The sequence below is a fragment of the Elephas maximus genome, chromosome 7 (assembly GCF_024166365.1).
Source record: "Elephas maximus indicus isolate mEleMax1 chromosome 7, mEleMax1 primary haplotype, whole genome shotgun sequence".
Lineage (NCBI taxonomy): Eukaryota > Metazoa > Chordata > Mammalia > Proboscidea > Elephantidae > Elephas > Elephas maximus.
The window spans coordinates 17,980,145-18,124,323 of NC_064825.1; the positions used below are offsets into that span (position 1 = coordinate 17,980,145).

The 144,179-nt window shown below is 40.6% G+C and overlaps 1 protein-coding gene across 1 annotated transcript; it reads left to right on the forward strand.

The window, feature by feature from the left end:
• The first annotated feature begins 53,900 nt into the window (after positions 1 to 53,900).
• Positions 53,901 to 105,930, forward strand: MMP20 (matrix metallopeptidase 20). Its single transcript, XM_049890025.1, has 10 exons — positions 53,901 to 54,026; positions 60,673 to 60,920; positions 65,928 to 66,076; positions 68,889 to 69,014; positions 69,810 to 69,971; positions 75,422 to 75,563; positions 88,247 to 88,383; positions 89,343 to 89,499; positions 104,678 to 104,781; positions 105,830 to 105,930. Exons 1-10 carry the CDS (start codon positions 53,901 to 53,903, stop codon positions 105,928 to 105,930), a joined length of 1,452 nt encoding a protein of 483 aa, XP_049745982.1.
• Positions 105,931 to 144,179: the final 38,249 nt, after the last annotated feature.

Sequence of the window (144,179 nt, forward strand, 5' to 3'; positions counted from 1 at the left end):
GCAGAATACAATAGCCCTAGAGCTCTGGGGAATTCGACTGTGTCTCAACTCTCCAGCCTCTCAGCCTCTCAGCCTGGGACTCCCTCTTTTCACGCTAATAAAAATGACTAAAAACACTGGCTTGCAAGTTATTTACATAGAACTATGCGAGCAAACAGTGGCAACAGTGACAACTAAGAGTTTGTATTTCACTAATTTTTTTCACATTCAAGATCTTCTTTGGTTCTCAAGATAACTGTGTGAGGTAAAACAGAAAATGTTGGTTGTGATAGATCTGTTTTACCAATTTTACAGAAAAGAACACTAAGACACACAGTTAGTGGATAGCAAAGATGGAATTTGTATTTAAATGTTGCGGCTAATGGTCCTGTGTTCTTTTTAGTGCTATTCTATTCTGTATAACATTCTTCACCCTCCCAATTTCTTCTTTTGTTGATGATTATTTAGTCTGTTAGGGGAGCTAACAGACCCCTTCCTAAGTGTCAGGACCATGCCTTGCACATGTTTATATTCAGTATAGTGTCTAATACCTAGCAGGCCTCAAAGAATGTATACTGGATTAGAATAAACAACATCACAGCCATCCTCCCATGGCTTCCACTGTTTGAAACTTAATGCCTGAGGTGCTAGTGGTTGTCTGGAAATATTAAAGTCCAATTCACTGCCTTACATAATCCAAAAAAAGAACTGTATTTGGTAAATTTAAAGTTTAACTCTCAAATACCTAATTGCCAGTCACCACAAGGATTATAAAATGCTGGAAGCAGGCCTTGAAGCCCTGGTGGCATAGTGGTCAAGAACTCGGCTGCTAATCAAAAGGCTGGCAGTTGGAATCCACCAGGCACTCCTTGGAAACACTATAGGGCAGTCCTACTCTGTCCAACAGGGTCGCCGTGAGTCAAAATCGACCTGAGGGCAATGACTGGGAAGTAGGCCTTAAGTGAGTGTGGTGTCCACAAAATCCCAGAGCTGCAGTTTCCTTAAGATGTCACTTATATACAGTGTGTTTACTCTGGATACTAAGGATTTTGATTTTTCCATGGAAACTGGAGCCCAGTCCTGAATGCAGGCCAGTTGGCTGGGACAGTCCAGAAGCTCTCCAGGAAGTACCACCTTGCTCTTGCCCCTGAGCAGAGAGCCTGTATACCGGTTTCCCTCACCTCCCTCACCCAGAGCTCAGGCTTAGGGCCCCAACATCTCTCACCTGAGATTGCCCCACCTATGCTCCTCAGTTCTAGCCCCTGGGCCATTGATCCTGGCCTGGTTTGGAGTTGAATTTGGACTGCAAAGTTCACCTCTTCTTATTCCACATTTCAGTTTTTTTGTGGCGTTCATCTCACACTGGCAGTAGCTTGATCTTAGCTCTTTGCTTCATTCTTCTGAGGCAACCTGAAAATATCATTAACTGGTTGTGCCAGTGGAGCCCTGGTGGTGCAGTGGTTAAGAGCTCAGCTGCTAAACAAAAGGTCGGCAGTCTGAATCCACCAGCCACTCCTTCGAAACACTATGGGACAATTCTACTCTGTCCTATAGGGTCACAATGAGTCGGAACAGACTCTGCGACAATGGATTTGTTTTGTTTTTGTTTTTGGTGTGCCACTTATAACATCTGGCCTCATATCTTCAGGACCTCTTCAATTGCAGAAACTCACCCTTCTTTGGAGAAAGGTGGGATAACTCAGCTGTCCTACCTAAGCTCCTGTGAATCTGCCAAGGAAAATCATTTTTACTGTTAAAACAAAAATCTTATTAAGCCAATATTAGAAATTGATTAAAGTTTATCGAATATATGGTTTGCAAATGGGGATAACATTTCGACTAAGGAGTCAAAAATGTTCCAAAGATTAAAGAACTTTCCAAAGATGATTATACCTCATGTTATTGACATTTGGCATGGAAACGAGGCCAGAACAGTGTGTTTATATAATAACTATTTACCCCAAAACTCAGCTGCTAGTCTGACCTGGGAGTTTCTGTTTCTAGAAATTGATTACTGATCTAGAAAATAATTTTGGACTCATTATTCCCTGTCCTTGAGCATACAGAATGTGACCCCGCTGAAGCAGGGCCCACAAAGATTCAAAAGGACACATCAACTGGCCCTGAGATAAATATAATAGATGGGACAATCTTGGAAATTATCTTTTAGGGAAGAAAAATATCTTTTGGGGAACCTTTCACTTAAGCCAGAACACAAGACTTCCCGCTCTTATCTTCTTCTAGGAGCATTTGGTGAACAGAAATTTGTTGGACCAATGAAGACCCTCCTGACTGTCATAACTGAAACCTGTACAAATGATTGTTAAGAAAAAGGACTCAAAATGCAGGATCACAGCTTCCAGCTGATCTGTGAAAGGTGAAGCTGTCAATGTCTTTACCCATTTTGTAATGTTAATATATACTTATGACTCTGTAACCTTCTTTGGACTGGGGCAGATAGGTCTGTGGCAGCATGTTTGTCCATTTTCCCATTCTTGCCTGTTCTGTACTATCCTCTGGACTCGGGCAGACATGGCTGTGGCAGCATGCTTGTCTGTCTTCCATTCTTGCTTATTCTGTAATATTTCCTTGGACTTGGGCAGATGTTAGCTCTGGCAGCATGCTTGTCCACTTCCCACTTTTGTCTTTTCTAAACTTTGTGATGTTTTTCCCCTACAACATTACACATGGATAATTTTTCCAAAGAGCCCAATGCTTAAGGCAAAATGATCTCCACGAAGACACTTACTAGACTATTGTTGGACCCCAAAGATGACTTTAGGAAACCAGTTTTCTCAAGGCTTAAGGTTCCATAGAAGATCTCAAGGCAATGGCATAAGTAGGTCACCCCAGCTTCATGGACCTGAGAAATGTGGATTCCAGGAAAAGAAAACTGCTAGTCAACACTTTTTAATATCTATGACTTTTTAATGTCTATGAAGGAAGTGAAACTTTTCTCCAGGAAAACATAAATGCATTTAACACTTGCTTCTTAAAGTAGTAATTCTTAATCCTGGACACAGTTAAAATCAACTGCTTAGGAAAATGACAAGTGCCTGTTTGTGAGACAATTCTTAATTTATTTTCTTGCCCCAGAAGGCACAATTAAAGTCACTTAGGGAGATTTTCAAATTAGTATTAATTGGACTTCTCCACCCCACACCAATTAAATCAGAATCTCAGGGGGGTGGCCTGAGATCCTGCATTTCTAACAAACTCCCAGATGATGCTGCTACACAGATCACACTTTGAATAACCCTGGCTTTCTAAGTAATGGTTCTCAAATGTTAGTGGGCCTCAAAATCACCTAACAGATTTATTAAAACACAGAGTGTTGGGCCCTACCCTTAGGCCTTATTATTTTGTAAGCCTACCCAGTACCCTGGTGGCGTAGTGGTTAAGTGCTACGGCTGCTAACCAAAAGGCCCGCAGTTCGAATCCGTGGGCGCTCCTTGGAAGCTCTATGGGGACATTTCTACTCTGTCCTATAGGGTCGCTATGAGTCGGAATCGACTCAAAGGCACTGGGTTTGGTTTTGGTTTGGTTTACCCATTACCCAGTGCCATTGATTTGATTCTGACTCATAGCGACCCTATAGGACACAGTAGAACTGCCTCATAGGGTTTCCAAGGAGAGGCTGGTGGATTCAAACTGCTGACCTTTTGGTTAGCAGCTGAGCTGTTAAAACTGTGCCACCAGGGCTCCAGGCCTAGGGTTGTTGTTGTTGTTGTTGTTAGGTCCATAGTGTCAGTTCCGACTCAGAGCGACCCTACGTATCACAGAACAAAACACTGCTCAGACCTGAGCCATCCTTACAACTGTTGTTATGATTGAGCCCATTGTTCCAGCCACTGTTTCAATCCATCTCATTGAGGGTCTTCCTCTTTTCCCGCTGACCCTGTACTTTACCAAGCATGATGCTGGGCCTGAGAACTAACATTTTTGACAAGTTCCCAGGTGATGCTGATGCTACTGGTCTTTGGAGCATGATTGAAAGCCATTTTACTGCCTCCTATTTTTAAAAACTTCCTGTTTTTTGTTTTGGGTTTTTTTTTTTTTTTTTTTCCCGTGTGACCCCATACTGACCACAATGGTGAAGATCTGAAAACAAAGAGCAAGATCACGGAAGACAGGTGCAGATACCCTCAAAGTAGGCCGTGCAAGCAGACCATCTCCTTTGACTATTCTTGGGTCTGGTTCCAAAATCCAACTTCAAGATTTGGATCAAGGCAGCTAGCAACAACCCATGCAGTTGCCTCCATCTAATCGGTCCCTTTTCGGTGCCACAGGTTTACCAACCATGAGCCAGCCTCACACTCACTGAGGCTTCCTAACAAGCATCGCTCAATCCCCAAGGAAAATGGACAACTCCCTTGGCTGACCTTAAAGGGTTGGAACGCTGACATGAGTGGTTAAAGACAACTGGGCAATATCTTTCCCAGAAAAGACCAACACCCACCTGAACTCTGAGGGTTTAGGAATCTGTTTGAAGCATCAAGATCCTGATTAAATCAACTTGACAAGCTATTTGGAAAAGGAACTTGCTCACCAACTTAGTCTGAAGACAAAGATGTCAAATTTCTCTCTGTTGTGATGCATGATTAGCTGGTCAGGGAAAGGGGCACTGCCTATTTGAGAGACAATTACTGATTTATTCTTCTTGTCCCTGTAAGGCTGCCGTTAATCACTTCCTTGTTTTTGTCCCACAGGCTCTGTGTATAGGAGAAGAGGTAGATTAAATACCTCTCCAGTGTTTGTGAAAGCCCAGGGCAGTGAAGGTAGCTAACCATCTGGCAGTCCCAGCTGTATCTACCTTGGAGTAGGTGGTTACTAAACAGGTGATTCCAGCAGGGAAAGTCAAAACCCTCATTTCTAGAACTTGATAGAAAACAGAGAGGCTCCATAAATTTCCACAGGGTTGTTAAGGGAGAAAATGTCAGGCTTGGCTAGTGAAAGAAACGTTCAAATCAGTGACCAGAAGGGAATAAAACCAGACCACAGAACTGGGCATTCTGTGATCACTCACTCCTGAGCAGTCTTAAATTAACTCTCCCTTAACTCTCATGAAATTGATCTCTAGCTAAGTGGACCCAGAAGGTCAGGTCTGGTTTTCACAATTTCCTGAATTTGTGTTCCAATTTTTAGCATTATCTAAAATTCTCCAGGCGCCCTCTAGTGAAAAATTCAGTAAGCTGAAAACATGCTCTTTCATCTCCCATAGGGTCTGACTGCTATTAAGAAAGGGAAAAATGCAGACAGTACACGCCTATTCCAGTGTGTCTCTAATGTTAATGTGTATGAGAATCACCCGGGGATCTTGGTAAAATGCAGATTCTGATTTAGGATGGCCTTAGGTAGAGCCTGAGAATCTTCATTTCTAACAAACACCCAAGTGAGGCCCATGACGAGGTTCTCCAGACAATGAGGAAGAAGGAGCTATTCCATTCGAACTGGAGTTTTCGATTACATTGAAGTTGCCAAGAGGCATTGGTAGTTCAGTAGTAGAATTTGCCCCTTCCATGATCACTATGAGCCAGAATCGACTTGATGACAACAGGTTTGGGGTTCTGACGGAGACCTTGGTTCGATTCCTGGTCCGTCCACCTCATGCACAGCCTCCACCTTTCTCTCAGTGGTGGTAGCTAGCAACAACAAAAACTGTTGAAGTTCCAACAGGAAACATGAAATTAACTTCTTAGCATTCTTTTCTTTCTCCAGAAGTCACTATGGAGAAAATGAAAAATTAAAATTTCTGCACGGCAAAAACGCTATTGACAACACGAGCCAAGAAAAATTATTTACATATGGAAAAGGACAGCTTTCTTCCTTCGTGTTGAAAGTACTCGTAGAAAATGACCAACAGCTCTTAAAAAAAAAAGCGGTCAAATGACAGGAATAGTTCGTGGTCACTGGAAGGAGGATTTACATACAAATCAATACTCAACCTCATTCATAAAGAAACAAGATAAAAAGCACTGAGATACTTTTTTAAAACCTCTTGGATTGTCCAGGTTGTTTGTTTGTTTGCTTAATATCTTAGCACACAATGTGGGTGAGAGGATAAGATAAGAAGTGTTTTCATGTCCTGACAGTGCAGATGTAAACTATTGTAATGTATTTGATGGGCAATTAAAATACGCACACTTTGGTCCATTTAATATCACTTCCGGGAATTTATCCTAAGGATATATTTGCATATAGACACAGAGCTGAATACGAATAATCACTGTAGCATTGTTTTTCATCATAACTTATTAGAAACAACTAAACATCCATAAATAAAGGACCAATTAAATTATTATATACAACTAAATATAATGCACTCATTAAAGAGAGCAAGGTAGAACTGTATTATTGATATAAAAAGATCTCCAAGAACTACATTAAAACAGAAACTTTTGCTCTGGAAAAGACCCTGTTAGGAGAATGGAAGAAAAGCTGCAGACTGGGAGAAAACATTTGCAAACCGCGTATCTGCCAAAGAATTCATAGCTACAAAATATAAAAGAACTCTCAAAACTCAGCATTTAAAAAAATTCAATTAAAAATGAGCAAAAGACATAAAGAGCCATTTTACAGAAGAGAATATATAAGCACGGGAAAAAATGTTCAACACAGCTATCAGGGAAATGCAAACAAAGACCACAATGAGACCTCACTACACACCTATTACAACATCTGAAATTAAAAAATAGTGACAATACCAAATGCTGGCAAGGACGTGGAGAAACTGGATCTCTCATACATTGCTAGTGGGAATGTAAAATGATACACTCTGGAAAATAGTTGGATAGTCAGTCAGATAAAAAAAAAAAACTAAATACGTGTTTACCATACACCCCCCCCCCAAAAAAAAAACCCACACCCATTGCTAATGAGTCAATTCCAACTCATAGCAACCCTATAGGACAGAATAGAACTGCTCCATAGGGTTTCCAAGGAGCAGCTAGTGGAGTCAAACTGCCAACCTTTTGCTTAGCAGCCAAGCTCTTACCTACCACTTCACCAGCTCTACGTGCTTATCATAAACCAAAAACCAAACCCAGTGCCGTCCAGTCGATCCCGACTCATAGCGACCCTATAGGACAGAGTAGAACTGCCCCATAGAGTTTCCAAGGAGCGTCTGGCGGATTCGAACTGCCAACCCTCTGGCTGGCAGCTTATCACTTAACCACTACGCCACCAGGGTTACAACCTAACAATTGCACTGCACCCCTGGGCATTTATATCAAAGAAATTAAAACTCTACCCAAAAGCCTGTACATGATTGTTCATAGGAGCTTCAGTTGTAATAGCCAAAAACCAGAAACAAACAAAGGCCCTCAATAGGTGAGTGATTTGTAGGGGAAAAAAAAAATCATACAATTTAGTAAACAGAAAGAAAGTTTTATTCAGCATATATTCAAAAAGGAAAAGTGGGAAATGGACAAGCACGCTGCCACAGCCATGTCTGCCGAAGTCCAAGTTACCTTACAGAATCATCGGTATATATTGACGTTACAAAATGGGCAAAACTGAGACAGATGGGGTTAACTGTGCTGGCGGAATAAAAGAGCTGTTAAAAGATTGCCATCTAGAAGTTGGGTAAAGAAGAACCACACCCTGTCAACATGAGACAAGACTGAAACAACCCTTGAATTACTATCTCCTTTTTTGTGCTTTTTCTAGTCCCTTCCCCCTTTACAGGCTCTTGCATGCACAGAAGAACAAAGCGTGCCTGCTGTTTAACCTTCCTTAGCCCTCCAAAGATGGTGATGTAGTGCCAAAGATCAGTGCGCTTGTGCTATATCCCATAATAAGTGATGCCAAGGGCTGCTGAGAGGAGTCCTTCTTGAACATCAGCGGGCTCCATCTTGGATTCCAGATGCTCATGCAACCTAATTAACGTGCACCGCCATTCCGAGAAATAGCCACCCCTTAAAAGAAGCTCACTAAATATTCATTACTCTGTTGTCTCCACGGAACCTATATAAGCCCTAGCCTTGCTTCCCTTTTCGAGTCAGTCTTTTGGAGAGGCTTAGATCCTCGCTGGCTCCTTTTGCTTGACTCAAGCAAAATGAAGCTTGCTGAAGATAAAGTTTGTTTTTCACATGTATTCTTACTCAGGAAAAGACAAGGACCCTTTGTATCAGATTGGAAATTGATAACAAAACCTCTGAAAGCTTCATCTTTTCATAGATTGGCTAGAAATTGTGTTCCTACATTTTGAATTGTCTTTCTTAATGATCACTGGTACAGGTTTCAGTCAGGACAGTCTAGAGGGTTTTCACTGGTCCAGAAAATTTTCTATTCACTAAATGCTAATAGAAAAAGATAAGGGTAAAAAGTCTTTCATTTTCTGGCTTAAGTGAAATGTTCCCTAAAAGATATTTTCAGAGATTATCTTAGCTACTGTCTTTATACCTCAGGGCCAAGTCAATGTGTCCTTGTGAATCCTTGTGAGCCCAGCTCCAGCTGGGTCACACTCTTTATGCTCAAGGACAGGGAATAATGATTCCAAAATTATTTCCTAAATCAATGCTTAAGCAAACTGTGGTACTCCCATGCCATGGAATACTACTCAGCTATAAAAAAGAATGAACAATTGATACAAGCAACAACTGAATGGATCTCAAGGGCATTACAATGAATGAAAAATGTTATAATATCTAGATATTTGGTACGTGGGCCTCTGTACTTTTGTGGGCCCCAAAAATGCTAGGGGAGGACCTAACCATGGGCACCTTGGGGAACTAGCCTGGACCCCTATGGTGGAGTTCAGGACCCGATGGGCTCCCCGGAATGCACTGCCTCTCATTGGCGGTGTTGTGCTGAAGTAGCTTCTACCAACTAAAAAAAAAAACCCATTGCCATTGGGTGGATTCCGACACAGAGTGACCCTACATGACAGAGTAGAACCGCCCCATAGAGTTTCCAAGGAGCGCCTGGTGGATTTGAACTGCCGACCTTTTGGTATAGCTTAACTACTACACCACCAGGGTTTCCAACTAGAGAAAGCCAATTTCCCATTCAGAGGTGTCACCCTTGGTAGCTTGAAAATGGCCAAGGTGACAGTATTAACACCACTAGTAAACCAGTTACCATTAAGTTGATTCCAACTAAGGCGGAATTAAGGTGATGCCATGTGTATCAGAGCAGAACTGTGCTCCACAGGGTTTTCAATGGCTGATTGTTTGAAAGTAGATCTCCAGGCCTTTCTTCTGAGTCACTTCCGGGTGGACTTCATTTACGTCACAGGTAATGGCAAATGTTACAATCCAGAGTTTATCTGCTTATTTTTCTAAATGGGGCTTGTTAGACATTGTTAAACAGTGGCGTTAAACATATCACTAAAAGGGAATGGGACCCTTTTGCAGTGTATCAACATAACTAAAGAGAGTACCTGGAGCAAGGAAGTGACATGATTGACCCCAAAAGAGAAAACTACCGCCAGAATTAATTTGGATTCCCAGCAAAAACTGGAGACCATTTTGAGGTGATACTAAACTTTTGCTATTGCAGGTGGTTTGGCTATTAAGCTAGACAGCATTTTTGGCCTATGTAATATACTTAGCAAATTCTACTGGGCATTAATTTTTTTTTTTTTTTGCTTATTAATTTTAAATTCTACTTTAATTTTAAATAATGTTGATATCATATTGTTGTACATATAACTTTGTATGCTTTCGAATGTTTTCTTTGGAATAAACTCCTAAGAGTTAAATACTGTAGCTTTTGATTAAAAACAGAGGAGGACACTGTTGCCTGCCTGTGTGTAGAGCGAGAATCCAAGAGACTTTGCCTCAGGAATGTCAACATTTAGAGCAGCAGTCTCCAGTTATTTTGTACATGAGTCATAGTTAAAATATCAGAATTTTCCAGCAGTCTTGAAGAGAAAGACTCAAAACATTAATACATCTTGTTTACTGTAATTATGTCAGCTGTTTGCTGCTGAGCAGGTGGAATCGTTGACTTCCTCCAACCATGCTTTCTTACATATTCACAAAGCAAAGTCACACGTGCTCCAGTAAGCACAGCAAACCATCACGGCAAGTCTTGTAGTCTTAGCATGTATGCTCGGCTACAAAACAACACAATTTTACAATCAAACCCAATTTTGCAGCACAATTTTCACAGGATGTCATTGTTTTACAGCTCACCAGGAGAAAATTACTGACTGAATGGGTAGATGTCAGGTCTGCTTCAGGTCTGCAGTTCTCTGCAAAGAGTGACGGGTGGTACACAAAGGAGGATCAGCCCTTAGCACCTCAAAGCTAGAGCTGACTGGGCCATCAGGATTAGCATGCTGTACCCAGTGTAGTCATCCTTAGTCTGAACACAAAGTGAACTTCAGTGAGGTTTAAGAAGCCCTGGTACCAAGGATGAGGCCAGCATTCTAAAGCAAGAGGTAGACAAGCTGATCATATGAATGCACCTCCACCCACCTGCTTCAGAGGGTTCTCTGCCTTGATTCCTGCTCATCCTCACAGTCTTCTTTCTTCAGTCCCTCTTCCAGCCTTCCCTCTCCCCCCACCCTCCCACCCCCACTGGCACTCTCGAACTTTCCACCCCCTTCCTTTCTTAGGAAGCTCCTCCTCTCCCCTCTCACTAGAAAGGGTCCTACCTCACTGTTTCTTCTTGTGTTTTGTAAAATTCTAACTTGAAGGTTTGTGTAAGGTTTTAATGAGATAACATTGGTACCAAAAACCAAACCAAACCCACAACCATTGAGTCAATTCTGACTCATAGCGGCCGACTGTACAGGACAGAGTAGAACTGCCCCATAGAGTTCTCAAGGCTGTAAATCTTCACAGAAGCAGACTGCCATATCGTTCTCCCTTGGAGTGCCTGGTTGGTTTGAACTGCCAACCTTTTGGTTAGCTGCAGAGTGCTTAACTGCTGCACCACCAGGGCTCCTAACACTGGTACAGCAACTGGTTATATTTTATTTTATTTTTGTTATTATTTTTGTTGTGCCTTAGGTAAAAGTTTACAGGTCAAGTTAATTTCTCATACAAAAATGTGTATACCTAATGTTTTGTGACATTAGTTGCAATTCCCAAGATGTGACAGTACACTCCCCCTTTCCATCCCAGGTTTCCTGTGTCCATTTGACGAATTTCTGGCCCTTCCTGCCTTCTCATCCTACCTCTGAACAGAAGCTGCCCTCGTGTATCTGACTGAACTAAGAAGCACATTCCTCATTTGTATTATTTTTTGTTTTATAGTTCTGTCTAATCTTTGTCTGAAGAGTAGGCTTCAGGAATGGTATCAGTTCTGGGTTAACAGTGCACCCGGAGGGCCATAGTTTCAGGGGTTCCCCTCCAGTCTCTGTCAGACCATTAAGCCTGGTCCTTTTACTTGAATTTGAGTTCTGCTCCACACTTTTCTCCTGCTCTTTCCAGGACTCTCTGTTGTATTCTCTGTCAGAGTGGTCATTGCTGGTAGCTGGGCACCATCTAGTTCTTCTGGTCTCAGGCTACTGGAGTCTCTGGTTCATGTGGTCCTTTAGTCTCTTGGCTAGTATTTCCCTTGTTTCTTTGGTTTTCTTCATTCTCCTTTGCTCCAAGTGGGAAGACCAATTGATGCATGCACCTGGTATATTTAAGTGTTCAATTAAGTATTAACTGATATTTTGAGCTGATCCCTATGTTCTCCAGGCCTAAAAGAAAACAAAAATAAGAAACAAGTCAAACAACCAGGCAAGTCAATGGATTCTTTTTAAGCCACTGGCTAAAAAAGAAATAGCTGACATTGCTGCACTTTATTAAGGCATCAGTCAAAGAAGGGAGGAGTAGCTCAGAGACTAAGGGGAGGGCAGGGCTATGATGGCTTAGCAAATGCAAGCTCTACAAAGTAGGGGACATCTGTGAGACATAAATTAGGAATGCCAGGTGCAACTACTCTCCAAAAGCTTTGCAGTTTCTAGAATTGGGAGAGATAAACAGGTATTCCCATCACTCATTATAATGTCTTTAGCTTGCATCAAAAAAAGCAACTTACAGTGAGAAATCCCTTCCTTTGGTATCAGAAGTAATATTAATTAACACACAAGTATTCTGTGTAGACACATAATGTGCTATGAAGAAAACTAAAGCAGGATGGGGATGGGGGAGAGGAAGTGATGGGCAGGAATGACTGTGGGAAGAGAGGGTAGCCAAGGAAAGCTGATGTCTGAGCAGTGTCCTGCAGGAGGTGAGGGAGTGTACTCTTAGGCAAACATCCTCTTAAACACCTATAGATGACTCCGTCATCAGTAACCCAAATGTCTACAGATCCAGGAAAGTAAGGTAAATGAAGGCATTGGGTCAGGTGTATTATTTAGGGAACAGCTGTGATTGCGGCAACCTGGAAAGCACACCCAGACTAAGCATTCAAATGCAAATGTTTACATAACATGGCCTGGGCCAGACAAAACACCTGCCGGGCCCCAGTATGGTACCCACACATGTCTGCTTGGTAATGCATGCTGTTCCACTGTAAAAAAAAAAAAAAAAAAAAAACACTTGCCATTGAGTTGACTTCAACTCACGGGGACCCCATGTGTGTCAGAGTAGAACTGTGCTCCATATGGTTTTCAATGGCTGTGACTTTTTTGGAAGTAGATCACCAGCCTTTCTTCCAAAGCATCTCTGGGTGGACTCAAACATTCATCCTTTGACTTAGCACTGAACTTGTTAACTCTTTGCAACACCAAGGGACTCCTGTGCCACTACAGACAGGCCTAATTGCTGGGAAACTCTTCTTTACGCTGAGCTGACATTTACCCTGGTGATTTCTCCCTATTAACCCTAATCCTGCCTACTGAGCATGTCCCTCATAATGAGACTTAGTTGACTTGGCTTCAGTGAAACCTTTTTGGTGTCTAATAGAATTCATTCCTTTACTTATGCTCAGAACCACCTACAGGGAGGCAATATAATGCAAGTTTTTTCCCCAGACATAACAAAACCAAAGCCGCTGCTGTTGGGCCAATTCCAACTCATAGCAACCCTATAGAACAGAGTCGAACTGCCACATAGGGTTTCTAAGAAGCAGCTGGTAGATTCGAACTGCCGACTTTTTGGCTAGCAGCCCAGCTCTTAACCAGCACGCTACCAGGGCTCTGTCTTCAGACATACCACAATTCCAACTCTGTCATTTAAAATCTTTAAGATATTTGGAAAGTTATTTAACCTTTATATGTCTTCATATTTAAAATAAGGATCAGAATACCCAGCTTGCAGCGTTGCTGTGAAGATTAAATGTTGAAACGTGTGTAAAATGACTAATAGCTGTCAAAGACATGAAGTCTTCTTTCAGCAAAACAAAAGTAATGAAAACTATTTTGGGATAATTGTTTGACTTGCCTAGATTTTTGTGAGAGTGGGAGGCAAGCAAATTTTCCAAGTAATTTCATAGCCAAGGATCTAAGGATTCAACTGCCTTAAAGAAACATCCCCTGCTTCCCAGCCTACCAAGTGTGGCTCTTAACTTTGCCACTAGGTGGCGATTGCCTCCCAGAGCATTTACGCTTGAAGGCAAGAAAACCCAACACCTCTCCAAGGCGGGCTTTCAAAAAGGCAGTCTGACCACTCATTATAAATCAGGCCTAGAGGCACACCAAGCAACAGAGTGGCCCCTCAAAGGGAATTTGCTCATTTGGTAACTAAGAAATTAAAGGGCCCCTTGTCTTCACTTTATTTATGAAATTCAGGAAACCCTGGTGGCATACTGGTTAAAAGCTACGGCCGCTAACCAAGAGGTTGGCAGTTCAAATCTACCAGGTGCTCCTTGGAAACTCTGCGGGGCAGTTTTACGCTGTCCTATAGGGTTGCTATAAGTCAGAATAGACTTGACGGCAACAGGTTTGGTTTTAGTTTTTGTATGAAATTCAAGGTTTTGGGGGAGGTGAGGTCTTCCAGAAGAGCAACTCTTAACTTTGTCCACAAAGGCACTCATTCACCTGAGCTAAGTTTGCTCCTGCCATAGTGTCTTTGCACATACTGCTCTATCTTTCCGTATCCCCTTTCCCCAGATATTTGTATTGTCCACCCCTTTATATATTTGCTTACTAGCTCCCCACCTCCACAGAGTAAGTTCCAGGAAACCAGGGGCTGTGCTTTCTTACCTACAGTATCCCCAGCCTTGAGAACTGTGCCTACTACATGTAAGTGCTAAGTAAACATTTGTCAGATGAAAGCTCGGTGAGTCCCCAAGATTCTCAAAAGTTACCTGCCTAATATCTGGAACAATACCCTTGTCTCAGTTATCTAGTGCCGCTATAACAGAAATACTACAAGTAGATGGCTTTAACAAACAGAAGTTTATTCTGTCACAGTCTAGTAGACTAGAAGTCCAAATTGAGGGCATCAGGTCCAAGGGACGGCTTTCTTTGTCAGCTCTGAAGGAAGGTCCTTGTCATCAATCTTCCCCTGGACTAGGAGCTTCTCCACACAGGAACCCCGGGTCCAAAGGACACCCTCTGCTCCTGGTGCTGCTTTCTTGGTGGTCTCAAAAGAGATTGGCTCAACACAAAATCCAATCTTGTAGACTGAGTCCTGCCTCATTAACATAACTGCCGCCTATCCCACCTCATTAACATCATAGAGGTAGGATTTACACCACATAGGAAAATCACATCAGATGACAAAATGGTGGACAATCACAAAATACTGGGCATCACGGCCTACCCAAATTGATATACATATTTTTGGCGGACAAACTTCAATCCATGACAACCTTTTTCTATCCAAGAGAACAAATCAAGATGCAAGTAAACTAGGGAGACTATATGAGGATGTTCTTGATTCTACTCTGTTAAAAATGTTGGTACTTAGTTATTTACAATAAATTGCTTGAGAAAGACTTTACAACTAATTAAGATAAACCAGTGTGTCGGCACCCATGAATATGCTCCAGAAAACTAACGACCGTTTGTCTCAAAGTAGAGGTGAGCACAATATAAGGGACAGCACATACTGCCCTGGGGTGCAAGCTGATTTTTGCAGGTGATCTCTGACCTGAGTTCTCCTACCATGGGAGACACAGGGCAGTAGAAAGATGGACAATAAGGAGGAGGGTAAGAATGTACCAGTGGTCAGCAAATACTCACTGTCTGCCACCCCCCTTCACCTCCATGAGAGAAGTAACCTCCTCTACCCACTCAGGTTGGGCTAGGCAGTGACAGGATTTGTCCAATGAAACGTTGTGACTATGACACAAGCAGTCTTGAGAAGTGTTTTTCCTTCTGTGCACCTGTCATCTCCATGAGATGAACATGCTGTAGGTAGACAGCTGGTACCAGAAACACGAGAAGCATGTGAACAAACAAAGTTGGAAGTGCACTTGAAACATCCTTGGACAGTGGGACTTGTCTTCTTCCAGTCTGACAAACTTTTCATATCAAGTATTTGTTGTTCTGAAGTTCTGTATAAGAAAGCATCTCAGAAAATTCTTTTAGTCATATGAGTTTCATGGGGAGGAAAACTTACAGTTATCTAATTCTTTCTATGTGTCTGGCCCTGCACCAGAAGACTAACTTATTTTATTTAATCCTTGCCACAATCCAGTAAAGAAGGCAGGAAGAGTCCTGTTTTACACATGGGGAAACTGAGGTTAGGAGTAGTTAAGTAACTTGTCCGAAGTTAAATAGCTAATACTTCTCAGAGCCAGAGTCTGTCACTTGTCAGGTGATTCCCTCTTCTCTATTCTTACTGCCACCACCAGGGCCAGGCCCTCACTTTCCTGGGCTCTTGCACCAGACTATTCCAGTTGCTTGCAACTCCTTCGCTTCGTCTGTTAACAGATGAAATGCTCAGCTCTGACTATGACACAGTGCTGAGAACCCCTGACAGATCCTTTAATTATCCCTTATGCCATTCCTTCAGGAAGCTTTCCCTGCTCCTCTGCCTGTCTGAGGAGAGCTGACCCTCTCCCCTATGTCTCTTTTCGGCTTCATGTAAACTTCTCTCATAGCGTCTAATTCTCTTTATTGCAATAAATTTTTAACCAACTCCTTCCCCACTAGACTAGATGATCTTTGAGAACAGGGGCCACATCATATTTGTTTTTTAATGCCCTGGGTCTAAAAAAGGGTCTGGAACATATTGGAACCCACGATCGTTACCCATTGCCTACCAAATAATGTTCAAGCCCTTTTCCCTGTCATTTAAGGTCAGCAGCATGGCTTGTTATCACTCCTCTGTATGCACCTTCCACTCCCAGCCAGGCTGAACACCCTCGAATGCCCTTATTAGCACATGCCAGGGAATACCTTATACCAATTGCCATCAGATTGGTTCTGACTCATGGCGACCCTATAGGACAGAGTAGAACTGCCCCATAGGGTTTCCAAGAAGAGGCTGGAGGACTCAAACTGTCAACTTTTTGGTTAGCAGCTGAGTTCTTAACAACTGTGCCACCAGGGCTCCAGGGGCTACCTTAGTGCCCTGGAAAAAGACCTCAGAGTGATAAACTTTAGTAAATGATGGCAGATTATACTCAAAATGTTAGAATTTGAGTTAACATTCTATGTCAGGTAGAATATTAGCTAACAGGAAGGATCTAGAGCCAGACTGCCCTGGATTCAAATCTCTCTTACCATTTACTAGTTGTGTGACTTGGGCAGGTGTCACCTTAACCTCTCTGTGCTTCAATCTTCTCACTAGCAAAAGGTGCTAATAATAGTATCCTTTTTATAAGATTTTTTGGGAGGGTTAGGTTAATATATATAAAGCTCTGGAACAATCACAAACATAGTAAACAATCAATACTAATTATTATTGAGTGTCTGTTATGTGTCAGCCACTATGACAGAAACTTAACAGATGCTACTTCTAACCCTTACAACAACACTGGTTATCAAGTAAACAATTACACTGTAACCACCCAGTGCCGTAGGCAGTATTTACTTCACATTAAAATAAATGTATAACTATTAAAAGTATATCCATGTTTCACCTTAAAAAATCATGTATTTCATAATACTTGGTAAACACTACTATACCATGAAGCTTACCCTATGTTTTTACATAAGTGAGTTTTACAAGTGTGAAGTAATTACTTTATTTATTAATTTACTATTTATTTCAGGGACAACAAGTAGGCTTTGACTTATATGCCAATGTTGAGCAATTACCACCGACTGCTAAGAATGGTGTTTTGGACACAATAAGAAATAACGCCATGCTCTCCGTCTTCCAGGGGCTCAGAGGGCCCATCCTTCATCGAGTCTACCCATACAACCCATTGCCATTGAGTCAGTTCCGACTCATAGCGACCCTATAGGACAGAGCAGAACTGCCCCATAGGGTTTCCAAGGAGCGCCTGGTGGATTTGAACTACCGACCTTTTGGTTAGCAGCCATAGCACTTAACCACTACGCCACCAGGGTTGGTTTCATCTAGTCTAACTCACTCAAATTTTCAGAGGTGATTTCCCCATCAGCTTTGCTTCCTCCCCCCTCCTCACCACCATTCCTCCATCTGATAACCAGTGGAGTAAGCTTTTACCAAGAAACACTGGTAAGCAATGGAGGAAGGAAATTATGACAACCTCCTTGACACGAAAACAATGGTACCTAAGGAGCTATACAGATAGTCCCTGACTTAGGACGGGGTTCCATTCTGAAGACTGCGCAGTAAATCCGTTCTTTTTTTTTTTTTTTAGTTTTCATTATTACTGTCTTTTATTACCAATATTTTTATAATTGCAATCTTTATTTGTCTTTGGAGGTTGGAAACATTACATGTGAGAATGATAATATCAATAAATTACATGCTGCCACATTGTATGTGGTACAGATTACTAATGATAAAAAAAAAAAGAAAAAATAAGATGTACTAACAAAACAAGAACAGATGGTTGTAAGTGCTGTTGTGTCATAACTCAAACATGTCGTAAGTTGGGGACTACCTGTACAGAGGACCCAGAGCTGTCATGAAGCCAATTTAAAGGATGAGGGAGGATGTGCTAGATGGCGCATTCAGGTGAGGAGGGGAGAGAACAACAGGAACCATAATAGCCAGACACAATAGGATCCTAGCAAGTAAACATTGCTTAATGTGATGACTGTGTATTAAGCCTGAAATCAGCATTTAGCTCCTGTCAGTGAGCCAGCAGGATGCCTCTAAGTGCTTACTGGGGCTCTTGCATGTGTATATTTTCTTGCTCCAACACATACTTAAGGTAGACACTGGGTTGTGGTGAGGGATATCTTTTATGGCTATTTACCTGGGCCAAGCTCATGTGAGCAAGCCTGTACTTACTTGGTCCCACGTGAAGGATCAAAAAAAAAAAATCCTCCTACTGAGTAGGTCTCCGTCTATAATTCTTCCTGCTCTTTCTGGTTTAAAAAGGAAGGGATGTTTGTAGAGTGGTTAGGATCACTCTAAAAGAACTGCTAGAGATCCCGCCTCTGCTGGCTAGAGTAGAACTCATTTCCAGAAAATGTCTAAAGGGCCACTGTGCGGAAGAGTTAACATAGCAGGACAGAACTGCTGTCCTTGAAAAGATTGCAAGGTTGGCCTTTAGCTGATGCCCTGGAATGTGGATTTGGGCACAGTTCTGACCATTCCCAGAACTGACAAGAATGGCTCCCTATACCTAAACTTTTTACCAACAATATGGTTTATGCTGAACACGTGCTTTCCTGCTGACAGCCTGGAAATTGGACAAGTGCCAGGCAGAGGCTGCCTATGTGACCAACCCCCAGTAAGAACCCTGGGCACTGAGCTTGTAGTGAGCTCCCCCAGTTGGCAACACTTCACAGGTGTTGTCACAACTTGTAGCTTGGGGATTTAAGCATATCCAGTGTGCTTCATAGTGGTTAAGAGTTTGGCTGCTAACCAAAAGACCAGCAGCTCAAATCCACCAGGCACTCCTTGGAAACCCTGTAGGGCAGTTCTACTCTGTCCTACAGGGTCACTATGAGTCAGAATTGGCTCGAGGGCAATGGGTTTGGGTTTTTAGTGCGCTTCTAACTGAGAAGACTCTTGGAAGCTTGTGCCTGGTTTTCCCAGACTTCTCCCATGTGCCTTTTCCCCTTGCTGATTTTGCTCTGTATCTTTTCACCGTGATAATTTATAGCCGTGAGTATTCTACCTGCTGAGTCCTCCTGGCGAGTCATCAAGCCTGAGGATGACGTAGAGATCTTCTGACACAACCACTTTTGCTTTTCTGTGCTCTAAGGATGTAAAAAGATTGGTCATGGCCAGAAAAATAAATTTGAGCTAATACTATGACATTTCAAATGTAAAGTGTGAGCTCCTAAAAATCAAATAGAAAGTTGACTTATGTTTTGGTCCTCTGGGGAAACATGATGAGCTTCCCTTTTTTTTTTTAAATAATTTGTTTTATTGTTGTTGTTGTTGTTGCAAATATACACAGCAGAACCTACAGCAATTCGACAATTTCTACATGTAAAATTCAGTGACAACGATTACATTCTTTAAGTGATGTAACCATTTTCACCTTCCTTTTCTGAACTGTTCCTCCCCCATTAGCATAAACTCACTGCCCCTAAGTCTCCTACCTAATCTTTCAAGTTGCTGTTGTCAATTTGATCCCATATAGATAGTTCTTTAAAAGAGCACAATGCTCAGGGCAGACATCATGATGAATTTCCTGTAGCAATTGGAAAAGCAGTATTTTGCCCTTGAAAATCATCATTTAGTTTGTGAGCTGATCTTGTATGGAAGAAAAGAAAATTACTGCATAAATAAATGCTAGTTAACACAAAGGATCTTCCTTGAGGCAGAATCATCTCAAAACTAGAAATCTAAGTTTCCCCCTCATTTTTATTAACCCTTCCATGGGTGAATTATTTATTTATTTGGAATATTTTGATGATACCATGTTTTTTCACTAATGGAATAGATGCTGAATCATTGCTTGCTGGTAGTTTTTTATTATTTGAAAAAATGAGGTGCCAATTGCCAGCAGGACATACCAGCCCCATGTTCCAGGAAGCACATTACACACGCAGGACATGACGGCCTGATGGCGCATCACACTTCCTGGTTACACTTGAGCCGTAAAATATCTTACTCAATTTTTCAAAAATACACACAACGTGCTAAATAAACATTTCACTTGCTGCACATAATTGTTATCAGTTTGATTTAGAGTGGGCCATATCGGTGCTGTGTTCCATGAAGCACACCACACTTGTGGGACTTACTGGTCCCATGGCCCAGGAAGTGTATCACAAACTGTTTTCACCCCAAAAATAACTCATTTACTTAAATATTTCTGAATGCTGATAAACTGTACCTTCCCAATGACACAAAGGAAATAGTAAACATATTTGCAAGCCTTATGTCACTGTATAGAAGCCAAAAGACACGAGAGTTTCACACAATCACTCTTTTGGGAAGCATCCCCTCCTACGAATGGCTCTCAACACTCCAATGTGGTGCAGACCAACTTCCTTGTTTTTTAGACAGGGTGTACCAGTACCCATCATGATGCCAGAAAGTAGTAAAGTGGCTCAAATGCCTGCAAATAAACCTCCCGGGGCAGAAAAATGTAACACAGTCATATATATCCCACGGTCCATGAATGGGTTAAAGGCTCTGCCTGCCATAAAGACACTTAGACAACCTTAGACTTGAAAGGGATTTTAGAGGTCATAATTCCTCCTCCCAGTTACAAATCCTCCTTAGAGCATTCCTATCAGAATATTGCTTGTGCACTCCCCTTACTCCCAATGCTTCTCAAAATTTTCCTCCAAAGTACCCTAAGGGAATACCTCTTATTGGCAGAGAAGTAGTTACAGGCATAGTTCAAGCTGAATTTGTGACTATAAATATCTCTGAATATACCTGCTTCTGCTTAAAAATTTGTCTGAAAGTTGCATTCTATTCCACTGTATGTCTGTTTCCTTAATATAAAAAACAGATTCCAGTATCACCTGGCACATCTGTATTTCCCTGGAGATAGTCATCCCCATTTTTAAATGCATGGTCTTAAAGCAGTCGCTGAAAGAAAATATGTTTTTATGTTACTTTTTGTCTAATTAAAAAAATCCCGAAAAGCACAAAGGAAAATAGAATGGCAGTCCTGTATGATCTTGTCTCCCCAGAAATTACTATTTCTGACACATATGTGCATGTCTTAGAAAGAATTTTTTTTTTTTTAAGCTAACAACTATAATGTATTGTGATAGGTTCTACTTGGGAAAAAAAGAAAGAAAGAAAGCAATATTACAATTTCAATAAGAAGGAACTGCCTGGAATCTAACTTTTGCCTGGAAGGCCTAGAGGTGAGGGGAGACAGAAAATTAGATATAATAACCATGTTTCTATTTTAAAACATACCTTTCAAGTAAAGATCCAAATGCTTTAGATATAATATAGCAAAGACTGAGTCCTGAGAATTGAAGAAAGGTTGTCTGCACATTTATTCACCTGATTCTTTGTTAATATGAGGTTAGGAGTCTGTATACCCTTTAGTTATACTTATTTGGGTGCTTGTCAGCAAACTCCTTCCACAGGTTAGGAGCAGTGTTGGGAAATTATTTTCTAGTTATATATACAGGTCTTTTCAAGAGGTAGAGAAGTACATCTGATAAGAAAAACAAAAAGTTTGCATAGTCATGCTTGTAAGATTATTAAACTCTGTTAGCCAAGTAACTGACCTAGCTAGATTGTGAGAGCCTAAAGGAAGTAGATACTGCACACACACACACACACACACACACACACACACACACGACAAAAACAAAAGGGGAGGGGAGTGGAAGTATGGGAAGGGGTATAAGTTCACCTGAAAAACAATGACAAAATTCCACCAGGCACCAGCTAAAGGACTGGAATTTCTAGTGGAATTACTCAATAGTTGAAAACCGTAGACAGCTACCGTATTTGAGAGAAACCGAGAGCTTGCCCTCCAAAAGGCTCAGGTCCTAATCCTAGTGATGCCCCTTACTAACTGGTTGCCTTTTACAAGTCATTTCACTTCTCTGAGCCTGTTTTCCCGCCACTAAAAGGGTATAATAATACCCACCTTGAAGGATTAAAGGTAATACTTTTTAGAGTGCCTGGCATGTAATAAATGACAGCCCAGGAGATTGTTATGTGCATAAAATGAAACAAGATAGGTGAAAGCCATTTGTAATCTACTTAATAATCTGAGAGTGGGATGAAGTCAAATCTTAGCCCCAATGCTAATGTCTACAGCTAAGGATTGCCTTTAATAAGGGCCTCATTGACCAAAGAGGGCAAATAGATTTCACCTGGGGGGACAATTTCATTCAATCAGGAATGTTGAATTGTAAAAAATCCTGAAGCCTTGTCCAGATTCAGACAGAAAGAGTATTGTGAGAAATTAGCCAAATCTTCCATGGGTTTTTTTTTTTTTCCCCGTGGGTACAGAAGAGAACAGAACTACAGAATTCATCCAGGAATTGCAGCCTCAGCTTAACAGAGTATGTTAGACCTTGGGCCCACAGAGAACTTATAGAAAGGTACCCTGCTGCACCCTGGCTCCCTGATCTGTAGCCATTCCACTCAATGTTGCAGTAAAAGGTTTCACGAAGAGAAAACAGCAATCATAGACCCATAGGGAGTGTATGCTTGTTGAGAATCCCAGAATACCCCAACTTCCTCAAGTTTATGCAAATTTATCATCTCCGATTACTGAGTATCAACAAAAAACAATGGGAAATTGTCCCACCTCTAACCCAAGGACAACACTGGGCATCAGTTTCTGCTGAGTGTGAGAGTAATTATAGTATTACTTCATAAATGAGATGTGATACACAAAATGCCTAAGTTTTTAAGAATATTTAACTATTATTATGAGGATGAAGATTTATTATCTTTTGTTTCAACATTTGATGATTTGGGATCAAGTTATACAATTAGTGAGCACCATATTTTTATGAAAATAACAGCAAAACTTCTACATTTGTTTGCTAACCACGCTCTCCCCACCCATGAGCTATTCAGTAAGCATGCTATGCTAATTTTTTACAGCACTGTGTTAAAAAAAAAAATTGGCATAGCAGCATAATGCAAAAAACAATTTGAGACTGAATTTTTTTTTTAATAATCCTTAAATTGTCAAGACCTACTGGGGTTTTTTTGGTTTTTTTTTTTGTTTTTTGTTTTTTTTTTTTACTGGCTAACTGCTATCGTTGCTAACCAAAAGGTCAGCAGTTTGACTGTACCAGCCACTCCTTGGAAACTCTGTGGAGTAGTTCTACTATGTCCTATAGTGTCACTATAAGTTGGAATGGACTCGACACCAATGGGTTTGGTTAGGTTGGAAGGAAGGAGCGCTGGTGGCACAGTGGTTAAAGTTCTCAGCTGCTAACGAAAAGGTCGGCACTTCAAACCCATGAGCCACTCCACAGGAGAAAGATGTGTCAGTCCACTTCCATGAAGATCTACGGCATTGGAAACACCCTGGGACAGTTCTATTCTGTCCTATAGTGTTGCTATGAGTCAAAATTGACTTGACAGCAACTGGTTTAGTTTAGGTTGAAAGATACTACAAGAGGGTCACAACGTGAACTCCAACATGCCAATAACCAGGCAACATTTTATTCTGTTATATGTAAGGTCGCCATGAGTCTGAGCCAGCTTGACAGTAACTAACAACAACAATATTATTTACTTCTAAGTCAAATCGTTTACCATGGATAAATTTCCATTCCATACAACCTTCTGTTTTTCCTACCACCCCCCTCAAAAAAAGACGTTCATGTCCTAATCCTTAGAACCTGGGAATGTCACTCTGTTTGCAAAAAGTATCTTTTCAGATGAGGTTAAATTAAGGATTTTGAGATTAGGAGATTGTCCTGGATTATCTAGATGTACACTAAATGCCATGACCAGTGTCCTTACGAAAGAGAGGCAGAAGAGCTGATACAGACAGAAGACATTATGACCATGGAGGCAGAGGTCGAGGTGATGCAACCACAAACCAAGGGATGCTGGCAGCCACCAGAAGCTGAAAGAGGCAAAGAAAGGACTCTGTCTGAGAGATTCCAAGGGGAGTGTGGCCCCGTCAACACTTTAATGTTGACTCAATGAAACGGATTTTATACTTCTAACCTCCAAAACTGTAAAAGAATAACTTTGTTATTTTAAGCCACCAAGTTGATGGTGATTTGTTACAGCAACCACAGGAGACTAATACAAAGCTGTAGTGCTACTTAGGATTTCCCTTCTCCACTGCCAGGCCTGGGGGGCTGTCTGTATTTCCAAAATACTTCTCAGGAGATCCTGGGCACTCAGCCGGGTTTGTAAAGTACTTCTTTAAAAGTAGCAACATCTTTAAGGGGACTTCTAAGTCAATTGGCAAAATAAATTCTATTATGAAAACATTCTGTATCCCACTTTGAAGTGTGGCGTCTGGGGTCTTAAATGCTAACAAGCGGCCATCTAAGATGCATCAGTCGGTCTCAACCCACCTGGATCAACGGAGAATGAAGAACACCAAGGTCACACAACAACTATGAGCCCAAGAGACAGAAAGGGCCACATGAACTAGAGACTTACATCATCCTGAGACCAGAAGAACTAGATGGTGCCCGGCCACAACCGATGACTGCCCTGACAGGGAGCACAACAGAGAACCCCTGAGGGAGCAGGAGAACAGCGGGATGCAGACCCCAAATTCTCATAAAAAGACCAGACTTAATGGTCTGACTGAGACTAGAGGAATCCCGGCGCTCATGGTCCCCAAACCTTCTGTTGCCCCAGGACAGGAACCATTCCCGAAGACAACTCATCAGACATGGAAGGGACTGGACAATGGGTTGGAAAGAGATGCTGATGAAGAGTGAGCTACTTGTATCAGGTGGACACTTGAGACTATGTTGGCATCTCCTGCCTGGAGGGGAGATGGGAGGGTAGGGAGGGTTAGAAACTGGCAAAACGGTCACGAAAGGAGAGACTGGAAGGAGGGAGCGGGCTGACTCATTAGGGGGAGAGTAAATGGGAGTATGCAGTAAGGTATATATAAGCTTATACATGACAGACTGACTTGTAAACTTTCACTTAAAGCACAATAAAATTATTAAAAAAAAAAAAAGTAGCAACATCTGTCACTTTCTTATGTGCTAAAGGGGGGAACATTTCTTCCCCGCCCCTGATGTTTTCTTCCACGAGAAAGAGCTCTAGCAGCTTGAACACTTCTAACCTGTCCACCTTCTCACTGACTGACGAATTTGGAAAGAGAAGCTGGGAGTATGCAGCCCAATTCTTTCTTTAGGAGCTGGCTGCCTGCATGGAGGTTTTTTTTTAAGTTGGGGAGTTGGCTTTTAACCGCTGAAACTTGAACAAGAGTCTTTTAAGTCTAGGCCACACAATGTTTTGATCTTTGTGGGTGAGTGTAGGTAGAGGCTAATTTCACAGGCAGAATTTGACCTATGATGGATGATGTCAGAAAAATGGCAATTGGAAGCCACCTGGGTCACAGCAAAAGCACCAGGCATGCTGCTGGGTGGAGTCCCTGAGTAGTGCAAACATTTGAAGCACTTGGCTACTAACTGAAAAGTTGGAAGTTCAAGTCCACCCAGAGACATCTTGAAAGAAAGGCCTGGTTACCTACTCCCAAAAAATCAGTTATTAAAAACCCTGTGGAGCACGGTTCTCCTCTGACACACATGGGCCGGAGTTGACTCGCCAGCACATCGTTAACTGGTTATGCTGCTGGGTGAGGGTGAAGGGACCGCAGCCAGAGGCAGGTTGTACCGGGCTTGGTGAATAAACTTTGGCTGCTCTGTCCTCATGATGTTGGCCAAAGCAGTTCAGCCTTGAACTACACTGTTACAAGAGCCTCGGCAGAACAAAAATTGGTTTCTATTCACCTGGGGCAACAGAAGAAGGACAGTCAGGAATAGGAGGACTAAATGGAGTATGTGGCTAATTGCCTTCATCAACAACTGCCTCCTTTGCCATGAGACAAGAACTCAGTGGTGTCCGGCCATCAGTACTAAACATTTTGATCATAGGTTCTGTAAGAGAATCCTAATCAAAAGGAGGAAAATGCAGAACAGAATTTCAAATTATCAGGGACTCCAGACTTCCTGGAGCTATGGAGGCTGGTTGAACCCCTCAAACTATCACCCAGAGATAATGTTTTAAAACTTAAAGCAAAAATATTCCCTGAAGTTTTCTTAAAACTAAACAATAGTTTCAGTTAGCTAGGAAAAAATGTCTGCCTTGAGCATTACACTCTTTTAAAAACTATATATATGGGATCAAATGAACAACAGAAACTCAGGAATCTTTGGGCACAGTGGGCTTATGTTAATGGTGGAAGAACAACTCAGAAAAGGAGGGTGAGAATGGTTGCATAACTAGAAGAATATAATCAATGTCACTGAACTGTACATGTAGAAACTGTTGAATTGGTGTATGTTCTACTGTGTATATTCTCAACAACAACAATGGTAAAAAAAAAAATAATAATAACAGCCTCAGCAGATGCCTTGGGATATGCTGGGAGGCTTAAGTAGCAGCAGCATCTGAGCAAAGTTCAGTCTACAAGAAGTGCAAGTCTTTCTCCTTATAGGCCTTTTAGACATCAGGGATAGAACAATATTTGCTTCTTTTAAACTGAAAGGAAGGTAAGTCCATGTTTACTACAAAGCACTAGGAAGGTTCTAGCTTTAAATTATTAGTGCCTGGCCAACACAGGCAGTGCCAGATTGGCTGTATCAATGTCCACTCTACATTTCCAAGAGGAGAATTGCAACAAGATCTAACTTTGAATTAATGAGCCTTATATATGGACTCGGAAACCCTGGTGGCATAGTGGTTAAGTGCTACGGCTGCTACCTAAAGGGTCAGCAGTTCAAATCCACCAGGTACTCCTTGGAAACTCTACGGGGCAGGTCTACTCTGTCCTACAGGGTCGCTATGAGTCAGAATCGACTCGATGGCACTGGGTTTGGTTTTTTCGTTTTTTATATATGGACTCAAGAATCATCACCCCCCAGACAGAGCTGGAGAAAAATGTAGAACAAAAGTCAAACTAGCAAAAAAAGGACCAGACTTACTGGTCTGACAGAGACTGGAGAAACCCTGAGAGTATGGCTCCCAGACACTCTTTTAGCTCAGTATTGTGGTCACTCCTGAGTTTCACCCTTCAGTCAAAGATTAGACAGGTCCATAAAACAAACAATAATATATATAGCTCAGGCATATTTAGGACACTAAACGGAGACATAAGCTCGGGGGCAAGGACGAGAAGGCAGAAGGAGACAGGAAAGCTGGGTGAATGGAAATGGGGTAACCAAGGTTGAGAAGCAGAGAGTGTTGACACATCATGGGGTTGGCAACCAATGTTACAAAACAATATGTGTATTATTTGTTTAATAAGAAATTAATTTGCTCTGTAAACCCTCATCTAAAGCACAATAAAATAAAAAGAATCATCACCCATTCAGTGTCTCAAGCTGGCTTTGAATCAGGTAATTTCATTTAAAGGAAGAAACCTTCCCCCAAAGGCCATTTTCTTTCACTTAAACAATTTCATAGCTAGAGGGATCAGCCACTGGGCAAAGGCCTGAAAATGCTTTCTCCTAAAACAGAACCCATGTGTGAACACAGCATAGAGCCCACACTCATATTAATACTACGGTTCCCAAACCACAATGAAATGTAAGAGGTTTTGATTAAGCAGATGAGAAAGAAAGGCATTTCAGAGACTAGGACAGCCCGCACTGCAGATTTCTAGGCTTTTAAAGGAGACAGCGATATTTCAAATGCTACTCTATAGGAGGAGAGAATGTATGTACAGTTGGATATTCCTCCAGGACATAATAGATACACAAGGTCACAATAATTTTTCTGGAAGATCTCCCCCTAATTAGCTTTGACTCACAGAATCCATTGTCCATAGGATTCTAAAAAATAGACTCACAAAAATCTCACAGTCCATAAAGCTAGACACACTATTTAAAAAAAAAAAAAAAAAGGTTGTTGTTGAGTCCATTCCAACTCATGGCAACCGCACGTTGTCACAGTAGAACTCTACTCCATATGGTTTTTAATGGCTGATTTTTTTGGAAGTAAATTGCCAGGCCTTTGTTCCAAGATACTTTTCCACCTGGGTGGACTTGAACCTCCTACCTTTTGACTAGCGGCTGAGTGTGTTGGCCATTTGCACCACCCAGGGACTCTTCAGAGGCAGATTGCCAATCAGAGATATCCAGAAAGTGTTGTTTCTCAGGTGCCTCCCCCAAGAGCTTGCTTCAGCCTCAATTCCACTGTTACAATTATGTCTTGTATAATTTTCATTTCAGGTATCATGGAAGTGGCAGCGTATTCCATCCCATTTGTCCATTTTATCTTCTTTTTTTTTCAAATTCATCTAATTTTTTCTTCCTTATATCAAGCCACCACCATCTGCCTATTGGATTATTGCTATATCCAGCTAATGGGGTTTGTCTTAGCCATCTAGTGCTGCTATAACAGAAATACCACAAGTGGATGGCTTCAACAAAGAGAATTTTATCCTCTCACAGTGCAGAAGACTAGAAGTCCAAATTCAGGGTGCTGGCTCCAAGGGAAGGCTTTCTCTCTCTCTCTCTGCTCTGGAGGAAGGTCCTTGTCATCAGTCTTCCCTTGGTCTGGGAGCACCTCAGAGCAGGAACCTCAGGTCCAAAGGATGTGCTGTGCTCCCGGAAATGCTTTCTTGGTAGTATGAGGTCCTCAACTCTCTGCTAGCTTTCCTTTCCCTTTATCTCTTGAGGGCACACCCCATGGAAACGCCCTTTATATTGGATCAGGGATGTGATCTTGTTAAAAAAAAAAAAAAAAAACCAAACCCAGTGCCGTCGAGTTGATTCTGACTCATAGCGACCCTATAGGACAGAGTAGAACTGCCCCATAGAGTTTCCAAAGAGCGCCTGGCGGATTCAAACTGCTGAACCTGTGGTTAGCAGCCGTAGCATTTAACCACTACGCCATAATCTTGTAAGGGTGTTACAATTCCACTCTAATCCTCTTTAACATAAAATTACAATCACAAGATGGAGGACAACCACAGAATACTGGGAATCATGGCCTAACCAAGTTAATACACACATTCTGGGGGGGACATAATCCAATCCATAACAGGGTTCCACTGCCTACACTTTTCCACATTAAGACCAAAAAAATAAAACCAAACCCCCACCGTCGAGTCAATTCTGACTCATAGCGACCCTGCCCGGACAGAGTAGAACTGCCCCATAGAGTTTCCAAGGAGCTCCTGGTGGATTCAAACTGCCAACCTTTTGGTTAGCTGCCGTAGCTCTTAACCACTACGCCACCAGGGTTTCAGACCAGAAAAACCAAAAAAACCAAACCCATTGCCATCAAGTCAGTTCTGACTCATGTTTGGTCTCTTGTGTTTCAGAGTAGAACTGTGCTCCATAGGGTTTTCAATGGCTATAATCTCACAGAAGTAATCATAGGCCTTTCTTCCACGGTGCCTTTGGGCAGATTCAAACCACCAATCTTTCAGTTAGTAGCCGAGTGCAAACTATTTGCACCATCCTGAGACCAGAGAAAGCTTTTGAAAATACAACTAATGATATTATTTCCTCTCTTAAGACCTTTTAGTGGTTCTCCATCACTCCTGATATTAACATGGCTTACAAGGCCAAACACTACAAAAGTTGACACCCTGCTTTTTCTTCATCCTTCACTCCCTCCTTCAGCATTGTGCCTAATGCTTAATCCATGATGAACTTTGGCAAGTTTGTCCGGACATGGCTGGTCATCTTCTTTCTCACCTTCAGGCTTTTGCATATACTGTTCTCTTTTTCTGGAACGCTCTTCCTCCACTATCCTGCCCATTTCACCTGACCTTCTTTCCAGGATTTAGAACACTATTAGAGTTCATCTCCTCCAGAAAACCTTCCCTGACCCCCCAGATCTAAAGGTAACTCCTCCGTGCTTCTCCCTCAGCACTCCACATGGTACTACCGTCATCACATTTATCAAAAATCTTTCTCAAAAGAGTGGGCCAGGAAGCCCATAACCAAAGATCAGAGTTGGTACAATTCATATGCCTTGAATTGGCCAAAGACCATTAGTCTGACAACTACCTCACACAGTATTTTAACCCTTAGGATCCTTTGACCTAAAACAGTAGAGAGAAAAGAACAGCAAGTATTAAGCCTGAAAGTAGAACAAAATGAGTAAGGCAGAAAACCTAGACATCTGGTGGCAGGCAAATGAGGATTTGACAATAACAACAACAACAAAAACACAACTTGTATTGCAAATGGTGGTATTCCATTTGGCAAACTCCAGGACTTGAGTCACCGGCATTTTCAACAACCCGTGAATGCTACAATCTGGAATGGTCTGGCCTTTTTTAGAAGCCTGTAATCACCTCTTGATCTAAACCCAGATGATAGGTGTTGATCTGCACAGAGGACCAAAAAAAAAAAAAAAGAGGAAGCAAGCTTGAATTATATTTCTGGAAAGTAAGCAATATGTTGAAAGAATGAAGGAATTGGAGTCATTTATGTAGAAGTACATGAAAATGTAATGAAGCGGTGAAAAATCTCATTCACCAAAATGCCTGTTAGGGAAAGCACTGTATTTGCAGTGGAATCAGGGTCTGGGTTAACCACTGCTGGTCACGGGTGAGAAGCAACCACACTCTACAAGCACATGCTCAGAATCGGTTGCTAAATTACTCCGCATCATAAGCAGGTGAGGAATCCAAAATCCTCTCAGAAAGAGTGGGAGAAAGACATCAGAAGAAGAAAGCTCGCAGAAGTGTCAAGGAAAAGAAGAACTGACGAAAATAGACATATCAGATTGTTAAACCATAACCAAAAAAGGCTTATATAAAATATTATTTATTTTTTTAAGATGTTTGGACTTCCATGTTGTCTTTTCTTGGATACTTTAAAAGAAAACTATAGAATAAGTAAATGTTTGCAAAAGCTTCACCTCGTGTCTCCTCAGAGACAGAGACAAAAAGACCTTTTGAGACTTTCTCAGTTTTGTGATTCTATGACATGTCCTGGGATCAAGAGCATGACTAAACTTGAAGAACTATAATAAAAACAAACCTTGCGTGTAATTATAATATCCAAAACTGCATGCTTCGTCTCTTTTGCTGCTGCTTCTTGTATTTTTCACCTAAACAGCTTCAAACTGCAAATTAGCATTTTAAAAAAGATCTTGGCTTCTCAAAAAGAAAAAGAAAGGAGAGTAAATCCTCCTGGGTTCAGCACGTGACTCTGGTTCTAAGTCAGTGTTTTTGCTGCTGCTATAATTTCTTTGATACAACAAATATTTGCTAAACCGCTTTCTTCAGTTTTTATTACATGTTATGGGGGTGAGGAATCAAAGATGAGTGAACTATAATTTCTGCTTTTAGAGAACTAATAATCTAGTTTTGGGGAGAGAAATACAACAAATTATCCAAATAAAAGGAGCTAAGAGCTTGTCATGGATTGAACAGCATCCCCCCAAAATATGTGTCAACTGGGCCAGGCCATGATTCCCAGTATTATGTGATTGTCCCCCATTTTGTGCTCTGATGTAATTTTCCTATGTGTTGCAAATCCTAATCTCTGCCCGTGGTTAATGAGACCAGATTCTGTTATGTTAAAGAGGATTAGGGTAGATGCAACACCCTTACTCAGTTCACAGCCCTGATACCACATAAGGGGAGTTCCCCTGGGGTTTAGACTGCACCACTTTTTATTTTACAAGAGATAAAAGTAAAGAGAAGACAGCAGAGAGATAGGGACCTCACTCCACCAAGCAAGGAGTGCCCGGAGCAAAGTATGTCCTTTGGACCTGGGGTCCCTGAGTTGAGACTCCTAGACCAAAGGAAGATGAATGACAGAACTAAAAAAGAGAGAAAGCCTTCCCCTGGAGCCGGCACCCTGAATTTGGACTTCTAGCTTCCTAAACTGTGAGAGAATAAATTTCTCTTTATTAATGCCATCCACTTGCAGTATTTCTGTTATAGCAGCACCAGCTAACTAAAACTGAGCTGAAATGGAGTTATGCTACCTAACAAGAAATTTTTATTTATCACATGGAAACTATATCTACTACAATTTTTTCCCTTAGTTTTATTGTGTTTTAGGTGAAAGTTTGTGGCACAAATTAGTTTCTCGTTCAAAAATTTATACACAAATTGTTTTGTGACATTGGTTGCAATCTCTACAATGTGACAGCACTCTCCCCCTTTCTGCCCCGGGTTCCTTATGTCCATTTGTCTAGCTTTCCTGTCTCTTCCTGCCTTCTCATCTTTCTTTTGGGCAGGCGTTGCCCATTTGGTCTTACATACTCAACTGAACTAAGAAGCGTGTTCTTCAAGTGTGTTATTATTTGTTTTACAGGACTGTCTAACCTTTGGCTGAAATGTGGGCTTCGGTTCTGAGTTAGCAGGGACTCCAGGGGCCATAGTCTTGCGGGTTCCTCCAGCCTCTGTCAAACCAGTGAGTCTAGTCTTTTTTTGTCAATTTGAATTTTGTCCTACATTTTTCTCCTGCTCTGTCCAGGACTCCCTGTTGTGCTATCTGTCAGAGCAGTAGGTGTAGCCAGGCACCATCCAGTTCTTCTAGACTCGGGCTGGTGGAAGCTGTGGTTCACGTGGTCATTCAGTCCCTTGGGCTGATATGTTCCTTGTGACTTTGGTTTCCTTCATTCTCCTTTGCTCCAGATGGGATGGGACCAACAGATCTATCATAAATCTTAAGCATTTTCCTTTGGGTGTCCTATTATCCCTCATATCAAAACATGCAAATTATATTAACTTATGAATAAGTTAAGTAAAACTGAAGAAGAATTGATGCCTTTGAATTATGGTGTTGGCAAAGAATATCAAATATACCATGGGCCACCCAAGAATGAACAAATCTGTCTTGGAAGCAGTACTGCCAAAGTGCTCCGTGGAAGCGAGGATGGCAAGACTTCATCTCACATACTTTGGACATGTTATCAGGAGGGACGAGTCCCTGGAGAAGGACATCATTCTTGGTAAGGTAGATGGTCAGTGAAGAAGACGAAGGCCATCAACAAGAGGAATTGACACAGTAGCTGCAACAATTAGCTCAAACATAGCAATGATTGTGAGGATGGTGCAGGACCAGGCAGTGTTTCATATCGTGTACATACGGTCACTATGAATCAGAACTGACTCGATGGTTGTTGTAACAACAACAACAAGCCTTGTGTAAGCAAACAACAAAATTATAACAATAAAAACTTGAAGCAGAGTACACCAAGCACTTGTACACCCATGTTCATTGCAGCACTATTCACAATAACCAAAATGTAGAAACAACATAACTGCCCATCAACAGACTGTTTTCTTGACCCTAGAGGTAATTTGTTGTTGTTAGCTGCCTTCAAGTTGGCCCCCAATGTCCCCGTGCACCACAGGATAGGACTGTTGTGATCCATAGGGTTTTCGTTGGCTGATTTTCCAGAATTAGATCTCCAGGCCTTTCTTTCTAATCTTTCTTAGCCTGGAAGCTCTGCTGAAATCTATTTAGCATGACAGCAACACGAAAGCCTCCACTGACAGACAAGTGGTGGCTGCCCAGGAGGTATATTAACCAGGAGTCGAACCAAGTCTCCCACATGGAAGGCGAGACTTCTACCCCTTAACCACCACTGGCCGCACTAGAAAAAGCACTAGAAGGAGGTAAATAATATAAACAGGGGAGGTCAAGAGACTAAAGCTGAAAGTCCTTCAATGCTTATCCTTCATCTCCACAAGATAAAGATCAGGCCCATGTAATCAAAGAAATCAGTAACTTAATTAACTGGAAATTTCCCGTCACTATGAATAAATGAGTCAGAATCAACTCGACAGAAACAGGTTTGGTTTGGGTTTTATGAGTAAGTTTTTAAAAATTTGCTTGCCAGAACTATAGTATTGTTACAAAAACATCACCAACAATTTCAAACGCACCAACAATTTCTCCCCAAGATAGAATATTGTCCTTGTTTAGACACTGGTTAATTGTAAATGAATTGTAACTAGTGAATTTTTCCTTTAAATTTGTCACAGATTAGTAGAGAAAAGACTTATAAAACAAAATTGGGATTTTATTTAACCATCATTTAGATCTTGAGAAAACCTTTGTTGACATAAGTACTTTGGGGGTTACCGAATTGAAAGGCCTATGACTCTGCCCTTATGGAGATTAAAATAAAATTATTTAAGAACCTAGACAAATGCATAAACATATTTTTAATTGCCAGAGTGCTCTTTGGAAGTGAGGATGACGAGACTTCATCTAATGCACTTTGGACATGTTATCAGGAGGGATCAGTCCCTGGAGAAGGACACCATGGTTGGTAAGGTAGAAAGTCAGAAAAAGAGGAAGACCCTCAACAAGATGCATTGACACAGTGGCTGCAACAATGGACTCAAGCATAACAATGATTGTGAGGATGGCGCAGGACCAGGCAGTGTTTTGTTCTGTTGTACGTTGGGTCTTTATGAGTTGGAACCAACTCAATGGCACCTAACAACAAACAAAAACAAGGAACACTAAGCAGGAAGCTTTGTGGTTGTTTTTATTGTGTGCTCATGAATTGCTACGATTATATGTGGTGGTTTAGGACAACTAGACTTTATTTATATACATTTCTTTTAAATCATTGCTACCCACATTGCACTTTATTCAGTATTTTCCTTACTAAAATGCAGATTTTACATTTAGTGAATTCTAAATTCTATTAGAATCTTTCCTCTTTCCTATAGGGTCACTATGAATTGGAATCAACTCTACGGTACTGGGTTTTTTGTTTATTAGAATCTTATCTCTGAAGATTTTTAAATAATTGCATTTGCAGGATTCAATATTTAAAATCCTTTTTTATCTTTTGGTGCAGGACTGGGCAGTGTTTCGTTCTGTAGTACATAGGGTCTTCATGAGTCGAATCGACTTGATGGCACCTAACAACCCCTTTTATCCTTTGGGCAGAAACATTATGACAATGGGTACTGGTGAGCAATGAAACTAAAAGGCTAGAAACAGATCCTTTTAAGTCATTGTTATCAAATTTATTTTAAATTAAGTTCACAATGTATATTTTTATTGAGTTTTACTCTGTCCTCTTTCAAAGGAATTATGCCAAATGATTTTACTTCCTTAAGACCCATGCCCATTCTGTCTTCCTTGCATTTCTCTTTCCCAGTTGAAAAAATTTTCTATTGACCAGTAGCTTCCAGTACCCTGCCTTTGTGGCTACCTCAAAAAAGAAAAGCTCTGCTTACCTACTCCAAATTGAAGGGTTTTCTTATTGTTGTTGCTGCACTGCCCTTGAACTCAATGGAAAGGCTGGATTTGTGCCCCTGGCTGGCCAGCCTACCATATATTCCCTTCTATGTCTGCTGGATGAGCTTTGGTAGTGCAATGGTTAAGAGCTTGGCTGCCATTCAAAAGGTTGGTGGTTCTAATCCACTCTCCTGCTCTGTAGGAGAAAAAACCTGGCAATCTGCTCCCATAAAGATCACAGCCTAGAAAACCCCATGGGGCCATTCTACTCTGGTACATGGGATGCTATGAGTTGAAATCAACTTGACAGCACTTAACAGCAATATCTACTGGAGCCTAGCAAGTTCTTAGGAAACACCCCCCCCACCCCAACTACTACACACAATGCTAATGGATCAAAACTATCTAGTCCATAGTATAGATAGATGTAGTGGACACTGTGGCGCAATTCCCACATTATCCTCAGGACTCCCAGAAACCCAGTGCCGTTGAGTCAATTCCGACTCAGGACTAAATAACTTATTTTCTCCCTGGCTTCTGGGAGCACTGTGCAGACAGCCCTCAGTTGTCAGCCCTTTTCTAATTGCCTCAACTCAAGAGATTCATCTCTCCCAAGGCCAAGGCCCGTTCCCGGGGCAACCCACATTCAAAGACTCGACCATGTGGGGGTATAATGCCCAGCAACTACACCCCAACTCAGGACAACTCTAAAAGGACCATATTCAGCTCCAGAATTTCCAGTGGGTGTTGAGGTCTTCACTGAGACTGCACCACAGCCCCCCTTCCCCCTCTGCATAATCCTGCTTCTTTCTCTTCCCTTCCCCAAGTGGTGATCCCAAGAGTACTCCTCAGAAAACTTGCTGCACCCTCATCTCCTTCTCAGAGTCTGCTTCCAGGGACACTAAATTTATGACAAAAGACAAATTCTTACTTGAAATATATACCACAAAAAGTATATTTGCTAAACATTTCAACTGACATTTTTCTAAAGTGTAAAGAAACTAAATGGTATTATTTATAACATGTCAAATCTCCATTCTTTTTCCGTTTCATCAGCAAGTAATTTTGATAATTCATTCAACAAATTTGTTAACTCATTCAGCAGAAACATTTACTAGATGTCACATTCCTTTTATGAAGAAGCTCAAAGTGTAATAGAAGGAGAGGCTGTGAGAAGTATTAAACCAAAAACCCAAATCCAGTGCCATCGAGTAGATTCCGACTCATAGCAACCCTATAGGACAGAGTGGAAGTGCCCCAGAGAGTTTCCAAGGAACGCCTGGCAGATTCGAACTGCCAACTCTTTGTTTAGCAGCCATAGCACTTAACCACTACACCACCAGGGTTTCCTGAGAAGTATTAGATCATGGAAAAGTAGATGATATCTAAGCTGAGTCTCAGGGACAAGCAAGCTAAAGGGGATGTAGAGGAGGGTGTGCCTGGTAGAGAGGACAACATAGGAAAGGCAGAACACTACAACAAAGGAAAGCAGGGGGGTGACAAGCAGTGCATTACAGCTGGAACATAAGTTGTGTGAGGCAAGGAAAATGGGAAAAGAGGCTGGTAGCAGAGCCAGGAGATGAATGCCATGCAAAGATTTATGGGCATTTTCTTAAAGACCAAGTGGAGCCATTTAAAACTTTTGTGTACAGGGTAGCCTGGTTATATTTTATTTTAAAAATATTATTTTGGTAAAAGAATAAAGTTTAGATTAGAAAGGGACAAGACTGATGCAGGGAGACTAGTAAAGAGGTTATTGTAGTAATCCAAATGAGAAATAATGAAGGCCTGAACAGAGGCAGCGAAGGAGGAAAGAACAGATTTCAAAGACATTACATTATATTTATATAGCCACTAAATAAATAGTGGGGGAGGGTGGTTGTATGGAAAAGGCAGGGTGAAAACTATGGTGAATTTTATTCTAGGCTTGAATTTGAGAGGTAAATTAAAATCCACAATCTGAATTTTGAACACAAGTGACAGAAATCCAACTAGAATTATTTTGGGTGAAGAGGGAATTTACTGAAAGGCTCACATGACCACAGAAAAAGAAAGTACATATCTGAGGATGGAGCACTTTCAGCGGCTCTCATGCTCACTCAATTGCTCTCTATCTCACTCTCTTTCGTCTCTGCTTCATTCCTACTGTTGTCCGACATGGGGCATGGCCACAAATGATTCCAGAATCTCACATCTCCATCCCCAGAAAGACCTTTGTCTCTAATAACAAGTTCAACAATCCTGAAAAACCCAGTCTAATTATTCCAGTGTAGGCTACTGGTGGACCCATTTCTAGACCAATTAAAGGTGACCAGAAAAATGGGAAACAGATTGGCCCACCGTGAGCCAGGTACCTTCCTCATCTGGGGCAATCCCCTCTCCTTCAAGAAGACAGGATTGATAAGAAGAGAAGAGCTTTCATACTAACTATGTATTTAAATGGATGGCCTCCCAGCGGACCAGTGTGGCTACTCCAAAAAGATAATACAGGGTGCCTTAAGGGGAGAGATTCAAATGAAGATTCCAAGAGACCGTTGGATATATCTTAAAGAAAAATTGGAGTTGCGGAAAAAGACAGACTTCATCAGCCAATGTATGCTTCTTGAATCACAGTAATTTATGAGGTTACACAAAGAGAATATGTAGAGTAGAAAATGAAAACGGATGGAACAATATTTAAAGGGCTGGACAAGGAAGAGAAAGGAGATGAAGAAGCAGCACAAAACCTTTATCACTATTTGCCATTCTGTCAGGTATCTGTTCGTTTGGGGAGTTGCTCTACTACTCTCTTTTCTAGGGTGACCAACTATCCTGGGACTGAAGAGTTTCCCAAGATATAGGAGTTTCAGTTTTAATACCAGGGAAGTTCAGACAAACTGGTATCTCCCCGCTGGAATGTAAGCTTCTCAAGAGCAAGCTCTGTATTTTTGTTCAGACTGCTGTATCGCTTCGTGATGGTTAATGTTATGTGTCAACTTGGCTAGACTATGATTCTCAATATTATGTAATTGTCCTCCATTTTGTGATCTCATGTAAGGGGAGTTTCCTTGGGAGTGTGGCCTGCAGCCAATATATATGGACGTTCTGGCAAAGCTCATTCACTATCGATCCCACATCCAACTCGTCGTACTCTGACCTCCAGATCTTGGGACGTGAGACAGCAGCCTGCCACCTGACCTGGAGATTTGGGGATTTGCCAGCTCCTGCAACCCTGTGAGCCACTAGCCTTCCACTTGACCTGCTGGTTTTGGGTTCATCAGCCCATGCAACCACATGAGTCAGGAGAAGCCTGCAGCCTGATTTCTGACCTACAGATTTGGGACTTGCCAGTCTCCACAAATGCATGAGCCATTTCCTTGAAATAAATCTCTCTCTCCCTGTCTATATATGTATATATATTTCATCAGCCAGTGTATCCTTCTTGAATCACTGTAATCACAGTAAGAGAGAGAGATTTATAGAGAGAAAGAGAGACTTATTTTAAGAAAATAGCTCTGCAGTTGTGGAGGCTAGGAAGCACAGTGGAGTCCAGGTGGTGTAGTGGTTAAGAGCTCGACTGCTCTACAAAACGTCAGCAGTTTGAATTCACTAGCCACTCCTTGAAAACTCTACAGAGCAGTTCTACTCTGTCCTATAGGGTCGTTGTGAGTCAGAATCGACTCAATGGCACTGGGTTTAGGTTTTTTTTTAATATATGTACATACATATATATATAAACCAAACCAAACCCATTGCCATCGAGTTGATTCTGACTCATAGCGACCCCATAGGACAGAGTAGAACTGCCTCATAGAGTTTCCAAGGAGTGTCTGGTGGATTTGAACTGCTGACCTTTTGGTTAGCAGCCATAGCACTTAACCACTATGCCACCAGAGTTTCCATATATATATATATATATATATATATATATGTAGGCTTCACTGGTTTTGTTCCTCTAGAGAATCGAGCCAAAGACATTTGGTACCGAGAGTGGTTCTAGAGGAACAAAACCTGAAGTTTTCTGAACTGATTCTCAAGATTTAAATACACTGACGACTCTAATTCCAGTAGGGAAGAGGGCACTGCTAATCCATGGAGTAAGGTGGCAGTAGAAATACATAAAATATCACCACCATTGTATCAAATATTTTGAGAAACAGGGCTCTGGGTGATGGTGTATTTGACGCCTTTTAGCATTTCTGTCAAACTGAGAAGTATAGGGAGGCTAGTTGGTTGGTCTTGCTTTTGCTAGACAAAGTGGTGAAAGAAAGAGATGAGCTCAGGGCTTAAGAATCAGCTCAAGTTCTGCATAAAAGACTTGAAAGTTTCCACTTATGCCCTGAAAGAAAGCCTTATTTCTCATAGTAACAAAGCTGATATTGCTGAAAACCAAGCCCAGAGTCTTATCGTACGAGTGGCTGAATTACAACACCAATTGAATTTCCAACTTCAAATGGTGTCTGAAGTTAAAGTGAGAGCATTGATTGGGAAGAAATGGGACCCTGAAGCTTCAGATGGGGATGTATGGGCAGATAATTAGGAAGATGGGAGCACTGAGCCCCTAAATTCCATTGAATTGTTCCTTCAAACAGAACCATCCCTTACTTCCATCTGAAGAGATTACTCCATCTTTGTCTGCTAAGCTGCCCTCCACAGTAAAACCATTATCTCTTCACCCCCACCTGATGAGATTAACTCAGCTGTGTCTGAAGAGTCTTTGTCTGAGATATCACCTGGGGTGGTGTCTGGGGCATTTCCTGGGGCATCACCTGAGGCAGATGCCTTAGAAGACATTTTTGAATGTCTCCAGGACCCACACCACCACCCATTTTTGGTTCTAGACCTACAATTAGACTTAAGTCCCAGCAAGCCCCAACTCCTAAAAAAAGTGTGGCCCATGAGGGCATACCAACACACTCCAAAAGAACTGCATGATTTTTCTAATATATACAAACAGGAACATGGGAAATATGTGTGGGAATGGCTATTAAAGTTGTAGGATAATGGTGCAAGGAACATGAAGTTGAGTCAATCTGAATTTATTGTTATGAGGTCATTAAGCACAGATTCTTCATTCAATGTTTCAGCTCAATCTAATAGTTTATTTGGTTGGTTCACTGAAGCATGGAGTAAGCAGTGGCCAACACTAAGTCAAGTGGAAATGCCAGAACTGCCTTGGTGTTCTGTAGAAGAAGGTATCCAAAGGATTAGGGAAATTGGCATATTAGAATGGATTTACCAGGTTGGACCCACAGACATACCCATGGAGCACCCAGAGGACACACCTTTCACCACAATGATGAGGAACAAATTTGTGAAGGGAGCCCTAGTATCCTTGAAGACTGCTGTGATTGCTACTTTATGTAAGTCAGATTTGACAGTGGGAACTGCCCTAACTGAATTAAGACACCTAACTACGATGGTGTGAGAAAAGACATGCCAATCTGCTCCTGTAAAGATTACAGCCTAGAAAATCCTATGGGTCAAGGTAGTTCTACTGTGTCATATGGGGTCACTATGAATTGAAATTGATCCAGCAGCACCTAACAACAACAACTACTACAATGGGGCTGATTAGATCCTGGGGTGGTATGGTTCAAGTGGAAACACTAAACTGACAAGACAAGGTGGGCAAGGTTACTGTAATAGGCAGCAGAGTCAAAGCAGTAATCAGAATAGTGTGACTCATACAAACTTATGGCACAGACTTAGTCATAGTGTCTGTAGGAATGAAGTGGATGGCATATTTGCTAAATACTTGATCTGTACAAGTGGAAGAATTCTAGATCATGTAAACACCAGTCTAACTCAAATTACCCCTCAATCAATTCCCAGGCTTGAGCCAGTTTACAGACCCACAATGCCTTGAATGAGGGGAGGTCAGATCTGTTTGAGGAAGGACTCCACTACACTGCCAAAAATTTGTACTGTTAATCTTTCTCCCAGCCTTCCCCAAAGGGATCCATGGTCTTTTATGAGGGTGACTGTTCAGTGGGGGAAAGGAAATAATCAGACTCTTCAGGGATTACTGGACACTGGCTCTGAACTGACACTAATTCCAGGAGACCCAAAATGCCACAGCAGCCCACCAGTCAGAGTAGGGATGTATGGAAGTCAGGTTATGAATGGAGTTCTAGCTCAGGTCTATTTCAAGTGGGTCCCCAAATCCAACCTGTAGTGATTTCCTCAGCTTTAGAATGCATAATTGCAATAGATATACTCAGCAAATTGCAGAATACCCACAATGTATTCCCAACATGTAGGGTAAGAGCTATTACGGTAGGAAAAACCAAGTGGAGTCATTAGAACTGCCCCTACCTAGGAAAATAGCAAACCAAAAGTAATATCACATTCCTGGAGGGATTGTGGAGATTACTGCCACCATCAAGGACTTGAAGGATGTGGTGGTATTGATTCCCACCACATTCCCATTCAATTCGCCTACTTGGCCTGTGTGAAAAACAGATGGATCTTGGAGAATGACAATGGATTATCATAGACATAACCAGGTGGTGACTACAATTGCAGCTGTTGTTCCAGATGTGGTTTCATTGCTGTAGCAAATTAATATATTTCCTGGTACCGGGTATGCAGCTGTTGATCTGGCTACTGCTTTTTCTCCACACCTGTTCTGAAGGACCACCAAAAGCAGTTTGTCTTCAGCTGGCAAGGCCAGCAATACACCTTCACTGTCCTACCTCAAGTATATCAACTTTCCAGCCCTATGTCATAATTTAGCCTGCAGATACCTTGATCCCCTTTCCCGTCCACAAGATGTCACACTGGTCAATTACACTGATGACTGTTTTAGGCTGGGTTCTGTAGAGAAGCAAAACCAGTAAAACATATAAATATACACAGAGAGATTTATATCAAGGAAATGCTTCATGGGATTGTAGAGGCTGGAAGGTCCCAAGTCCGTGGATCAGGATAGAGTCTTCTCCTGATTCACATAGCCACAGGGGCTGGCAAGATCTGCCGGTCAGAGAGCAGGGCTCTTGTTCACAGGCTATGAAGATTGACGAATCCCAAGATCGACAGGCAAGACGGCAAGGCTTCTTCTGATTCTTGTAGCCACAGGGGCTGGCAAGATCAGCAGGTCAGAGAACAGGGCTCTTGTTCACAGGTTGCAAAGATTGACAAATCCCATGATCAGCAGATAAGCTTTAGGATTTTGGAGCAAAGCCCTGCTATCCTCTGCATATAGCTACTCTCCTTTTGAGAAATAGCTTTGTACTTGTTACTGAGCCTTAGTAGAGACTGAACACTTAACCATGGGCTATCAGGTCCATACAGCCTGAGCTGCCCATCATGAACTGGGTGTTGTCTGACCCACAGAGTCATACAGTCAGATGTGCACAGCAGCACTCCATCATTAAATGGAAGTGGTATATGTGAGATCAGGCTTGAGCAGGACCTGAATGCACAAGTAAGTTGCATGAGGAAGTGGCCCAAATGCACATGATCTTTACTCCTGTCACATTACCTTCCCTCTCCCAGTCTGCACCTATGGCCTCATGGGAAATTCCTTATAATCAGTTGCCTGAGGCAGAGAAAACTTGTGCCTGGTTTACAGATTCCCATTGCCTTCCAGTTGATTCCAACTCATAGCCACCCTGTAGGACAGAGTAGAACTCCCCCATAGGGTTTCCAAGGATCAGCTGGCAGATTCGAACTGCCACCTGTTTGGTTAGCAGCTATAGCTCTCAACCACTGTGCCACCAGAGCTCCAGTTTACAGATGGTTCTGTGCAATCTGCAGGTAACACTCAAATGTGTATGGCAGCAGCACTACAGCCCCTTCCTAGGGCCTTCCTGAAGGACACTGGTGAAAGAGATTCCTCTCAATGGGCAGAACATTGAGCAGTGCACCTGGTTGTCCACTTTGCTTGGAAGGAGAAATGGCCAGATGTGTGATTGTAAACTGATTCATGGGCTGTGGCCAATGGTTTGTCTGGATCGTCAGGGAATTGGAAGGAACATGATTGGAAAATTGGTGACAAGGAGATATGGGGAAGAGGTATGTGGATAGATGCCTCTGAATGGGCCAAAGAAGTGAAGATATTTGTGTCTCATGTGAATGCTCACCAAAGGGAGACCTTGGCAGAGGAGGATTTTAACAATCAATTGGCTAGGTTGACAAGTTCTGTGGAAACCAGCCATCCTTTTTCCCCAGCTGCTCCTGTAATTGCCTAATGGGCTCGTGAAGAAAGTGGCCATGATGGCAGGGATGGAGGTTATGCATGAGCTGAGCAACACAGACTTCCACTCACCAAGTCATCTTGGCTACAGCCACTCCTGAGTGCCCAATCCACCAACAGCAATGGTGAGCACTGAGTCCCTGCTGTGGCACCATTCCTCAGGGTGATCAGCCAGCAATCTAACGGCAGGTTGATTACATTGGACAGCTTCCGTCATAGAAAGGACAGTGTTTTTTTCTTACTGGAATAGACACTTACTGTAGATACGGATTCGCTTTCCCTGCATGTATCACTTCTGCCAAAACTATCATCCACGGACTCACAGAATGCCTTATCTACCGTCATGGTATCCCACACAACACTGCCTCAGATCAATCGGCTCACTTCACAGCAAATGAAATGTGGTCATAGTCCCATGCGTATGGAATTCACTGGTCTTACCATGTTCCCCATCATCCATGAGCAGCTGGCTTGGTGGAATGATGGAATGGCCTTCTAAAGACACAGTTACGATACCAGCTAGGTGGCAATACGTTGCAGGGGTTGGGGCCATGTCATGGATTGAATTATGTCCCCCCCCCAAATGCATGTATCAATTGGGTTAGGCCACGATTCCCGGTATTGTGTGTTTTTCCTATATGTTGTAAATCCTTCCTCTATGATGTTAATGAGGGAGGATAGGCAGCAGTTGTGTTAGTGAGGCAGGACTCAACCCACAGGATTGGATGGTGTCTTAGGCAACCTCTTGAGATATAAAAGACAGAAGGAAGCAGAGAGACAGGGGACCTCATACCACGAAGAAAGCAGTGCCAGGAGCAGAGTGCGCCCTTTGGACTCAGGGTCCCTGTGCAGAGAAGCTCCTAGTCTGAGAGAAGATTGATGAGAAGGTCAACAGAGAGAGAAAAACTTCACCTGGAGCTGACATCCTGAACTTGGACTTTTAGCCTATTTTACTGTGAGAAAATAAACTTCTCTTTGTTAAAGCCATCCACTTGTGGTATTTCTATTAAAGCAGCACTAGACAACTAACACAGGAAATGTTCTCCAGGAGTCTGTATATGCTCTAAACCAGCATCCAGTGTATGGTGCTGTTTCTCCCATAGCCAGTGTGATGGTTAAGATTGTGTGTCAACTTGGCTGAACCATGATTGTCAGTATTTTGGCAGTCATATAATGTTGTGATCAATTCCCTGTTGAGATCTGATACTTGATCACCCCCATGATGCGATATGCTGTGAGTAGCCAATCTGTTGAAGTAAAGTTTCCTTGGGTGTGTGGCAGACGTTCAGGCAGGGCTCTGGGGATTTTGCTCGTTCTGGATCCTGCAGCTGGCTCCTATTTGTCTGACCTCAGGTTCTTGGTACTTGAGCTAGCAGCGTTTCTAAGGTCTTGCCTGCCAATCTTGGGATTCATCCATCTTCACAGTCTGTGAGTAACGGCCCTGCTCTCTGGCTTGCCAATCTTGGGTTCACCAGCCTCTGTGGCTATATGAATCAGGATAAGACTCTTTCCTGACCCATGGGCTTGGGATGTTACAGCCTCTACAACCATGTAAGAAATTTCCTTGATATAAATCTCTCCATATATACATATTTATTCGATTTACTGATTTTGCTTCTCTAGAGAATCCAGCCTAAGACAGCCAGAATTAATGGGCCCAGGAATCAAGAGGTAGAAATGGGAGTGGAACCACTCACTATTACCCCCAGTGACCCATTTGTAAAATTCTTGCTTCCTGCCCCCTGACCCTGTGCTCTGTGGGTCTAGAGATCTTAGTTCCAAAGGGAAGAATGCCCCCACCTGGAGACACAGCACTGATTCCATTGAACTGGAAGTTAAGAATGCCGCCTGGCCACTTTGGGCTCCTCATGCCTCTGAGTCAACAGGCAAAGAAGGGAGTTACCATAATGGCTAGTGTAATTGATGCTGATTACCAAGGAAAAATGAGATTGGTATTACATAATGAAGTATGTAATAATATTACATAAAGAAGAGTATTCTGGAATACAGAAGATCCCTTAGGGCATCTCTTGTGGGGCCCTGGTGGTACTGTGGTTAAGCACTTGGCTACTAACCAAAAGGCTGGCAGTTCAAATCCACCAGCCACTTTTTGGAAACCCTACAGGGCAGTTCTACTCTTTCCTATAGGGTCTCTGTGAGTCAGAATCAACTTGACGGCAACAGGTTTTTCTTTTTTTTGGGGGGGGGGATGTCTCTTAGTACTGCCATGCCTTGTGATTAAAGTCAATGGAAAACTATAGCAACCCAATTCTGACATGAATGCTAATGGCTTCAGGAATGAAAGTTTGGGTCACCCTACCAGTTAAAGAACCACAACCAGCTGAGGTGCTTGCTGAGGGAAAAGGGAATACGAAATGGGTAGAAGAAGGTAGTGCTAAATGCTAGCTATGACCACGTGACCGGTTGCAGAAATGAGAACTGTAAATGTTATGCATATTTCTTCCTTGTTTTGTTATAAGTGTACGTGTGTATATATATAGACATTATTTTTGTTTTCTTCCCTTCCTGATCCCATTACTTATTATAAACATAAGATGTAAACTGGTCTATTGTGTTTTCAGTTGTACAGATGTTAATTTTATCCAGTTAGGTACGAGTGTGGCTTTATAATTGTTTTTATTTAGAGATTATGTATGATTTAAGGAGATGTGTACAGGTGCCAAATTGATAAGGGGTGGACTGTGATGGTTAATGTTATGTGTCCAACTGGCTAGGCCATGATTTTCAGTATTATGTAATTATCCTCTGTTTTGTGATCTGATGTAAGGGGAGTTTCCTTATGGGTGTGGCCTGCATCCAATATATATGGATATTCTGGCAAAACTCACTTTCTATCAATCCTGCATCCAATTTGTCATTTTCTGACTTCTGGTTTTTGGGATGTGAGCCAGCAGCCTGCCTCCTGACCTGAAAATTGGGGGATTTGCCAGCTCCCACAACCACATGAGCCATCAACCTTCCACCCGATCTGCCAATTTTCAGTTTTTCAGCCCCTGCAACCACGTGAGTCAGGAGAAGTCTCCAGCCTGATGCTGGGACTTGGGACTTGCCAGCCTCTTTAATCACATTAGCCATTTCCTTGAAATAAATCTGACTGTGTATATATATATATATATACACACACACACACACTTCACTATGAGTCAGAATCGACTCGATGGCACTGGGTCTGGTTTTGGGTATACACTTCCCTGGTTTTGCACCTTTACAGAACCCAGCCTAAGATACCCCTGCACCCAGAATAGTGGCTGGCATGCATACAGGACACTCCATAAGCATTTTTGAACGTATAAAAGAAAGTTAAAGAGGCGGAAATGTTGAAGGTATTGTAGATCCTTCAAAATGGTTAAATTAGTTTTATGTGTAGACAAAACTCTGGAGGAAAAAATTGAAGACTTTCCTAGAAAACTGCTGGGCAAACTACCAACTTCCAGAAATCGCTGATTCGTGTACTGAAATAGGTCATAATTTAGCAAATTGATTCACTAAACGATTGGGCAGTCTGAGATTCAGGTGGAATGTGCTCTAATAGGACTTTTGACATCCCACCCTCGGTACAGGCAGCTGTTAACACATTTGCTACCCGACCTCAAAAGCTCACGCTGATGATCATTGCACTATAGGCCCTGGATTTTACAAGGATAAACAAAATGCTACTTAACTTAACATGGTTTTTTCTGGCAGTTCATGATATAAGATAAATATAACTGTTAGTCCTCTGAGTGCACCTCTCAATCACCTCCTTGAATCCAACCTGACTCCCTCCAGTGTGAGTTCCACACTCCTTTCAGAGCAGTCCTTCTTTAAATGCAAACCCAATCACGTCATTCCCAGGGAAGAAACCTCCAGTGGTTTCCCATCACAAGGTATTAATATCTAGATGCCGTAGCCTGGCAGGTAAGGCTGCCATGACGTTGCCCAGTCCACTCCCCTCCAGGCCCTTTAAATAAACCCAGCAAGCCCTCAAAAGCCTTTGGTGTGACTGTGGCTGCTCCAGAATTGCTCCATGCTGTTTCTGCTGCCTGTTCTCTGTCTTCTTTGCTTTGTCAGCAGCCGTTTGGCAGCTCTGTGCCCTGCAGCCTCGTTTCTGTCCTGACCCTGGATCCACATCTTGGGCTAGAACTTGCTCTCCTGGCTTTGACCTTTGGTCATGGTTGGCCCAGCACATGACTCCTGACCCCTCCCTTCCTATTTCAGTCATCAGAACTGTGGGTAAGAGATGTCTTCCAACAGATGGTCTCTGCCCCATCTCTTGGTCCTATCACAAATGGCCTTGTACTTACAAAACCTTTAATTTCTTAAAAACAGGTGCTTTATGACATCTCCTCTCTCTTTCTCTGTCTCTCTCTCACACTTTCTTTCTTTCTCTTCCTGTTCTTGGAGAGGACAAAACAACAGGCAGGCTGTGGACAAAAGCTTGTTAGGCCCTCTCTGAGGTAACAATATTTGCTCATTTTATGTACAGAATTCTGAAGGTAGTCTTTGATTTCAAATATACTTTTTATTTTTTTTTAATTCTATCTAATTCTAGAATTTTTCCACCTACAAATTCAGAATGTCAATTAATGACATTCTTTTTTCTTATCTAAAATTTACAAAGATTTTAAAAATAATAATACCATCACAAAATAGAGTATGATATGATTTACAAGTTAAATAAATGAACATCTTAGAAATCAAGCATTCAAAGTGTGGTATATTTACTAGAGAAGTTTGGTTGGGTCACGGGATACAAGGCTACCTGGAGGCATTCTTCACTTGTAAAATTTACTAAGTTGTAATTAGTTGTCCAAGTTGGAAGTCCAGAAATTTAATCATTTATGAAAGCTAAATTTACCAGAGACTGAAACATAAAAACCAGAGTGACTATTGAATCACTTGCAAGAGAAACATCAGTCAGGGAGCTTGGGCAGTCTGGTTAGCCTAACTTCTCTGCAGGCAAGATACATGTAAGTCAAAGTATTAGAGAACTGCTAGGGAGCCTGGAATCAGCCAAGGGATTTACCTCCCAGTGAACTAGACGTTACTTTCCCCCATACTGCCTGGCATAGGCACTGATTTTGCTTCTTGCAACTGTTAAGAACACAGTCTTTGAGGTCTAACAGACTGGGTTAAAACTTTGGAGCCACTGCTTAGTATCGTTGTAAACTTCAACAAATTATTTAACCATCCTGATTTCAAGCTTTTCACTTGAAAATGAGTTGTCATAAGGTTATTATGAAAATGTGACTATGGTGCTTGGCTCAATGCCTAGCATAATAAGGGTAAAATAATGGATATGACTCCTTAAGGTGACTACACATCTTTGTTTGATCCACTATATGGGTTAAGTTAAAACTTATCCCTTTTTTTTTAATCATTCAAGTGTGCATTCCTAAACACTATTGCTTAGTCTTGCCCACTTTATTTTTTTTCTTATTTTTTTTATTGTACTTTAAATGAAGGTTTACAGAACAAACTAGTTTCTCATTAAACAGTACACATATTGTTGTATGACATTGGTTAACAAACCCACGACATGTCAACACCCTCCCTTCTCAACCTTGGGTTCCCTATTACCAGTTTTCCTGTTCCCTCCCGCCTTCTAGTCCTTGCCTCTGGGCTGGTGTGCCCGTTTAGTCTCTTTTTGTTTTATGAGCCTGTCTAATCTTTGACTGAAGAGTGAACCTCGGGAGTGATATCATTACCGAGCTAAAAGAGTGTCCAGGGGCCATACTCTCGGGGTTTCTCCAGTCTTTGCCAGGCCAGCAAGTCTGGTCTTTTTTTGTGACGTAGAATTTTGTTCTACATTTTTCTCCAGCTCTATCCAGGACTGTCTATTGTGATCCCTATCAGAGCAGTCGGTGGTGGTAGTCAGGCACCATCTAGTTGTACTGGACTAGGTCTGGTGTAGGCCTTGGTAGATGTGGTCCATTAGTCCTTTGGACTAATCTTTCCGTTGTATCTTTGGTTTTCTTCATTCTCCCTTGCTCCCGAAAGGGGAAGGCCAGTGGAGTATCTTAGATGGCTGTTCATAGGCTTTTAAGACCTCAGACACTACTCACCAAAGCACAGTGTAAAACATTTTCTTTATAAACTATGTTATGGCAGTTGAGCTAGATGTTCCCTGAGGCCACAGTCCTCACAGCCCTCAGCCCAGCAATTCGGTTCCTCAGGGAATTTGGATGTGTCTATGGAGCTTCCATGACCCTGCCTTGTATGAGTTGTGCTGGCTTCCCCAGTATTGTGTACTGCCTTACCCTTCACCAAAGTTGCCACTAATCTATTGTCTATTTAGTGTTTTTCCATTCCCACCCCTCTCCTCCCTCATAACCATCAAAGATTGTTTCTTTTTGTGTGTAAACCTTTTCGTGAGTTTTTACAGTAGTGGTCTCATACAATATTTGTCCTTTTGTGATTGACTTATTTCACTCAGCATAATGCCCTCCAGGTTGATCCATGTTATGAAATGCTTCCCAGATTCACCATTGTCTAAGAGTAATCTTGTTTCACTTATTCCCTAGCTTTAATGATTCAATCACTCAATCATTCATGCATTCATTTATTCAACAACTATATATTTTGGATACAAGTCCTTTATCAGATATGTGTTTCGCAAATATTTTCTCCCAGTCTGTGGCTTCTCTTTTCATCCTTTTAACGGTGTGTGTCCCAGAGCAGAAGTTTTTAATTGTAATTAAATCTAACTTTTCAAAATTTTCTTTCATAGATTGTGATTTGGGCCTGTATGTTAAAAGTCATCATCAAACCCAATGTCACTCAGATTTTCTCCAACGTTGCCTTCTAGAAGATTTATAGTTTGGTGTCTTAAATTTAGGTCAATGATGTATTGTGAGTTAATTTTTTGTGAAAGATGTAAGCTCTGAGTCTAGATTCATTTTTTTGCATGTGGATATCCTATTGTTCCAGCACCATGTGTTGAAAAGACCACCCTTTCTCCAGTGAATTTCCTTGTCAAAGATCAGTTGACTATATTTATGCAGGTCTATTTCCGGGCTCTCTTTTCTGTTCTACTGATCTATTTGTCTACTCCTTCTCTAGTAGCACACTGTAGCTTTATAGTAGTAAGTCTTGAAGTCAGGTAGTATCAGTCCTCCAACTCTGTTCTTCAGTATCTGGAGTGTGGTCAAGTGTTAAGAGACAAGGGTTCCAGCAACAGGTCATTCCTTTGCTTTGGTTTCTACAGTTCTTTTTCTTGCTGTTTCTTCTAACTTGATTCTTCAGTCTTCCTGGAAGTTCTCTTAGCTACCTGATAGCCTTCTAAGAAATGTGTTTTTTCCCTTAAATTAGCCAGAGCTGGTTTCTGTAGCTTGAAACTAAGAACATTGACCGGTAGCACATCTAGAAAGTGAACCAAGTCAGTATTTGATTACATCTGCCTAACTACAAAACCTGCCCCCTCTTCTCTTTTTTCAAGTAATACAACTAGTCATTTATTTAACAATTATTCATTCATCAATGCCTCACATTAATGGCAGGTATCATCTCAGAAACCTAAAACTCTCATGGACTTGATCTCAGCTGGGATCTAACAAGGAGAAGTTCTCTGTAGTAAACCTGATCCAATAATTCAAAACTCTTACCCTCTTGTATTAGTCAGAAACCCTGGGTTCTGCTTAATATTTCTAGGAAATCTGATCTCCAAAGGATCCTTCCTCCCCAGGGGCTTCCAACCTCTTGTCTCAAGTATATTATTTTTATATTCCAATTTCTCTACAGACACTATGGTTTCCATATTTCTCTGTGATAGGATTTCTCATTTCATTTCCTTTTAGTTGTTGACTTGCGTTGATATGATCTTTTTAGGTTGGAATGATTCATATTTAAATTTAGGTTTGATAAAAAGATGATAGAATCTTTTGCTCCCCTGTGAAGAGAAAATAATAAAGAAAAGGAAAAGCCTAGGGAAAAATGACCAGCTTAGGTCTTTCATTCTTTGGAAGGACCAAGGGTTTTGCCTAGCACTGGCCTTGAGGTAAAATCTATTCCAAGTAATGTATAAATGATTTACAAGAACATGAATTGCTATTCCCTCTTAGGGTTCTTAGACAACAACTATTGTCTTACACTTGGAAACATTGAAATTGATTGCATTTATGCATGAGAAGAGTGGATACTGGAACTTTCTAAAAGTATCTAGATCACACCTTATAGACGGTTATTGACTTCAGTGTATTTCCAAAAACAGAATTTAGCATACCCTTGAGATGAGAACATTTTCTATCTACTGGCACTGGTCGTTCCTTCTATTCCAACACTCATCTTCCACCTGCCTTTGTCTTGGGGTCACCATGATGAATTGGAAGAGTGGTTTGGGGAGAAAACAGGGGAACAAGGTGACCAATTAAAGAGAAGTTCCAATACATCAGTCCTTGTTCTTCATTCTTGGCAGCTGCTATGAAAGGGTGGCAGTAGGGTAGCACAGAACAGGAGGGCATATAAAAGCAAATTTTGAAAGATTATTGTCATATTCTTTTCCTCTCCTCAGACCAAAAAGTGGCAATGAGTATGTTTACACATTTATTTATTTATTCATTCATTCATTAAATGAACTTGATTAAGTGATTTTTGTATCACACATTCTTAAAGGTGCTCACAACTCAGTTAATTTAAAAGATTCTACCGGATCTGTAGTATTCTTTCTTTTTACTTCTGAGACACATGTTCTGTGTGTCACATATTACATGGCAGAGATGATGCTCACACATGTAACAAATGCCCACTGAGTACCCGGGGTAATTCATTAGGATACAGAAGATACGTACCAGCTGTAACTTCATCCTGTCTCCTCATGCAGGAAAGTATATCAGAAACATCACTATGTGAATAACCTTGAATCAAGTCTAAATGCAGAGGTAACTCATGCACAAACCTTAATAGTTTAACAATTATTAATAATAAATTATTTGCAACAGACCTCACACATGACTTTCAAATACCAAGTGTGTCACCACTGAAAAACACTGCCTTCAATGGCAAGGGTGGTGTTGAATACCTTCTGCGCTTGGGATGTTCCAGGCAATTTTCATACTTTTTTTTTTTTTTATCCAAGGCTTCATAATGCTATTTATTCAACAAATCCAGTGGTTTTCCAACTTTAACGTACATCAGAATTACCTGGAGGGCTTGTTAAAACATAGACTCCTGGGCCCCAGTCCCAGAGGTTCTGAGTCAGTCCATCTGAGGTGGGATCCAAGAATTTGCATTTCTAACAAGTTCCAGGTAATAGTGATGCTGCTGGTCTAGGACCATACTTTTGAGAAGCATTGATCTAGTCATCCATTCACTTTCAAAAAACATTTGCTAAAAGCCTACCAGGTGCCTGACACCAAAATTAAAAGACAAACCAGACATTATTTTGTAAGAACTAATGTCTACTGACCACTCTACCAAAGGCTTTGTTATGACCTGATTTACTTCTTTACAACAATCCTACAAAGTAGGTATCTTTTCCCATATTTTACAGGTGAAAGCATCATAGCTTAGAGAGGTTAAGGAACCTGCCCAAAGTCATATATACGAACAGGTGTCAGAACCAAGATTTGAACTCAAGTCTAATGGACGCCAAGGTGGTGTCAGCAGACATCAAGCTGTATGCTGTACCACCCCTCTACCACTGCGGTGCTTACGGTCCACTAGCATGTTGTCAGTCATCTGCAGATAACGAAACTGATGTTCACAGGGGTTAAATAGCTTACCCTAAGTCACACAGCTCGGAAGTATCTCAACCAAAACTTGACCTCACTTTGTCCGACTCCAAAGTGCTTTTCCCACTACCCAAGGCCATTTCTCTACGCTATCTCTAGATCCAAATCCATCTTAATTGGAACCAGGAAAAAAAAAAATATGACCCCTGTGAACCGAAGTGGTCAGGGAAGGGGGAATTCTGGATAATGTTTTGGTTAACTAAGGAAATCTTGTATTAATTCATTCAAAATCTTCCTCACCGGTATCAGTTCACTTTCCGCCTAAGTCAGCACATTGTAATGTAAGGTTTCCATGATGATTCAGGATCTTACGTGTCTCAGAACCATCATTATAAACAGCCTTCGTTACCAAGAAATGTCGAAGAGGATGCAGAAGATATAGGCGATTGGGTTGAATGTGTGCGGGAGCCCAGGATTATTGAGAGACCAAATTAATTTCTATTCTAATCATTCGCCTCTTCTGCAATCAGAATGTGAAAAGGCCCCCAAATTAAGACTAATCAAATGCTCCAGTTGAGTTGGGCTCAAATTAATCTCGTTGAGCACTAGTTTGTGTAAGTAGCTGATAAACTTCATTAACTTTAAAACTGACTTATTTTCTTCTTTGTGACTTGATAAATCATGAAGAATGAAGCTTTCCCTGACTCCTGTGTACCGTTAAGTTACCCCGTCATCAGGGAGAGAAATAAGCTGTGTAATTACCATTTGAGACATGAATCATCCTTGCTCTGAGGGCTCAGACATGTTTCACTCTATAAAAGCAGCTCAAGGTCGAAGTGCAAACGTGCTCTGTCTGCCGTCCCCCAGGCTGATATAATTACTCAGCTACCGGGAAGAGATGAAGGTGCTCCCCGCATCTGGTCTTGCTGTCCTCTTCATCACTACTTTGAAGTTTTCCACTGCAGCCCCCTCCCTATTTGCAGCCACCTCCAGGACCTCAAGGAACAACTACCAACTTGCTCAGGTTTGTAAATCTTTGCACAATTCCGTCTTCCTCCCCCGTCCAGGAAAAGCTAAAACAGGAAATAAGTAAAAATCAGTTACTCTTTCTGAGTCATCTTGTAAGTCCACTGAAGTCTAATAGATACTATCTCCATGTACTAATAGATGGCATCTAAGACCGGCATCTGGTGCATATTAGATGTCCAGTGAACACATGTTGCATGACTGAGTAAATGAAAGAATAAATGTCTATCTAGGTATCTTGTCCCTTTCAAGTTTGAAATGGCTTACAAAAATACATGCAATACAAAAAAATTTTAAAAGAAGTATTTGAGGAATCATGGAGGAAGAAAAATAAGGGTAGAAAAATACAATGTAAGATTTGCATAGCAGATGGGGGTGGTAAATTTAGTGCTACACTTCCTAGCAGTTCACAACAAAAAGATTTCCAGGGTTTACATTTTTTTTTAATGACTCTTGGATTCATGATAAACTTGTTTAAAATTTAAGGTAGACCAAGTTTTTCCTGGGTGCCTAACCACTTCTCATTTTAGGCTTTCCTTTCTAAAGCATATTCCTGAACTATCTTCTTTGCTTACATTTTCTGCTTTTTCCATTTAAAATCTCTCCCCTGTTGACTGTTGGAAAGGATCCAATACAAAAAATTAATAGAATTTTTGCAAAGACTAAGTGACTCAAAAGTGTTTTTGCATGTGAGTGGAAGATGGAGATCTTTAACCTAAAGGTCGGGTCTCTAGTCTTGGAATTTCCAACACTAGTGAAAGGCGTGTGGCTGAGATGTTTTTGCTCTAGGGCCCCATCTGCCAAGAGTCTGTGATTACCAACTTGACCTCAAGGTTGCGTTCCCACCTGCCAGACTACACCTGTGTACAGGTCCAGTAGTCACACTCAGAGCTGGTTTTACAGTTCGCACCCACATGTCCCCGCAGATTGTGGACAGCACTTGCCCATTCTAATGGGTCAGTTGCCCATCACACCAGCTGCTAGCCATTTTGAATATCAGCCCTGCATATAACCAGCACAGTGAATGCTCAGTACAGGCCTGTTGAATTGAACTTCCTTTGACTTGAGCCTACTTTTAGATGAGCTAAATTCATAATAACTCAGAATACTAGATTCAATTTCAGATTGTAATTTATTGGTGCCACCTAGATGTGGGCTCTTAGTCCCACATGTATCTTGCCCCCACCCAGCCTCATGCCACTCAGTGACCCAGGAACTATAGAGGTTTTGTGTCGTCACCAGAAGGCCAGGCTGAAGTCAGAATAGATCTGAGGTGGCCAGAGACCCTGATTCTTGTCTAGTCAGCCAACACGGTCCTTTGTCCAAACTCAGCCACGCTCATTCATTTACATATTGTCTATGGCTGCTTTCCAGCTAGTGTATGGCCTGCTAAGCTGAAAATATTAACTATCCGACCCTTGACAGGCAAATATTAGCCAACCCCTGACCAGTCTGTATAGGAATAAGGCCAGAACCTATCCTTGCTAGGGGTGTTTGGGAAGAATGAGGCAGCCTCGGTACGTTGGAGACCTTTAGTGATTCCTTATCTCTTCCTCTCCAAAATAAATCAGCACTCCCTGGTCTGCCTTATGACACACTCTCAGAAAGACCTTAAATCAAGGAGCAAGGAAGCTTTTCACCTGGCAAACATCACCTACTCCTGCCTCCAGCAGATCTGATCATCAGCTCCAGGCAGGGACTCAACAGTCTTTAGGAGGTTGGAATGATCTGGTCATACCTCTGACATTGATTCCAGTGACTAGAAAGGATCAATGTCCCACCTTACAGTTTATTGAAATACATAACAAATTTCTCAGTCTTACAAAATAACAAACGAAAGCGACATGAAAAATAGGCAGCTTCAGTTGACTCATTCAACAGCATGCCTACTGTGTGCTGTGAACCAGGGTCCCTTCCAAGTAGTGGAAAAACATCAGTGAACAATCAAAGCCTCTGTTCTCCTGGTGCTTACATGGGGATGAGGAAGAGATCGACAAGCCAATCAATAAGTAGACACGATCACTTCAGGAAGTGACCAGTGACACTGAAAAAAAATTAATCAAAATAATAGAGAGTGATTGGGACAGTGAGGGACATTTTCAGCTGAGTAGTCCAGAGAGAGGAAACCCTGGTAGTGTAGTGGTTAAGTGCTATGGCTGCTAACCAAAGGGTTGGCAGTTCGAATCTGCCAGGTGCTCCTTGGAAACTCTATGGGGCAGTTCTACTCTGTTCTATAGGGTCACTATGAGTTGGAATCAATTCGACAGTGCTGGGTTTTTTTTGGTTAGGCCAGAGAGGCCTCTCTGAAGAAGTGACATCTGAGAGGAACCTGAACTATATGAAAGAGCCAGTCGTGTAAGGTCTAGGGACAGGACAATCCAGACAGAGGAAAAAGCAAGTGCAATGGCCTTGAGTGGGAAGGAGCTTGGAGTGTGGCTAGAGTTAAGAGACTGAAGGAAGAGGGGTACTCGATGAGTTCCAGAGATAGGCCAGGGCCAGCTGATTATCTGGGAGCCTGGGTCAGGTCAAGTACAACTCTCTTCTTTCTAGATCATTCACTAAGAGAGAACAAATGACTTCTTGTGCCTGGAAAAACCAGACAATGTTTCCAAATACTGTACACTTCTCCCTCCAACACTGAGGGACACTATAATCTACACTTGAAAGAATAAGCAGGTGTTTAGTTTATTTATTTAATGGTAACATGTTGTCTACCAACCAACCAATCAGTTGCCATCAAGCTGGCTGACTCATGGCAACCTCAGGTGTGCTAGAGTAGAACTGAGCTCCACAGGGCTTTCAATGTCTATGTCTTTCGAATCAACTTCCTACGACTCAAGGCCAGGGTTAGAGTGAGGCAAGTGAGGCAGGGTCAGAGCCTGTCTTTATTTAAAAGTTTGATATTTTGTTTATCGTGGATTTTTTGCATAAATTTTGATTTTTTTTAATATTGCATTAAAATATTATTTGTCTTAATCACTGAGTTTCTGGTACTTCCTCACTCACTTCACCCTTATACTGGTTCATGACTATATATCTACGTGTTTGTAACCATACACAAACACTTTGGTTCACTAACACAGTTTATATTGCAATACTAGTTGCAAACATGTTTTACACTGAACATATCATGAGCATCTTTCCTTACATGGCCTTAATTTGTGAAACCAAAATCAGAATATAGAGTATAGCACATAACCTAACAAAAGAACAAAATACTTGAAGTCAAAACTGTCTCAGAAACACACACCAAACTACAGCCCAGGAACTTCACTCTTGGTTTATATCCAGGAGAAAAGAAAACATATGCCCACCAAAAGCATATACAAGAATTGTTATAGTAGCTTTATTTATAATAGCCAAAAATTAAAATCAAATAGAAAAGCATCCATATTCTTGGCTAGAAAAACCCACCATCATCAATTAAATCATCAATTCCCCTTAAGTTAATATATAATTTTAGCATTATCCCAATTTAAAAAAAGATCAATAATTATGCTTAAATAAACCTAAATGAAAAAAAAAACTGTCTCAGAAAATCTGAAACATCTAGTCTTACTTACAGAGCACAGCTCTGAGGAGCAGGGTCCAGGCACGGCCATGCGCATCACATTGTCACAGCATCAACCTGAGCACACAGGAATGACTTATAGAATCAGTGTCATCATACAAAAAAAGATCAGAAACTTAACATGATTACTTAAGGTTGCCCAATCAGAGAGGGAAACAGAGACAAACACTTTTGCTTCAGAGACACCTCACTCAGGATTCAGGGTCAGGGCCTTCTGTGTCGCCTCTCCCTTTTCCTCCTCTTGGGTTTTCATCTCACCTAGGATCTTTTACCAGGAACCGCCACCAGGAAGGAGCCCTGGTGGTGCAGTGGTTAAGAGCTTGGCAGCTGATCAAAAGGTCAGCAGTTCAAATCCACCAGCCCCTCCCTGGAAACCCTGTGGGGCAGTTCTACTCTGTCCTATAGGGTTGCTATGAGTCGGAATCGACTCGACAGCAATGCGTTTTTACCGCCAGGAAGGTGTAAGCTCCTCTCAAGTGCAGGCCAGGGAGGAAATGGGGCATCCTCTCCAAGCAAGTGATTCTTACTCCGTTTTATTTTTCCTCAACAATGACAGTCCACTTTCACTGCAGAAAACTTTGGGATAGAGGAAAGAATAGGAGGTCCCTGGGTGACCGAAACGGTTTGCACTCTACTCCTAACCGAAAGGTTGGTGGTTCGAATATACCCAGTGGCACCTCGGAAGGAAGGTCTGGTGATCTGCTTCCATAAAGATTACAGCCAAGAAAACCGAACGGAGTGGTTTTACTCTGTAATGCATCCATAACTAAAAAAAAAAAAAAAAACCAAACCTGTTGCTGTCAAGTCAATTCCGATTCATAGCGACCGTACAGGACAGAGTAGAACTGCCCCATAGAGTTTCCAAGGAGCGCCTGGTGGATTCGAACTGCCGACCTTTTGGTTAACAGCCAAGCTCTAAACCACTATGCCACCAGGGTTTCCTATGTATATGTATACATATGTATATACACATATATCCATGTAAATTTATATACAGACACATATGTATATGTGTATAAATACTTGGTTTGGTTTATTTATGAAATTGTGATTATAATCTGTATAATGATTTCTGCCTTTCTCAGTATATTGCCATTGTATTGAGAGCATTATTCCATGTCATTAAGTATTTTTCAAAAAGGTGACCATAGTAGAGACCTAGTATTACCTCACATGGATATATAACATCTACCAAATCCTCTATTGTTAATATTAAGTCTGCTTCTACTTTTTTTATTATTTATATATAAAGATATGAATATAGAATACGTAAATAAATAATATACATGATTCATATAATATATAAATGTTTGGTTAATAGGTAATATGTAAATAAATAATACATGATTTATATATCATAAATAACATACATAATATGTAAACATAAACTTTTTTATATGTATGATAAAATGTACATAAATCTGTAGCCGCACTTATTTTCCTGAAATAAGCAGGTGAAGTTTCGGCTCAAAGCCAGGCTCCGACCCTTCACTTGCACAGCCCTGCTTCATTTGCCTCTCCCTAATCGAGCCCTGAGCCACAGAAAAGTATTTTGAACAATATAACCAAACCAAACGCGTTGCGGTCCTGTCAACTCATAGCGACTCTATAGAGCAGAATAGAACTGCCCCATAGGGTTTCCAGGATGCAGCTGGTGGATTCAAATTGCCCACGTGTTGGTTAGCGGCTGAGCTCTTAACCACTGTGCCACCAGGGTTCCTTGAACAATATATTAGGGGTTTTAAGCCTTTACAAAAATCTTAAATTGTATGGTTAATTTTACTTGCTTCAAGGGGCAAAGAGCCTGTCCTAGGAAAATTGCCCCATAGAAACAACCTCCACCCCTTGAAGTACTGAAGGCACCCGAATTGATTAAAAGCCTCAGGTGGGAAATAGGTTGACTCTCTGGCTTAGTATAGAATGAGGGGCTGGAAGATAATGTCTCCGAGAATTTAAAATCCTGATCTTGTATGTACGATGAAAATGTGATCCCTGTAAGGTTTATCAGAGAAACTGGATAGTCTGTGTTTTGTAAATTGGATAAAGAACTTCGATGGCAAAATATTAAAGCAAAATTACACATTCATTATAGAACTGTAAAATGCAGACGAGCCAAAAGAAAAAATTGAAGTAATCTAAAATCTCCACTACCCAAAGATAACCATTGCTAATAATTTGGAGTATACCATTCTAAGCTTTATCTATGCTGATATACCTAATTTTTTCAAAAATATACTTGTCTTAGTTTCCTAGAGCTGGTAAAACAAAATGCCAAAAAGTGGGGGACTTTAAAGAACAGAAATTTATTTTCTCACAGTTCAGAAGGTTAGAGGTCCGGGCAAGAGTATCAGTCTTATCAGTTCCCTCCGAGGGCTCTGAGACAGGACATGTTCCGTGCCTCTCCTACCTTCTAGTGGCTGCCAGCAGCCCTTGGCATTCCTTTGCTGCTTGTAGATGTATCTTCATACAATGTCTACCCCTGTGTGTGACTCTGTTTTCATACCTATGCTTCTCTTTCATAAAACACCACTCACAGGGAATAGGATTAGGACCCACCTGACTGTAGCTGTTGTTAGGTGCCGTTGAGTTGTTTCTGACTCGTAAAGACTCTGTGTACAACAAAACAAAACACTGCCCAGTCCTGCGCCATCCCCATGATCATTGTTACGCTTGAGCCCATTGTTACAGCCACTGTGTCAATCCATCTTGTTGAGGGTCTTCTTCATTTTCATTGACCCTCTACTTTACCAAGCACAATGACCTTCTCCAGGGACTGGTCCCACCTGATAACATTTTTTTTTTTTAACTATAGTAAAAGTAGGACCTCATTAATTTAACTGATAACACCTGGGGAAAAAAAACCCTACTTCCCCAAACAAGGTCACATTTACTGGTGCAGGGGTTAGGACTTCAACATTTTTTTTCCAGGAGCGGGGGGGGAGGGAGCACAATTTAATCCAATACTCTGCATTCCATTTGTAATATATCAGGAATATTGTCCCCTCTCTTATCCAAGCAAGAGTGTTTCCCAGAGACTATGCCACAGACATGTCAGCCTGCTTTTTCGTTTCAGGCATATCTTGACAAGTATTACACAAAGGAAGGAGGACACCAGATTGGTGAGATGGTTGCAAGAGGAGGCAATGCCATGGTAAAGAAGATAAAGGAGCTGCAAGCATTCTTTGGCCTCAAAGTCACCGGGAAGTTAGACCAGTTGACCATAGACGTGATCAAGAAGCCTCGCTGTGGAGTTCCTGATGTGGCAAACTATCGCCTCTTCCCAGGTGAACCCAAATGGAAAAAAAATACTTTGACATACAGGTAATGAGATCGAGTCTTCCCAAATTCAGAGAGAAACACCCTCTCTCTCTCTTTTTTTTCTTTTCTTTAAAAAATAACCCCTTTCGATCTGCATGAAATCATGACTCATTACAATCATGAGAAAGTTTTCGGTCTGACCTTTAGACAATGACAACGGTAATTCACTAGAAAATACGATCTCAGGATTATCATAATGACTAGCCATCATTAGGCATTAGGGACAATTTTACCAGTTAGAAACAACTCATTTTTCTTTAAATAAAAATAATTTAGTCAGGATTAATAACCTGACGGTATCAACTCTGAGTGGTGCAGTTAACACACTTGGCTGCTAACCAACAGATTGGAGATTCGAGTCTGCCCAGGGGTGCCTCCAAAGACAGTCCTGGCAATCTAATTCTGAAAAATCAGCCTTTGAAAACCCTATGGAACACAATCCTACCTCAGCCCACGAGGGGTCACCATGAGTTGGCAGCGACCCAAAGGCAACTGGTTTACTGACTTATCAGCCAGTTTCCCTAAAACAACCTGCTCAGTTAGGATAAAATTCATGAATTAAATTAGCTTTTTTCATTCATTCAAAAAAATCAGTTATTATTTTTTAAGTGCCTGCTGTAAGCATTCAATTTGAGGGATATAAACATGACTGCATCATCTTCTCTGGCCTCCGGGAACTCACAGTTCTTTGGGGGAAGAGGCCACGGGCTGGGCAGGCAGTGACATGCGAGTCTGATTTGAAGTTTAAGTAAGAGCGGTCTATCTTTATGCCCAGTCCCCCCATCTCCACACTCTAGAGAACCCCCTATCTGGACATCCTCTGGATCCTCTGACCTTGTCCTCCCCTGGCACGAGGACTCTGTGTCGTCCAAGGCACACACCCAACCAGAATATATGCCCTCCCCATGTTCTTGGTACCCAGGGTCAGATCCCTTACCCCAGCAGCCTGGACCCGGTTCTGGGGCCACTGTAGGCCTTCCTCCAAGGTCCAGCCAACCAAGAGTATTCACCCCTCCCGTGGAACAGGGGTAGATCATGGATATGTGAGCCTCTCAAATGCCGGATGGCAAGGGCGTTCGAAGAGAAGGGAGCATCTATTGGCCACGTGCCTCTATTGTATCCTTGCCCCAGGCCTTGCAAGTGGTAGGGGTTTTCCAAGTAGAAAAACAGGGCTAGCAAACAACAGGAGTGAGGGAGGGGGCTTGGTGTGTTTCAGCAGCAACCAGCGTGTGAAGAGGAGTAGGGGGTGCAGGAAGGGGCTGCTGGGAAGTGAAGCTGGAGAGGCAATCTGAGGGCAGCTACAATATGACCTTAAGGAGTCTGGACCTTATCCCAGGGCGGTGGAGAGCCAGGGTAGGATCTGGCCCAGGTTTTGTATTTAGAATGAGCACACCTGGACGATGACTAGGGGTGGGGAAAGGATGGAAAAGGCTGGACTGTTGCAAAAGCCCAAGCACTGATGTGCTGCGCTATCTCATAACCAACAGTCATCTTTAAATTTTTCAAGAATTTTGTAAGCCAGTTGTTAAACTTCTAAGAATTTTATAAGCTGGCTGTTAAATACAGCGTTCACTACAAGTTAAATTTTATAAACTTACAATTAAATGTCATAAACAAAGGTTAATTGAAACTTACCACTTTATAAGGTTATTTACACCTATTTTATCTGTATGGAAGACAATACTATACAATGGTGTGTTACTGCTCATCTGTTTCCAACTTCCCCTTCGTGATGGCAAGCTTACAGCTTGAAATTAGCCATAGAGAGAGTACTCAGAACATGGAAATCGGGAAGCCCTACAAATCAGAACTTTTTTTCTCCACAGAGCCAGGTGCTAAACTGTACCGGCAAACCTGTGAGTCCAGGTGGCCAAGTGATCAAATGAGGGAGTCAGGCACAGGGAGGCCGGATGATTCTGTTAGGCTACTTGTTACCTGCTGTTAGCCTATACGTCCAGCAGGTGGCGCTCTGAACACAATTATTGCTTTCAAGACTGAGACGTCTACAAAAACAGCCCCGGGAAAGAAAAACCCCATAAGGAGTTGAACGTAGCAGTGATTATAAGATACCAAATTTTATATAAATCCATGGAGTTTTTCCCATCGTTTTTTGAAAATAAACTGTATCCTAGAATTTCAGGCTGGGACCATACACAACCAAGATCAAAAATCAGGATAATTTGGAACTTGAAGTACAGTATGCTTGTGATAAATTAAAGAACCCCACCCCTGGGCAAGGGCAGTCTCCTCAACACACAGTGCCCATCTGCTCTTGTTCCTGAACAACCCCCCCCCCCACCCCGTCCCGCCCCGACCCCTCCAATAAAAGGCACTAAAAACAAAAAACCGTATCCCTGAGTGGGACTCCTAGCAACCCTACAGGACAGAGTAGAACTGCCCCATAGGGTTTCCAAGGAGTGTCTGGTGGATTTGAACTGCCGGCCTTTTGGTTAGCAGCCGTAGTCCGTAATCTCTGCCCACGAGGGCTCCCAAAAAAGGGCACAAGAGGCTACCTTAAGGAGCCCTCGTGGCACAATGGTTAAGCACTCAGCTGCTAACTGAAAGGTTGGCAGTTCAAACCCACCTAGCAGCTCCACAGGAGAAAAATCTGGCAACCTGCTTCCGTAAAGATTACAGCCCAGAAACCCACTGGGGAAGTTTTACTCATGGGGTCGCTATGAGTTAAAAATTGATTCAACAGGCACACAATAACAAGAAAGGCTTAGTACTCTATCCATATAGCTACTGGATCTCAGGATAGCTTCTTATAATGCTGAGAATAAAAAAGACAAAATAGAACATAATGTGTAAGCTTTGGAGTCAGACCTGGGCTGAAACCCTGACTAATCATAAAATGTAGATAATTATTATTATTACCCATTTCTTAAAGGTTGTTGTGAGGATTATACGAGATACTACACTAAAAAGTGCTTAGAACAGTGTCCAGCTCACAGTTCGCGTTCAGCGAATATTAGCTGTTATGACTGTTGCCTTATCAGTTTCTAGAGCCTGAGTAGACCTTTCCCAATGTTCTTCTCTGGTGCCACTGCTTTCTCCAATTGCGTCTTCTCCAACCCAAACATGCAGTCAGCTCAAAGATACGGCTGACTTGTCTTTAATGAGAGGGAATTTCAAGGTACTAACTACACAGGCCTAACAGGGCCCCAACTCTACAGAGTCAAGGTAAATCACCGATTTGTATTATGCAGTGGGTTTGGCATATTTCAAAAGCATTAGATGGTCCCTTAAAGGTCTTCCTGGAGCCCTGGCAGTGCAGTGGTTAAGAGTTCAGCAGCTAACCAAAATGTCGACAGTTTGAATCTACCAGGCGCTCCTTGGAAAACCCATGGGGCGGTTCTACTCTGTCTTATAGGGTCGCTCTGAGTCGGAATCAACTGGACAGCAATCAGTTTGGTTTTTGGTGTCTCTGTGGGACATGGAACCCTGGTGGCACAATGGTTAAGAACTCAGCTGCTAACCAAAAGGTTGGCAGTTCAAATCCACCAGGTGCTCCTTGGAAACCTTATACAGCACTTCTACTTCATCCTATAGGGTCGCTATGAGTTAAAATTGACCTGAAAGTAATGGGTTTGAGGTTGTGTGTGTGTGTGTGTGTGTGTGTGTGTGTGTGTGTGTGTGTGTGTTTCGGGGGGTTCTATGAGACACGATCCCTTCCCTTTTAGATCCCAGGATTACTGCTGTTGGTTTCTAGTTGAATTTGCACCACCCACATTAGAATAGGGAAACCCTGGTTGCATAGTGGTTAAGTGCTATGGCTGCTAACCAAAAGGTCGGCAGTTTGAATCCACCAGGCACTCCTTGGAAACTCTATGGGGCAGTTCTACTCTGTCCTGTAGGGTCACTATGAGTCAGAATCAACTCAATGGCAATGGGTTTGGGTTTTTTTTGTTTGTTTGTTTGTTTACATTAGAATAGAGCCCTGGTGGTGCAATGGTTAGGTGCAACCTGGGATAGTTGTTAAAACGCAGAATCCTGGACCATACCTCTGTGTTTAACAAATTTCCCAGGTAGTTATCATAGGTCTTAAAGTTGACAACCACTGGGCAGACCCTTAAACCATCAGCTTTTATTCATTAATTCATCCGTTTATCAAGTATTTGCCAACCTCCTACTATGTGCAAAACATTGCACTAGGAGTTGGAAGAGAGAAATACGCTCACCTCCTGCTCTCAAATTACTCTAGACCGTTGACTCACAGAACTGGCTTCCCCCTTTGCATCCGTATTTCAGCCCAGCCCTAGGTCCAAGGTGGAAGTTTCTCTCTCTTACCATGCCTTTTCATGTTGCCAGAAGCCTCCAGCCCCTGGGCTCCAGAACTCAAGTCCTGGAGATCCACCAACTCTGCCTGCACTCACCTTTGTCCAAAAGCTCTACATTGTTCTACCTTCCCATGTCATTCTCACAAGAAGACTTGCTGAGAGGTTCACCCATTTTTCAGTCTGAATAAGCATACTTTTTTAAAGCTAGCACTTCTTTAAGAAATGCATTCTTTTTAGAAAAGACATTCCCCAACAGCCCTAGGGAAATCCCAGTGGCTTTCAAATAACAATTTGCAAAACCTCAAAACTCCGCACAGATATATTTTTTACAGTAGAAATTTTTCAGTCCCTTTTGGGGAGAAAGAGGTCCCTTTGCAATTAAAACCACTTTCAGGAAAATGGACCTCTTGCTACTTATAAAGTTACACAAGGTATTATTCTTTATAATTAGTGGTAGTATAATAACAATAAAAGCCAAGCTGTTTCAACCCCATTTTCTCAATTATCTCTCATTTCTCCCCTTCATGTTTCATGTTGTCTAGCATGTTCCAGTATTTTAACAAATAGAAAAGCAAAATAAGAATTATTGTTTTGGAGGAAAGAAAATCTCACCTAAATTGTACGTTTATGTTCAATATTTTTATTTATAATACAATCTGTAACGTAATTTTTGCCTTCTTCACTTGGAAGCATTTTCTGAAAGGAAAACGTGTTCCCTTTATTTTCACAGAATATCCAAATACACGTCTTCCATGAGTTCAGCCGATGTGGACAAAGCAATCGAGATGGCCTTGCAGGCCTGGAGCAGTGCCATCCCTCTGAGCTTTGTAAAATTAAACACGGGAGAAGCAGACATAATGATCTCTTTTGAAACTGGAGGTACTGTGGTGCTTCTTGGATTTTGTCTACTGAAACTGTTTCAATACTGTTCCTTCTACAAAATTTAACCTATCTGATCAGCACAATCTTCCTTCACACAATGATGTGATGGGCAGAGGTGGAGATCCCAACAAAGCCCACTGGTTCTTAGGGCCATAAAATAGAAACAGGGGAGTTTTTGGCATTTCTTGTCATCATCAGACTCAGCTGCAGAAGGGATTCAACGTAACCAGTTTTCATCAGGTTTTGCCCCACTACCAGTTGTCTTTGTTATCTAGTGCTGCTATAACAGAAATACCACAAGTGATGGCTTTAACAAAGGGAAATTTATTCTCTCAGAGTTTAGGAGGCTAGAAGTCCAAATCGGAGCACCAGCTCTAGTGGAAGGCTTTCTCTCTCTGTCTCTCTGGGGAAAGGTCTTTGTCATCAATCTTCCCCCGATCTAGGAGCTTCTCAGCACGAGGACCCCAGGTCCAAAGGGCATACTCTGCCCCCGGCTCTTCTTTCTTGGTGGTAGGAGGTCTCTCTCCTCTCTGCTCGATTCTGTCTTTTATATCTCAAAAAAGATTGACTCTATCTACAACCTAATCCCGTAGATTTCATCCTGCCTCGTTAAACATAACTGCCTCTAATCCTGCCTCATTAACATCATAGAGGTTAGGATTTTCAACACAGGATAAATACATCAGATCACAAAATGGAGGACAACCACACAATACTAGGAATCGTGGCCTAGCCAGGCTGACACACATTTTGGGGGGACACAATTCAAATCATAAGACCAGTAAAAAGAGGAAACAAAAACAGTTGCCATCAAGTCAACTCCTACTCATGATGACCCCATGTGTCAGAGTAGAATTCTGCCCCATAGGATTATCAGTGGTTGACTTTCCAGATCACCAGGCTTTTCTTCCAAGGCCCTCTGGGTGGACTCCAACTCGAACTGCCAATCTTTTGGTTTGCGACCAAGCGTTTAACCATTTGCACCACCCAGGGGATTCCTTTACCCCGTTAAGGGACAAATTCTGTGAGATTTAACTTTCCTATAGAAAAGGAGCTCTGGTAGTGCAATGTTTAAGCACTCAGTTGCTAACCAAAAGGTCGGTGGTTCAAATCTACCAGCCACTCCATGGGAGAAAAGGCCTGGCAATCTGCCCCCATAAAGATGATAGTCTAGGAAACCCTATGGAGTAGTTCTACCCTGTCCTAGAGGGTCACTATGAATCAGAGTCAACTCAACGACACACAACAACGACATTTGCTAGAAGGCCACCTGATCTCGTCCCATTACCACCATTATGTTCTTTACTATATACCCTTCCGTATCAGCCAAGAATCTCCCACTTGTATCTTCACTGAAGCAATAAATACCACAGTGACCATAACACAGCTTCTCCCTCTGCAGCAATGGTTAGGAGAGTTGCTGTCTTGCTCACAACTTGCTGACTACCTTTTGGGAATAGCCAGACCTCACCGGTGCCTGTGAGGCCTGCCTATCACTTGGCCCACTTCTTCTCCACCCCACCACCCACACTGGTAAGGAGTAGAGATGTAAGTTTGCACAGGAATTGGCGGAAAACTTTGAGCCCTTTTTTAGGGAAACTTGTCCAGTTAGTAGATAATGGGAAGATCAGTTGCCCGTGAATTTCCTCACCTTCCTCAGTTTCCTAAGAATTAACTATTTGCCATTGCTTCTTCACCTCCATACATAACATTTCTATATTTGTCCCAGTCCATTCGAGCCTTGATCTTAATTTTAATCTGATTTCACTAGAGTAAAAAATGTTGAGGCACTAGAAGAAAGAAGATCAAGCAAGCCCTGGATGTAGCCTGGCCCAGGGTACCAACAGCTCTAACTCTGGGTCTCCTGTTCCTCCTGGACGGCTAAGGCCACCACCAATGAAGTGTCAGAGCAGCATGGCTCAGGGAGCTTTGGAGGCCATGGAGATGACACCTGGCTCTCTTTTGATCTTTCAAGCTGGTGTCCTGTACCTCAAAAAACAAGCTCACTGGGGACTGTGCTGCCACTGCATTAGGTCCTCAGGGCACGCAACCTGATTAGACTACACAGCACTGGAACCTGGGGAAATAGCATAGCAGAACTGTTTTGTTTTGTTTAAAAAAAAAAAAAAACCCCAAAAGGTGTCCTCACCAAAACCCGGAAAATCGTGAAATGTAGCTTCTATTGTTTTCCTTTTCTTCCTCCTGCTTTTATTAAATTTCTAATGAACAATTAATTAAAAATGAAGATAATAAACCAAAACATAATGTTAGGGTTTTATAGACACCTTTACTACTTTCATAAGTTGTATATCAAAATTAGATTCAGAGAAATTTTTTTTGACATGCCCTTAAATCATATTATATTGTGCTGTAGAAACAGAAAGCCCACACTTGCTCAATTTACTTTTACCCGAATGACATATTGAAAGCCATACTCTGTCAATAGCGTCACATTCCAAAAAGCAGCCTAGGATGTCTAGTGACTCTCTGCTCTTTCTCCTTTTGCAACCTATGGCAGGTAAATAGTCCACAGTATGCCACGTGCCAGTTAACAGATGTTGCAATAAAATTTTAAAAAACATAAAAAGCTTTATACACCTAATGGTTACTGTCTTTGAAGAACAAAACAGCCTTTTTTACATTTCAATGAACAGGTTACTCATTGACATGTGAATATCACAAAGTAAATTTACTTGCGTGGTAACTGTCAATGCTATTCAAAACGGTGTCCATTCTCTGTACTGTCGCGTGCCCCTCAGAACTGCTAGAAGGACTCAGGTCTCACAGGCGTTTCTCCCCACTTGTTTAGATCACGGGGATTCCTACCCATTCGATGGTCCTCGAGGGACTCTGGCCCATGCATTTGCACCTGGAGAAGGCCTGGGAGGAGATACACATTTCGACAATGCTGAGAAGTGGACTATGGGAATGAATGGTATATATGCACAATTCACCATAACCTGGAAAATATTGTACCTTCTTCTGGGCCTCCATCATGAAACCTTGAGGTTCAACGTCCCAAGCCACCCTTTAACTAGGGGGGCTGACTAGGAAAAACAAGTAAGCCAAAAATCCGAAAGGGAACACCATAAGGGAAAACGATTCACCCTCAATGTGCTATAGACTTGTCTGATCTCTGTTTCATAGCATATAATCTCGAGAATCAGCGGTCCGCTCCTCAACACACAGCTCTCTTTTTCTTAAACTACGTAGGATTTATTGCTCCTTACTTATACTTGGCAACAGGCTATGTTCAGAAATGATCTGAGGGAATCAGGACTCTCCTGAGAAGTTGATTGGGATGGGCATAAAAGTCCCAGAATAGCATGCAGTTTATCTAGAAATCTGCAGTGTGGTACCTGTGTGGACCAGAAGGTGTTGGCTGTGGTAGAAGGAAGCCAGCAAAGCACCGATGGTCGAACTCTACATATTACTGCTAAATATCATCACCACTATTAACACCAAGGACCGTCTTTATCATTTCATAGGACAGTCACCGACAATAAGCAGAATGAATTGATTTACATTTCCACTCCTCCCAGGCCCCTTCTAGCCAAGGTGGAAAGAACTAAAGTCATCAAAGTACCTGAATAACCTACCAACCTTTGAATAATAATGAAAAAGGAATGAAATTAACTCTAATAGTGTCATAAATGATCCTGTAAAGACAGAAGATGGAGAAGACAAAAATCTGTGTTGATGCTGTCTTTTTCTCTCTCCTATTATTTAGGCTTCAATTTATTCACTGTTGCTGCTCATGAATTTGGCCATGCACTGGGCCTGGCCCACTCCACAGATCCGTCAGCACTGATGTATCCAACTTATAAGTACCAGCATCCCTATGGATTTCGCCTCCCCAAGGACGATGTGAAAGGGATCCAGGCATTGTATGGTATAGTCCCTGCACTTCTTTGACTACGAATTCTGAAAGTGACAGGCATTCAGACTCCAGCTCAGAGAACATGTACTGCATTGGTAAAGATTAAGCTAGAAACCACAGCCCCAGCTATGTCCTTTTATGAAGAGCTTCTTTACCAGTTACGAATACTGTTTTCTATAGAAAACACAATCATTTGTCTAGTTTTTTGAGTACAGATCAGGATTTACGTACTGTGAGAAGATGATGTATTCTGTAGTTAAATATAAATGATGCTCACCTATTTGCAGATAAGTAACCCTATCTTCCTAAAAATAGTAATGATGCTGATAGTAACCATAGCACCCAGTTGTACAGACAATCTGCATTGTCTTTGCGGTATAAAACCTTTCACATGTGTAACTTTATACCATTCTCATGACAAGCCTATGGGGTGTGATGTAGTGATGTGTTTTTTCTTGTTTGGTAGCTGAGAAAGCAGAGGCTTAAACACAGCAAGTGTCCTAAGATATTCAAAGCTATTTCAAGGGTTAAATTCTTGGAAAGATAATAAAGGATAAGTAGAAACTCTGTGGGGGAAGCGGTGGTAGAGTGGTGGAATCCTCACCTTCCATGCAGGAGACACTGGTTCGATTACCAGGCAATGCACCTCAGGTGCAGCCACCACCCACCTGTCAGGGGAGGATTGCATGGGGCTATGACGCTGGACAGGTTTCAGCAAATCTTCCAGACCAACAAGGACTAGGAAGAAAGGCCTGGTGATCTACTTCCAAATATCAGCCAATAAAAACCCTATGGATCACAATGATCTGATCCCATTGCACGTGGGGTCACCATGAGTCAGGAGCTAACTCTATAGCAGCTAACAAGAAGAAGAAGAAACTCTATATCCAGTTTTCCATAAAGGAAAAACAAATCAATTAACCCATGAGAAGGAATCTTGACACATCCTTAGCCCTTGACACTTGTTTTACTGATAAAAGGCAGAAAAATCTATGGAGCTGAGCAGAAGAAACGTGGTTATTCAATCTCTGCTCATCAGAGCCTTTCCCTGTTCTCCCAACCTAAAAGGTCTAGAGAGTCCAGATCACTCAGATGCCTTCCTGCATGCTAGTGAGCCCACTGGACTGTTCAGAAATGGGCACGTGCATTTGCAAACAGTCAGCTTTAGCCTTAGGCTGTAAAAGACAGATATTATCAAAAGAGCATCCAGCCAGCTCCAGCCATTCAGAGAGCAGGTCGGCACCAGTTCTGCTTCTCCCTAGAGTGACAGGAACAATGCTGTCATTGTGTCCATTTTATAAACTTGTGTGCTCAGTGGCCAAGTTCCAGCACACATTCCCATGGGCCACCAAGAAGGGCCATGCCCAGAGGCTTACATGCCCTTTACAAGTCCTTGTGCACTGGAGAGTCACTGCCATCCTAATGGCCACAGTCACTGGGCCTGGAGCTGAAATGGCCATTTTCACACAGATGAACAGGATGTAAAAACATGATTTTGTGTTGCCAGGCAGCATATACATCACTGGCCACCATTCCACCTCTGAACCTCACCACATTTCTGATCTGGCCAATTTCCTGTTTTTAATCTTTTCCCGCAGGCTCATCCCACCTCTGGTCCTCACCACATTGCTCTGACCGCTACTCCATTCCTGATCTCACCCTTCTCTGGCCATTATCTGGCCTTGAGCCTTATTTCTTTCTTGTACCTCGCTCCTTCCCTGATCCTCCCCTCTGGTTACAAAAAGGCTTTATCAAAGAGCATGGACCTGCTACACCAACAGAAAGAACATCAAAGAGGAAATCACCAAATCAATACCATTTACAGTAGCCCCCAAGAAGGATAAAGTACTTAGAAATAAATCTTACCAGAGATATAAAAGACTTATACAGAGAAAACTACAGCACACTTCTGCAAGAAACCAAAAGAGACCTACATAAGTGGAAAAACATACCTTGCTTATGGATAGAAAGACTTAACATTATAAAAATGTCTATTCTACAAAAAGCGATTTATAGATTTAATGCAATTCCAATCCAAAATCCAATGACATTCTTTAATGAGATGGAGAAACAAATCACCAACTTCATATGGAAGGGGAAGAGGCCCTGGTTAAGTAAAGCATTACTGAAAAAGAAGAACAAAGTCGGAGGCCTTACTCTACCTGATTTTAGAACCTATTATACCTCCACAGTAGTCAAAACAGCCTGGTATTGGTACAACAACAGAAATATAGACCAATGGAACAGATTTGAGAATCCAGACATAAATCCATCCACATATGAGCAGTTGATATTTGACAAAGGCCCCAAGACAATTAAATGGGGGAAAAGGCAGTCTTTTTAACAAATGGTGCTAGCATAACTGGATATCCATCTGCAAAAAAAATGAAACAAGACCCATACCTCACTCCATGCACAAAAAAGAGCTCAAAATGGATCATAGACCTAAATATAAAATCTAAAACAATAAAGATCATGGAAGAAAAAATAGGGACAGTGTTAGGAGCCCTAATACATGGTATAAACAGTATACAAAACATTACTAACAATGCAGAAGAAAAACTAGATAATTGGGAGTTCCTAAAAATTAAACACCTATGCTCATCCAAAGACTTCACCAAAAGAGTAAAAAGATTACCTCCAGACTGGGAAAAAGTTTTTAGCTATAACATTTCTGATCAGCGCCTGATCTCTAAAATCTACATGATACTGCAAAAACTCAACTACAAAAAGACAACCCAATTAAAAAATGGGCAAAAGATATGAACAGACATTTCACTAAAGAAGACATTCAGGTAGCTAACAGATACAAGAGGAAATGCTCACGATCATTAGCCATTAGAGAAATGCAGATCAAAAGTACAATGAGATTTCATCTCACTCCAACAAGGCTGGCCTTAATCCAAAAAACACTGCTGGTGGGAATGCAAAATGGTACAACCACTGTGGAAATCAATTTGATGCTTCCTTAAAAAGCTAGAAATAGAACTACCATAAGATCCAGCAATCCCACTCTTTGGAATATATCCTAAAGAAATAAGAGCCCTTACACAAATAGATATATGCACACCCATGTTCATTGCAGAACTGTTTGTAATAGCAAAAAGATGGAAGCAACCAAGGTGCCCATCAACGGATGAATGGATAAATAAATTATGGTATATTCACACAATAGGATAGTACGCATTGATAAAGAACAACGATGAATCTGTGAAACATTTCATAACATGGAGGAATCTAGAAGGCATTATGCTGAGTGAAATTAGTCAGTTGCAAACAGACAAATTTTGTATAAGACCACTATAATAAAAACTCAAGAAATAGTTTAAACAGAGAAGAAAGCATTCTTTGATGGTTTCAAGAGGGGGGAGGGAAGGAGAGTGGAAGAGGGGTATTCATTAATTAGATTGTAGATAAGAACAACTTTAGGTGATGGGAAAGACAACACACAATTCAGGAGAGGTCAGCACAACTGGACTAAATCAAAAGCAAAGAAGTTTCCTGAATAAACTGAATGCTTCAAAGGTCAGCGTAGCAGGGGCGGGGGTTTGGGGGCCATGGTTTCCGGGGACACCTAAGTCAATTGGCATAATAAAATCTATTAAGAAAACATTCTGAATCCTACTTTGAATAGTGGTGTATGGGGTCTTAAACGCTAGCAAGCGGCCATCTAAAATGCATTGATGAGTCTCTCAACCCACCTGGATCAAAGGAGAATGAAGAACACCAAGGACACAAGGTAATTATGAGCCCAAGAGACAGAAAGGGCCACATAAACCAGAGACTACATCAGCCTGAGACCAGAAGAACGAGATGGTGCCCAGCTACAACCCATGACTGCCCTGACAGGGAACACAACAGAGAACCCCTGAGGGAGCAGGAGAGCAGTGGGATGCAGGCCCCAAATTCTCATAAAAAGACCAGATTTAATGGTCTGACTGAAACTAAAAGGGCCCTGGTGGTCATGGCCCCCAGACCTTCTGTTGGCCCAGGACAGGAACTATTCCCAAAGCCAACTCTTCAGACATGGACTAGACTGGAGAATGGGTTGGAGAAGGATGCTGGTGAGGAGTGAGCTTCTTGGATCAGGTGGACACTTGAGACTATGTTGGCATCTCCTGCCTGGAGGGGAGATGAGAGGGTGGAGGGGGGTAGAAGCTGGCGAAATGGACATGAAAAGAGAGAGTGGAGGGAGGGAGCGGGTGTCTCACTAGGCAGAGAGAAATTGGGAGTACGTAGCAAGTTGTATATAAGTTTTTGTGTGAAAGACTGACTTGATTTGTAAGCTCTCACTTAAAGCACAATGAAAATTAAAAAAAAAAAAAAAGAGAGAGAGAGCATGGAATTGGCAGAGGCAATGGTCCTAGCAGCTTTGGTTCATTCTCTGTAGTTAGTAGACAGCCCTCAGACACTCAGTGGGAGATGAAAAGTCAGACAGCACTCCCAGGAAGCGGTCTGGCCCTTATTTTACAAGAGGACCCACCAGAAAAAAAAAAAAAAAAAGATGCCTTCAAATAGCAAATACCATCAGTGTCCTCCAACTCCACAAGAATTCCTCCAGTCTTCATGGGTGTCATAGGGCAGGATGCCAAAAAGCATATGGAAATAATCAACACACAAAAAAGTTGTCATCTTTTTGAGAAGAAAGAATTACAAAGAAACAATCAATGGCAACTTTTCAAGTACATCTCTAATTTGGAGCACCAGCATCTATCAAAGAAATCACGTATACCAATGAAATAATACCAGTAAACCATGTGACTCATAGTAGAACTCTGCTCCATAAGGTTTCCAATGTCCGATTTTTTAGAACTAGATCACCAGGCTTTTCTTCTGAGGTACTCTGGGTGAACTCAAACCTCCTACCTTTTGGTCAGCAGCCAAGTATGTTAACCATTTGCACCTCCCAGGGACTAAATAAAATAATAACTACCATACTTAAATTTTTTACTATGTGCCAAGGGCTCTACTAAGTATTTTACTACTATTCCCACTATTATTAGTATTAGGTACTATTATTAGGTGCCACTATTAGTATTAAAACCAAAAAAAACCCAATGCCATCAAGTCAATTCCTCATAGCAAACCTGTAGGACAGAGTAGAGCTGCCCCATAGGTTTTCCAAGGAGTGGCTAGTGAATTCAAACTGCCAACCTATTGGTTAGCAGCCAAGCTCTTAACCATCGTGCCACCAGGGCTCCACTATTAGCATTAGGTACTATTATTATCACTCCCATTTCACAAACGAGGAAACAGAGGCCTAAACGGGTTAAATTATTTGCCCCACACCACACTAGTGAAGCCAAGATTCAAGCCCAGGTCGGCCTGCCATCAACAGCCATGCCCTTTATGATAACACCACATAGAGAGTGAAAGGGTGCAAGCTTCCCAGGTCTCTAGAGCAGAAATGTACAGACTTCAGATTCCTGGTACCATTTTGACCAAGTCCTTTTGAATCCTAGGACCTCGGAAAACATTCCCAGGAAAGCCCACTGTGCCCCACGGCCCCCCACATAATCCATCGACCCCTGACCTCTGTGACTCCAGCTCGTCCTTTGATGCCGTGACAATGCTGGGAAAGGAGCTACTTTTCTTCAAGGACCGGTAAGCATAAACTTACAGGTAAGCACCACCAAGTCATCCCAGGCCCCCACTCCGTACCCAGGCAAGCACCATTCTACAGGTTCTTGCTGCTGCTATGTGCGAAAATTAAGTTGAAATGTCCTGTGTGGAGGTAGAGCAGGAGGTGCGGGTCTTTGGGGAGATATGAAACTTCCAAAACAACCATCTGTGGAGCACCTACTATGTTCTGGGCACTGTGCTGCTCTCCATATATGTACAGTAGTTCTTCTAATCCCTTTCATTGTGAAGTAGAGGTTAACAGTTGCTGTCAAGTCGATTCTGACTCATGGTGACCTCAGGTGTGTCAGATAGAACTACTCCGTAGAGTTTTCATGGCTGTGACCTCTCAGCAGCAGATTGCCAAGCATTTCTTCCGAGGCACTTCTGGGTAGGTTAGAACCACTAACCATTTGGTTAGTAGCCGAGTGCTTAACCATTTGTACCACCTAGGGACTGAAGTAGAGAATAGAACCCCCAACTTATAAGTTAAAAAGCTCAAAGAAATCAAGTAACTCTTCTAAGGTCACACCATTTTGTAAGTGACTGGGTTAGGACACTAGTCTAGGTTCATCTGATGTCTGTTTTGTTCGCACTGTATCCCTAGTGACAGTACATAGTAGATTATCAATAAAAACTTGTTGAATGGGGGCTGGATAGATGAGCAAATGGATGGGTGATTGGATGGATGGGTGATCAGATGGACGGGTGATCAGATGGATGGGTGATCGGATGGATGGGTGATCGGATGGATGGATGATTGGATGGATGACCGGATGATCGGATGGATGATCGGATGGATGATCAGATGGATATATAGATGGGCGAATGAGTCCAAAGTCAACACTCTTCCTGTTTTTAAAAGCCTTCTGGCCTTTTACCCGACAGCTGTCAAATAGCATAGAGAAAGCAGAGTCCTTTTCTTCCTGTATTCTGGTTTTTCAGGCAGCTTAATGTCTCTGTCCATAATATGGTCACTGTAATTACTTCTTTCCAAGGAGAAAAAGAGAAAAATGCCACCAATCACTCCCATTCCTCCCTCTACTGCCTCCACTGCAGACAGAATTCCATCACACCAGAATAGGCAGAGGTAGCTCAAGAATATGCATGTGTGACCTTTTTTATTCCTTTTCCTTCATCCATAAACTGTTCGTTGGCTTCACACTGGGTGCCAAGCACTGTTGTAGCAGCTGGGGATAGAAAAGTGGACTAATATTCCCCCTGCCTTTGCACACCTCACAGCTACGTGAGAGAGAAGAGCATACAAAAAGCATTGCAAGACAGTAAGGCATGAGCTTATTTAAAAAAAAAAAAAAACCCAAGTACATAAAACATAGAACAGCAAGACAAAACAGGGCACAGGTGCCTGGGAAGATCCCGAGAGGCTTCACAGAGGTGACTTTTTTTTTTTTTTTAATATACTTTACGCTATTATTATAATACTTTTTGCTCGTTCTAAAAAGAGAGAGAAACAAAATATTAAAAAAAAAGAAGGGAAAATCACCCAGGATTCCATCACCCGGACTAACCACATTGCTAACTATTTTGGTGCCTATCCTTCCAGACTCTCTCTCTCTGGGTAGGGAGATATATATTGTAAGTATGGAAGGTGGGGGGTAGGGAGGATTCCAGAAAAATAGGACTATACTAGTTTTGTTGAGTTATAAACTTTTTTTCACTCAGCAATATGTCATTTTTCCTTGTTGATAAATTTTATTTTGCATCTGTATTTTATATATGTATATATTATTTCAATAAACAGATGCGTCATTACTTAGTTAACCAATCCCACACTTATGAACATCTAGATTGCTTCTGATTTTTTTTTTTAAGTTGGAAACACTAGAACCAAATCTTCAAGAATGAATGGGAATTCACTTACCAAAGACAATTTAGAGCAGAGCTCTGGGGCCAGGACTTTGGCATCGAATTAAATGGATTTAAATCTTGGCCCTATCATTTACTGATCCAGTGACCACGGGCAAAGAACATGCCAGACACATAGGAAGTAATAAATAGCAGCTATTGTTTTTAGGGAAACCTTGGTGACGTAGTAGTTAAATACTATGGCTGCTAACCAAAAAGTCGGCAGTTCAAATCCACCAGGTGCTCCTTGGAAACTCTATGGGGCAGTTCTACTCTGTCCTATAGTGTCGCTATGCATCTGAATAGACTCAGTGGCAACGGGTTTGGTTTGGGTTTTTGTTTTTTTTTTTTTAATTGTTTTTAGGGGAGTCCCTGGGTGGCAAAACAGCTAATGCACTCAGCTACTAACCAAAAGGTTGAAAGTTTGAGTCCACCCAGAAGGACCTCAGGAGAAAGGCCTAGCGACCTTCAGAAAAATCAGCCATTAGAAACCCCATCTCTCCTCTGACACACATAAGCTGGCCACAGGTTATTTTGTTTGTTTTTAGAAGCAGAAATCAAAAATATATAGAATGGCATGAAGGCTTTGAAATATATAAGGTATTTAGAGAACCAGACTTGAATATTTACCAGAAAGTAAACCGAAACAAAACTGGTAGCCAATGAGAAGCGGTACGCAAGGGCAGACCGTGAGGAACCTAGAACACCGTGCTAAGTAATGCCAGCTTCATCTGGGGGATGACATGGGTAGATTCCATGCCGCCCAGACACAGAAGGAGCGCGAGTCACTCATTCAGTGATAAAGGGAGGTGCTAGCCAGGGTGTAGCATTTGGCTTAGTGGTTGTTGTAGGAGCAAAGGAGGCAGTGAGATTAAAGAAATTACACCCTTCTATTATTCAATTATATTTGTTCTCTAAAAAACAAACCCCTCAACTAACCTGTCAAACTATGAGCATTTAGCAATCACCATTGGCTATTTAATGATACGTCCTTTGACAAAGCCTTGAATATAAACACTGAAGACAGTAGCAGAATAGAAAGGGAGGCATAGAAGCAAGAGACATTTAGAAACAAGACAGGGGAAAGATTAGAAAAGGAGAGATGACTGACTAATATATATCTGTCACCTCACCTTAATCATCACCTCATCTTCTCCCCTTTTAGACTTGATGAGCTACTGTGGTCAGGGAGGTAATTCCAAAGAACTAGGAAGACCTAGAAGGAGGACAGAGAGTCAGGAGTGGTTCCTTCTGGCACTAACTAGCCATGGATTTGCCACTAACTTGCCATGGGACTTTGAAGCTCTTTTCTTCCTCTGTAAAATGAGAGTGTTGGCTGATAATCACAGTGACTTAAACAGTTTAGTATTTACTATGTTAGTTTCCTTACAACAGCTCTTTGAGATATGAATTGTTATTCTCTCTTTACAAGACACAGAAAAGATAAGCAACTTGCTCAAAAGCCTATAGTTAGTGAGGGGTGGAGCTGGGATTGAAACCAACCCTATCACGCACCAGAGCACATGTTCTTAACTGCCCTTCTGTGCTGCCTCCCCAAGGTGCCACCCAGAGCTAGCATTCCATAACTCTATAGCTCTGATCCTCTACCAGCTGCCACCCAAATCCCAAAGTCCTGCTAAGCCTGGACAAAGAACAAAGAACTCTTTCAGGTCATAAGTATAATGGCAACTGGGGGCCAAGTGATTATGAAAGAGCTCCCAGACTGTTCTTTCCCACTCACCAGCCTGGAATTCCCCATCACCAACAATAACCTGTTGATGAGACATTTCAAGTTGTGGATATAACCACATGGTTTGTTTCCAAAGCAAAATGGAATGCAGTACCTTTTAAAGTCACCGTGAGATTGTTACATATTCTCCATAACGTATAAAGGTACATTTAAGTGATCTTCTAGTTGAAGGGAAATAAACTTTGACTATAATTACATTCAATCAAAACTGACTCAACAGCACCTAACAACAACAAATAATTAACTTGAAAATATGTAGGCATTATATATATACACGCATACACATATACAGGCACGTATTTCTATACGTGCACACATACATATTTACTTCACATATATTTACTGTTTATACTACCGATAAAATATCCCAGGTTTTATCAGTCACTTAGGGAAGAGAAAAGAGAAATGACTGGAGTTGCAGATATACCAAAATTGTATTTGCATCTTTCAGATTATTCTAGGTTTTACATAATCTAAGGATAAAATCAAGAATATCAAAATCATCTTTCAACCTCAGAAGAATAGTAAATTTTAGAAATGAAGTAAGCATAAAAGATGATCACATCCAAATTTTTCATTTTAGAGATAAGGAAACAAGGCCCGGGTCTCTCAGTCCAACAGATTCTCCACTGCAATCCCCGGCCTTCTGACTCCCAGTCCAGAGTCTGTTCTATCACCTATATAGAAGCCTTCTGGCTGTGCAATGGTGGAATCCCTGGGTGGCACAAACGGTTCACACACATGGCTGCTAACTAAAAATTTGGAGGTTCGAGTCCTTGCAGAGGCACCTGGGAAGAAAAGCCTAGAGATCTACTTCTGAAAACTGAGCCAGTGGAAACCCTACAGAGCATAGCTCTACTCTGACACACATGGGGTCACAGAGTCACCATGTGTTAAAGTCAATTCAACAGCAACTTTTTTTTTTTTTTAATGCTCTGGTACTACCAAGAGAAGCACTGAGTTTTTACTTGAATGCACATATGTCTTTTGGCTTTAATGCATTTGAGTTAGTAGGAGAGGCACTCAGGACTGTGCACGTACTTGCAGGCCCTGTGCATGTAGGCGGCCACAAGGAGGGGATGTTCTAGCCTAGCTAGGTTTCCCAAGCATGTTTGATAGGCTTTCCATGCTCTTTTCTTAATCTCAAAATACTCTTCTTTACAAAATACATTTGTTTGTTTTGTACCTTATATATTTTAGAATAGAATGCAAAGAAAGAACATTTTAAGGGTTATGCAAGTAGGAATTGAGAGACAGATGAACTTACGAGGGATTCTGAAGGACTTAGCAGCAGGACTCATACACTAGTTTGGTGAGAACAATGGAAAAGGAAGGGGCCAAGAAGGCTGAGTCTCAAGGCTGAACACACAATAGCATCATTCACATAGATATGAAAATCAGAAGGATTTATTGGACACAGGAAGAGAAACTCAATTGTAGACGTGTTGAATTGTCACATGGTGACAATTCTACTGGGTGTCAGAGTATGCTCAGGAAGAGAGGTCACAGTTAGGCTTCATAGCTGTGGACTCCCACAGAGGAAGCGGTTAAAGATGTGAAAAAATAGATAACAGCTTTAAAGAGAGAATGAAGAGAAAGGAAAGAAGTCTAAGGAATGAACCTAGAAAATGGCAGCACCGAGAAAAAGGATTCAAGAAAGGCCGGAGAGAAGCAGCCCTCCAATAATAACTGACATTTCATGATCGTTTATGATATGCGGTGTGTTATGCTAAGCGTTTTACAGACACGGACTCACTGAATCCACACTGTTATTGTCCCAGCTAGAATTTTAATCTAGATCTTCTTGTCATCAGAGACAGAATCCCTGTGACAAAATTCCAAATAAATCAGAAAAAAGAGGGGCTTGTTCTTCATTCTTTTAAAGTGGCCAACGCTGTAAAACGCTGCAGAAGCCGCTGGATTGAGGACTGGCCACAGTAACGAAATAGTCAGGAGAGAAGCCAATCGCAGCATGCTAAAGAGCAAATGGTGGGAGGAAATGGAACTGGTAGATACAGATCATTCATCTGAGGTTCTCGTCAGTAACAGAGTGAAGGGTAAGTTAATAGCTGGAAGTAAAACAGGCAGCAGGATCAAACAGAATTTTTTTTTTTTTCAAACAAGGATTTTTCAAGGTGGAAAATACCTGGGCATATTTGAAGACATGAAAAGGAGTTAGTAGGGAGAAAAAAGGGATAATAAAAACTGTAAGCACTCCTGAGATGGTGTGTTTGGAGTCTGGTGTTTCCCAGATTTCCGTAGGCTTGAAGAAATTCTGCACATGTGAAGAGGAAGTCTTCCTGCTTCACGGCCTCCCTGGGGATGTCTTTTCTGCTTATAATATTGCTTCACTGAAACTCAACGAATGAATTTGGGTTTCCTTAGACCTGTTCTCTGTGATATAGCAAGAATTTCAGACAAAGAGAAAGGAAGTATACTAGGATCCCTGACTCGTCAATTCTTCTGAACTCCTTCCTTGTGTGTGAGGATGGGACTCTTTACATCTTCACAGGTGACAGCTTATGAATATGGATTCCCATAGGCTCCTCAGATGGGTATGTTGTTGTTAGCTGCTGTCAAGCGGCCCGGACTCATGATGACCCCAGGCACAATGTAACAAAATGCTGCCCAGTCCTGTTGTGAATCAGACTGTTGTGATCCATAGGGCTTTCGTAGGCTAATTCAGAAGTAGATTGTCATGCCTTTCTTCCTAGTCCATCTTAGTCTGGATGCTTTGCTGAAACCTGTTCAGCATCATAGCAACATGAAAGCCTCCACTGTTAGACAAGTGCACTGACCAGGAATCAAACCCAGGCGTCCCGCATGGAAGGCAAGAATTCTACCACTGATCCACCACTGCCCTTCTTCAGATGGGTATAAAAAAAAAAAAAACTATAAACACCCTTATTTTAAGGCACTATGCATAGGGTGGAAACCCTGGTGGCATCGTGGTTAAGTACTATGGCTGCTAACCAAAGGATCAACAGTTCGAATTCACCAGGCACTCCTTGGAAACTCTGTGGGCACTATGCATTTTTGTTTTTTTTTTTTATGCATAGGGTGGAAACCCTGGTGGCATCGTGGTTAAGTACTATGGCTGCTAACCAAAGGATCAACAGTTCAAATTCACCAGGCACTCCTTGGAAACTCTGTGGGGCAGTTCTACTCTGTCCTGTAGGGTCACTATGATTCGGAATTGACTCAACAGCACTGGGTTTGTTTGTTTGTTTATGCATAGGGTTGCTATGAGTCGGAATTGACTTGACAGCAACAGGTTTGCTTTTGATATATGCATTAAAAAATGCCAGTATCTACGCATAGGTCTTTGATTTTATAAACTGTATTTTTCTTGGGCTCAGTGAAGTGGGTGATGCCTGGTTGATAACTTGACCTCTGAAGCATTCCAAGATAAGGGACCGTGGTTACTGAACTCCCCAGAATGAATAGCTTCTTGGTCAATGCCATTTCCAGTGACCAAAAATGTTCCATCGATGAAATAAATTTAGAAGGCAATGTAGCTATAATAGATAAACTCAAGGTTTACATTTTCTATTAATCAATTAAGAATTTTGTAGAGGGAAACATATCTTTTTAAGTAGCTATAAATAATTGTAGAGAATTTCAGAGTTTAAAAAATGCTTTGATATGCACTATCTCAATTGATCCTTTGACCTCAAAAAGGGGAGACCATATTATTGTTCTCACTCTTATTTGACAGAATGAAATTGAGTCTCAGAAAAATTAAGTGACTCTTATGAGGTCACACACTCAATGATAAAACAAGGGTTCAGGTACCCCTTGTTTCTTCCAATGCACAACACTGCCTGATCTCAAAGGAGAGAAACAGTAATTAAATTGAGAACATCGAAAAGACAAAAAGGAGACATCTCTTCCCCCCATGAAACTAAGGAACAGGATAACAGAGAGGACAGAGGCAGATAGAGGCAAGGAGAATGTGAGGTTGAAGAGGATGGCAGTAAAGGTGCTCCTTCAGCTCATGCTGAATTGTCTTGAGAGCCCAGCAAGTAGGAGATGAAGGCATCTCCTGAAAATGGAAGACATAGGATCAGCTTACGTAACTGGGCGGTGAAGATTGGTATAACAACAACAAAAAAAGAACAAAGGTTCAACCAATTTGGATGCCTAGATGTGCCAGGCAATATGCAGTCCAGTAATAAAAGGATGAGTAACACATAACCCTGCCCCAAGAGCTCACAGGACTGGCAAGAAGTTCTAAGAAGCTAGGTGAAGTTTGTTGTTACAAGTCGGCTCTGACTGTTGGCAAACCCCACACATAACAGAATGAAACGTTGCCCAGTCCTGCACCATCTTCACGATCATTGGTAAGCTCGAGTCCATTGTTGCAGCCACTGTGTATTTTGTGTGCCTTCCAAACCTTAAAGGCTCCACTTTCAGCACTACATAAGGCAATGTTCTGTTGTGATCCATAGGGTTTTCGCTGGCTCGTTTTCAGAAGTAGATTGCTGGGTCTTTCCTTCTAGTCTGTCTTAGTCTAGAAGCTCCACTGAAACCTGTCTACCATGGGTGACTCTGCTGGTACTTGAAATACCAGTGGCATAGCTTCCAGCGACATAGCAGCACACAAGCCACAACACTCTGACAAACTGACAGATGGGTGGCAGAGGTGAAGGCTACCAGCGACTTAATCTCAAGTTTGGTGAACTAGTTACTGTTCTTTAGTAAAAGGGAATGAAAACTTCAGAGAATAATGAAAATTGCTGGACAAATAAGTTCAGCTCAACCCTCTTTAAGCCAACAAATATTTACTGGGCCCTGACAATGTGCCAGGCACAATTTTAGCTCCTGGGCACGCAAAGATAAATGGTGCAGATAAACATCTAATCAGCAGGTTCGTAACATCAATAAACTCCATTGTTTCACTGTCCTTATCAAAGATCAGAATAGGGACTATTGATCCAATGCATTCTTTGTTTTCATGACTCAGTTCCAATATACTCTGCAACTGTTCTTCTCCAGCGGGCTCATAGCTTTTTAGTTGTATTTTAAATTCAGCTACAAGTGTATTAGGAGGTTACGTGCTATACTTTTTGTCCAGTTTAATCCATTTGCTACTGTGATCTTTTTGCCTTAAGGTTATAAACCCTCTGAGCATATGTTCTGTTGGTTTTATGTCCCACCATGAGTACTTTTTTTCATTAAACCCAAAAAACCTAAACCCAACCCCGTCAAGTAGATACCGACTCATAGCAACCCATAGGACAGAGTAGAACTGCCCCACAGAGCTTCCAAGGAGTGCCTGGTAGATTCAAACTGCCGACCTTTTGATCAGCTCTTAACCACTACGCCACCAGTGTTCCTTTTCTTCATTAGATACTAAAAATTTTCATGATTACAGATTTCTTTGATATTTGCGGTAATTTATATAGGTAATAGAGCTTATTTTGACTTTATATCTACAATGCTACATTATATAGTACATCATGTTGTTGTTAGCTGTTGTCAGGTTGGCCCCAGCTTCATGGCAACCCCCCGCACAGCGGGATTAGGCCGTTGTGATCCATGGTGTTTTCACTGGCTGATTTTCAGAAGTAAATTGCCAGGCCTTTCTTCCTAATGATATGTCATTGCAGTGCTTAAATCAGAGTTTCTCAAGTTCAGCATCATTGACCTTTTGAGTCAGATAAGTCTTTGTTGTGTTTGGCTGTCCTGCCTGCTCATTGTAGGATATTTAACAGCAATTCTCCAGACCTTGCCAAAGGTATCCCAGGTAGCAAAATAGCCCTTAGTTTAGAACTACTGCTCTACTTTAATTTAGTCCTCACCATGCCCTAGAAATAGGTGTTCATTCAGTAAGGAATTTAAGACTCAATTATGTGTGAAAAGTTCCAAAATTACACTTGGGGTTCAAATCAGAAGCAAGACATTGAAATTCCTTAGAACCAGTTGTCACAGATAATGATAATATTCAACATCAAGGGTTTACTACATGCCATGCACCATCCTCAGTGCTTTACTCGGACGCAGTAATATCAACAATGAAACCACAGCACAGAGGTGTTTAATAACTTGCCCGAGGCCACGTGGTTAGTGAACGAAGGAGCCAAGTATTGAGCCCAAGGACTCTAAATCGAAAGCCTGCACTCTTAACCACTACACTTGCTACTTGGCAGATCAAGTCATTCAGGACATCAATGTTGGGTGTAACCTCAAATAAAAGATAGGGTTTAACTTTGTCTGAAGTCGTTTGTTGATTTTTAAATGAGAGCTGGAAAAAAAAAAAAAAAAAACTGGCTTTAGGGTACCAAGGAGAAAGCAGCTGGAAGTCAGCTACACCAGATCGGAGATGTAATTCAAACGGAGCTTAGTTACAAGAGGAAGGTCTGCCTCCCCCGCCCTCACTTCCCCACTTCCTCACCTCAACCATTATGAGGCCCTGAAATGCACTCTTGATGTCTTAGTAATCTTTATATGCCAAAGCATCTAGCACGGTGACTTGAACACAGTAGGCATTTCATAACTACTTATTGAGTTGAATTAATTGCAAAACACTCGCTTTTCAGATTCGTCATCAGGTTCCTAATTAATCCAAGCAACAGTTGCTGAGCTCTCCTGGGCACCCAAGCCAGAGCTTGTTGTGTGGTGCTGGAGAGGAAAGAGAAGGAGAAGCCAGTGCCTCCTGCCTTCAGGAAAGGCCAGGTCTGATTGACAAGGGGGCCAGTTATAAACAGAAAAATCAGAGATTCCAAGGCTGAGAATAAGCAAGAAGACAAGATTAGGTATGTGATGACGACGGCACTGGGTTTTTTATGTGACGAAAACCAAGACCAAAAAACAAACCAGTTGCTGCTGAGTCAATTCTGACTCATGGTGACCCCATGTGTGTCAGAGTAAAACTCTGCTCCATCGGGTTTTCAGTGGCTAAGTTTTCTGAAGCAGATCACTCTAAACTAAAACATAGTAACCCTAAAGGGCAGAGTAGAACTGCCTCATAGGGTTTCCAAGGAGCCCCTGGTGGATTTGAACTGCCAGACTTCTGGTTGGCAGCCGTAGCTCTTAACCACTACGCTACCAGGGTTTCTGCAGGTCATTCTAGGTGGATTCAAACCACCAACCTTTCAGTTGGCAAGTTGCTTAATTGTTTGCACCACCCAGGGACACTGAAAACCAACACAGCTGGTCTAATCCTGGGTCTGCCTGCCCCTAACCACTAGATGACCTTTGGGCCCATCAACATTCCTGGGTTTCAGTTTTTCATTTGTTAATATATATGTTCTAGATAAAGCCATAATGTTTCAGGCCTGGGGCAGGCAATATACTCTAATGGACATTTGTCCCTCCACTGCCACCCTATGTATTGTCTATGGTGGGTGCCTGATTAGTGGGTAGTTAAGGCCTAGGCAGATAATAATTTAAAAAATAGGCAATATCTATCTCTATGGCACCTAACAGTTTATAATGCGCTTTCATATGTACTATTCCATTTGATCTTCATAATGATCTTATGAGATGGGCCAGGTATTACTATTCCTACTTAAGAGATGATGAAACTGAGGCTTGGAAATGATGGTCAGCAGTGGAGTCAGAACTCTAGCCTACATCTTCTGAGACACAATGTGCCCATGCTGCCCGTAGAAATATCTCTCCCTTCTCCATATATCTCTCGCTTAGATTTCATCGTCAACTTAAATTGCCTCACCTGAGAAAAAAAAAAAAACTTCCCCAAATTCCTAAATGCAAAGCGCTATTCCACTAGAGGAGCCTGGGTGGCACAGCGGTTAAAAGTTCGGCTGCTAGCCAAAAAGGTTGGCAGTTCAAATCTACCAGCTGCTCCTTAGAAACCCTATGGGGCAGTTCTACTCTGACCTGTAGGGTTGCTATGAGTTGGAATCAACTCAGTGGCAGTGGGTTATCCCTCTTGTGTTTCCAAAGCATCCCAAACTTAGCTCCTCATAGCACTGATCATTCTGAAGTATAATTGCTTAATTATTTACCAGCCTCTACTTTTTTTTTTTACTACTCAATTGTAAGCTCTTTAAAGGCAGGGCCTCAGTTTTGTTCAATGTTAACATTCCTGATATCTACCACAGTGCCTGGCAATAGGTGCTTCATAAATATTTGTTTCTTGAATAGCAAAACTCAACAGAAGACTTGGGGAGCTCCTAAACTCACAACATGAAAAGTTAAATGTCAAAACTTTATTAGGGTCTCCCAGTTCACAAATAATCTTATGCACTGGTTCTAGGCTTCTAAAAAGCCAAATATACTATTCATGTTTTATAAAAATGATTTTCATCTCCAAAACACAAAATGAACCACATTTACATTGGAAATTTCATCCCAGTACCCTCATTTTTATACAGCCACGTTTTTATGGAAATAATATTGGATAAGTAGATGGAGCATTTTGAGTGGCTAAGCCTAAAATTAATATATGTGTATTAGATTTTCTGTTAATGAGCTATCAGGCCCACAGATGCAAACAATTTTGATAGATAATTATATAGGCAATACCATAACTTATGAATGCTAATATTTTTGCTGTTTTTATGGGGTATAATTAGCATCCCCCAACCGTAAAATTTTGGTTCATTTATATAACATTTATAATGTTCATCTTCTGGGTCATACTCATCTTTGTGAGATTTTAATCTAAAAAAAAAAATCAGACAAGGGAAGGGAAATTTCCATCAAATGATACTTGGAAAAAGAGAATGCACAGCTTAAGTATATAAAACATCGGTGTAAACTCCTTACTATCTCTTTCCGTGTTTTGAATACCCTTGAATAAATGGGAAAAAGGAGATTTGCAGAGATGCGAAGACAATGAAAAGGGACAAGAAATTGTACACTAAGGTCAAAAAAATGTGTTCTCCTTCCTAAAAAACGAAGCAAAAATTAAAGACAGCAAACAAAATAAAAAATGTACAGTCATCATAGGCTGATGTGTTCATCCCTACAATGTCAAAGGGCATTCAACAATGGCCTCTGAAGTGTGGTTTGCAGTACAGTTCACTCCCAATTCAATGTAAGACCTAAATCAACCCTTGATCTCTTTTGGAACATCCAATAGGATTTTCTGGCGGCGGCAGGCGCACTTGATGGCAGGAATCCGGCCCAGCACTATTACCAGCTCCTTCCCCCAAATAATGGCCAATGTGGATGCAGCTTATGAAGTGGCTGAGAGAGGCGCCGCTTACTTCTTCAAAGGTATCCTACTATGCTTGCAACATCTAGCACTATCAGCGTTTGTTCCGTGATCATGGAGCGCGTTCCCATTGCTCCTTCTCCTCAGGTTGGGTACAAAATGCCACCCCTGTGTATTGTATCAATGGCATGAATGACAATGACTCAGATGGCTCTGAGAGCCAGGCCTTTTAGTCTAGTGTGGCACTGTGCTAAGTGATGGTGCCCAGGGAGTTAGAAACCTGGTCCCTATCTTCTAGGGGCTCTGCTTGGAAAGACGTGGCACACTCTACTGAGGTCCTCTAATTAACAAAAGCAAACATGAATCCAACTCAAAGTAAACAATGCCCTTGCTGCTATGCCATGCTCAAAGGCAGCTAGGAGTATAGTGACACCTGTGACTTTAGGAGTTGGACACACATTATTTCAAACTCTGGCCCAGATCTCTATTATTTGAATGACTTTTGGAAGTTATCTAACTTCCCCAAGTCTCAGTTTCTTCCTTTGTAAAGTGATTACAGAATTATTAACCTTGAAGATGTCTTGTGACAATGGCTAGCCAATAGAAGTTAGCCAATAAATGGTAACTATCATTTTTTGCTTATATTTTCTTCATGCTGAGGGATAAAGGTAGAAGGCCGGTGTGACTTAAGTAAGAGTCATAGCAGTTGATGTCACTTGCCCTTCTTCTAGCCATATAAGACAGAAATGAGACTGTAAGTGAAAAGTATCTTGAAAAAAATGATACATTTTAAGATAAAATTGTATAAATATTATTGCTTCTAAGGCATTTTTGCCTCCAGGGAAAGTTGGAAGTCTTTTATTGAATTGAATAGTTACAGGCCTACGTCTCCTACTGGGCTAGAGCCGTGGCAAATGTCCCCTGACCTCACCTCATTTGTGACGCTGCACAGGCATCCTCATGAGTGAAGGGCATTACTAAGTGGTACACTGCGTTTATAAACTCTGATTTCTGTTTTCAGGTCCCCACTACTGGGTAACAAGAGGGTTCCAAATGCAAGGTCCTCCTAGGAGTATTTATGACTTTGGGTTCCCAAGGTTCGTGCAGCAAATAGATGCTGCTGTCTATCTCAAGAATGCCCAGAAGACCCTTTTCTTTGTGGGAGATGAATACTACAGGTATGGCTTTTCTCCTTTGTCTTTTTGATTGTCCAGATGCATTCAATGGGAAGAAAAAAAATCTTTCACAAAAAAGAACACAAAGGAAGTGAAGGCTTACTGACTCTTCCAGGCCATCGGGGTGCCACTTACAGAACTTGTTGACTCTGTTTCAAGATACGAACCATCCAAAAGATAAGTGAAGCACTCACTCAATGATTCCATTGTTTGGTCTTCGGGATACCAAACATCTTGACCTGTCAGTGCACTCATTAATGGACACCCGTGGTCTACAAGAGTGGAGGCAGCCAGGGCTTCAAACCAGTTCATTCTGGTATGAACCACTGCTGAGAATTTTCGTTTCTAACAAGTTCCCAGGCAATGCTAATGCTGCTGGTTAGGGACCAATTCTGAGAGCCACTAGTAGAACAGTGGTTCTCAAAATTTATTGTACATAAGAACCACCTGGGGATCTTGTTAAAATGTAGATTCTGATTCAGTATATCTGGGGTAGAAATTCAGATTCTCAGCAAGAGGTCTAACTGGAATGAACCAGTTCAAAGCACTGGATGCAGCATCCCCAAACATGTAATTTTATACCAGGAACGCCTGTCTCCCTGGACTTCAAAACAAAGAAGCAAAAACAGGTTCCAAGGAAATAATGATGCTAAACACCATCAGTCCATGACAGGGTCTAGTTGAAAGCTTGAGTCCAACAACTCTCAATTTGCTTAATATCACCCATTTTTAATAGCCATTTGTGGCATAAAAGAATCTATAAATGTTTGTTGTCTTCTTCCATCTGACTAATAGTATCTACCCCAATTTGGAGCTGGGAAAGTAATGTAACCAGAGCACAGATATATTTCAAGAGAAAGAAATTTTATTTTGTAAAGAAGAGAATGCCAAACAGCGTGGGGCCCCTGGCTGTTCTGTGCTCCTGAGAGGCCGGGTAACATAGCTCAAAGCATCATGTGGCACCATGAGTGGCCACTTTCAGTTCAGTGTGTGAACCATTTTTTTCTCTCAAAGCTTCCATTCTGAAACACAGTGATTGTAGTCACACCGTTTATTAAGGACCTACTATTTGCTGGGCTGAGTATGATTCTTCAAAGTCCTTCTTCAAGATAAGTTTACTGGAATCACAGTGCTGGCGTACAAGAAAATATGTATTGAGAAATGTGAATCCCATTGTGGATTTTCAGAAAATGAGATTGAGAAATACATGTATGAGAGTCTGTGTAGGAGCTTGTGGATGTTTATGTTATCATTATTATAATTATTCAGTTAATTTTTCAAAGATTACTCACAACCTGTTTCTCACTGGGGCGAATACTCACTCTTCCATTTTCTTTCTTCTCCATTTATCTCTTCATCTTTGGACTAAATCCACTGCCTGCTAGTGCATGCAGTAAAACAAGTACCTACAGCCAGGCAGGATTGAGACTTAATAGCTGAGACAATAGGTTTGATAAGGGCAGAGGTTTAAAATTCTCTGTAAATTTGAGGAGAAGGGATCCTCTGATTTTAGTGATCTCTAATGTCCCCAAGCAAACCCTGGCGGAGTAGTGATTAAGTGCTATGGCTGCTAACCAAGAGGTCGGCAGTTCAAATCCACCAGCCACTCCTTGGAAACCATATAGGGCAGTTCTACTCTGTCCTATAGTGTCACTAGGAGTCGGAATCAACTCAATGGCCATGGGTTTGATTTGAGTTCCAACATTCAGTTGCTGGTGAGACCTTGAGCAAGGTCTGTGCCTCAGTCTCTTCATCTGTAAAGTGAGATTAACAACAATACCTACCTTATAAGATTGTAAAGATTAAGTACACATAAATCATTAGAACCAAAAACCAAACCCATAGCTGTTGAGTCCCATTCCAACTAATAGGGACCTTATAGGATAGACTAGAACTGCCCCATAGAGTTTCCAAGGAGTGTCTCGTGGATTCGAACTGCTGACATTTTTGCTAGCAGCCAAGCTCTTAACTACTACTCCACCAGGGTTTCCAAATATAATATTAACCTTCCCAGTTTATTGAGACTATTGAATGAAATAATGTAGATACCTAGCACAGTGCCTGGCACATAGCAGTCACTCAAAAAAAGTAACTCTTAAAAAAAAAAAGTAACTCTTTAGAGAGAGTAGGAATTGATGGACTAATTAACCAATAATTTCTTGAAACATTGTGATAATTAACAAATGATTGCTTAAACCTCAGCATTCCTCTGAATGTCAATCCAGTCTAAGAGCTAGATTGAATTGGAATTTCTTTTTGAAATACAGAAGGGTCCTGACATTGGGCTGAAATTACTGCTTTTGGCAAAATACAGACAAACCTTTCAGTGACACAACTCTTCTACTTCACATACTCCAACACACACTGGTTTATGTGCTAAGGAATAAGAAATAACCCTGACTTACAGCTTGAAAGTTCAGAAAAAAAAAACTACGGGATCAGACCTACTTATGTGGCGTTCTGTATTCTACACAATGCACTTCATGTCTGTGATACTTTATTGCTGTGTGAACCCCTGTATTGGTTAGATATTGTATTCAGCTGCTAGTAATAGAGTCCTAAAAAATAATCGTGGCTTAAATACATAAGCGTTTGTTTTCCTCATATATGTAAAAAGTCTGATTTGGGTCCATGATCATCAGGGTTCATGGTCATCGGGGCCCAAGTTCCTTCTAATATTTTGCTCTACTATTCTTAAGGCATGGCTTCCATTCTCATGATTGCCTTACGTTTTGAGGTAGCCAATGGAGCTTCAGTCATTATACCTCTATCCTAAGCAGATAGAAGGAGGAAGAAAGGGTAAAAAGGAGACAAATGAAGTTTTGTAGGTAAGCACATGGCCACATTCAATAATATAGAGGGTCTTAAGCCCCAAATTATAGACCTAGAATTTTACTATATTTGACATCCACCAACAACGTGTCGGGTCCTATATCCTTGGCCTTTTCTGAAGTTCTTCCTTAGTCTTCATGCTAGTTCAGTCTGTGATACAAATAATGTGCTAAGAGAAAGAAAGTCTCTGGATATGCTTGTTGCTAGGGAAATTCTCCATGAACTCCTAGGGCTTGGGCCCAGTTTTAGCAAATGAATTGCTCTGAGAAAACTATTGAAGAACTTCCTCAACTAAACACTCAGGGTTCACTTGGGCACAGGTTGGTATAGGCTCTAAGAGTGAGAATCTACATGTCAGCACAGTAGTAATTTATAGGGAGCAGCCACAGAACCACAAAGTGAAACCAAGAAAGGGGTGTCTACTATAAGGATGATATTACATGCTATATCTTCAAATAACATATGGGTTAAATGTTACCTGCTTGGGCTACTTCCCCATACATCTATTTACTTTTGTTCCTTCCTTTCCTCTTTCTAGCAAGCCCTCAGTAATCCAGCCAGCATTTCTTTCTTCACATTACTTCCATCACTTATGGTTAATTTCCCCCTTTAGACGTTCTCCCTCACCTACCAATAGTACAGTAGTGACTATACCAAGGGGTTTCTGGATATTGTGGGGTTACCATCAACTCCATCAATCTTTGGGATACATAGTCAATCTTTTTGGAATATTATATAAAGTGATTTTCAAATCTATAGATTTCATCCCTTTTTAATCATATTACCACCCGAAATCATTCTTTCTATCCAGATATACTAGAGGCATCATCGCTGCAAAGTAGGGCACAATATCCCACATTATATCCTTCCTAGATGTCCCAGGGGCACTGAAAATGGTTCTTTATAATTAAGGATTTTAAAGTAAGTCACCATAGAGAAATAAAGAGTAAGCAGTTAAAGTAAGAAAGGTGATGAAGAGTCCAAAATCTTACTTTTAATGTCTTAAATTAAAAAACATTATTTTCATTATAAAATCACCATATTCAGCCTACATTTATAAGGCATGATTATGGGTCAGGCTCTATACTAGACTCTTGACACTCACTAGAAGACATAGAGTTTGATGGTAAACAGTGTGGCCAAGAGTAAGAGCTATGGTGTTAATCTTGACTCTACTAGCAATCAACTGGCAATCTAGATCACCTCTCTGTCTCAGGTTCCTTACCTACAAAATGGAGATAAAATTAGTACCTACATCATAGAGTTATGGGATTGAATGACAAAAATGTGAAATGCCTGACACATAATAAGCACTCAGTTCATGTTGGGTGTTATTAATTCCCCCAACAGTTCTTATAGTTGAGAATAAATATATAGATAAATAATTAAGAGCAATCTAACTGCCATGAGTACCTTGACAAAAGTCTGCACAGGGATCAGTTGGGCAAAACAAAGGGGAACCACTAACTCCAGCAAAGTTGCCAGAAAAAAATTCATAGAGGAAGTGATAACTGACCCCAGTCTGAGAGCTGAGTAGGAGTTTCCTACACAGGGAGGTAGAAAGGGGGGTGGCTTCCAGGCAGAGAGAACAGTTGAAGCAAAGGCACTGATGCATGAAATAGCTGGTGTGTATGGGGAAATTTATACGCAGTTCAGAATGACTAGAAAATGGGCTAAAATGAGAGATGTGGCCCAAGGATAAGCAGAGTGTAGATCTTGGAAGGCCTATGCCTTTCTAGGGAGTTCAGTGTTCATTCTGTAGAAAAGAAAGCAAAAAACCAAACCCGTAGCAGTGAAGTCGATTCCGACTCATAGTAACCCTATAGGACAGAGTAAAACTGCCCCATAGAGTTTCCAAGGAGCAGCTGGTGGATTCCTACGGCTGACCTTTTGGCTTACAGCCACAGCTCTTAACCACTGTGCCACCAGGGCTCCAATAGAAAAGAAGTGCATCTTTAAATGTTTTAAATAAGAGAATAACCCAATCAGATTTGTTTTAAAAAAAACTATCACTCTAGCAGCGGTGTCACTGGTTTAGAGCTGGTGCAAGACTGGGAGCCACCTAACTCAGTTAGGCCGGAAGGCAGTGAATAACATATTCAAAGTATTCAAAGAAAAAGCTCTCAACCAAGAATCCTATGTGCAGCAAAATTATTTTTCAAAAACAAAGGCCAAATAAAGACATTCCCTAGATAAACAAAAACTGAGAGGATCCCTTGCTAGAAAACTTGCCTTACAAGAGATACTAAAAGAAGTTCTTTAGGCTGAAAGCAAAAGACGCCAGAGAGTAATCTGAATCAACATTTTTAAAAGGCCACCAGGAAAGGAAATTATGTAATTATAAAATTATAAAAAATATATAAATGCATATTTCTTCTCCTTTCTTAACTGATTTAAAATTCAGTTGTATAAAATAATATATAATTGTATTGTCAGGCCTGTAACATACAGAAATATATTTTCCAGTAACAGCACAAAGAAGCTGTATGGGAACAAAGCTGTAGTAGGTGAAGGAAATTATACCAGATAGTAACTAAAATGCACAGGGACAAATGAAGAGAACCAGAGATGGTAAAGAAGAAGGTTAATGTAAGAAGAGCTATAAATATATATTTGCTCTCTTTTCTTCTCTCGACTTCTTTGAAAAATATACCATTATATTAAAAAAAATTATAACAATGTATTCTCAGGTTTATAATATATACAGATTTGATATGTACAGCAATAGCACCAAAAAGGTGGGGGAGAATAGAACTACATAGGAGTAACGTTTCTATATCTTACTGGAATTAAATTAGTATATATCTGAAGCAGGTTCTAGCAAATTAAGATTTATATGGTAAGCCTACAGAAACCACTAAGGAAATAACTCAAAAAATATATCATGAAAGAACCATTAAAGATATTAAAGTTTTACATTAGAAAATATTCATAAATACAAAAGAAAGCAGTAAAGGAAGAAAAGAAGAATAAAAAAAGACAAGATACATAGAAAACAAAAAGTAAAATGGCAGATGTAAATCCAACTCTATCAATAAAATAGTAACATTAAATGTGAATAGATTAAACAATCCAATTAAATAGGAGAGATTGTCAGGCTGTCAAAAAAAAAAGATCCAACTACATGTGTCTACAGAAAAAATACTTAGAGTCAAAGATACAGATAGATTGAAAGTAAAAGAATGGAAAAAGATACAGCATGAAAACCAATCATAAGAAAGCTACAGTGGTTATGCAATATCCAACAAAATAGACTTAAAAAAAAAAGTTACTTGAAACAAAAAGGGATATTTTATAAAGATAAAAATGTCAATTCATCAGGAAGACATAACAATTTTAAACATATACGCACCTAAGAATGGAACCAGAAAAAAACTGGAAGCAAAAACTGAGAGGTATGAAGGGAGAAATTAACAATTTACAATTCAACAATAATAACTGGAAACTTCAATACCCCACTTTCAATAATGGATAAAACAGCTGGACAGAAGATCAAGAAGGAAACAGAGACTTGATTAACCCTCTGAATCAAATAGACCTAGCAAACATCAATAGAACACTCTACCCAACTGCAGAATATACATTCTTCTTAAGTGCCCATAGAACATTCTCCAGGAGAGATCATATTCTGGTACATAAAAAAAAATGCAATAAATTTACAAAGATCAAAATAATACAAGGTAGGTTCTCTGACCACATTGGAATAAAATTAGAAATCAATAGGAGAAAGAAATGTCAGAAGCTCAGGTGTGTGGGGAAATTAAATAACATACTCGTAAATAACCCACGGTACAAAGGAGAAATCAAAAGGGAATTATAAAATACTTTGAGGAGAATTAAAATGCAGATACAACATACCAACACTTATGGGATACAGATAAAGTAGTGCTTAGAGGGAAATTTATAGCTGTAATTGCCTATAGTAAAAGAAAGATTTCACATCAATAGCCAGTCTTCCACCTTTAGGCCCTGGAAAAAGAACCACAAGCTAAACCTAGAGAAAGCAGATGAAGGAAATGATAAAGATTAGAGTGAAAATAAATTAAACAGAGAGTAGATAATAAAACTAACAAAACCAAAAACTGGTTTTTGTAAAAGATCAACAAAACTGACAAACTTTTAACTAGACTAAACAAGTAAAAAAGAGAAGGCCCAAATTACTAAAATCAGAAATGAAAGACGAGAAATCAATATTGACCTTCCTGAAATAAAAAAGAATTATAAAGGAATTTTGTGAACAATTGTGTGCCAATTTGATCTATAAATTCAACTCAATCCCTATCAGAATACCAGCTGACTTCATTATAGAACTGACAAGCTGATTCTGAAATTCATATGGAATTGCAAGGGACTCAGAATAGCCAAAAAAATTCTTGAAAAAAATGAACAAATTTGGAAGACCCACACTTACCCATTTCAAGACTTACTACAAAGTAACAGTAATCAAGACAGTGTAGTATTGGCATAAGGACAGATCAATGGAATAAAATTGAAAGTCCAGAAACAGACCCTTACATCTATGGTCAAGTGATTTTTCTACAGGGATCCCAAGGCTATTCAATGGGAAAGAATAATCTCTTCAACAAATGTTGCTGGGCTAACTGAATACCCATATGCAGAAGAATGAATTTGAACCGCCACCTCATGCAAAAAGTAAAAATTAGCTCAAACTTCATCAAAGAGCTGATATTTTTCATATTGTTACAAACTCTTTGTTCCAGGTTATAGAATTAAAACTGTAAAACTCTTAGAAGAAAACATAGTGGTAAATCTCCATGACCATGGATTTGAAAATGAATTCTTAGATATGACACCAAAAGCACAAGCAATAAAAGAAAAAAAGAGATATTGAACTTTATTAAAATTGAAAACTTTTTTCCTTAAAAGGACACTATCAAGAAAGTGAAAGGATAACCTACAGAATGGAAGAAAATATTGGCAAATCATATAACTGAAAAAAAGGCTTGTATCTAGAATATAAAAAGAATGCATAATTCAATAATAAAAGGACAAATTACTCAGTTAAATAATGGACAATGGATCTGTATAAACACTCGTCCAAAGAATATATACAAATGACAAAAACCAAAAAACGCACTGCTGCTGAGTCGATTCCAACTCATAGCAACCCTATAGGACAGAGTAGAACTGCCCTATAGGGTTTCCAAGGAGGGCCTGGGGAATTCAAACTGCTGACCTCTTGGATAGCAGCCATAGCTCTTAAGCACCACACCATAATCACACAAAAAATGCTCAACATCGTTAGTCATCAGGAAAATGCTAATCAAAACCACAATGCGACATCACTTAACACCAGTAGGATGGCTATAATCAAAAGTCAGATATTATCAAGTGTTGGTAATGATGTGGAGAAATCAGAACCCTTATACGCTGCTGCTGAGAATGTAAATTGGTACAGTCACTTTGGAAAATAGTCTGGCAGTTTCTCAAAAAGTTAATCCAGAATTACTATTTTACCCAGCAATTCACTCCTAGGTAGATACTCAAAAAGAACTGAAAACATTTGTCCACACAAAAACTACGTAAAAGTATGTACGTGAATGTTCATTGCAACATTATTCATAAGAGCCAAAAGGTAGAAATAACCCAAATGTCCATCAAGTGATGAATGGATAAATAAAATGTGGTATACTCATACAATGGAATGTTATTCAGCCATAAGAAGGAATGAAGTACTAATACACCATGGCATGGATGAACCTTGAAAATATCATGCTAAGTGAAAAAATGTAATTACAATCCCATTTATACGAAATGTCTAGAATAGTCAAATCTATAGGGACAGAAAGTAGCTTAGTAGTTGCCTAGGGCTTAGTGGGGTAGGGGGATTGAAGGGGTGATGGCTAAAAGGTATACGGTTTCTTTCTAGAGTGATGAAAATGTTCTAAAATTGATGATGGTAATGATAGCACAATTCTGTGAATATGGTAAAAATCACTAAATTCTTAGGAGAGAGAGAGACAAAGTATTACAATAAACCGATCAGAGCTGATGAGTTTGGGGCTAGGGGTGGATTTGATTGCCTTTCAAGAAATAGAAAATTAAGGTCTTGGTGACTGATTAGCTGGGAGACACTTCTTCAATAATCAGAGTTTTGATTTTGCCATCCACCAAATTAGTGAGTTAAGAAATAAAGCAGAATTGGGGTAATAAAGAGAAGTTTCTATTTTGTACATGTGAAGTTTGATGTCACAGTGGGACCCCAGAATGGGAATGTTGTCCAGAAGAGAGTTGGATGTATAGTCTTGAACTCAAGAGAACAGACGCTGGAGAGATGGATTTGGAATTTATCAATCAGGTGGTAGAGTATATGTGAGAGTATAAACCTGCCCAGGAAGAAGGGGGCCAAGGATAGCCTGTGATGCTCATTATAGAAAACATGGAAGATAACAAAGAGAAAGAAATTCCACCAATTGCCAGCACAAAAGATAACCATTTTAATAGTTTTTCTTCTGTTCCCTGCCCCCGCCCTTGGTTTTCTCACCCCCATTTTTATATAGTTAAATACATAAATTTGTATTCTGACATTTCCCACTTAAAGTTTTACGTGGATATTTTTCCAAATTGTTACAAACTCCTGGCCTCAAAATCTTCTCACGGTCTTTGGCCTTTTTCTCCATGGGGTCCTGGTTCCTAACTCCCATCTAAGATGGAACATGGTAGCTTCTTGCTCTTCTCACTTCTATTCATTCCTGATCACTCTTCCATCCCTCTCAGCCCCCTGCCCTTTTCCAGAGTAGATCACAAAGGCCCCTTCCACCATGAAAACCATGTGATTCCTGGCTAGAAGCAGATTATTAACCTCACAGGGAAATCCCAGATTTCCATTTCCTTGTCCCTCCTGATCCACACCAGAAAGGTCACCTGAGAGAAATTTCCTGAAAGCACGTGTCTTAGATACCTAATCAGTAAGTTCACCCATTTGCCATCCTTTCTTACATTTTCTAAACATCCTTTAGCAGACTCAAAGGAGTCAGAATGGAATCAGTTATGCCATTGATACATGATAGACATGGTCACAATCAAAACACCGGAAATTCCTAGCAAATCTAAACTCTAAGCATACATATTGACTTAAACAAAACTGCAGGCCTTTACCAAAACAGTCTCCAAGTCCTGAGATTACAGAGGTGGAGAGTAAGATAAAAAAGAATAACATATCTGAAAAATTACTTCAGATCCAAAGCACTATGATATTGCTAGTAAAGTTTAACTGTTAGAGAGGATTTATTTAATCTCTACATCCTTTAATCAATATTCAATGATGAAACAAATGCCTATACAGGAAATGAACAGTTATACGTAAATCATTTTTAGTTTGATATTTAGGTTCAACAAACAAGGCCTTAGTGATGAGAAAATGTATGTGATAATTTTAGCAGGTATCTAGGACAGAGTTCATTCTCAATAAACTTTTATTTATTTCCTTAATATTCAAATTCAACTAATATTTTTCAATGGTTTATTATGTGTTGGGAATCATACTGGGTATTATCTCATGTCCTCTCATTTTCCTATTTGCCTTCTCAACAGTCTTGAGAAGTAAGTACTGCTATCTCCATTTAACAGTTAAAAAACATTGTAACCCGGAGAGGTTAAGTGATTAATTCAAGGTCACACAGGTAAAAAGTAGTCAATTGGAGGATATAACTTATGTTCTCTGAAGTCAAATTAAGGACTCTTTCCCATTCACCATTAATTTATCGTCAGTCAAAATACCTATACCCATGATTCTCGTCACATAATTTGTCTTTTATCCTCCTGGAAAATCCTCAACACGCAGTAGACCTTCTTAACCTTAATCCCATCTCTAATTAATTTCCCTGGACCATCTCCAACATTTTCTATCTCTCCTTTCTTCACCCATTCTCAACCTTGGCTACTACTGCAAAACATTATCCCGATAAATTGTGTTTAAAGATTAGATAAAGATTAAACTCCTCTATACCTTGGGATCCCAGATGAAGTTACAAAATTCACTGAAGCTCCTACAAATAAGCCTGAGTTAATGGCTCTTGGGGTCAAAATAAACTACAAAAGCCTTATGGCTTAGGCCTGACCTGGGTGTCTACCTGTGCATATGTGTATGTGTGTGTATGTGTGTGTGTGTATAAATTGTTTCTTATCCTTGAAACCACTATTTTCCAGAGCACTTTCTCCTGATCACAGAGCCAGTACATAACAGACTCAGAGTTCAAACCCAGAGCCATCTGACTGTGTATGTGGTACTCTTTGCTCTATAACAGAAATCCCCAAATGTCTGTCCACAAACCAAAGGCTAGTTCATCAGAAAGTCTTCATCAGTCCAGAGCAAAATGAGAAAAACAAGCACAGTATTATAATCATGTTTGCAGTCGGGGGAAGGGGGAGAAGGATGATGTCAATGTAAAGATATATTCTTGACAAGAACCAGATTTTATTCTGAAATTATGTCCTTTCTGCATTTTTGGGGGGGGTGTTACATTTTTTTATCTTCGTGAAATGATAATGAAAATACCAAATCTAAAAACCAAACCCAGTGCTGTTGAGTCAATTCCGACTCATAGCGACCTATAGTTTCCAAGGAGTGCCTGGAAATAGATGATAATTTTTTGATAGTTTGATGGTAATGTTCTTACTTGGTAAAATGAAAAGTCAATAAACCAGTGTTAGTACCAAAATTCTTTTTGAAATATTACCTGTCCATAAAATCTGGAGTCCAAGAATTACTGCACTAAACAATGCCTGGCATGAAGCGATAAAAATAAGAAACACTGGTTTTCTTTATCCCAGTGGCCTTTTACTTTCTGAAATCCATCATTCAAGTTTCATTCTTTTAGATTTCAGTTAGTTCCCAGCTAACCCCCAAATCGTGATTTGTGTCAGACTGATCTTGTGAATGAGAATTTGTTGAAAGTAATATTCTTTAGAAAGCAGTTATAGGATAAGAGGTGGAAGGGCAGAAAGAACTAGTTGTTATTGTTAGTGCCACTGAGTTGATTCTAACTCATGGTGACCCCATGTGTATTGTTATTCTGAGTAGAACTGTGCTCCGTAAAGTTTTCAAGGTGTGATCTATCTAAACAGATCACCAGGCCTGTCTTCCAAGGTGCTTCTGGGTGGGTTTGAACGCCAACCTTTTGATTAATAGTCCAGCATTTAACCATCTCTGCCACCCAGGAACTCCTTAGTAGAAGGGATAGGGGCTATTAAACATAAAAGTGGTAGAAAGGATAAAGGAAATCAACTTAGTGATGTCACACTGTTGCCAAGGATTAAGTCTAAATTTTTATACATGTTACTGAGGATTTAAATTCTCAGTTAGATGTAGCTTTTCTAAAACTTCTTCTGATATTTTATTTACATATAGTATTATTACCTCCATTATACTCCGAATAGGTATTATATAAGATTTTAGAAGTGTAGGGGTTAAGTTCTATGGCTGCTAACCAAAGGGTTGGCAGTTTGGATCCATCAGGTGCTCCTTGGAAACTCTATGGGGCAGTTCTACTCTGTCTTATAGGGCTGCTATAAGTCGAAATCGACTCGACAGCAGTGGGTTTGGTTTTTTTAGTACCACCCCTGTTAGTGAACTAAATAGAGAAAAAGAGAAAACTTTCTTTTTCAGACTTTTCTATTGGATTAATATTCATTGTTTTCTCTTCAAAAACTTATTCCTGTATTATTTCAATTATTTCTTTATTCTCAAGAAAAAAGAGGGGCTGTGGTTCAGTCTTTTCATGCTTTCCAGACTTCTCCATCCAATTTAATTATAATACAAGCAGATTCCAGCTTGTAATAGGTTCAGTTACAAATATTCTCTTGTCAGTCACTTGTTTGTAAATGAGAACATATTTTTCCATAAAACAATATAAATGGTGATTAAGTTTCCAAACTCACTCGTCAATATCTACTTAACATACACAAAGGTAAGGCATAGCTCTAATAACGATGAGTAACTCATCTTAAAATTCTCTATTCAGAGGATGACAAAGGAGGTTAATAGCTTGTCACCATTTTCCCTGAGCATGGGGTCCACTTAGGTCTCCCTCTGTACCTACAGACATACCAAAGGCCTCTTGGTAGGTTTGTCCTTGCTTTTAAGTCCCACCCCCATAAATACTTTAAACTTTGGAATTCCCTTCCTCACTCCCTCCAATCAAAGCTTCCATTTCCTCAGTGCAGCTGTCTCAGGGAAGTGAGAGAAATCAACCTAATGAACAGAGATTAATGTGTAAATAACCAGTATTTCCATTTTTTAAAAAGGATTCTTATTGGTGGGATGTCAGACACTGCAACAGTGTGAGCAAAAGAAATCTAGGCTATTGAGGTGCCAGTGTCCCTGAGCTGTTCCTCTATTTATCCTTTTTTTTTCCCCCTAACTCCACTCCTGATGCCATGAAATCACTCCTCCTAATAGTGTGGGAGTCCCTGGGTGACACAAATGGCTAAGTGCTCAGCTACTAGCCAAAAGGTTGGCAGTTCGAACCCAATCAAAGATGCCTCAGAAGCGAGGCCTGGCATTCTGCTTCCAAAAGGTCACAGCCTTGAAACCCTATGGAGCACTTCTACTTTGCACACATGGGGCCATCACGAGTCAGAATAGGCTCAATGGCAACTAACAGCAATGATAGTGTATGAGTACCTTGTTCCCACATCCTCTTTTTTGGTACTTTCTGATGACAATGAAATACCGTAAATTATTACCGTTTTCATTTGTGCTCCAGGTAACTCAGAGAGTTCAGTTTTCCCCTTGGCCTGCAGGAAGGTTCTAATGACTCTCCTGGGAAGGGAGTTTAGAGAAGTTAGCTTCCACCTCTGTCCCCGACACCCCATAAAGCAGTGCAACTGTCTGGGCAGTTTCAGCCTGAATAGTTCTTTCTTAAGGTTTGACTCCTGCTGTGTGTCACGAGACATTTGTCCTCTAGTCTGTGTAGTCATAGCTACATGAGAGTCACATTTCAGGAGAAGGTAGGCGTAATCTGCTACCCCAGGAAACTGCCTAGAAGCCCAAACATCAGGAAAAATTGTCTGACCTTTTGGTGGGAAGGGATTGGGGTGTTCACCCTGGAATGTCCCCAGTGGGAGCTCTGTGCCAATGAAGAGTGGGCTTTTCCACACTTTAATAGAAGTCTTACTGAAGAGATGAGGGTCCCCTTTGCCTTCAAACGGGAACTGTCATGCTGACTCACACAAGCAGTTACAAATCTTCAGGGATTTCATTGAATGGGCATTGCTGATCCAGAAAAAGAAACATAATTTACTATTAAAAAAAAAAAAAATTTTTTTTTAATTTACTATTAGGTCAGACATATTACCTTTCCAGGAAACAAAACCAATTTAATTCAATTAATTTATTTAAAAGTTAGAGGCTTAGTTATTCTAGGTTTTCTTGCTTCGTATCTGTTGATCATTTACAAACCTTTGTCCATTCAACATGCATTATTTGTTCAACCTCTCCTCCATGAGCACACAGCAATAAGCTTCCAATTATTTGGTAAGTGAAGACATGAAAAGAAAGAGAGAGAATAGTTACAATAAATAATAAAGCATTAAAAATACACGTAGAGTTTGTTTTGAAAGGCAATATTTTAAAAAGGATTATAGGAATATGTTACTATGATATATAGAATGACTAATTCTAAGCAATACATCTGGGAATTTTTCAAGAGGCTCTTTAGAGTAAATTACTCCCATTCTAGCGGTTCCATAATCTCAGGAGCCTGGGAGAATAGTAATACAACCGGCTGCCATCAAGTGGATTCAAACTCACGGTGATCCAATGTGCGTCAGAGTAGAACTATGCTCCCTAGTGTTTTCAATGGCTGATTTTTCTGAAGCGGATCTCCAGGCTTTTCTTCTTTGGTGCCTCTTGGTGGACTTGAACTACCAAACTTTTGGTTAGCAGCTGAGCATGTGAACCATTTGCACCACCCAGGGATAGTAGTAATAAAGATCTGCAATCTGGTTTTAGTATTTCAAGAGGCCTAATTAAAAAAAAAAAAAAGGAAACCCTGGTGGTGTAGCGGTTAAGACCTACGACTGCTCACCAAAAGGTAAGCAGTTCGAATTCACCAGGTGCTCCTTAGAAACTGTATGGGGCAGTTGTACTCTATCCTATAGGGTCACTATGAGTTGGGATTGACTCGATGGCAGTGGGTTTGTTTTTTTTTTAATTAAAATCAAAAAACTTGTGGGTTTGTGTGTGTGTGTGCAAGTGCGTGCGTGAGATAGAGAGAGAGAAATTTCCAAATTAAATCATGAATTAGCCCTGGTTAAATATGCCTGACCATCCACAACCAATAAAAACCTCTTGTTAATATTATTTATGAAATAACACTTCTTCCAGCTATGATGAAAGGAAAGGGAAAATGGAAAAAGACTATCCAAAGAACACTGAAGAAGAATTTTCAGGAGTAAGTGGCCAAATAGATGCTGCTGTGGAATTAAATGGTGAGCGTTTTGTTTTGTTTTTTTTGTTTCCATCTAAAACTATTTCTTAGTGGAAATTGCAATACAACACCTGGGCTCTGCTTTAACACAACAGAAAATGGATTTCCAAATGAGAGTCCTCGTTGCTTTGCAAGTTTAGCTAACCTGGTTATTCATTAGAAAGAGCCACTATAAAAGGTGTGCCATTGTGATTCTCTCCTTGCTAATAGAAAAGTTCTAAAAGTATACATTCAACCCATTAGTTGGCTAGATCATAAAGTCCCCCCAGGTTAAAATTATCTTTTTCATCTTTAAAAACAACCTTTCCAGTGCTTTTCCCCAGTCTATCACCCCAACACCTGAACTTTAATACACAGCTGGGAAAGTTGATTTCAACCGGCCTGGAAGATTGCAATTGAATCTGTTGCATCAGCCGGTCAACACATACTTCTTGAGTGTTAGCACAGAGCTGGGTACTGTTCAGGAACGCAAAGAAAGTTCCAAACTTTGCCTCCGCTCTCCAGGAACGGTCAGCATCTTTGGAAAATGTCCATTCATCCAACACATATGAAATTACTGGAGAACAAGACAACCTATAACTTGACATTGAATCATATAATATCATCTTCACAGTAGCTGCAAAAGGTGATCTGAGAAAGAAAAGATCAGAGTTAGCAGCATTAGTTGGAGATTTCATGGTGGAACTTCGGCTGGATTTTGAAGAATGGCTAGAGATTTGACTAGGGAGAGGAAAGATGGGGTGTGGATTCCTGGAATGGAAGAACTTTATGAGAAGCACAAAGCATAACAGAGCATGACATGTATGAGTGACCTCAAAGGAAAGGCCATCCCCTAGCTGGAACAAAGAGGAAACATGAGAGATGATAGAGAAGTTAGGGGTGACCAGTTCTCGGGCTTTGCAAGAGCCAAGCAGTGGACTAGCTAACTGGAACCTACAAACTCTCAATTGCCCTCTGGTGCCACCTCGAGAATGCTGCAGTTACAAATTCTTCCATTTATATATTTGCAAGTCATCTGGTAACCATAATCTCAACTTTGTCTCTTTTAGGCTACATTTACTTCTTTTCAGGACCAAAAGCATACAAGTATGATACGGAGAAGGAAGATGTGGTTAGTGTGCTGAAATCAAGTTCCTGGATTGGTTGCTAAATAGAAAAGTCTAGTCTTTCCCCAAAAATGAAGACTACAAGCAGCTGTAACTGGATATTAAGGACTGAAGCAGAATGTAGGATAGGGATTCTTCCCACAGCCTTCGATTCTAAGGGTAATTTAGAGTTCATTGAAGATAATCGTGCTTCTGGGTTTTATCACAGCCATGTATTCAGAGATTTAATCCAAAAGAAAAACTCCTATATGGCCAACTTTATACAAAATCAGAATCAACACAACACACTCTCCTATTAGACACCTATTATTATTTTCTTGCCCAATATATTGAAGCAAATTGTTTCCTTTGAATTTTATTCCTAGGAGGAAGCCTACTTGTGGATTTTCTGAAACATAATTTTTTAAGAGGAAGTGTGGTTGCCTTATAAATTATAATTATTGGCCTTTCTAAGCAGTGGATTTTGCAGCCTTGACATTTGTTATGATGAATACAAATTTTCTAATTGCTACTTCAAAACATATCACAAACAAAATACTGCGTAGGGCTTAGTTGTTGTTTGTTTAACTCTGTGTGTACTCACTGTTCTCTGAAATAGGTTATGTTAAGCAAATGAGTTTTCATACCAGGCAGGAAATGGGAACTTTGCAACAGGAAAACTTTCCATGGAGGCCAATAAAATAAACAATTCCTCGTTTCTCTTCTGCTAATATTTACTAGCTTCTATCAAACTTTATTTGCAGCCAATTCGGTGTACCTATAGAAAACTGTAAACCCTGAGATAATATCTCATGAGTATACAGGCCCAGAAGAAATAGCAACAGTCATTCCCTCTGTTTCCTGCCTCTTGACTGTAATGTCCTTAATGAAATAGTTTTTCTTTTAAGGCCGTTCATCCTTTTGTTTTAGTTTTTCTTCAAGCTTTGTTTTTCTGTTCTGTTTTGTTTTTTTACTTAGTCATCAGTAGAGATAGAATACAGCTGTTTGTCATTCTTTTTTTTTTTAAATCATCCGTGACAATGTAAGAATTTTAAAACATTTCAGTGGTTCTAAGATTAAATGATGAAATACATGTAAAGTACTTTATACACTGCACATCTAAACTGTTCAACAACTAGCTGCAATTATTGCCATGGTTTATTAAATTTGTTTCACTGAAAAGACTTGGTAGTAAGTTGAGATAGGGCAATTACTCAAAGTTACTATAAGCTTACCCGAAGTGGCTATTTGTGGTCAACCAGATGCTGAATATTTGGCTGTTGAAGACAAGGTCAGATGTTCTTGCTCTCCAGGGTCAAGCTGCCTCTATGGAGTGAGAAAAGAATTACTTGCAAAAACATTGAGGAGAGTTTCTTAGTACCACACCACACGGAGGGAAAACAGACTGGCAATTCCTCGGAAAGTTGAACATAAAGTTAGCATTAAAAACAAAAAAAAACCTTTGTCATAGAGTTAATTCCAACTCATAGTGACCCTAAAAGACAAGGTGGGACTTCCCCATATGGTTTCCAAGGAGCTGCTGGTGGATTCAAACTGCCAACCTTTGGTTAGCAGCCGTAGCTTTTAACCACTGCACCCCCAGAGTTTTACCATATGACCTACAAATTCCACTCCTAGCTATATACTCAAAAGAATTGAGAACACACGTCCACACAAAAAATTTTCTACACAAATGTTCCTAACAGCATTGTTCATAACAGCCAGAAAGTGAAAGCAACACCAATGTGCATCAAGTGCTGAACGGATAAATAAATGCGGTGTATCCATACAATGGAATGTTATTCTGCCATAAAAAGGAATGAAGTACTGATACTTGTTATAACGTGGGTGAACCTTGAAAACATTATGCTAAGTGAAAGAAGCCAAACACAAAAGACCACATATTGTATGATTCATTTATATGAGATGTCCAGAATAGGCAAATCTATAAAAACAATGAGGCCATCAGTAGTTGCCTAGGGCTGGGGCGAGGGGATGGGAGTGAGTTTGGAGAGAAATAGGAAATGACTGCTAATGTGTACAGGATTTATTTCAGGGTGATAAAAATGTTCTAAAAGTGATTGTGGTGATGGTTATGCAACTCTGTGAATATGCTAAGAGCTATTTAATTATACACTTTAAATGGGTGAATTATTTGGTATATGAATGATACCTCAATGAAGCTGTAATATCTATTAAAAATAAACAAGGAGATCAAGATGCTGTGATGATCCATGCAGGTCATGCACCCTGGCCACTGTGGCAGGGACCACAGAGCCATGAACCCACAACCTGGAGATGCCTAGAAGTCCTCCTTGACTCCAATCCTAGCCCAAGGGCATGCGTCTTGTAGACACTTCATTAAATAAATGAATCTTCTTGAGGGCAATAATGCTTGTGTTTTAGGGTCAGAATGACTGGATTTAAACCTTGGATCTCCTATTTTTCTCTGTGTGGTGTTGGTCAAATCCCCTAAACTTTCTCTTTGTTTCCTCCTTTGTAAAGTTGGAATAAGAATAGTTCTTACCTCTTGTGGATGTTGAGAGGCTTAAATATATGAGTGAAAATATGCAAAGCTCTTCGAGTAGTCTCTGGCAGTCTAGAGGGGCTCTATCATTGTCCCTGAAGCAGTTAGAATTAATTTTGTTTTGAGATATTTTGGAGGGCTGATTATATTCAGTGACATAGCTGAAGACCAGCTGAACTGTAGCACCATGAGGATTGATAATCACTGACCTGAAATTGTTCTTTTCCAAGTTCCAAATTAAATCAATAATCAGATAAATATACTGACTGTGGGTAACCCTCACCCCCCCCAAAAAAAAAATTCCTTTAAATCACTGTCCTTTGGTTGAGTTAGAGAACTCCTGGCTCCCAGGTATAATTAGTATGTATTTTGGAAAGATATAGTCTCTCTAAAGAACAAGACACAGTAATTGTGTTTGGGCCCTAACTCAATCAGAACATCTAGGTCTTCAATGATACAAGAACTCTGTGCAGAAATAATTTATAATACTTGGCTTCAGAGTAACAGAGTGTAAAAAAAAAAAAAAAAAATTTTTTTTTTTTAAAGTAATAGTTTTGGGCCAAGCAAGGTACAGTTCTCTTTGGGGAGTAAGAGGGAACGGAACACTTTATGATGACCTCTCTGTACTAGCCTTACTAACCTTGGTGACGACAGTTTAAGGGCAGCCCAGAAGCCCTTAGTCTAAGGGACTTAGGGATTCATTCTGGTTGTAGTTTACCTACTAGCTCTGCATATAATTTTCTGTGGTTAGAACCAAGCTGTCTTCCATTAATGTTACGGGAAACGACAAAATTAGCTTTGTCTATTAGGTCTTCTGTTCTTTTGGCAACAAACCGTGCAGTTTTTTATTTAGAATTTTGTGTGAAATATATATAAATGATCGCCAGGTCTTCACAGTGTTTTCATTTACGTATCATCCAGGTGTTTTCCCTTTATTCCTGTTTTTAGTCATTTCTCTTTACAGGCAATGATACTGAAGGTTCTTTGTGAATTTTCACAGCTAAAATTACCAAATGAAATGCCATTTGAGAGAAATATACAATGCTGTCAACAGGTTGGGGATTTAGACTCCCTTAATGAAGCATGGAAGAGTTCTAGTAAAAAGACTTTCTATATTTCTCGGAGGTCATCCTCTCCCTCCCTCCCTCCCCTATAAAACAAAAACCAAACCCATTGCTGTCGAGTCAATTCTGATACATAGTGACCCCATAGGATGGGATAGAACTGCCCCATAGAGTTTCCAAGGAGCACCTGGAGGATTTGAACTGCCAACATTTTGGCTAGCAGCTGTAGTACTTAACCACTACAAAACCAGGGTTTCCCCCTCCCCTGTAGACCTGGGTAAAAGGAAGAACCACATCCTCTGATCATCTTCACCTGTTCAACCTGCCTCTAGCCCCATTCCCATCCCAAAGTGGATTGTCAACATGACCAGACTAAAAGACATTCTGTTCTACTCACAGTGGCACAACCTCTGCCTTACTCCCACCAAACAGACTCTCAGAACTGAACTAAGGGCAAAACAGGAAAGCAGGCTTGTAAATAAATTATAGCGGGAAATTAGTGCGTAATTTTGAGGGCCAAAAGAGGATTCTTTTTTAATGCACATATCCACATTTTAACTCTCTTTTCCATTATTCCTTATCAGACATCCTTTTCTTTATATCCAAGTATCATTAAAAAATACTTTGGGACAAAATCGAACTGCTTGTTTCACAATGCAGTTCTGACATGAGTTGGAGGAGAGGTCAGAAGAGAGAAGGACTGAGAAAGTCAATAAGAAAACTGCAGCAGACCAGGTGAGAAATGTAACATGTCAGTCCATCTCAGATCATCTGCCAAAGGAAAAAAAGCACATCTATATAAATAGTTAGCAATTTGTTTAATTTGGGTTTATAAAATCCCAGGCCTGTAATGCAATGAGAGCTAATGTAAGCTTTTGAGGTTGGTTAGTAAATGTGTTTACAGCTGCCCCTATGGAGGATGGGATGTCAAAAATCCTATTAAAACGTATTCCGCCAGAACCTCAAACAGCCCAATGATTCTAGTGCATTGATTTGCTAAATTTTAGATATATTTTTATATATGAATCAGCAATTTCAGAAAGTTGATACTTTTCTCAGCAGTTTCTTTTAGAAGGCTTCATGTCTGCTCTAAAATAGTTCTAGCTCCACAAATAAACAATTCAGCCTTTTTGAAGGATCTACTTACCCAACCATCCTCGCCCTCAGTATTCATTTAAAAAATATTAAGTATTTACTATCGGCAGGTCTCTATTCTCAACGAATTACATTCTAGCATAAACTTCTGCCCACAAGAAGCTAACGTTCTACTGAGAGAGGCAAACAATATTCAAATCAACAAATAAATCTAAAAATAATAAAGGATGGTAAAAAAAATGCTGTGAAAAAAATAAATTAAGGAAGGGGATAAAGGGTGTTGGGGGTGCCATTTTATAAAAGGTCCTTGGGGAAAAGCCATATTAAGTCAAGGACATTTGCGCGGTCTTGAGTGAAGGGCGAGGAGAGGAGCCATGTAGGTATCTAGGCATTTTCGGCAGAGAAAGCAATCAGAGCAAGGCCTTGAGCAGGGAAGGGGTTGGACATGTTTGAAGCACAGCAGGAGGACTAGCATGATGGAGCCAGTGAGTAAGAAAGAAAGAGATGAGGTCAGGGAGGCAGAGGGGCCAAACCATAGCCTCATGGGTCACACAAGGAGATCAGATTTCACTCTGATGTGGTGAGGATAATCTGCTGAAGGGTTTTGAGTGAATGCAGAACACGATCCGACTTAGTTTTAAAGCATCACTGTGGCTGCTGGGTAGCAAAAAGAATGGAAGGGCACATGAGTAGATGCAAGGAGACAGGACACTGCCATTTTTCAGGCTAAATGTAATGTTACCGCAAATCGCAGATTCAAGCCACCTGCCACATAGCCAAAACTGAGACAGGAGGAGGTAAGCAGCAAGAGGGCTTTATTGAATACCAGTATCCAAGAGACAGAAGGGGTTAAATTTCTCTCAAATTCTAACTCTAAAGAGCTAATGGGAGGGTTTCATAGGGGAGAGGTCAGGGTTACCTAATGTTTTTAAGCACGTAGCCCACAGATGGTCTTATACATCACAAAACAACTACAAGAAACTCTGTTAAACTAAAAATATGTATGTCAGACATCTGAACTCTAATTTGTATGTTTGTAACAGGCTGGAAAAAAAACTTACATAAGAATCTCTCGGCTAGTGGAACTGTTTGCCAAGTCCACTCTGACTGAGATAAGGTGCAAGAAAGAAAGTTGCAGATCAAAAAATGTCAGGCAGCCTTCCTAGCTGCTGTCTTGCAGGCTGAAGGCCATTTGAAAAACAAAGCTCAGTCATGCTTGTTATGTTAAGAGCAGAACTGGCTGCTCAGCCATATCTTGAACAGAACGTGCACCATTTTTCAAAGACTAGAGATTAACCACAGCTTATATAGCTATACTAAAACAAACTAGAAAATATATTCTCTCTACTTTAATATTAAAACACTAGAGAAAATGTATTTTCTCTACTTCAACGATGGTGGTGCTTACCAGAGAGGTAACAGTGAAGGTGATGAGAACGGTCAGATTGAGGGACCTTTTCCAGGGAAAGTGGACCATATTTGTTCCTAAAGTGTTTGTGGGAGTTGGGGAGAAAAAAAGAGAATTCAAGAATGATTCCAAAGTCTTTGGCCTAAGCAAGTAGGAGAATGGTAGTCAAATGAGGAAAACTAGAAGAGACACAGGTTTATGAGAGCTAGAAATCAAGAGTGTAATTTTGAACATGTTGCATTGAAATGTCTATTAGATATTCAAGAGGAGGTATCCAAATAGATTTAAAAAAAGCTTGAATTCAAGGAAGAGTTTGGGGCTGGAGGTAGAGATGTGGGAGTCATAACCTTATATTGTTGCCTACTCCTCCTTTTGATGCTCCTCCCCTAGACTACTGTAGAATTTGGGGCAAAATGGATAAAAGAATCAAAAGACAGATAAAAATTATCTCAGGGTTTTTTTGAATCACCATCCAGTGCTCAGTCTATTAATCCATGCATCTTCCCTTCTTCAAGAACATATTCCAGTTTTTGAAAAGAGTCGCATACTTTTTTTTTTAGCTTTACATTTCTTGTTTCTAAAAGCAAAGGACAAATCACAAAAGAAAAGATTTAATTAATGTTTCTTCTGAAAGACTAGGAACTTATTAAAAAGGGTAAAAGATAGTTCAATATTTTTAAATTCCATTTTGTTCTTAAAGGGAAAATATTTCTGCTTAAAATCTCGTCAAACCTCACACAGAAAGGAGTTGGCAAGGTAACCTCAGCCCCTGCCACATTTCTCTGTCTTCGCCTGAAAAACAGTCACTTTATCTTTACCTCAGACCAAGGACTTCCCTGGTACCTGCATCAATATAGGCAACAATTATGTCTGGAACCTCAGTCCAGCCATCTAGTGGGGCTTGGGATCAAAAGGGCCAGTCTTGCTCTCCAGTGCGCCAGTATACCAAGAGCTGGGATGAATCTCAGTCACCTATGACCTTCCCGTCTGATCCCTGGCTATGTTGACCCATTGTATACAACCAGTTTCTTTTCCCAGCACACAGATTCCTAGCCCTGCTTTGAACTGCAGCCCATTTGGCTGGTGTCCCAGAATTATATTCTGCGCTATCATTTTTCAAGCATCATTGCATACCTGATTTCCTTTGAGATTCACAATGACCCTGAGAGGCATTATTCCAGACACATAGGTGAGACTAGAAATACACATGAACATGTACAGAGAGGAAAAATCAATGCTAACAAATGGTGAAATGAGTGGTGTGTAATCCATGTGCTGTTGTTGTTAGGTGCCATCAAGTCCATTCTGACTCATAGCGACCCTGTGTACAACAGAACGAAACACTGCCCACTCCTGCTCCATCCTGACAATTGTTGCTATGTTTGAACCCATTGTTGCAGCCATTGTGTCAATCCACCTCATTGAAGGTCTTGCTCTTCCTTGACAACTCTCCACTCCACCAAACATGATGTCTTTCTCTGGGGACTGGCCCCTCCTGATAACATGTCCATAGTATGTGAGATGAAGTCTCGCCATCCTTGCTTCTAAGGAACATTCTGGCTGTACTTCTTCCAAGACTGGTTTGTTCTTCTGGCAGTCCATGATATATTCAATATTCTTCATCAACATCATAATTGAAAGGAATCAATTCCTCTTCAGTCTTTCTTATTCATGGCCCAACTTTTTCACAATATTAGGCAATTGTCCTCAAAGTGACTTCTTTGCTTTATAGCATTTTAAAGAGGTCTTTTGCAGCAGATTTACCCAATGCAATATATCATTTGATTTCTTGACTGCTGCTTCCATGGGCGTTGGTTGTATGTCCAAGTAAAACGAAATCCTTGACAACTTCAATATTTTCTCCGTTTAACATGATATTGCTTATTGGTCCAGTTATGAGGATTTTTGTTTTCTTTATGTTGAGGTGTAATCCATACTGAAGGCTGTGTGGTCTTTGATCTTCAACAGTAAGTACTTCAAGTCCTCTTCACTTTTAGCAAGCAAGATTGTGTCATCTGCATAACGCAGGTTGTTAATGAGCCTTTCTCCAATCCCGATGCCCCATTCTTCTTCACACAGTCCAGCTCCTTGGATTATTTGCTCATTATATATGTGCTACAGACACCCAAATGAGAAAAATGTGGCATCAGGGAAAGGAAAAGGAAAACTGTCTTAGGAAGCTTTAATTTACCTTCCTAAGAGTTGGTGCTAACTCGACAAATAATAACAAGAAATGAATTTTAATTTTGTTATTTTAAAACATTCAAACTGTGAATGGTTATGTTTAAGTGCTAGAATTTCTACTTTTCCATTAGTATTCCTACATAACATCTCTCTCTTTCTCTGTCTCTGTTGATTACCAAAACAAAAACAGAAACAAAAAAAAAGTAAACCCGTTGCCATTATCGAGTCTATTCAGACTCATAGCAACCCTAGAGGACAGACTATAACCGCCCCAAATGGTTTCCAAGGAGCCACTGGTGGATTCGAACAGCTGACATTTTTGGTTAGCAGGCAAGGTCTTAACCACTGTGCCACCAGGGCTCCTAATAGGCTACCGCATAGTGTAAACATAATTGTTACATGCACTGGGAAACCAAAAAATTGGTGTGACCTGCTTTATTGCAAAGATCTGGAACTGAACTCATAATATCTCCAAGGTACACCTGTATATATGCATGTCTGTGTGTGTGTGTGTATATATACATATGTGTGTGTGTGCATATGTCTATTTTTGAATTTTCTAATCTGTTCCTTCATCTATTTGTCTATATTTATGCCAATATCATACTGTCTTGATTACTGTACCTTGAGAAAAGTCTTGAATCAGGTAGTGGTGAGCCATTTTGGAGACTGTAGGTCATTTTCATTTGCATATAAATTTTAAAATAATTATAGTAATTTCTTTTAAAAGCCTGCTGTGGTTTTGATTGAGATTAGATGGAATCTAGATCAATTTGGGTAAACTTTATATCTTAAAAATACTAAGCCTTTCACTTGTGAAAACAGTGTATCTCTCCATTTATTTACAATTTCTTTAATTTCACCTGCAATGTTTTATAGCTGTCAGTGTCCAGGTCTTATACATATTCTACATAATTTATCACTGAGTATTTCATATATTTGATCCTGCTGCAAATGGAATTCTGTTTTCATTTCACTTTACAATTGTTCATTGGTAAAACCAGAACCAAACCCATTGCCATCGAGTCGATTCAGATTCATAGAGACCCTGTATAGGACAGGGTAGAACTGCCCTATAGAGTTTCCAAGGAGCACCTGGTGGATTCAAACCACCAACTTTTTGGTAAGTAGCCATAGCACTTAACCACTATGTCACCAGGATTTCATGTTTATTGAGAGTATATAGAAATACAATTGATTTTTGTATATTGACCTTGAATCCTGAGACATTGCTAAATTTAGTTATTCCAGTAGATTTTGGTAAATTCCTTAGAATTTTCTACATAGACAATTTAATCTATGTAGAAATTATTTTACTTTTTGTTTTTCAATCATTATGCCTTGGACCTCTAGTACAATGTTAACTCAATGTGATTGGAATAGACATCTTTCTTTGTTCTCATTCTTACAGGGAAGGCATTCTGTCTTTCACCATTAAGTAATATGGTGTTAGCTATAGGCTATTTGTATGCCAGCCAGCCAGTGGTAGTTGGTGATAGTTTTTATATGAATGGATGTTGAGTTTTGTCAAGTGATTTTCCACATATTGAAGTGACTAAATAGTTTTTCTTTTTTATTCTGTTAAATCAATTGACTTTTGAACGTTAAACTGACCTTGCATTCCTTGAATAAACCCATTGAGTCATGATATACTGTCCTTTTGCTAGTATTTTATTTAAAATACTTGTGTCTATGATCATGAAGGATATTAATCTGAGACTGTCTTTCTTATATTTGTCTGATTTTGATGTTAGCTTTTATTCTGTTCTTATAAAATGAGGCGGGAAATTAGGAAGTTAGAGGGAACAGTGTCCGCAAGACCACTCTAACTTCTGACACCAACTGCAACTTTGGGGGGCTGAGAGGCAAAGTGTTTAAGCACTCAGGCTGCTAACCAAAAAATAGACAGTTCAAATCCACCAGTTGTTCCTTGGAAACCCTATAAGGCAGTTCAACTCTGTCCTATAGGGTCACTATGAGTGGAAATTGACTGGACGGCACACAACTCAAATCAAGACCACCCTTCAATTTGGTAATTCACTAATAAGTCTTACAGAACTCACTGAAAATTGTTAAATTCACGGTTACAGCTTATTACACATAAAGGATACAGACTAAAATAATTGTATGTATATATACATATATAAGCAATGAGGAATGCTGAAATGATCTGCTAATAGATGCAAAACTAGTTAATATCCGATAGGGCAATAAACTATAAATTTTATCTCTGTAGGACAATATGCACATGCATTTTTATGGGTATAATTTACAATTGAAGATGGAAGGAATATACAGAGTCATTATACCAAAAAGAATTAGTCAATGTTCAACCATTTCAAGAGGTAACATATGATCAGGAACCGATGATACTGAAGGAAGAAGTCCAAGCTGCTCTGAAGGCATTGGCAAAAAACCAAAAGGATGCTTACCTGTGTTTTATTGATTATGCAAAGGCATTCGACTGTGTGGATCATAACAAATCATGGATAACAATTGCAAAGAATGGGAATTCCAGAACCCTTAATTTTGCTCTTAAGGAACCTTTACATAGATCAAGAGGCAGTTGTTCAGACAGAACAAGGGGATACTGACTGGTTTAAAGTCAGGAAAGGTGTGTATCAGGGTTGTAATCTGTCACCATACCTATTCAATCTGTATCCTGGGCAAATGATACGAGAAGCTGGACTATATGAGGAAGAACGGGGCATCAGGATTGGAGAAAGACTCATTAACAACCTGCATTATGCAGATGACACAACCTTGCTTGCTGAAAGTAAAGAGGACTTGAAGCACTTACTAATGAAGATCAAAGACCACAGCCCTCAGTATGGATTACACCTCAACATAAAGAAAACAAAAATCCTCACAACTGGACCAATGAGCAACATCATGATAAACGGAGAAAAGATTGAAGTTGTCAAGGATTTCAATTTACTTGGATCCACAATTAACAGCCATGGAAGCAGCAGTCAAGAAATCAAAAGACACATTGCATTGGGTAAATCTGCTGCAAAGGACCTCTTTAAAGTGTTAAAAAGCAAAGATGTCACCTTGAAGACTAAGGTGCATCTGACCCAAGCCATGGTATTTTCAATCGTGTCATATGCATGTGAAAGCTGGACAATGAATAAGGAAGACTGAAGAAGAATTGACACCTTTCAACTGTGGTGTTGGCAAAGAATATTGAATATACCATAGACTGTCAGAAAAATGAACAAATCTGTCTTGGAAGAAGTAAAACCAGAATGCTCCTTAGAAGCAAGGATGGTGAGACTGCATCTTACATACTTTGGACATGTTGTCAGGAGAGATTAGTCCCTGGAGAAGAACACCATGCTTTGCAAAGCACAGGGTCAGTGGAAAAGAGGCAGACCCTCAACAAGGTGGATTGACACAGTGGCTGCAACAATGAGCTCAAGCATAACAACGATTGTGAGGATGGCACAGAACTGGGCAATGTTTCATTCTGTTGTGCATAAGGTTGCTATGAGTTGGAACCAACTTGACAGCACCTAACAACAACAGCATCAACAATTTACAGTTGTATCTCTGTGGGATAAAATTTATTTGCATTTCTATGGACAAGGATTGTTTCATTACTCTGGACAGGAAAAGCTTGCATTGTTATCAGTTTTCTACAAGTTGGTTTCTGTTCCTAAACTAATAGCCCAGTCAATCAGAGATAGTCAAAGTTGTATCTGTAGAATCAGAAAATTCATGGACGATTAGTTAAACAACACTCAGGCTTCATTGAGAGAATACTCCATACTCTATTTGCCCACTTTCAAATCTTTAATATTTTTTCCAGACATTTAAAATAAATAACAAAAATTAAATTTCTGGAGGCAGGGTCAAGAAGAAAAGTAGTCAGATGCTTCCTGTGGTCCTCTTACAACAAAGACCCAAAAAAACAAGTCAATTAATTATATATGACAAACTAGGAGCCCTAAACATCAAAGGCAAAGTTGAAGAATTGGACTGAGCAGCAGGGGGAGGAAGAAACTGTTCAGAAGCAGGGAGGAGTTGCCAGACCTGACCTGGAGGGAACCGGCACCCTGCAGGCTGATTCTGCCACTGCCATGAGCACAGTGAGGCAAGCAAAGGTGTTCGAGGTGCATTTACCAAGCCTGGGGAGGCCAAAGGCTAGACAGTGTACTCAACCCTCTGGAACAAACAAGCATCAGCCCACAATCAGTAAGCTATAAATACCTGCATTTACAAACCAAAAATATCCCTTTGGGTAAAACCTCTCACCCACTTACTTTCTCCCTTCCTGCTCTGCACTGGGTCCCAGCTGACTGCAATCCCTAGGCTAGAAGAGGGACCCTGCACTCATCCTGAGCCATTCTCCTGGCCTTGGAGAGGGGACAAATTAACAAACAGGGAAAAAATAATCTGCCGGCTCCCCTAAACTGGGAACTCAGGGCAGAAACAGGTCCTTTGCATAGGCACAGGCATAAGGGGTCCACAAACTTTGAATGCCTTTCACCCCTGCATAGATCTGCGTGGGCCCATTTCAACAACTTAGACCCTCATTAACACAGTACAACAGGGTATATACCTGAAGTGTAACTCCATCTGTTTCAGCTACATGGTAGAGAGGCAAGTTCATGTCATTTGACACCACTCTGCCTATTAAGCAGGGCCTTACCTACCTGAATCAGGGGCCTGAGGACTGGTAGCTCTACCTATGACACCTAGCCATCCATGACAGGGGTCCAAGAATAAGTGGTGCCTCCCAGTCCCCAGAGTCAATAACATTGGGTGCCCATAGTGCAGCTGCAAAACCCAAGCACCTACGCACCCTAGGAAACAGTGACATACTTTCTCCACAGACACTCAGAGGCAGTTGGCAGCCCCCGGCCTTGCTCAGCACGTGCCCCCTGCTGCACCCAGAAACCTGTGCCTACACCAATCGTCCCTGCTTGTCTAGGACTGTAGGTGAGAGCTTGCACTACACACTTGGTGACTGACTATCTGGGCACCTGAGCTGAATCAATACAAGAAAAGTGAATGGACTCCTGGGCTCACATACCTAGTAACAGCTCTAACCACCTGGGCACAGGACGTTAGAGCTTCAAAGGCACCAATAATCAAACTAGCTCACTAGAGCAGCCTATTTGGACATATCAAAACAAAACAAGAAGCTAGGATGCAGTAGGCAAACACAAAATAAACAAATACAATAACTTATTGATGGCCCAGAGACAAGAATCAATATCAGATCACATAAAGAGGCAGACCACAATGGCTTCAGCAAGCTCCCAAAACAAAGAACCAACAAATCTCCTGGAGGAAGATAAATTCCTGGAATTATCAGAGGTAGAATACAAAAGATTAATATACATAACTCTTCAAGAGACAGGAATCAAGGAGATCAGTAAAAACAAGGAGATCAGTAAGAACAAGCCAAGGAATGCACAGAGAAAGCATTAGAGGAACTTAAGCAGATTAGATAAGAACATCATGACAAATTTAATAGGCTGCAAGAATCCACAGAGAAAAAACAGAGACAGCAAAAAAAAAAAAAAAAAAAAAAAAAACCAGAAGATTAACAATAAAATTTCAGAGTTAGGCAATTCAATAGAAAGTCATAAGAGCAGAATTGAAGCAATGGAAGTCAGAATTAGTGAGATTGAAGATAAAGCACCTGGCACCAACATATTTGAGGAAAAATCAGATAAAAGAATTTTTAAAAAATGAAGAAATCCTAAGAATTATGTGGGGCTCTATCAAGAGGAATAACCTATGAGTGATTGGAGTACCAGAACGGGGTGGCGGGGAGGGGAGACAACAGAAAATATAGAGGGAATTGTTGAATATCTGTTGGCAGAAAGCTTCCTTGATATCGTGAAAGATGAGAAAATATCTATCCAAGATGCTCATCAAACCCCACACGAAGTAGATCCCAAAAGAAAGTCACCAAGATATAGTATAATCAAAGTTACCAAAACCAAAGATAGGAAGTTCAGACTACTCAGTGAAAACCATGCAGGCAAGAAGGCAATGGGATGACATATATAAAGACTTGAAGGAAAAAAATTGCCAGCCAAGAATTATATATCCAACAAAACTGTCTCTCAAATATGATTGTGAAATTAGGACATCTCCAGATAAACAGAAGTTTAGGGAATTTGCAAAAACCAAAACAAAATTATGAGAAATACTAAAGGGAGTCCTCTGCTTAGAAAAATTACATTTCCTACATCAATTTATTCAGCTCTCTGGAGCTGTGGTGGTGCAGTGGTTAAAAGCTTGGCTGCTAACCACAAGGTCAGCTGTTTGAATCCACCAGCTACTCCTTGGAAATCCTATGAGTTGAAATCAACTCAACAGCAATGGATTATATATATATATATATATATAGTTAATTCTTATACTGCTGGATTTTGGGTCATTGGTCTGCTTTCATATATCCATTTGAGCCAGAGTTATAAGCACACAACTAGAGTTAGTCATTATTTGAAAGTTAATTCCTAATATCAGTTCCTAATGGTGCAGTGGTTAAGAGCTTGGCTGCTAACCAACATGTCGACAGTTCGATTCTACCAGCTGCTCCTTGGAAAATCTATGGAGCAGTCCTACTTTGTCCTATACGGTCACTGTGATAAGAAATCAATTCAATGGCAATAGGTTTTTATCAGTTCCTAACATCGTGGTCTCCTACGTGTCTGTCATTTTGTTGTACTGTGGGGGCTTGCATGATGCTGTGATGTTGGAAGCAATGCCACTGGTATTCAAAGACCATCAGGGTCACCCATGGTGGACAGGTTTCAGCTGAGCTTCCAGACTAAGACAGACTAAGAAGAAGGACGTGGTAGTATACTTCTAAAAAAAAAAACTAGCCAGTGAAAACCTTATGAATAGCAGCGGAACATTATCTGATATAATGCTGGAAGATGAGCCCCTCAGGTTGGAAGGCACCCAAAATGTGACTGGAAAAGAGCTGCCTCCTCCAAGTAGAGTTGATCTTAATGACATAGAAAGCATAATCAAGCTTTCAGAACCCTCATTTGTTAATGTGGCATGACTCAAAATAATAAGAAACAGCTGCAAATATCCATTAATAATCAAAACGTGGAACTTGAAAAGTATGAATTTGGGAAAATTGGGAATCATCAAAAATGGAATGGAACACATAAACATCAATATCCTGGGCATTAGTGAGCTGAAATGGACTGGTATTGGCTGTTTTGAATCAGACAATCATATGGTCTACTATTACAGGAATGACAAATTGAAGAGAAACGGCATCATGTTCATTGTCAAAAAGAACAATTCAAGTTCTACACTGAAGTACAATGCTGTCAGTGATAAGACAATATCCATATGCCTACCAAGAGGACCAGCTAATATGACTATTATTCAAATTTACATACCAACCACTAAGGCCAAAGATGAAGAACTGAAATTTTTTACCAACTTCTTCGGGCTGAAATTGATGAACATGCAATCAAGACACATTGATAATTATTGGCCATTGGAATGTGAACATTGGAAATAAAGAAGGAGGATTGGTAGTTGGAAAATATGACCTTAGTGATAGAAACAATGCCAGATATCAAGTGATAGAATTTTGCAAGACCACTGAATTTGTTGCAAATACCTTTTTCAACAACATAAATGGCAACTATACATGTGGACCTCACCAGATGGAATACACAGGAATCAAAGAGATGATAGAAAAGCTCAATATCATCAGTCAGAACAAGGCCAGGGGCCAGCTGTGGAACAGACCATCAATTACTCCTATGCAAGTTCCAGTCGAAGCTGAAGGAAATTAAAACAAGTCCACAAGAGCTATCCCACCTGAATTTAGAGACCATCTCAAGAATAGATTTAACACATTGAACACTAATGACCGAAGATCAGACGAGTTGTGGAAGGACATCATACATGAAAAAAGCAAGAGGTCATTAAAAAGACAGGAAAGAAAGAAAAGACCAAAATGGATGTCAGAAGAGATTCTGAAACTTGCTCTTGAATGTAGAGTAGCTAAATCGAAGGGAAGAAATGATGAAGTAAAAGAGCTGAACAGAAGATTTCAAAGGGTGGCTTGAGAAGACAAAATAAAGTATTATAATGAAATGTGCTAAGATCTGGAGTTAGAAACCAAAAGGGAATAACATGGTTGGCATTTCTCAAGCTGAATGAACTGAAAAAAAAAATTCGAGCCTCGAATTGCAATATTGAAGCTTTCTATGGGAAAATACTAAACAATGCAAGAAGCCTCAAAAGAAGATTGAATGAATACAGAGTCACTGTACCAAAAAGAATTGGTTGGCATTCATCCATTTCAAGAGGTAGCATATGATCAAGAATCAATGGTACTGAAGGAAGACATTCAAGCTGCACTGAAAGCATTGACAAAAAACAAGGCTCCAGGAACTGACAGAATACCAACTGTGATGTTTCAACAAACAGATACAGCACTGGAAGTGCTCACTCATCCATGCCAAGAAACTTGGAAGACAGCTACCTGGTCAACAGACTGCAAGAAATCCATATTTGAACCCATTCCGGAGAAAGATGATCCAACAGAATGCAGAAATTATTGAACAATATCATTAATATCACACACAAGTAAAATTTTGCTGAAGATTATTCAAAAATGATTGCAGCAGTACATCGACAGGGAAATGCCAGAAATTCAAGACAGATTCAGAAGAGAATATGGAACAAGGGATATCATTGCTGATGTCAAGTGGATCTTGGCTGAAAGCAGAGGAAGACCCTCAATGAGTTGGGTTGACACAGGGGCTGCAACAATGGGCTCAAGCGTAGCAATGATTGATTGTAAGGATAGCACAGGACTAGACAGTGTTTCATTCTGTTGTCCATGGGGTCCCTGAGTCAGAACCGACTGGACAGCACCGAACAACAGTATTGTGGTGGGACTCTGGGTTTAATTTTTAAAACTACTTTCTGAAATACTTTTTACAATAAAACCAACACTTTTAAAGTTAAAATTAAATAAAAGACAGCCCTCTAAGTCAAAACACTGCTTTCTCCTCCCACTTTGCCAGGCACTGACCTTCAGAAAATTAGTTACTGGGTGGAGCCACTGAGAAAACGGACATCTGAGAGAAGGGACTCTTCCTGTGCCTGTGCTTTTGAAGGCAACTAATGTGGCCTCTGGAAGTTCATCTGAACACCAGGAAGTAGGGCTTGGTATCTGGCAGCTGCTGTTCTTCAGATCTGGGAAAGTGCAGGCTGGTCCAGAGCCTCCAAGCAAGACCTTAACAGCTACTCCCTTGTCTGTATTGAAACAGAAACCAGCCTTCTAACCAGTACCTGATAGGTAATTGGAAATGTTCTATTACAATACAATGTCAAAATAATTGACTGAATGAAAAACATTTTTTGAGTGTCTTTGGATACAATCACAGTTTTATCGAAAGCGTAAGAAACCCTTGGGATTTGAAGATTTGATCTTTGAGGTTTCAGCTTTTTGCAATCACAGACTGTTCAAGGAAATGGGTTTGCCATTTTGCGAAAGTATAAACGGTGGTGCACTTGCGTGAGGTTGGTGTGTGGGAGAGACGCACTTGAACAGTAAAGCCTGCTACCACCTGACATCCATATGAAAATCTTCTTAACCCATACCGAGTGTCAAGAGTTTGTTATATGTCTTAACTATTTGTTTTATGCACTACACCCTAGGGAGCAGAGAAATACAAGTTACAACGTATAAGAAATTCTCCTTGTCATCAAAGAATATTCTTTTTCATTAGAGAGATAAGGAGTTAATACGATGACTATCGACACCAGAGACAACATGATCAAGAGCCAAAGTGCTGTAAGAAAACGCCAGAAAAGTCAAGAGGCTCATGAGTGATTATGAAGGAATGAAGTTTTGAATCCCATTTTGAAAGAAGTAAAGGATTTGGGCAGATGGAAAAGGAAGGGTGGGCATTTCAGAAAAAGGGAGGAGCTAGAATATGGGGAGATAGAACCAGGAAAAGCAACAATTCTAGAATGTGTATGGTGTGGACTTCGTACTAGGAAAAGAGCATTCCTTTGGTGGCAGAATTAGATTGAATGAAAAGTGAAATTTTTTCACAGGAGGAAAATAGCATTGAGTGATATCTATTGTGTGTCAGGCACTTACACCTCATTTTCTCATTTAATCCTTAAATAAATTAAGTACTCTGTGAGGAAAAGATCATTATCATTTTACAAATGAGGACACAAATGAGGCTCAAATGACTTGACCAGCTGGAATTTGTACCTAAAACTTCTGAATTCCTGCTCTTCTAACCATGTTGTTGTGTGCTGTCAAGTCAATTCCAACTCAGGGACCATGTAGGACAGAGTAAGACTGCCCCATACAGTTTCCAAGGCTGTAATCGTTACAGAAGCAGCCTGCCACATCTTTCTCCCGCAGAGCAGCTGGTGGGTTCGAACTGCTGACCTTTTGGTTAGCAGCCGAATGCTTTAACCATTGCACCACCACAAGGTAAAACTAGAGCTAGTCCCCAAAGAACAGGTAAGGATTTGAATAAGCACTAGATGCTAAACTCCTAGATCCCAGGAACTCCGCTCATTATCATGTACTAGATACTAAGTAAATATTAGTTAGGGGGGTGAATAAATGCAAACAAATTAGCATAGAAAGCATTCTGGGAAGAGAAATTCTTTAGACAATAAGGAGAAAATAATTATAATTTTTTAAGCAAATTATGAGGAGCTGGGACTGTTATGGAGCCCTGATGGCACAAGTGGTTAAAGAGCTTGGCTGCTAACAAAGAAGTCGGCAGTTCAAATCCACTACCTGCTCCTTAGAAACCCTACAGGGCAGTTCTACTCTGTCTTATAGGGTCACTACGAGTCTATTTGATTGTGATGGGCTTGGGCCTGGGCTTGGGACTGTTATATTGGGTCTATGTTGTGAAAGACCCTGGAAATCAAGCTGAAGAGATAGACTTTATTCAACAAACAATACAGATTACAAAATAGAATTTCAAAAATGGAGCTACAGGGTTAAGATGATATTTTAAATAATTTAAACTAATAAATAAATAAGTTCTCATTATCCACTGCCATCGAGCTGATTCCACCTCATAGTGACCCTATAGGACAGAGTAGAACTGCCCCAAAGAGTTGCTGATAGATTCAAATTGGCGACTTTTCAGTTAGCAGCCAAGCTTAACCACTGAGCCACCAGGGCTCCAAGTTCTCATTCTGTCAAATGAGAGCATCAATTATTTATGTACAAGGTATGGATATTCCTGTCACCATCAAGTGATTCTGATTCATGGTGGTCCCATGTGTTACAGAGCAGAAATGATCCGTTGGGTTCTGATTCATGGTGGTCCCATGTGTTACAGAGCAGAAATGATCCGTTGGGTTCTGATTCATGGTGGTCCCATGTGTTACAGAGCAGAAATGGTCCGTTGGGTTCTGATTCATGGTGGTCCCATGTGTTACAGAGTAGAAATGATCCATTGGGTTTTCTTGGCTGTAATTTTTAAGGTGGCAGATGACCAGGTCTTTCTTCTGCAGTACCGCTGAGTGGGTTCAACCACCAACCTTTAAGTTAACAGTCAAGCGCAAATTGTGTTGCCCCTTTGTGTGGGTATAATAGCCTTGTTTTTATCTAGAGGGAGAGGAAGAGGAGAAGGACAAGAAAGAGGATGAGGAGGTGGACAAAAGGAGGAGAAAAGACGAGAAAAAGTAAGAAAGAAAAGGAGGTGGAGAAGCAACTTCATGTGACAGCCACTTGCTTCCCTTAGGAAGAATTATTACAGCCCACTGCGGTCATGGAGCCATGAAGATGCAAGTCCTGAAGCTCTTCTCTGATCTTCCTGTGACTTTCCCCCAGTGGGTAAAACTTTTGTCCTCTGTCTTACAAAGTGAGGCTTTCAACTAAGCATGTGCCTACTCATAGGAGCCAGCTTGAGGAAGGAAAATTTAATTCAGTACGTTTTACATGTGAGGAAACTGAGGCTGAGAAAGTAGTCCAAGATTACATTGATAGTAAGTAGACCCTGAAGATGCAAGCTAGGTTTCTCCCTTTTTACTATCCCACAGCAGGTTACGATGTGTATGAATGGAAGCAAGTGTGCAGGATGTTTTCAGGGAATCCATCTTAAATTCTACACCTAAACTTTTTGTTGGCGTTTTATCATATTCTTACTGACCGTGAGAGAACGCAGCGGTGATTTATAAATGATAAAATAACAATAATTTACCAATGGTGTTGCTGCTTGAAGATAATTTAAATGTAAGTATTATGGCCTATGTTTTTACACAAAAACTAGTCTTTGCTGAATTCAGTGGGGGGAAGTGTTACAGGCAGGCATCAATATGATGTCATACGTATGGATAAGAAATCTAGCTCAAGTTGCCTTATTTCATGTTTCTTTCACCTATTCATTTGGAGCGCTGGCATCAAATCATTTCCTCTGTTCTAAACTCCGACACTGAGGCTAGTTCACTAACATTCTTCTGTTCTCTGGCAGAAGTGATAAGATTTCTTTATAGGATGAACATTTATGATTTTTATGCCAAAAAAAAAAAAAAAAAAAACCTTATAAGGCCTAAGATAGAGTGAACTTTGCTTTGGCAAAAACTAGAAATTCAGGTGCCTGTATCTAAACCTAGAGGAGAAACTGGGATCAATTCATTTTGATTCTTATAATAAATGACCACTTATGTTTGAAAAACAACAGCATTTGATTTTAGAGGCTAGAGAAAATTTAGATATAAAAGCCACACGGCTTGAAAGACTGTTTTTACTCAATTTTTTACTCATCTATCCTCTACCAAGGACTTCTTGTATTATTCCCTAGCCAACGTCACCTTGTGCTCAGAAATCTCATTTTTACAGTATATTTTTACAGTATCTCTTCTATGAGTTATAATTAATTACTTTCTATTTTTAAAGTCATATATCATTTTCTACCAGTTTTAAACCTCTTCAGATAACCAATATTACCTTGACGAGTTGACGTAACTCCAGCAGAAAGCAGAGAAACTTATGTCTTACCGTATTAAGGTTTGTTTGTTTTTTATTTTTAAGCTATAGAGAATTATTTACAGACTGCAGGGGAACTGAATACTCTGGCTAGGAACCCTATATATGAGATCTACAATAATGCTTCTTCAATTATCTATAGTGAGGGCCTTTTTTTTCTTTTTTCCCCTATCCATTGTAAATGTTTGTAAAATAAAAAGGAGTCACAAAACAATGAAGTGAAATGAAAAGCATAAAAATATGACCTCAACTTTTGCATTGGTAGATTCAACGGACCTAAAATTGGTCTGTGAGATTGTTTATAAAAGTTTATACGAGCACATTCTCAGGTTCTGTAGATATTTTATTACAGACTCATAGCAAGTAGTCTGCAAACGGGCATTAGTCTATGGACCACATTTTGAGCACTCTGGTCTATGTTGTTGTTGTCAGGTGCCATCAAGTCGGTTCCGACTCATAGTGACCCTACGCATAACAGAACGAAACACTGCCCAGTCCTGCGCCATCCTTACAATCGTTGTTATGCTTGAGCTCATTGTTGCAGTCACTGTGTCAATCCACCTCGTTGAGGGTCTTCCTCTTTTCCACTGACCCTGTACTCTGCCAAGCATGATGTCCTTCTCCAGGGATTGATCCCTCCTGACAACAACATGTCCAAAGTATGTAAGACGCAGTCTTGCCATCCTTGCCTCTAAGGAGCATTCTGGCCACACTTCTTCAAAGACCGATTTGTTCGTTCTTTTGCCAGTCCATGGTATATTCAATGTTCTTCGCCAACACCACAATTCAAAGGCGTCAACTCTTCTTCCGTCTTCCTCATTCGTTGTCCAGCTTTCACATGCATATGATGTGATTGAATATACCGTGGCTTGGGTCAGGCGCATCTTAGTCTTCAGGGTGACATCTTTGCTCTTCAACACTTTGAAGAGGTCCTTTGCAGCAGATTTACCCAATGCAATGTGTCTTTTGATTTCTTGACTGCTGCTTCCATGGCTGTTGATTGTGAATCCAAGTAAAATGAAATCCTGGACAACTTCAATCTTTTCTCCGTTTATCATGTTGCTCATTGGTCCAGTTGTGAGGATTTTTGTTTTCTTTATGTTGAGGTGTAATCCATACTGAAGGCTGTGGCCTTTGATCTTCATTAGTAAGTGCTTCAAGTCCTCTTCCCTTTCAGCAAGCAAGGTTGTGTCATCTGCATAACACAGGTTGTTAATGAGTCTTCCTCCAACCCTGATGCCCTGTTCTTCTTCATATAGTCAAAACTTCTCTGATTATTCGTTCAGCATACAGATTAAATAGGTAAGGTGAAAGAATACAACCCTGACGCACACCGTTCTGACTTTAAACCAATCAGTAACCCCTAGTTCTGTCTGAACAACTGCCTCTTGATCTATGTAAAGTTTCCTCATGAGCACAATTAACTGTTGTGGAATTCCCATTCTTCACAGTGTTATCCATAGTTTGTTATGATCCACACAGTTGACTGCCTTTGCATAGTCAATAAAACACAGGTAAATATCCTTCTGGTATTCTCTGCTTTCAGCCAGGATCCATCTGACATCAGCAATGTTATGCCTGGTTCCACGTCCTCTTCTGAAACCGGACTGAATTTCTGGCAGCTCCCTCTTGGTATGCTGCTACAGCCTTTTTTGAGTGATCTTCAGCAAAATTTTGCTTGCGTGTGATATTAATGATATTGTTCTATAATTTCCACATTCGGTTGGATCACCTTTCTTGGGAATAGGCATAAATATGGATCTATTCCAGTCAGTTGGCAAGGAAGCTGTCTTCCATATTTCTTGGCATAGATGAGTGAGCACCTCCAGCGCTGCATCTGTTTGTTGAAACATCTCAATTGATACTCCATCAATTCCTGGAGCCTTGTTTTTCACCAATGCCTTCAGAGCAGCTTGGACTTCTTCCTGCAGTACCATCAGTTCCTGATCATATGCCACCTCTTGAAATGGTTGAACATCGACTAATTCTTTTTGGTATAATGACTCTGTGTATTCTTCCCATCTTCTTTTGATGCTTCCTGCGTCCTTTAATATTTTCCCCATGGAATCCTTCACTATTGCAACTCGGGGCTTGAATTTTTTTCTTCATTTCTTTCAGCTTGAGAAACACTGAGTGTGTTCTATCCTTTTGGTTTTCTGTTTCCAGCTCTTTGCACATGTCATTATAGTGCTTTACTTCGTCTTCTTGAGAGGCCCTTTGAAATCTTCTGTTCAGTTCTTTTACTTCATCAGTTCTTCCTTTTGCTTTAGCTGCTCGGCACTCAAGAGCAAGTTTCAGAGTCTCCTCTGACATCCATCCTGGTCTTTTCTTTCTTTCCTGTCTTTTTAGTGACCTCTTGCTTTCTTCATGGATGATGTCCTTGATGTCATTCCACAACTCGTCTGGTCTTCGGTCACTAGTGTTCAGTGCGTCAAATCTATTCTTGAGATGGTCTCTAAATTCAGGTGGGATATACTCAAGGTCATATTTTGGCTCTTGTGGACTTGCTCTGATTTTCTTCAGTTTCAGCTTGAACTTGCATATGAGCAATTGATGGTGTGTTCCACAGTCAGCCCCTGGCCTTGTTCTGACTGATGATATCGAGCTTTTTCATTGTCTCTTTCCACAGATGTAGTCAATTTGATTTCTGTGTGTTCCATCTGGCGAGGTCCATGTGTATAGTTGCTGTTTATGTTGGTGAAAGAAGGTATTTGCAATGAAGAAGTCGTTGGTCTTGCAAAATTCTATCATTCAATCTCCGGCATTGTTTCTATCACCAAGGCCATATTTTCCAAATACTGGTCCTTCTTCTTCTTTTTTTTTTTAATTCTCTGGTCTATAGGGAATTAAAAAAAAAACAAACTCATTGCTGTAGAGTCGATTCCAATTCATAGAGACCCTATAGGGCATAGCCATTCAAAACCCAAAATTTTTATCCTATTAACAATAATCATTCAGCAAGCTTCCAGATTGAGGATGTTGTAACTAAAAGCCACTTATAAAGTATATCTTTATTATATATACTTTTTTTAGTGTCTACTGCATTTTTTTATTACTAGACTCTATTTTTTAGAACAGGATCAGATTTACAGAAAAATTGAGCAGATAAAAGAGCTCTCATATACCCATCCTCGTCCCCCCGCAAACACACGTTTTCTCCTATTATTAACATCTTATATACGATTGGTACATTTGTTATAGTTCGTGAGCTAGTATTGACACATTATCATTAACTAAAGTCCATTTGTTTTCACTGAATATCCTTTTTCTGCTTCAGGATCCCACCTACACTTTGTTTTTTATGGAATATTTGAAAGAGAGATTACAAAGGAATATAAGGAAAGATGGGAGGAAAGAAAGGAGGGAGAAGCAGAATTGGCTGACGTAATTTCGTAATTACGCCAAAAATTATTTCAATAAGAGCCTATACATAATACATAGCAACTAAGTCTAAAACAAGGAGGAGAGGCTAAGAGACCATTTGGAGTTAAGTTTCACTAAATGAGAGTTTAATGAGGTACAAGTAAGGTTGTCCTTGACAGTGAAAACTATCAAGCATTCAGTACAATACCTGCCAAGAAACCCTGCCTAGTGGTTCAAATCATGAAATTTACATTTGACTATTTGGGGAGGTCAGCCAATTCTTGCCCAAGATTTAATTAGTCTTCTAATAACAGAGCCCTAAACTCTAAAACATTATTGGGTGACTAACCTGCCTATAATGTGCCAAGAGCTTCAGATCAATAAAGCTTAGGAATTTAAGTACCAAAGAGCACCAAACCACAGCATTATTAATAAAATATAGTTAGACAGTCCACAAGTTATAACTGGATTGTGTTCCAAAACTGTAACTTGGCTCTTCAGACTCATGACATAGTTCCCATGATGATGACCTTATAAATCCACAAAAGCTAATAATGCACGTTGTTAAAAACCAAACCCATTGCCATTGAGTCTATTACGACTCATAGTGACCCTATAGGATAGAGTAGAACTGTTCCATAGGGTTTCCAAAGAGCACCTGGTGGGTTCGAACTGCCAACCTTTTGGTTAGCACCCTTAGCTCTTAACCACTAGCCCACCAGGGTTTCCATGTTGTTGTTAGATGCCATCAAGTCAGTCCCGACCCATAATGACCCTATGTATAATAGAATGAAATGTTGTCCAGTCCTGAGCCATCCTCACAATTGCTTCTATGTTCAAGCCTATTGTTGCAGCCACTGTGTCAATCCATCTTGCTAAGGGTCTTCTTTTTTGCTGACCCTCTGCTCTACCAAGCATGATGTCCTTCTGCAGGGACTGGTCCCTCCTGATAACATGTCCAAAGTAAGTGAGACAAAGTCTCACCGTCTTCGCTTCTAAGAATCGTTCTGGCTGTACTTCTTCCAAGACAGATTTGTTTGTTCTTTGGCAGTCCATGGTACGTTCAACATTCTTTGCCAGCACCATAATTCAAAAGCACCAATAAATTTTTAGTTGCCATTGAGTCAACTCCGACTCAAGGTGTCCCTATGTATAATAGAACAAAACGTTGCCTGACCCTGCATCGTCTTCTTGATCGTTGATATGTTTGAGTGCACTGTTGCAGGTATTGTTTAATGCCTTCCAACCTAGGGGGCTCATTTTTCAACACTGTATCAGATAGTATTCTGCCATGATCCATAAGGTTTTCAATGGCTAATTTTCAGAAGTAGATTTACTTCAAAAAATTAGCCTATGAAAACCCCATAAAATCTTAAATGTTAAAAATTACACTCATGAAAATGTATAGTGAGAGGGTTTCAACTATTTGTTTAATCTACTAATGAGGAAACAATCAAGATGGTAAAGATGGTTCAAAGAAGTATATGAGAGACTGGTATGTACAGCCAGTGAAAGAAAGAATGCTAAAATAAGGTTGCTAAATTAGATACAAAACTCGTTAATGTCCTAAAAGACAATAAAATCACAACTTTTGGGTTGCCATTTCTACCAGATAGAGATCAATTTCATCTCTACTGGAGAAAAATTATTTTCAACCAGATAAAGTTAGATAACTCCTAGAGTCTGTATCCTAATCATTAGTAAATAACAAGTTTAATAAAAGTTACATTGTCCTAAAGCATCAGATATATCTTATATGAATTCACTACGCAATGTTCTAATACTAACTTAAAAGTGTGCACAGTACATTTTTTGCCCTATTTCTAAGTTCGTATGTTGTTGTTAGCTGCCATCAAGTTGGCCCCTGACTCATGGTGGCTCCATGCACTATGGAACTAAACACTGCCCGGTCCTGCACCATCCCTGTGATCAGGTGTGGTCTGGGCAATGTTCCGTTGTATTCCATAGGGTTTTTATTGGCTGTTTTTTGAAAGTAGATCACCAGACTTTCTCCCTAGTTCATCTTAGTCTGGAAGCTCCCCTGAAACTTGTTCAGCATCAAAGCAACAGGCAAACCTCCACTGACAGACAAATGATGGCTATGCATGAGATCCATTGGTAGGGAATCTAACCGCAGCCTTTGCGTGCCTGTTGCTGTTGAGTCCATTACAAATCATCTCGACCCTATAGGACAGAGTAGAACTGCCCCATACGGTTTCCAAGGAGCAGCTGGTGGATTGAAACTGCCAACATTTTAGTTAGCAGCCAAGCTCTTAACCACTGGGCCACCAGGGCTCCAGGTCTTTGCATCAAAGGTGAACCTCCAAGGGACCCCAAGTTTTGGATAGTTTTCCTTAGTGATACATTTCTAACCAGTAAAATTGATAATTTTTTAAAAATTTATCTTGGATAAATGACTTAAAAACTTTAAATAAGAAGATCGGTACACAATCATTTTTTTTTTTTCAATTTTATTTTCTTGTTATTTAATATTTGTACATAGCAGAAAACACAATTCAAAGGACACCTGAATTCCTAACCCACAGAAACTGAGATAATAAATGCTATTTTAAGTCACTAAATTTAGGGGTAATTTGTTATGTAGTGATAAAAAAAAACAAACCAAACCTGTTGCTGCGGAGTCATTTCTGACTCGGAGTGACCCTATAGGGCAGAGTAGAACTAACTGCCCTGTAGAGTTTCCAAGGAGCACCTGATGGATTTGAACTGCCAACCTTTTGGTTCACAGCTGAACCCTTTAACCACTACACCATCAGGGTTTCCTATATTGTGATAAGTAGCTAATTAATATGCATGCATTTGGGAAAGCATCTATCCGGAAGTGAGATTTTGGCTCATAGTCTATGCATATGTTCAGCTTTAATATGTACCACCAAAGTGTACCACCACTTTTCCAAAGTGGCTGTCCTAGTGTACAGTCCCGCCCCACCAGTAGTGTGAATTCCAGTGAATCATTTTTATTGCACATTTATTATATGCCAAGCACCGTTTAAGTGCTTTAAACATATCGTTTCATTTAATCTTCACATCTCAGTGAGGTGGGTATTAATGTTATCTCCATTTTCAGGTTAGGATAACCTTGTCGCAGTCATATAGAGAGGTAGAACCAAAAATGGAATGCAGGTCCAATTCTGTTAGCCATTAAGCCTTCCCTGAAAAAAGATTTCACTTCAGTTATAGCCACAGAGCAAACACATTATGAAAACTACCCACCATAATAAGACAGGGAACAGAGGGCCCCCAAATCTACAAACGAAGTAACAGGCGCAGAAACAAAGCCATTCCCTAGAACAATGGGGCAGGATATCAGAAAATAACCCACAAACTTCTTTAAAGTTGTCTTTCAGAAGCAGCTGGAGAAAACCAGCCCCAGGGACATGTACAGAACATCCACCTGTGATCGCTACATGACCTTCTACCAGGGGCAGTGAGGGGCTGCAGCAGCAGCTGGGAGACTGTGCAGGCACGACACTCCATAATAAGTCCTGCTACAAATCCCAGAGGCCTCCGGGACGGGAGCCATCTTGGAAAGCTGCTGTGCGGTCACCGTAGTGAACATATCCCCATCTGTGCTTATGAATAAACATGCATCTTTTCCCACCCAAGAACTTTTAAAAACCCAGGCCCATATTTTGTTCTGTGAGACAGGAGTATGCGTTGCTCCAGGCCCTTCTCGTCTCTGCTTGCAAGCCTCTTCAATAAAGCTTTGCTCATGTAGAAAACTCTGCATGCCTTACCTGCTCATTCTTGACCAGCGAGAGACAAGAGCCTTATTCCTGTGACAATAAGACACTAAAGGAATTGCCGTATCTAGCCCTGTGCATTAAAGAATTTTTGGCTCTGCACTCGAGTAAACCTGAGGGATGATGAGGACTGACAACAGGCTTCCTGATGGAGTTAGTCAGGGATTTGGGAAGTGGGGAAGGACGGTTTAGGCATGGCTGAGAAGCCCAGACTTGGAGAACATACAAGGGTCAAGAGCTTTGTACACAAGGCTCACACTGCACTCTGCATTTGCAGCTTCTTAGCAGTAAAGTTGTCTGATTTCCTATTATTGTCCCCAGAATAACACACACCCCAGGGTTCTGAATGAAAGGGTGATTTTTCACAAACATTTCACCTTTCCCAGAGGAGAAAATTACTTGCTTATCTCTTCCTGAAATATAACCCTTTGTTCTCCGGTTTTGTTTGTTGTTTCTGAGTGGGTTTTTCTTGCTTTCTTCCTCATTCCTCGGGTGCTTGTCTATCTTCCCTCACCACCTTAACGGGAATAGTTCTTAAAATGCCAGCAATCTCTTTGATGGGCTCAGCATCACAGCCTCAAGGTAAACCCTCAGAAGGTTACCTTGAGCCTCTGGCTGACCACGTTCCCATAACCCATGAGTGGTACATGCAGGTCTGTTTTCTCCTTTTGGAGCTCTTGACTCCCTTGAGGGACCTGGAAGAAGGGAAACCCTGTGAGCCTCCACCTGCATCTTGAATATCTAGGACAGGACCTGGCTCCATCTTTGGGCAGACACTACCGTGAGCCAGTTTAACCCAACCCAGTGCCATCGAGTCTAGAGCCAGTTTAGAGTGGTGTATTTTAGCTCGTCTTCAAATTTCTGCTTTTAATCTAACATACAAATAAAATAATGGTGTCCTCCATCCTCCACTGGGTCTCAGGTTATTTATATCCTCACCCTCCCTACCAAATCCTTCTGAGAATTTCTGTAGTTATGGGATGCTTACATTCTCTATATTGTCCTTCTTCACCTCTTTCCAAATTCAGAAGCCCTTAAATACTTTCTTGGGACCACCAGCAAAAGTAGAAAATTCCTATTACTTTATTGCGCAGATCAGTTCAGCTCCCTTGCCTCAATTCCCCATTTTCTGGGCCTTGACTTTCATAACTGAAAGCTCATAAATTTTATTGTTGAAAGAAAACTGTCCCTGTAGGTTTCCAACTGCAGCAATAGCCCAGATTTTGGGAAAAAAAAATTTTTTTTTCTTTTTTTTTTCTCTAAACAGCTTCTAAGGTTCCAGCTCCAGTGTTCTTATTTTAAGGTAAAAGCATCTGTGCCTTCCTCTCCCACCAGGAGTCTGTAAGTAGAAGGAGAGGAGTTAAAGATCTAGTCTCTGCCTCTCCTGAGCAACCATCAAAGATTGCAGCCCTTTTTTCCCCCATTCCGTGGATAAGGATACTTCTTTAGGACATGGTCTTCTAGAGAAAAATTGTGTCTCCTGCATCAGGCAAATTCTCAGTTTCAGGACTGACCATAACAGAGGATGCAAAAAATTCTTCTCTCTTCTACTATTCCGTCTGGAAAATAGGGCACCTCTAGATTATGAAATCAATACAGAGGAGCAGCAAATAAATTAAGAGTCACATTGAATAACAAAGTCTTGTCAAACACACACAAAAATATTCCAGGGACCTGAAACACAATTCTAACTTGGAGATCAATGTTTATAGATGAGACATTAGGTCCTAGACCCTTTTTTTGATCCCTCACTCTGAGACAAAAATTTAATTCTCAGAACAGCTTGCAGAGTATTTGAAATTTTCAAGGGAAATATGGAGATACTTGATGTTTGTCAAGCACCACACAAACTGTTGGCTCAAGATAGTTCAAAATTTCCATATTAGATCATGCTACAGGGGGTTGCTACGAGTTGAAAACAACTGGAAGGCACTCAATAAAAACAACAGCATGATAGAAAGAAAGTACTGTGTAAAAATCAGTGGGGAAAGGGAAATGATTTTATCCCAAGGTTTGAGAAGTTGTGCAGTGCCAACAGGTGTCCACATTCCATTATTAAGGAATTTTGGTTATTTAAGAATAAAAGTATTTTTTCCCAATATATGTGTATTCTTTTTTCAAACAGTTATTAAGTTGTTGGGACATAAATACTTACTATGTTGATTTGAACCTAACTACTTAATAAATGCATAAAGATCAATATCCAAGGCATTAGGCTGAAATGGACTGGTATTGGCCATTTTGAATCAGAAAATCATATGGTCTACTATGCTGGGAATGCAAATTGAAGAATGGCATTGCATTCATCATCAAAAAAAATTTCAAGATCCTTCCTGAAGTACAATGCTGTCAGTGAAAGGATTATATCCATAAACCTACAAGGAAGAACAGCTAATACAACTCTTATTCAAATTTATGCACCAATCACTAATGCCAAAGATGAAGAAATTGAAAATTTTTACCAATCTCTGCAGTCTTAAATCGATCGAACACGCAATCAAGATGCATTCATAATTACTAGCGATTACAGTGCAGAAGTTGGAAACCAAGGAGAAGGATCAGTAGTTGGAAAATATGGCCTTGATGATATGAACCACTCCAGAGATCGCATGACAGGATTTTTTTAAGACCAACAACTTCTTCATTGCAAATCCTTTTTTTCAACAACATAAATTGCAACTAGACATGTAGATCTTGCTGGATGGAATACACAGGAATCAAATCAACTACATCTGTGGAAAGAGACAATGAAGATGCTCAATATCATCAGCCAGAACACGACCAGGGCCGACGGAGGAACAGGTCATCACTTGCTCATATGCCAGTTCAAGTTGAAGCTAAAGAAAATTAAAACAAGTCCACAAGAGCCAAAGTATGAACTTGAGGATATCCCACCTGAATTTAGAGATCATGTCAAGAATAAATTTGACACAGTGAACACTAATGACTGAAAACCAGATGAGTCATGGGATGATATCAAGGACATCATACATGAAGAAAGGAAAAGGCCATTAAAAGGATCGGAAAGAAGGAAACACCAAAGTAGACGTCAGAAGAAACTCTGAAACTTATTACTGAATGTAGGGTAGATAAAGTGAATGGAAGATATGATGACGTGAAAGAGCTGAACAGAAGATTTCAAAGGGCAGCTAGAGAAGACAAAGTACAATGAAATGTGCAAAGACCTGGAATTAGAAAACCAAAAGGGAAGAACATGCTTGACATTTCTCAAGCTGAAAGAACTGAAGAAAAAATGCAAGCCTCAAGGGCAATTCTGAAGGATTCTATGGCCAAAATATTGAATGACACAGGAAGCATCAAAAGAAGATGAAAGGAATACACAGAGTCACTGTACCAAAAAGAATTGGTCAACATTCAGCAATTTCAAGAGGTAGCATATAAGCAAGGAACAATGGTACTGAAGGAAGAAGTCCAAGCTGCACTGAAGGCACTGGTGAAAAACAAAGCTCCAGGGATTGAGGGAATACCAATTGAGATGTTTCGACAAACAGGTGCAATACTGGAAGCACTCACTCGTCTATGACAAGAAATTTGGAAGACAGCTACATGAACAACTGACTGGAAGAGATCCATTTTTGTGCCCAATCCAAAGAAAGGTGATCCAACAGAATGCAGAAATGATTTAAAAATGTCATAATAGTACATATAAGTAAAAAATTGCCAGAAATTCAAGTCAGATTCAGAACAGGATGTGGAATGAGGGACATCATTGCTGATGTCAGATGGATCCTGGCTGAAAGCAGAGAATGCCAGAAAGATGTTTACCTGTGTTTTATTGACTATGCAAAGGCATTCAACTGTATGGATCATAACAGATTATGGGTAACACTGCGAAGAATGGGAATTCCAGAACACTTAATTGTGCTCAGGAGGAATCTGTGCACAGACCAAGAGGCAGTTGTTTGAACAGAACAAGGGGTATACTGCGTGGCTTAAAATCAGGAAAGGTGTGCGTCAGGGTTATATCTTTTCACCACACTTATTCAATCTGTATGTTGAGCAAATAATCCAAGAAGCTGGACTATATGAAGAAGAACACAGCCTCAGGATTAGAGGAAGACTCATTAACAACCTGTCTTATGCATATAACACAACCTCCCTTGCTGAAAGCGAAGGGGACTTGAAGTACTTACTGATGAAGATCAAAGACTACAGCTTTCAGTGTGGATTACGCCTCAACATAAAGAAAACAATCCTTATAACTGGACCAATAAGCAACATCATGATAAAGGGAGAAAAGATTGAAGCTGTCAAGGATTTCATTTTACTTAAATCCACAATCAATGTCCATGGAAGCAGCAGTCAAGAAATCAAATGACACATTGCATTGGGCAAATCTGCTGCAAAAGACAACTTTAAAGTGTTAAAAAGCAAAGATGTCACTTTGAGGACTAAGTGCGTGACCCAAGCTGTTGTATTTTCAATTGCCTCATATGCATGCAAAAGCTGGGCAATGAATAAGGAGGACCGAACAAAAAATGATGCCTTTGAACTATAGTGTTGGCGAAGAATATTGAATATACCATGGACTGCCAGAAGAAGGAATAGGCCTGTATTGGAAGAAGCACAACCAGAATGCTCCCTAGACTCAAGGATGGTGAGACTTTCTTTCACGTACTTTGGACATTTTATTAGGAGGGACAAGTCCCTGGAGAAGGATATCATGCTTGGTAAGGTACAGGGTCAGCAAGGTGAGAGAGGAAGACCCTCAAGGAGATAGATTGATACAATGACTGCAACAATGGGCTCAAGCATAGCAATGATTGTGAGGATGACACAGGACTGGGCACCGTTTCATTCTTTTGTACATATGATTACTACGAGTCAGACGATTACTACAACTCGACAACACCTAACAACAACACAACTTTATTAACCACCACCCATCTATCAATTCATTGTACTGTGGTGGCTTTTATGTTCCTGTGATGCTGAAAGCTATGCTACTTGCGGAGTAAGGGAGTTACTTAATATGGCCCTTCTAGCCATGGTCTTTGTGACTCACACACAATGATTGAGTGGGACTATGCAAATAAGGAGAGCCCTGGTGGTGTGGTGGTTAAGAGTTTGGCTACTAACCAAAAGTTTGGCAGTTCAAATGCACCATCCACTCCTTGGAAGCCCTTTGGGACAGTTCTACTCTGTCCTATAAGGGCACTATGAGTTGGAATCGACTCAATGGCAACTATTTTTCTAATGCAAATAGGGTATATGAAATGAACCTGTGGTGGTAGGGATTATGTGTTAACTTGAGTAGGCCATGAATCCCAACACTGTATGGTTGTTCTCCACTTTACGGACCCTTACCTCTACATGGAAACCCTGGTGTTGCAGTGGTTAAGAGCTACAGCTGCTAACCAAAAGGTCTGCAGTTCGAGTCCACCAGGCCTTCCTTGGAAACTGTATGGGGCAGTTCTACTCTGTCCTATAGGGTCACTATGAGTCAGAATCGACTCGATGGCAGTGGGTTTGGTTTTTGGTTTGGACCTCTACATGTCGATGAGGCAAAATTGGTGTAGGGTGTGCCCCACCCTTACTCAGTTATGCCTTGCCCTGGGGTGTGACCTGCATCTAAGGCATATGTGTAGATGACCTGATGGTGCTTGCTCTCTCTGCATCTGGATCCCACATCTGTTTTGTGATCAAATGATCTCCAGTTCTTGGGATGTGAGCCAGAGGTCTGCCACCTGACCTACCCATTCTGGGGTTCACCAGCCTCCACAGCTCAGTGGGTTGACCTGATTCGCCAGCTTCTGCAGCCTTTTGAGCCAGTAACTTGTGGTCTGAACTCCAGTTTAGGTTCATCAGCACTTGCAGCCATGTGAGTCAAGAGAAAACTATGCCTGACCCATGGATTTGGGACTTGTCAGCCTCCTCAAAAGCACAGTCGGTTTCCTTTATACTCTTCATGAGTTCTGTAAGACATTGCAGGGGAGAGGGAGTAGCTTATGTTAGAGATGATGGAGTGGTACAGCAGTATGGAAAAGCTGGGCATTTGGGACATCTTTAACCTCTGCCTCATAGGAACCAGCTATGTGCTGATCCTTAGAAAAGAAATTATTCATTTATACTGTTGTTGAAAATAGCAGGGTCTCCTGTGGTGGACAGATTTCAGTGGAGCTTCCAGACTAAAACAGACTAGGAAAAAATGCATGGCAATCTACTTCCAAAAATTTGTCAATGGAAACTTTATGGATCACAGCAGAACATTGTCTGTTTTGCTTGCTTTGGACCCAACATCACGAGGGATCAATTGCTGGAGGAGGATATCATGTTTGGTGAAGTAGAGGGCCAACCAGGGTGACAGAGACCCTCAGTAAAATGGATTGGCACAACAGGTGCAACAATGCACTTGAGCATGCTGGTGATAGTGAAAAGGACGCAAGTGTTAGTCATCTAGTGCTGCCATAACAGAAATACAAGAAGTGGATGGCTTTAACAAAAAGAAATTTATTTTCTCACAGTCTAGTAGGTTACAAGTCCAAATTCAGGGCACCAGCTCCGGGGGAAGACGTTCTCTCTCTGTCGGCTCTGGAGGAAGGTCCTTGTCCTCAGTCTTCCCCTGATAGAGGAGATTCTCTGGTGCAGGGACCCCATGCCCAAAGCACGTGCTCTGCTCCTGGTGCTGCTTTCTTGATGGTATGAGGTCCCCAACTCTCTGCTTGCTTCCCTTTCCTTTTATCTCTTGAGAGATAAAAGGTGGTACAGGCAACACCCCAGAGAAATTCCCTTTACCTTGGATCAGGGATGTGACCTGACCAAGGGTGGTGTTACAATCCCACCCTAATCCTCTCAACACAAAATTACAATCACAAAATGGGGGTCAACCACACAACACTGGGAATCATGGCTTAACCCAGTTGATACACACATTTTTGGGGGGGGAACATAATTCAATCCATGACAATGCAGAACGGGGCAACATTTTGTTCTGTTGTACATATGGTCACCATGAGTCAGAGCTGACTTGATTGCAGCTCTCTATCTCCTTAATAAACAGGATGTTTGGTATTTCTTGGTTTAGGGGTACCATAAAAATTGGTATTTCTTGGTTTAGGGGTGCCATAAAAAAATTACTAAGACCCAGAGCAGCAGGAAGGAGAAAGTTTTAGAATCTCAGAATTAAGCCATTTTAGAATGGAATATGCATGTGAAAGCTAGACAAAGACAAAAAAGAATTGATGCATTCAAATTGTGGTGTTAGTGAAGAGTACAGAATATACTGTGGACTGCAGAAGAACATAAGGAGCCCTGGTGGCACAGTGGTTAAGCACTCAGCTACTAACCAAAAGGTCAGCTGTTTGAACCCAACAACTACTCCATGGAGCCATTCTACTCTGTCCTATAGGGTTGCTAGGAGCCAGAATCGATTCAAGGGCAATGAGTTTTAATAGATAGGTCAGAAGAACGAACAAATCAGTCTTAGGAGAAATACAACCAGAATGCTCCTTAGAAGGGAGGATTGTAATACTTAAACTGGATTACTTTGAATACATCATCAGGAAAGATCAATCACTAGAAAAGGACATTATATTTGGTAAAGTAGAGGGTCAGGAAAAAGAGGGAAATCCTCAACAAGATGGAGTGACACAATAGCCACAAGAATATAGACTCAAACATGCCAGTGATCATGAATATGGCACAGCACCGGGCATTATTTCATTCTGTTATACATAAGATCGCCTTGAGTTGGAGCCAGCTCGATGGCGACTAACAATAGCAACAGAGCTGTAAAAACAGGCCCAGGAAAGTTAAATAACCTCCCCAAGGTGATCCAGCTGGCCAAGTACATGTTCCTTCTACTGCCCTATATTGCCTCTTGCATGTCAGACAACAAACAAGGCTCTTAAGACACAGAGCAGGATCAGATGTGGTCACTGCCTCAAGAGACTCATGAAAGTAGTCAAGTCTATCATGAGCGCCACATTAACCCTTCCACAATCACATTACCCACCCACATTATTTATAACCTTCTAGAAATTTCAGTTCTCCTTCCCCAACTGATGTTCTCTGTCTGGCTCATAAGCATACACCAAAACATGTCCCTAAGGAGAAAGACTACTTCTTGCTTGTTTTAGTGGAAAATATTTGAGTTTTCCTTCTCTAACAGGGTTCCGTCTTACATAGGTTCTGGTTTTCACAGGTTTTACAGTAGCTGTTTGCGATATACAGAGGGGTGACCTCGGTCAGGCCAGTCTGTCATGAGGGCTAGACATGGGGGTGGGGGAAGTTCAGTCAATGAAGGTGGCCCCATGAAAGGAAAACTGGTAGGGTTTCATATCACCTAAAAGGATCCCTCCTGACTGCACAAATCCTTTGGGAAATTCTCAGACTAGAATGACTAGGATAAAATGTGATGTTAGAATCACTTCCAAGGGATATATTAAATGTTAGGAAAGTTTTTCTGTCACCACAAGTGAATATTATTCCTTCAAAACAAAGAAGGAAAAGAAAATCATGGTAGCAAGATATAAGCATATTACTCAATGCCACAAAAAATGTAGTTGCATGTTGTCTAATTTAATCATGATTTACATCAAGAGAGAAAAGGCCAAAAATAATCAAATGCAAACTATTAAAAAAAAAACACTAGCTATTAAACTTAAAGGAAGGTAGGGGACTTTTCAGATATACCACTTTATCCCCCAAGGCCTTCCCCTCCGTAGGTGTTTAATAATTATGAGTAGGTTGAATTGAGTCAAATTATTTGGCACTAAGCCAAATACTACAATGAATTTGGAAATTCTCCCATGAACTAAAATAAAACTCTCTAAAAACAACCAAAAACTCTCTACTAAGCTTTTTATTTTCCTCTAAAAACCAACCACCATTAATGCATGAATTTTATGGTATGTAAATTATATCTCAATAAAGCTTTTTAAAGAAATTACTAATATTATTAGGCTCTTTTGAAAATTGCCCAGGTGATACTTAAAATTTCTTTCATCATATTGCAGAAAATTACTTACTTTCCATTCACATTTATATTCACATTTTTAAATTTCTCAATAAAATACATAGTACCCATGTACTCATATACAGTTATAAAACGTTCAATACTTGTAGCTCCCAACTTATAACATATTTGAATTACGATGAATTGCACTTACAACCATCAGCGTTTTGGGTTTGTTTTGTACATCTTATCGTTACTAATATGTACTACATACAATGTTGCAGTGTGTAATTTGCCGATGTTATAAGTTCGGAGATGCAGATAAATACTTCTTAATGGTATTAAATATATCCAGCACTTAAGGAAATGTGGTCAAGAAACCATTTTTTCTCCTGAGTGGAGCCTTGTACACAAAAGAGAGAGTTGCTATTTTGAATGAATTATTAGAACAATTTAGGAAATATTCTTCCTAGCTGGAGTTAGGAAAGGTCCCCTTCCCCATTGCCCCTTGCCCTAATTCAACCTATGTGATATTTAAAAAAAGAAAAAAAAAACGATCTAAAGCTGCGGCCCCTCTTCAATGATAGGAGTTGCATCCTATTGGGAAAATGATGGCTTAGACTAGGGTGTGTTGCAAATGACACAGCAGCTTTTGAAGTCTTGGACTATATTGTCACTCTGGGTGTGACTCTTGTCCCTTCAGAAACTTATCACATTGATGCTGAATCAACAAAATAATACAGTAGTGAAATAGTTATCCAAAATGAGTGTTATGGGTTGAATTGTGTCTCCCAAAAATACGTGTTGTAATTCCAAACCTCTATGCCTGGGTTATAATCCCATTTGGGAATGGGTTGTCTTTGTTAAATTAATGAGGTAGGATTAGCATAGGATGTGCCTTGAGTCAATCTCTTTTGAGATAAAGAGATCTCAAAATCAAGCAATCAAGCTTGCAGAGATGGGGTAAGATAAGTGCCAAGACAGATGGATATCTCCAAGGAACCAGGAAG

Coding starts and splice junctions, on each gene's coding strand:
- MMP20 (XM_049890025.1), top strand. CDS start 53,901: ATGAAGGTGCTCCCCGCATCTGGTCTTGCTGTCCTCTTCATCACTACT. Junction 60,921..65,927: donor AAAAATACTTTGACATACAG/GTAATGAGATCG, acceptor TTATTTTCACAG/AATATCCAAATACACGTCTT. Junction 104,782..105,829: donor TGCTGCTGTGGAATTAAATG/GTGAGCGTTTTG, acceptor TGTCTCTTTTAG/GCTACATTTACTTCTTTTCA.